Source organism: Rhinolophus sinicus, chromosome 18, assembly GCF_057876585.1.
Source record: "Rhinolophus sinicus isolate RSI-liver-muscle chromosome 18, RSI-T2T, whole genome shotgun sequence".
Classification (NCBI taxonomy): Eukaryota; Metazoa; Chordata; class Mammalia; order Chiroptera; family Rhinolophidae; genus Rhinolophus; species Rhinolophus sinicus.
In genome coordinates this window covers 96,794,050-96,901,480 of record NC_142518.1, presented here as the reverse complement: position 1 = coordinate 96,901,480, position 107,431 = coordinate 96,794,050, and the positions used below count along the sequence as shown (strand labels likewise).

At 45.2% G+C, this 107,431-nt stretch overlaps 4 protein-coding genes, 1 long non-coding RNA gene and 1 pseudogene across 6 annotated transcripts in view; 4 read left to right on the top strand and 2 right to left on the bottom strand.

Moving 5' to 3' along the window:
- Positions 1-3,508: 3,508 nt before the first annotated feature.
- On the bottom strand, positions 3,509-15,153 carry LOC148754680 (zinc finger protein 449-like). The gene is made up of 5 exons (XM_088794819.1): positions 15,033-15,153; positions 12,313-12,754; positions 10,575-10,779; positions 5,642-5,755; positions 3,509-5,377 (listed from the first exon to the last, which is right to left on the bottom strand). The coding sequence occupies exons 2-5, from the start codon at positions 12,664-12,666 to the stop codon at positions 5,007-5,009; spliced, it is 1,044 nt and encodes a 347-aa protein (XP_088650945.1). The 5' UTR covers positions 12,667-12,754; positions 15,033-15,153; the 3' UTR covers positions 3,509-5,006.
- Positions 15,154-36,858: 21,705 nt separating this feature from the next.
- Positions 36,859-57,092, top strand: ZNF449 (zinc finger protein 449). 2 transcript variants are annotated; one of them, XM_088794713.1, is made up of 5 exons: positions 36,859-36,939; positions 39,018-39,465; positions 41,109-41,313; positions 53,519-53,632; positions 53,823-57,092. In XM_088794713.1, exons 2-5 carry the CDS (start codon positions 39,112-39,114, stop codon positions 54,704-54,706), a joined length of 1,557 nt encoding a protein of 518 aa, XP_088650839.1. In that variant the 5' UTR covers positions 36,859-36,939; positions 39,018-39,111; the 3' UTR covers positions 54,707-57,092. The 2 variants fall into 2 exon arrangements, with proteins under 2 accessions (XP_088650839.1, XP_088650840.1); XM_088794714.1 differs by lacking the exon at positions 36,859-36,939 and adding an exon at positions 38,263-38,479.
- Positions 57,093-57,529: 437 nt separating this feature from the next.
- On the top strand, positions 57,530-64,978 carry LOC141569646 (cAMP-responsive element modulator pseudogene; annotated as a pseudogene).
- A 4,984-nt stretch (positions 64,979-69,962) lies between these two features.
- Positions 69,963-73,711, top strand: LOC141569625 (small integral membrane protein 10-like protein 2A). Its single transcript, XM_074323647.2, has 3 exons — positions 69,963-70,854; positions 71,742-71,868; positions 72,485-73,711. Exon 1 carries the CDS (start codon positions 70,219-70,221, stop codon positions 70,453-70,455), a length of 237 nt encoding a protein of 78 aa, XP_074179748.1. The 5' UTR covers positions 69,963-70,218; the 3' UTR covers positions 70,456-70,854; positions 71,742-71,868; positions 72,485-73,711.
- Positions 73,712-104,805: 31,094 nt separating this feature from the next.
- LOC109437933 (retrotransposon Gag-like protein 8) lies at positions 104,806-106,059 on the bottom strand. The gene has a single exon (XM_019717459.3). The coding sequence runs from the start codon at positions 106,011-106,013 to the stop codon at positions 105,672-105,674; it is 342 nt and encodes a 113-aa protein (XP_019573018.3). The 5' UTR covers positions 106,014-106,059; the 3' UTR covers positions 104,806-105,671.
- A 300-nt stretch (positions 106,060-106,359) lies between these two features.
- LOC141569641 (uncharacterized) overlaps positions 106,360-107,431 on the top strand; it is an 8,071-nt gene continuing 6,999 nt past the window's right edge. The window contains exon 1 of the long non-coding RNA XR_016019914.1: positions 106,360-107,056. This is a non-coding gene — a long non-coding RNA (uncharacterized LOC141569641). The remainder of the gene's footprint in view (positions 107,057-107,431) is intronic.

Below are 107,431 nucleotides of genomic sequence, written 5' to 3'. Positions count from 1 at the left end.
TCTGATGCTTGAGATGCTCTCATCATTCTCAGCTATGTAGCAAACGCTCCAAAGGGCCTATTTGTTTATTTTATTTATTTTTTCTTGCGATTTTGAGCGCTGGCCTGGGGAAAGGAGGCCTCACGGCACGGGCTCATGGGGTAGCCCAAGTGACCCCGGTCCAGCATCAGAAAGAGCGAGAAGACCGCCACACAGAAGATCGCGCTGCCCAACACGGCCAACTGGCAGCTCAACTTCATTTTCCCTCGACAGACTCGTGGCCAGAACACTGTCTTCACCGGGAGGAGGTGGACGGGGGTTCCTGGAAGCGGCCGCGGGAGGCTACCGACTCCCAAGTCGTGCTCTCTGCGCTTTCGGCTGCTGGGGAGGGACCCGGCCGCGCCCACGTGCCCTCGGCGTTCACCCTGGCCGGCCGCCCTCCCTGGGGCCGGGTGTCCCTGAGGCGACACTCGCCTGCAGCCCAAAAGAGGCCCCCAAACTGGATCTCGAGCTCAGCGCGGGCACTCGGCAGGGCGAGCGCGGCAGGCGGAGGAGACACCGCTGCCAACCCGACTGCCTGCCACCGCCGCCCAGACCAAGTCCCCAGGAACAGTTTATCGACAAGGGCAGGTGTGTCCTCCTCGCTCAGGAGGTGCGGGTTCCGCGGCTCAGCAGCCGGCGGCGCGGAGCTGAGTCCCAGGAACCGACGGGGAAAGAATCAGGTCGGGAAGAGCCCGGCCCCACAACTTGGCGCCCGGACGGCTGTTCCCGCCACCGTGGGGCAGCCCCTGCCTCCCCGGAGTGAGCCCCTTCCTGCTGTCACCGCCGCATCCGCCGAGGCACGGCTGGCAAGCCTCCTGGGCGCAGGGACGCACGGATCCTGCAGGAGGTGCCTCCGAACGCGCGTCCACCCGCAGGCCTCTCCCGCCCCCACCGCCCCTTCCTCTCTCCTCCAGGACCCGCGCCGCGCAGAGAGGGCGCAGGGGTGCGCGGCGATGGCGCTCTGAGGAGGGAAAGGAGAGCTAGGAGAGGACAGTCCAAAGAGAGAAGTCGCTCCAGCCGCAGCCGCGAGTCCCCTCCTCCATCCCGTCCCGCAAACGCGGAGATGGCAGCTGCGAAAGGAAGCGCCGCTTCTCCAGCGCCACTCGGTCCTCCTAACCGCCCGCCTCCAGCAGGAGGAGACAGCGGCGGTGCGGCGTGGCTGGGTCTTCAGGTGCCAGCAGCCCCGGAGCAGAGCAGCCGGCTGGCCCTGCCCCTTCCCCAGGCTGCTTATCCCTCTCCTTGACTTAGCAATATTAGCCAGTATTTGTTGATTTTGCATCATGAAAGATGTGGAATTCGGCAAACGTGCATTATCTTTTTCTCTTGTTTCTTTTATCAATATTGTATACGCACACATTTTTAATTCTTTTGTAGCTTTCCTTTATACCGTCAAAATACACCATTGTCAGTCACTTTTGACAGGTAATAAGAAATATTGTGATTTCAGAATCTAAAAAGCAGATTTCAAAAATAGAAAATGCAGTATTTCTGCCTACCTCACACCGAGTGACCATTTCAGAAGAGAATCTCCTCCATACCAAGATGACCATTGGTTTTATTCCACACCATCCACGTTGTCTTTGTTTGTTAGGATATAGTTTACTCATAATTGAAACATTTTTAAGCATTCCCTAACATCCTTCGGAGACAACTCAGACACCCTGCAATAACAAAACAATCAGAGAACTGGGGCTATAGGCCCCAATGGAGCTAATACCTGGCCTCGATTTATGATACCCAACTGATAACATAACTTGGAACATTCACGTGAAAATTTTATACGATCATAAAATTGAATATTTTAGTCATGTCCCATGGGACAAAAGTGTTGCACTAATGTAAGAGCTGAGTAAAATGGCAATACCTGACCTGCGAAATAACCTTTCTTCCTTTAAACTGTTAAACTTCATTTTACCCATTAGAAAGAAACAGGCATAAAATACTGGTACCTATTTCACAGGATTGTGTGAGAATCCAATGAAGTAATTCACCTATAGCACTTACCATAGTTGCCCAAACCATGAATAGTGCTCAGTAAAAGTTAATATTATATACCAGTATATTACCACAACCCACTCACAGATAACTGGCTCTACTTTGACGTCGCTTGCTTATTATCACTGTTTCCGAGAATTTCAGTGGTCGATCAAGAATTCAATTTTCAAACTTTGAATTTTTCCCTGCAAGCATATACCGCCCTCCCATGGTGAATGGGCTCCCCTCTGATCTAAAGATGTCTCGTCTACATATTGTTCACCGGTGTTATATGACTCAGGAATTGGCTATATGGCTCAGCGTAGCCGACTGCCTATAGCCCCGACTCCAGGTGCTCAGGACCCAGATCTGGCCGCCAGAACCCCCATATCCAGTCATTCATCAGATTGTGTTTCCTAATTCCTGTCAAAGCCCTCCCTTCGGTTTCATCTACACACTGCTGCCGTTATCTCAGCCACTTTCTCTCATCTGCAGCAGCCTCCTCACTGGTCTCCCATCTTGTCTCCCCTAAGCTCCGTCCAGGCACCAGAGTGAGCTTTCTGAGACGCACATCTCAGCAGTACTTCTCAACTAGACACTACGGTTTCCCCCTGACTGCAGGATAGGGTTCCATCTCCATCAGGTGGATTACTAGACCCTCCATTACCTGGCCTCTGACTAGCTCTCCAGCTTTCCCTCGAACCACACTGTGCTCCTCTCCTCAGGCCTTTGTATGAGACGCGCCTTTGCCTGGGGTGCTGGTCAGAACATACTTGCTCGATTCCACGTAAACGGCTGGTAAAAACATTCTCTTACCATCTCAATTTTTGCTAAGACCCAAAGGCCTAGGACAAAATATCAAGTGGCAAGTACCCTCCCATTCTAAAGTTATCTTGACCCTTACATCACACCATTTGTAAAAGAAGTCAACTCCAGGTGAAAGTGTGACCTCAACGTGTAAGGTAAAATAATACAACTTTAAATGGAAAATGTAGAAAATATGTTCACGACCTTGGAGCAGACAAAGATTTCTTCACCAGGATTCAAAGAGCACTGATAATACACTGGGTAAATGATAAGTTGGACTGTGTAACACCCGGGAACTTCTCTTTATCAAGGGACACCAGTAAGTGAATGAAACCATAGGCCAGGAAGTGGGAGAAGATATACATGTAGTACATTCTGGCAGTATTTGAGAAGGTGAATAGAAATAAACCCATGACCCAACCATGCCTCTCCTAGGGTGTACCCTAGAAATGGAACACTTCGTCTCCATGGTCTCAGGACATAAGTCTTCAAGAATACCTAGTTATCAGAATGAACTTGTCAAGCAACTTAACTCTTTCATTTTTCAATGGATTGCCCATTTGAAAAACGTAAATATTCTTAGTTGGCAGCCAGCTTATTTAAACAGTTAAACAAGTTTTCAAACTTCTCAGCTATTGAATATTATTTTATTTTAAATTCATGCTATTTAGATTCTAAGAAAAAATATCTATGGAAATGAGAAAGGGAGAGCTTATAATCAAGCTATTAAAATAAATCTTTACCTGGAAGAAAAAAAAAAAGAAAAAGAAAGAAAACCTAGTTAAACTCCAAAACAGAACATGGATGAACCTCATTTGTTAATAACTGCATTATAACCAAAAATTGACAGGAAAACATCGACATTATCCAACTGTTGGGGCAGAAAGGCAGTGAAATGAAAACTGCAATAACAAACCGTTGCAAAATCATAACTAAGAACAATGAATATGATTTGTGGCATGTGACCAAAGCTGGACTTCATGTTTGCAGCAGTCAATGCTTTCATCATTTCAAAGAACAAAGAAAGATTATGCAGTAGTATTTACTGGAAGTTCACTGATGGTAGCGTCTCCACGTTGATATGTTCCATACACTCTTCTTAGTACTCGTGTGGTGGGTACTGTTCTCTGCTCTTCACAGTACTTTAGGAGCTGGGCATTTTCCCTTGCACTTATCTTTTGGAAATGCTCCAATTTCCCAAATGGACTGTGTCCAAGGCTCAAATGATGCACAGACATAGCAATGGCTGCACAGGACAAAGAGATTCTGACACGTGGTATAAGAGGGAGTCAAGGGAAGTGCTCGTTGCCACTGTAAGGGAGGCAGCTGCATGTTGCTTCAACTACTAGTCTGAGGCAATCAAACAGGAAGAGCATATCCATGTCCACATGACTAAAATATTGCACAGATACAGGCAAATTGGACACATCCCCGTTTACTAGAATACTGACCGTAGATCCAAAAGGAGTGCCGACATTTACGTATGCTTCTTTCTGACACCTACGCTGTGGTTGGCTTGGGTGAAAGACATTTCCATCACAGTGATTAAACAAGATTTGCCTAGACAGAAAAAAATCAAGTCTAGGACAGGGCAGGAGTCAGTGAATGTTGTAGAATTTATATGCTCTGGGAGATGCATTTTAAACACCGCAAAACAAAAAGCTGTTATGAGTAAGCTCAAACAAAACTCTTCTTCCTAGACTGCCTAGTGTAGGTTAAAGCTTTGATAGATTAGTGTCCATTTGTGGAGGAGCTGTTTACCTCAACAAATTCGCAGATACTTTTTCTCTAAAGTGAGCAGCTGGGTGCCTATTAACACCTGCTTTCTTTATGAAGCTTGTAGAACAATGACTGCACTTCTCTGGCTTCTCCCCTGCTTGGTTTCTTAAATGCAAAACAAGTCCTGATCTCTGTCTATAGCTTTTCCCACAATACTCTCACATAAATGGGCTCTCTCCATTGAGTGTTAACTGATAGAAAATAAGCTCTCTGTGTGGACTGCAACTTTCTCCACAACTGTGACACCTATGGGCTTTTCCATCTGTGTGGGTTTTTAGGTGTCATGTAAAACTTTTTCTATTACAAAAATGTATCCTACCCTCCGGGCAAGGGTATGTTTCTTGCTCGGAACAGGTTTTCTGGTGTTCTATCAGATGTGGCACCTGAGTGAATCGCCTGTCACACACACTGCATTTATAGGGTGCCTAGCCTACGTGAACTCGAAGGTGCCTGAAGAGGTTGGACCTACGAAGGAATCTTTTCCCACATTCAGGGCACACGTGACGGAGCTCTCCCAGATGAATTCCCAGGTGCCCATTAAGTACCTTCTTGGAAGCAAAGCCCTTCCCACACTGAGTACATTGGTGTGGCTTCTCTCGGGGATTGTTTTGCTCATGGGCTCTGGGGCTCAGAGGTTCTTCCCGGTTGGATCTTTGAGCTGTCTCTCCAAGAGAGGGATTTGCATTATGGACAGGCATTGTGCAGTCTCTTGGTAGCTGCTCTGTGGGATTTTCCAGTTGATATTTTAGCTGTTCAGAGTTTTCTGGTAAACTGGGACCAAGAATTGCATTTCCATCTAAAGAAACAAAAATGGATACATACTCTCCCGTTTTTTCTGCTTTGACACATTTTCTTCATTTTCTCTCCCGATATCAAAATTGAGAGCATGAATAGAAATTGCAGATGTCACCATGTTTCAAGGGGATTGGAGAGATAGGGAGTGTGGGAAGCTAGTGGGAAGCTAGGGACTTGCAAGTGCCACCCCAAACCTCTTTACTCTGGGAGTAAGGCTGAATGTTTCCTTTCTTTCATCCTGAGCATTCCGTGAACCCTCACCTACCTATCATGGAGTCAAGCAATTGTTTCACTTCCCCGCAATCCTGTAGTTCCTTCTCCTGGGGCTCTTCTCTAGGCTCCGCTGAGAAACTGGGGCCAGGCTTTGGTCGTGTGTATCCTGGGCACAGGAGAGATGGGAAGAAGCACAGTTTGAGTCAACGCAGGTTTCTGCACGGTCCAGGCTGCTTTCTTGAACATGTGCCTACACTCAATATCTGCCTCCTTCCTTCTCAGTCATGACTGCCTCACCAGGAACCTCTGACGAGTCATTTTACTTTTGTTTTGTTTTCATTTTCTAACACAAGAACAAAACCCAAATGAAGGGGAGGGAGATCCTATTTTTATCAGCTCAAGGCTATTCTCCTCCAATCTATGGAAGGGGAGCAAATCAATTGTGGTATGAAGTCAATGCACTGAATGAGTTCCACATCTATCTTGAGACTCGAATTACGTAGGTGAGGGCCAGAACCTGAAGTCAATCTACCTAAAGTTTTGGCATTTCAAAACTGAGAAACACGGTCTTATTGACTGCCAAGTGAAGAAAGAGTGAGAGTTAGGAAACTGCTTACCGGAATAATTTCAGTAAGAGATATCCAAAATAAAATGGCAACTGAATTAGGCTGGCAATGGGCAAAAGATCACGGGTTTATATTCGTTTCGACTGAAGTCTAGACATAGACTCTCTTGAAGTTAACCCAATTAGCCATCAAACGGTGTTTGTCACTATCAATCTAAGGACAGGCAGGAGAAGGTTCTGTACTCACTGTCCCCCTGCGTCTTACCACCCCTCTCCTCAGTGAGAGATAACTGTGGCTCGTATCCGCTTTCCATGCCCCTACCACAGCTCTGGTCAAAATTATTGGTCTACAGTAAAGTGTGGGTTGGAAATGGCTCCTTTCAGATTGAAATACGAGGCAATGTCTAAATACTGGAATTAGTATAATGACATTAGCAACTCAATTTGGCTAATGTTAATCCAGAGGGAAATTTAACTTGCAGAACGTTATAGCGTAGGAAGTCCACGAAAGCACCTTGTGTTCTATATTCATCGAGAAACGGGCATATATTTCAGATGAAGAGAATTTAAATACAATTCACCATTTTGTGTAAACATCGTCACATATTTCTATCTGCAATGAGCCATTTCCAACCGCACATGCCGTGGAAGGGTGCTCACTGTGTGTTTTATAGCTTGGCCCCAGGGATTTTGGTCAACGTTGAATGTCAGTCAGAAGTCATGCCTTCATGCCTACTTCTGTTGGCAGGCCTCTTCTCTTTACCCTCAAATGCCACAGTAACCACCAGAGAGTTTGTTGTAGAAATGAGCCTAAGGGTAGGAATGAGCCTTCTTTGTGTTAGCCCCTTGGTTGTTCATTTCCTCACTGCCAGCAGGGATTCCTGACTCAAAAGCCTGCTGGCGGCAAACTCAAACTCTCACACATCCAATTATTTAAAACTCAGCCCCCAGAAGCAGAATTTCAGCCATTTATTGCCAGCCTCCTCTGCATAGCTCAGAAAACCTCACCCCACATGTGCTAGCCACTGAACTGGTGGAGACTTGTAGTTCTATGACCCCAAGCTGCAGCTGCCCTTTGCAATTCTCTGACCCATACACTCCCCGTGTGCAGTTGGGCTATGACATCACCTAGACAGGTAAGCCCCTTCTCTGAGCCCTCACTCCCTTGTCCTGCTCTCCTCCTGACCCCTGACTTCCCCCACAAGCACACCTGACAAAGAGTTGCCCTACAAAGCTTGTGCATGCTACTGCCACCTCCTGGTCATATCTCTTTCCTAAATCAGCCCTTGGACCTTCTGCAAGTGGTATAGAGGATGGGATTTTGGTGAGCAGGAGGCAGATAATGGAGACCTCACAGTCAGTAGGACAAAGCATATTATATCACTTTAAACAGAGATGAGAAAGGGCTAGTTCTTCTCCTCCTCATTGGTATATTTTAATTGTTACATCATTCTATCTCTCCCTTGTTAAATATACTGGACACTCCTGTGCTTTAGAGAGTAAAGTATGACAATCAAGAGTAATAGTGTGTTAGGCATCATGTGTGATGTTTGTACCCAGCACTGTTGCTGAGAGGAGCAAATTCACACGTGCAATGGGAATGCATATGCAGAAAGATTTACAGTTCAATAGGACTGCCTGGGTTCTGCCACTTGTTGCAGGCATGCACACAGAGATACAGATTTTCACAAAGTTGATAACAGATCAGAGATGTAGGTAAGGTAAAGACCGGAGTGTAAATGACAATATTTTCTATAGTTTCTGTAATTTGGCTTTGACCTTAATGGATAGATCTATGTCCTTGTGGTTTTTCCTCCTGGTCGCCTCTATCAAAAACAAGACAGTGTCCATGTCTTCTACATGCCCAGCACTTGCTAGAGCAAAGTACAAAATATGGTGCCCGGACACATTGAATAAATGCAGAAAGGGGGACAAATTTGTCACCAAACAACCACACTGTGACGTTATGAGCTGAATTTATGGGGGGAGGGGGCGGAGTGTGGCATTGCACAGATAACATATGTGTACTGTTAGGACTGGAATGGATCAAGCCATCCTTTCCAAGGAGAGGGTGGAACCTCACCTGTGCCCTTCTCCACTGTCTGCCAGACACCCTGAGAAGAGAGATGGCGCTAGGAGGGAGGGGGGAAACCATAAGTGAGCACCAGAGCCAGAATTCCTATCGGCTTTATGAGCAAATGAGTCAAAGTGTGTAGGATGCCTGTTCTCCTGTGCTTACTTAGACAGGGCATGGGAAAGCAAGGAACCCAAGCAAGGTCCCTGAAAGTTTCACAGATATTTGAATTCATATTCTGACATGATATCTCCCAGTGTCTGCCCAGAGGAGCATATGCTTCCTCCCTCCATAGAATCCTGGAAAGTCCTCGACCGCCCTTGAGACTTCAGTTACCTTCCATGAGCCTTTGACGTGCACATCTGTGTCTCAAACCCTGCTCTCTCTCCTGAGCTCTCATACCACACTGACCATTTCCCCCTGCAGACCCATAAGCATCTCAAATCACCCATGTTGAAAGCTAAACTCACTTTGACCCACAAAATCTGACCCCTCTCGTGATCTATGCGTCAGTGAATAATATAGTCACCTACCAGTTCTCGCACCAGAAATCTGGATGCCTTTCGTAACCACTTTTCTGTTATCACCCAGTGCCGAGTCAGTAGATCATCGAGTCCTATAATTTACACAGGCTAAATATCTTTCGAATCGGCCCCTCTTTTTCACTCCATCGTCACCAACATGACCCTAGTTTAGAAAATCCTCCTCTCTCACTTGGGTGATTGCAACAGCCTCCCAAATGGTGCCCCTGACTCAAGCTTTACCCCTTCCTATTGTAGACAGAGTGATCGTGTAAGATGCAAATCTCTGTGCATTACTCCCCTACTTAAGAACCTCCAGTGGGTTCCCACTGCCCTGACCATAAAGCATAACTGCTCACCAGGCTGACAAAGTTCTTCATGATCCAGGACCCTAGTTCTCTCTCCAGTCTCTTCCATGTTGCTCTGCCTCTTGGGCTCCTCCTGTGCGCCCCTCACACTGCAGCAGGAGATGTTCAAATGCCGCATGCTCTCTATCCCTCTGAACCTTTGCACATGCCTTCCATTCTGCCCAGAGCCCTCGCCCTTCCGCCACTCAGCAGGCTTATGCCAATTCATCCTATAGGTTTCTACCCAGATCTGCCTTCTTCCAGGACGTCTTCCGCTCTGCCAAAAGCAATTGGAAGGCCCCCTACGGCCTCCCATAGCATCCTTCTCCACCCAACAGGTCGTTTTACAGTCCTGTTAACATCACAGCCGTACCTACAGTCCTGTTTCCATTTCTGAATCGTCCACAGGAGTCGCAGCACCAGGACACCTGGGACTGAGGTTCTGTCCTGCACACTACGGAATCCGCAGGGTCTGGTGTAGGGACAGAGCTTAACAGGCGCTCACATGTATTGGCTGAATGAGTAGATGTTAAGATGTGCAGACGGATGTGGCTGCTACCCTGGCGCTCAGCTACTTATGGATCAACCAGACATCTATATTTTGTAATTTAGACTGTTCTCGACACATTCTTTTTCAAGGTCTGTTTGGTTTTCTCAGGATTTCACAGCATCTTCAAAGTGCCAACATGTGGAAGCCGTGCTTGAGGGAGGGGAAAGGTTTCTGGCCACACTAGGCCACAGCTTTAATGTGGAGGGCGTAGGGGTGCTGTTGGGTAGAGACTGGGATCGTTGGTAGCAATGTCAGAAATTCCCAATGGGACATGAAACACGGGAAAACAAGAGCTACGTGATCCAGCTGCCTTTCCTCCCTGGACTAACTCCTGTAGCGCCTGCAGCAGTGGTTCTCAAACTGTAGTATGTACAGCCCCCCACCTGGAGAGCTTGTGAGAAATGCAGCCCAGGTGATCCTCATATGGAGACTCTGCTTACTGCCCTTGGGAAACACTGTTCTAGGTTTTGATGGATAACGGATGTATTTCCTCTACTGTCGCAAGTCGTGAAAGCCTCTTAAAGGATCTGAAGTGAGGATATTAATGAGGATCGAGTTTGAATGTGGCTGTTATGCCATAAAAACAACTGAGGTCCGTGGAACCCACAACACCGCAGGTTCCACTGATCCACACATGCAGGGGGAAGTTAGTCCTTATTCACACTCCCGACACGCCTATCGATTTCTTGTAAAATATTCTGGGTCAGAGACTGCTGAGCAGACTCATTTGTGAAAGGGGTTTTAATCCCATTTGATCTAAACACGGTTGTAGCCAGCTATTACCAGAGAAACATTTGCTCCTCTTACTACTCTTTATCGGTGATCCATTTTCACCCGGTAGTCAGTGTTTCTAACCAACCCCAACCCTGGAGGGCTCCTGAGCGCTCAAAACAGAAATCAAGGAAAGGAAATAAGACCCTTGCCTTACCATGGTCCAGAAAGGGCTGGCTTTCCCGAGCAGCAACGTAGCTCAGCTCCTGGGGCTCTGCCTCTGGGATCCATGCATCTGCCACTGGGGCCTCAGGGACAGGTCCCATTGCTTGGAGTGGGGGTGACTCCAGCTGGAAGTTTGGTGCTATATCTGCCATTCCCACGGCTGCCAGGTCTTCCAAGAGCATTTCCTGCCTATCGATCTGGGGGAAACACCAGAACCCATCACTCCAAAGTCTAGAGTAGCAGTGCCCAGTAGCAATATAATGTAAGCCCCCCAAATCATTGAAAATTATCCAGAGCGCATATGGAAAATGAAAGAAACAGGTAAAGTCAATCTTAACATGCAGCATTTTACCCAATATATCTAAAATACCATGATTTCAGAATGTAATCAGTATAAACAATTATTTAAAATTTTATTATTAAGCGATTTCACCTACTTTAGTTTTCATCCTAAGTCTTCTGACTGCGGTGTGCATTATATACTTACAGCGTATCCCAATTTGCACTAGCCAAGTTTCTAGGCTCAAGAGCCACACCTGGCTGGTGGCTACCGTCCTGGCAATGCACGATCAGACCACATGAAGACAAATGCTTATGTGGTAAGCCAAACAAGAGCCAGAGAAGGAAGGGAAACCATAAACCCATTCCATCCTGGGGGCAGGAAGGACACTTTGGAAGAGTCCCGTTCAGGCAGGCTACCTGCAGAGCCTCATCAACACAACAGGCTCGTGCTCTTACTGCCCAACTAGAAGCACTTCCTCTCTTCTCCAAAGATGCTGCCCTGGGCTGAGCTATGGCTCGCCCCAAACAGGCTTCACTCAGTGGTTCTGAACAGAGGGCAGGGCCACCGCCCCCAGGAGGTGTTTTGGATACGATCGCAGGTGGTGGCTATCAGAATTTTGTGGGCAGACAAGGGTGTATAATGCACACTGCAGATGTGTTCCAGGTCCCCACCAACTTTGGAGGGCTCCCTCAAATACTCATGTAGGAAAAAAAGAACCCAGTGGTTATAGAAACACAAAATAATATTGCATATTTTAGCATGACTTGAATTTTCTAGGAAAGCACTACTTTGGAAATCATTGAAAGACTATACACTACTAATTGTTCAGATTCATGGAAAGTTGTTTGTCTCTTTGGAAAAAATCCCATGACCCGCAGCAAAATCTGCTCATAGTGTTTGAACTGTTTCAGTCTGAATTTCCACCTGTCGCCCTCACAGTGAGTCTAAGCAGAGAGGCCAGCACCTGACAACTTCATGAGGCCTTCTGGAGCACTCAAGCCCCGTCATGGGCATGCTGCAATGCTTATTGGTTCATAATAAAACTACATTCCTTTTCCTTTATATTCCTTCTAGACTCTACTTGATTCAGAGCTGGCCAACATTTTTGTAAAGAGCCAGAAAGAAAATGTTTCAGACTTGTGTTCCAAATTCAGTCTGTCACTTATTTTCCTTTCTCATTTTTTCCCCACAGAGATTATGTTATGTACGCATTTAATTTATGTCTATTTATGGGGACATTACAAAATATTTGTTATAGGAGGGCATTGAGAAAGATGAGGTTGATACCACTGTCCCATATGTTGACCCCATCAGAAGAGAAACACGAAATAACTGTGGAGAAATCATGGGACTGAAGAATGACACAGAGACAAATATGTCATCTAGTTCCACCTGCCTCTGCTACTTCATTTGGTCCAATTACTCAGATCCCAAACTCTTTTCTCACCTGCTGCTCTGGTATCTCAAGTTCTCTCTGTAAGTCTTCTATCAGTGACACAACTCTTTCTGTACTTTCTGGGCACTGTTCTGTCACCCAGGTCTCTAGCTCCAGGGGCAGAATTGTTAGGAATTGCTCCAACACTAGAAGCTCCAGGATTTGTTCCTTAGAACGCATCGTTGGCTTCAGCCACTGACAGCAGAGCTCCCGCAGTGTGTTGAAAGCTTCACGAGGCCCGGCTGCTTCTTTGTACTGGAACTGCCTGAAGCGCTGACGGAAGACTTCAGAGTCAGTATCGTAACCTTGAAACACTGAGCCCTGATTCAAGGAGGCCTGGATTGCACAACCTTGGGCCACAGCCATTGCCCGTTCCAGCCGTGTACAATTTATCTGGGGCCTGAAGTCTCAGATTCCAATGTGTTTCTTTCTGTAATTCTTGTGGGGGAGGTACCTACAGCCGAAGACAGGACAAATGAGAATGAAGAAATAGCAATGGTTAACAGAGGGCATCCTTACCTCCCTTAACTGATTACTTTTCCGCAAAGTCCTAAAGTAGCAGACTGTAATCTTTTGGGAGGTTTTCAGAATCTGATGAAAGCCATGGACTCACTTCCTAGAAAAATACACATACACTTCCAATTCTGTAAACAATTTCCAAAATGTGTATAAGACGTCCAGGCCGATCCAAAGACCCTCTAGCACTGTGCTGTCCAATACGGCAGCCACTAGAGCATGTGGACATTTAAGTCGAAACTGATTAAAATAAAAAATTAAGCTCCTAGCCACAATGCAAGTGCTCGACAGCCACGAGTATCTTGTGTTTCTGAATATAGGTAGGCAACAGAAGAAATAGGGGAGCCATACTTACAATCCTGGTGAGTAACCCTGAAAGTCCATCTAGCTTTGAGGAACCTTTAGTCACCTGCAATCTCAGGCATCTTAGCGAGAGCCACACCTTACAAAGGCAGCAACCCATCAATCCCTCATTCTCCACTCGGGTATGTGTAGTTCAGCCAACACCAGCAGGTCGCTCATTCTGCAGTGGCATTCCAAGTGGCTTTCTCATGAGAAAAATACACTGCACAGGGCAGGCCATCGGGAACCTGGTCTGCACTGATAATGAAGGACACTTATGACAATCAGCACGCTACGTGCCCGGTGATGTTCCAAGCCTTCTACATGTATTAGTTCATTTAGCCCTCACCCAACGTGAGCAGGTGGGCACTAGTATTATGCCCTGAATACAGACGAGGGGACTGAGGCCTGAGGCTTCGGAGGAATGAATAACATGTCCCAGGGGCCAGAGGGAAATGGTGATGAGGTTAGAATCCATAGACTCCTGCAATGCTCACGTCTAAAAACACTTAAAATGTTCTTAGTGCAATCTCTGAGGTCAGAGAGGCGGAACCATACATGTCTCCACAGGTGTGAAAAACCTGCCCCTTTGCTAGGGGTACACTCTCTGCATTTTTTCACACAACTCACAAACCTGTCCTCTTTCCTGGATGGGATCAAGGAAAAAATTCTCATGACTGCCTTCCTGCCCAGTCCATCCAAAATGACACTGTTCCCATCCTATCCCCGGTCTGGTGTCTTAAATGACACCCAGGCCTCTCTCTAAACATCTCATTCATAAAACTGCCTGTGGCGGATCCAGTTGCATGGAAAGGGAACAGCAGTGTGCCTGGCACAGAGGCAGCGCTCCAGAAAGGCCATTGCTCTGCTGGCAAGGACTCATTCCTAGGAAGCTTCTATTCCCCCTTCTAGGCACCTAGCAGTCCCTGGGCGGCATCCAGGAACCAAGCCGGTCTTGGCAGGGGACCCACTCACCTTTCCTGTGCCCCAGCGTCACAGCTGGGCTGCCCTCTCCTGACTGACCCAAGCCTTCCCCCGTGTCTCCCAGGGAATTGACCCTCTGGGTTTCCCTCCATCTCCTCTTCTGGATGTAAACTTCACTTCCTCTCGTGGCTGATGGCTTCTCCGCAAACCACCCGAATGAACCCATGCTCACAGGGCCCGTGGATAAAGAGACGCGTGAAAAGCCGAACGGGGTGCCATGAAAAGAGGGCACTAGGGGAAAGGTTAGCGGGACGAGTACCCAAACGCCTCAATGCCAATTGTAAATTGGATGCCATTGGCGAGGGAGCTGTTCCAGCACGCTGTCCGGTGTAGGTGTCCGGGTTCACAAAGGGCTCTGCCAGACCCAGAGGACCCTTCCCGGGAGGCCTGGCTGGGTCGCAGGGAGCCGCGGGAGACCGGGTCAGACAGGGGCCGGCCGCAGGTCGTTCCTACCCGCTCCCGCGCCCAGTGCAAGGACAGGGGCGCGCTGCCTCTCTCCCCTACTAGCGCTGGAACCACGCAAGTCAGGGCTGGAGCCGACCGGTTGAGGTGGCATCTGGGTGCAAAGGACGGGGTCGTTCCTTCCATTCCCACAGCCCGCGGAGGGCAGGGGGCCGGAGTCCCTCCGCTCCACCCATTCCTGCAGCCCACGGAGGGCCGCTTGCCCGGTACCCGACACTCCTCCCATTCTCCACCCTTGGAGGGACGGGGACCCGGTGCCCACCACTCCCTTTCCTGCGCGGCTTGGGGGACGGGGGTCCGGATCTGCTCCCTCCTCCCCTGCCCGTCTACAGTTCCGTGCTGAAGACAGACCGTCGGAGCCCAAGAATCCAAGCGAACCCTTCTCCCAGTGCCCACCGTGCCCGCGCCATCAGACGCCCGGGACTCACTGCCTGAGTGCGGCACGCTAGACGAGCTCTCCCGCTGGGTCTTCCTGCTGACTGTCGAGAAGATCCAGACCGCCTCGGTTTCACCCTGACCTCAGGCCACTAAGCCAGAACCTGTTTTTTCTTCCCTGTGGCGCCAGGGAGGGGCGCTCTGCGTCCTGCTGTTGGTGCAACCTCAGCCAGAAGCCACGAGGTGCAGGTGGGGGTGGGAGCTCTTGTGAATGTACTGTGACCCGGGTCAAGATCCTGTGCCCTTTGTGGGGGGAGAATTTCACCGGAGAGCTTGTTAAACACACAGGTTTGCGCCACACCCTGAAACGCTGAGGCGCTGACACTCACATGGGCTCCAATAAGGGCATTTTCATATGTGTGCCTGGGTATTTGATGGCCCATTGTTGCTCTGAAATTCGCATTTTGACTCTGTTGGAAACCTCAAACTTGGTAGAAGTAATGGAACGATAGATTTATAAAATGAGTAAAATGTCTCAAAAATGTAAACAGTTACCCTATGACCCAGCAATTTCACTCCCTAGTATACATCCAACACAGTTCAAAACATGCATCCACACAAGAAGCAACTGTGCACAGATGTTCATGGAGCCTTTATTCATAATTCCCAAATAGAGGAAACAGACGTATGTCCATCTACCGATTATTAGATTTAAAAAGTGGTATATCCTTGCGATGGGGGAGTGTGCAGCCATATAAAAGAATGAAGCAGTGATGCCTTCTACAACATGGATGAGTCTTGAAAACACTGTGGTATGTGAAGAAAAACCAGTCAGAAAGTGCTACAAATTTAGGGTCCATGCAGAGGAAAAGTACAAAACAGGTAAATTCATAGAGCCAGAACTGAGATTAGTGGTTGCCAGGGCTGGTGGTGTTGGAGATAATGGTGACGATTGCTGATGGGTATCTTTCTTCTTTTGGGGGTGAGGAAAAGGTTCTGGAGTATGTAGTGATGTTGGCTGCAGGGATATATTACAAATCACAAAGTTTCACATTGTAAAGGGTGATATCTGTGCTATATTAACTTCCTCTCTAAATGAATAAATAAAGTCCCTTGGATCTTAATTGGTCCTGTTTCAGAAAGTATCTTGGCTATTTCGACATATCCTAGTTTGCCTGGGAAGTTGCACTTTCTTCCTGATCATCTGAGATTCTCTCATAGGTGCTTTACCCTCTGCTAAGAAGGTTTGTCTGGCCTATTAGTACAAAGTCAGCAGCTCCAGGAGCCCACAGTTCCCTGTGTGGTCCCATCATTGTTCCATGTATTCATTCGTTGCAGACACCAGAGGCTGGCTGCGAGCCAGGGTCCTTATGCTGCTTGCTGGTCCTGGTGAGAATCCAGTAAATGTCTTTCTGGTTCAACCTGGCAATTTCATATCTGCTGTTGTGCTATAAATACTCATCAGGGTTCATCCATATTTGGGAAGTATAATGGCCTTGGGTGTTGTATTAACATAATCCAGTGAACTCAGTATTGAACCTAGTAGGAAAAAATCTGAAAAGGTCAAGTCCTCTGTGAAATGTAAAACACATGTGACAACTGAAGAGCAGGTAAATTCAGCCCACAGGAACTCATGGAAACCTTGATTTCTGGCCAGTCACACACAGGGATTTTTGCCCATCCAGGTATCCGAAATGTGTACCTGACCTGTAAGAGTGGGCAGCATGGCCCATTTTGAGCTTCATAGGTCAGCAGAAAAAGTGACATCCTGGTTCATGCCTAATAAAATAGTGTTATTCACTCCTAGGGAGAAACTATCGTCTAACTTTGAATAGGAAAAGGGCTCAGGAACTTGATTGATCTAGGTTTGAACTCTGGCTTGGACAAGGAACTCAATTTTTCTGAAGTGAGGTTTCTGACTGCAATATGGGGATTCTCACACCTTCTTGCAGGGGAACTGCAGAGGTGCTAGCAAGGTAATATATACTGTGCAAGCAGTGTCTGGCATAAGCACTCATAGAAGAGTAGTTGAAATACCCAACAACATGTGTAAGATTTTCCGTTGCCACGCTGGTTGGGTGGGTTGGGGGATGAGGACGTCCTTGGGGGCAGTTAGGTGAGGCATGCCAGGAGACCTGGGGCTGCTCAGCTGCGGGCCATGAGGGAGCTCTGGGTGAAAGGTCTGACCTGTGCTCAGACTGCAGCTGGGGCAACCTGTTAGCATGCCGTCTGGAACTCACCTGGCTACTGGAATCCCAGGTAGTTAAAGTGAAATGCTCAAGGCTCCTCAGCACAGACCATGGCTACACAGACCTTCAGTTTGAGGAAAGCCCTCCTGAGATCCCACTGGAGACCACTGAGCTTGCTACAATGCTGTTTTCCTTTGGAGCCTAAGTCATCATCATAGGCTGCGTCCTGCAGGCAGGCAAGATTCGGGGCTGGGGCAAATGGGCACGTTCCTGCCCCCACCCCTGGACTTACCAGCTGGCAACCCCTACTATGCATTCAAAGGCCTTGGGGGTTACTCCTGACATTGCAGACTTTGGTGACTTGCAAAGTCATCAAAGTCTGCAATGTCAGGAGAAAGCCACTCTCTCCTCCACCTTAGCCATTGGAGAAGAGTCAGAAATGGGACAGTTCAACTTTAAGACGGTGACCAGAAACAGTGTCTACAGGTCAAGGAATTCTGTGTATTGCAGATGTTTAACAAGCATCACACAGACTGTAGGAGTCCCTTCTTAACTAATTGTAAGCTCTTTAACATCTTCAGGAGGGACTGAGCTTACAGTTAGCTAAGTAAGACATGCTCTATTTTTCACATTCTACCAAGAGGTACTTCCTGGCCCTGGCAAATCCTCCGCCCAGCTTTTTCCACTTGAATATCTATCATGGAAGAGTAGCAGTGTTACTCTCTGGGAAAGCCAGAGGGTATACTGTCGTGGGAAATGGTGCTGGCACCACCGTTTTTAGAGTTGAGCATTTGTTTTCAATAGTCCTCATTGCTGATTTGTCCTTGGAGCAAATGGAAGAATGCAGCATGTCATATTTCTTCCTTACTAAGTAATTTATATGGACAATGTCCTAGTGTGTTATTCTTGACACTCTTCTCTAACTTTGTGTTCTAATGGAAGAATGCCAAAATCAAATATCAGGGTTGGTGCATCTGTAATATTCTTTGACTTGCTTTCTTCTTGACCGTAACCAGGAATCTTTAAATCCTCAGAGCAGGTTTTCAAATTGTGAACACTTTCTGCATTCACCAATCTGTCCAACTCTGAGCTGGTTCACCAGCAGGTTGGCCAGCATGTAACTGGGTTCATTGTGTCGTTTATACACCAGATGTTCTGTGCATCATGCCTCGAATGACTAGACTTTCGGGTGTACACTAAGAAAAAAATGTAGAAACGTGTTTATTACTTAGAGGTTATAAGCCCGTTGTTAGCAGCTTCTATTATGATGTCATTCTGCTGAAGATGGTAAAACTCATCCTGGGTCCCTAGAGGATTAGGCTGCCACAGTTTGGTTCTGTGTCCTAGCTTGCAAACAGTGACTTCTATTCAAAAGTAATGAAATGGTTCAAATCTAAACAAATGAAAAACCCCACAACACCTCTAAGCTGAAGGGTTCATGAGCCTCAATGAGCAAATAATGCCAACTAAACGATGGAAAAGAAAAAAAATCCTTAAAAGCATCACCATGTTTCACCAGCCTTATAATGATTGACTTAGGAAAAAGTATCGATGGATGCTAAAACCATTGTGTGAAAGATTGTAGGAAAATATGGCATTTACACACTTTCAGATTACTTATTTATTATAAAGAGGGAATTCTCCTTTAATTACATGGACAAATCTTGAGACACCTTAATGTTTAACTTCAGTCTAATAAGAAGAAAAATCAGGCAAGTTATGTTGGAGGCATTCTGCTTGGAGTGAGCTTTTCGAAAACCTCACTATGTTATAAGGGAAACCTAGACAAGTGTCGATGTGTTCTAGATGAAATTAGACTACAAAGACATGACAAGTAAATGTGTTATATAATATTTGATTAGCAACAAGGTACAAAGCATGATATTGGGACAATGGGGGATTTTGTGGACTGATACAACAATTATAACTATAAAAGAATACATCTGTGTGTGTGTGTGGAGAGAGAGAGAGAGAGAGAGAGAGAGAGAGAGAGAGAGAAAAGAAAGGATCAAATATGTAAAGTTGAAGCAATTCTAGTTCAGGTAAATGGTATGTGGATGTTCTTTGCACTATTATCTCAACTTTTCAGTAGGTTTGAAAGCTTTAAAACCTAAAATTTGGAGGAAAAATCAGGGTGTGCAGAAAAGAGATGCAGGTAACTGAGAAGTGAGCTCACCCTGCGTATAACATCCTGTTAGCTTCCAGGCCACCTTGGGGCTCCACAGTGAGCTGTGAGTTCTGGAGGATGACCTCTGCCATCTTCAAAATTGTGTCTCCAGCATCCTGGCCAGTTTCCAAAATACATGTCAGCTAAATGTTTGTGGAAGAGGGCCTTCTTTCCAGGATATGCACCCAAGGAATGAGGGTAGAGTCAGCTCGGGTCAAACAAACAACTGGAGTCCCCAAGCACTGTCTCAGGGCCTTGGGGTTTCTGGAAGAAACAGATGACTGGAACTGCATCAACATAGATGCCCCTGTGGAGCTTGAGTGTGTTTGGCTGGTGATTGTCCCCTGGCAATGCTCTTTGAGCCTCACCTGCCTTGTTCAGCAGGGAAGAGCAGAGCTTGCAGAGCTGTCTTCGCTGCCTTTCTTTCTCCTGTCATTGGCCCTAGAGGGCCCACAAAGCCCCAAGTTGGCTAATGGGTCTGATGCTCTTCCTGGACTGCTGCAGCATGGGAACAGGTTTTCTCTTCCCACCCCTTATCCTTGATATGACGGATTTCATTAATCAATCTTCAAATGTTGAACCAGGCTTGCATAGCTGATTTATGTTTTTTGACAACCATGAGGCAAGAAATTCCCAGAGTTCTCCACGCCATTGTCAGCAATCTTTGATAAGGACTTTTTGTTGCTGTCATTGGCTGTATCAGATGGCCAGATCATTGGCAATGTCCAAAGAGTCTGTAATAATTTTCAGATTCAAGAAATTATTGGCGTGGACAACTGCGTGAAATGCTATCAGTTGGAAACTTCTTGATCAGGCTCCATCACATATGATGGTGGTGATGAGCTGTACAAACACCCTTTGCTTTTCAGTCACTTAATATCAAGGACCTCCCCATTAAGTCAGGGGTTTCAGGAAAAGGATTACTTACTTCTACACTAGGGCATCTGGCAAAAAAAAAAAAAAAAAGTGAGCGCAGAGAAAGCCACGTTCTCCTCCAGGTGCGATGTGCCAGAGGGGCCAGGTTTGGCTCTATTAGGTGGTAAGGAGATCTTGGTGTCTGTGCCAAGATTGTGGGGTGCTGCTTCCATGACGCAAGGCATAATGCGTAACTGGGTATGAAAAAAATCACAGTCTTAGAGCCTATTTCCAGAGAGCCCAGTTTGCGGCCACCAATCACCATTCTTATGGCAAGTAGCCTTGGGTCCAAGTGTTTGCATCAGAAGATCATGGGTGATTCATGGCTGTTACAGGTGGTCCAGAGACTCCTGGAGGTATGAAGGAAGGTTTCTGGAATTCTATAGTGAAAGGGTCTCTGGGGGGGGCACTAATAAGAGCGTCTGTTGTATTGGAATTTAGACAGGTAATAGGGCCTCGTGTTGGAAGGGCCCCCATTTCAGGTGGGCTTATTTGAAAGCACCAGCATAAACTGGTTGAAGTACAATTTTTAAATGAGGAACATGTTGTCTCCAGAACCCCAAAATTAGTAAAAGATATCAAAGTTTTGTTTTTGTTTTGTTTTTATGTTGTGGTTACTGATAGGGTCGAGCAACAGCTCTGTAAGGGTCAGAGGAGGATATGTGAATATTACAGCAGAGGTTGGCGTGATGGGATCTATGAACTAGTGAATGTGGGCCACCTGTAGAAGCTGGGAAAGGCAAGAGAATGGATCTTTCCCTAGAATGCCAAAAGGAACACAGTCCTGCCACCCCATTACTCAAGATAATTGTCCAACTGTAGGCCAATAGAAGTGTTCTGAGCCTGTTTGAGGTAGGCTAAGCAAGCTAAGCTAGGATGTTCGGTAGGTTAGGTGTACTAAGTGCAAGTTCGACTTACCATATTTTCAACTTATGATTAACCAGTCATAACCAAATCGGGACAAAAGTTACCCCATCATAAGTCGAGGAGCATCTGCATAAATTGTTCTAGTACATGTTGGATTTCCAAGTGGGTCAACTTGTGGACCTCTCATTCAGTTTTTGTTTCTTCCCTCTGTATCCAGGCTTGTTTGTTGTTTGTTTTAGGTAGGTACTAGATATACTTTGGAGGTCCTCCTACCCTGACCATATTTATAAATTTCTTCTTCCACATAGTCTGAAATCATTATCACCAGAGTTAAGGGCCTCCCCAATGGCAATTATTGTTTACTAGGTTCAAAGACCCTGGGCTTAAGTCAGATTAACTCCTTGGTTGTGCCACAGGGGTACAATGAGTGTTTTGCCCTAGTGACGCTGAGGATCACGAGCTCTGTCGCAACAGAGGCATAGGCAGCAGCAATAGCAAAGGCACTGTAGACAGAGGCTGAAGTTTGGTGTGTGTGGGGGCTGCGGAACGTCATGGTAATGTACCTGACTTGGGGTAATGGCTCCCTGAGGACCTACCATAAGCACCACCAGCAGCAGTGCTTCAAGCCTAGATGCCCGACTTGCACCCGTCTGTGTCCCAGGCAGACTTCGGGATCCCCTGTATCAGTGAGAACTGGAATTGAGTTCATGCATGGCTGCAAGGGTAGTTATCCTAGCTCTCTGGGAATATGGTGCGTGCTGAGTTATTGCAGCTGAGATTCTCAACAGCAGATTGTGACAGAACTTTCAGGGATGTACACGGAATGTTCTCACTTGTGTGAACACGAGTTATTGCATAGCCAAGGACCTCACAAACTCCTAAGGGGGGAAGTATTGTCATCGCACTTTACACGGCGAAACCTGTGGATCAGAAAGGGTAAAAGACTTGCCCAAGGACACAGAACTGGGATTAGAAAACAAGCAGCCTGTCTCCTGCGCTTGTGCTCCCAACCACTTCTGTTTGCAGCATCATTTTACAAATAGGGGCAAATGTTAGTCCTCCACATAGTATCACCCAGCGAGCTGGGGGTTCGTCCAGTCCCTTCATTTTGTAAATAGCAGATGAAGATGCTGCATGAGCTAAATGTATCCGAGTGTTTTACACGGACCACGGGAGTTATTTTGAGAAGCCGACAGGAGTAACAATTGGTCTGGAAGAGAGAGCAAAGAAGGAGAAAAAAATTCCCGTTCCCCTTATCCCACTGCCCTTCTCTCAGCCCCAGGGCCTGATTGGTTGAGCACCAAAAGGAATCATGGTGACTCAAAATGGCTCTCAGAACTTTGTGAGCACACTCGATGGCAAGATCTGAACACTGGCCACAAGCACCTGGGTTACTTCTGCTTCAGGGCTGAGTACAGTGAGAGACGGAAACTTGCTGGAACAGGGGGCAGATATCACATATAGGAATTGTTTATTTCTGAAATTTTCCATGTAATATTTCAGGACGGCCCTTGACTGAGGGTAACTGAAAATCCTGAGAAGGAAAGTGCCGATATGGGGGGGACTACAGTACCATCTCACTTAATCCTCACAAACCCCTAAGGTTAGAGATGCTGTTGGTACCTGTACTTTAATAAGGGGGAACCTGAAGATCCCAGTTTAAGGGATTTGCCCAAGGTCACACAGAACTGGGACTGGAAATGAGACCACCTGTCTCTTGAGCCTGCATCCCTAACTACTTCTGCATATAATGTATGTTTACTAATTTGGGCAAACGACAGTCCTCACACTGACATTACACATCAGGGTTGGAATTCATCAGCTCAATGAGTAATTTTGATGGAAAGTGAAGATGCCACATTATCTTGGTGTTTCAGGATGTTCTATCTCCCAGACCACCCGTGTTCCTGCAGGAGCAGCAATTGATCTGGAAGGCAAGGTAGGGAGGGATGAAGTTCCCTCTCTCCTCTTTCCACTCTCTCTCTCTGAGCCCGAGGGCCTGATTGCTTAGGTGAGGAGAGGTGTCATGACGACCCACAATGACCTTTAGAACCTTGTAACCTCACCTGTTTACAAGAGCCAAGCCCTGGTCACAACCACCTGGTTATCTCAAAATCCAGGCTGCATAAGGTGAGTGAGAGGTGCTGGAAGAGAGAGCAGATATGACCTATGTTTGGGTACCTTCTGCTCTCTGTGCCATTGACACTCAGCTATCTTGGCCTCAGAGCGTTTCATTGGCTTGAGCAAAATCTCTCCACTTGAAACTTCTCCTGTGGGAGGAGTTACCAAGATGTCCTAACACTGTTCATTGTGTTTCAGCAGCTCCACCTGGCAGTGGTCAGCGATTCTGACTTCAAGATCCGATCACTCAAAGGGAAGTGCAAGGGAACTCAGTCTCAGGTAGGATTTTCTACTCTTTCTGGATCTCTGGATCCAGCCTGGTCCATGAGTCTTAAATCACTGCTTTTTAAAATGTCACTTCACGTAAATGGGGCATTTAGTTGTAGAAGATATGGCCGTGAGTAGTCACACTTCTCATGCCATATTACCATGCAGGTCTCTGAAACAGAACTATATAGTTAACATTTAAATGTGACCCATGTGGGTATTGCCAGAGATAGGACATGGAGTTTTACAGAATGGGAGAGGACTGATGGTGAAGACGGGGCTTCGTGTCTTGTACAGTGCTGCTCTCTGAGGAGCTAAACTGACTATTAGAAGGACATGTGATTCCTCCCACACTGGCTGCTCCACTCAGCCTCACGTAGCAACTCAGGAAACTGAGGCCCAGATGCCTGTAAGAGGGACCCAAGCCACACTTTATCTTTTCTTGAGTGGCAGGGAGGGCTCAGTCATCTAGGTTTCCTCCCATCCCATAAAGAAGCATGTAAGCACCAAAACAAGGCCGTCCATCGTTTTCTTGCCTTCCACAAGGATCAAGAGGAGGCATCCTGAAGGCTGGGAGGCTGGGGCTCTGAAACCAGACAAATGGGTTCTCATTCTGGTTCTGTCACATACTAGGTATGTGTCCTTGGGCCAGTGCATACCTTTCCTGTGCCTGCCTCAGTTCCCCGCCCTGGGTGAATGGGCATGACAGTGGCACCCACCAAAGCTGTTAGAGGTTACACGAGCTACTCTACGTAAAGCCCGTGGACACGTGCTTGGCAGGCACACACCCCGAACAGAGGTCTGGTGTTACTGGTGCTGTGATTCTCATTACCACATTGCTGATCAGACGGGGAGGCCCTAGGGAGCCTAAGACACTGGAGAATGGGTGCCATCACCTCCTCTTTCCCTCCTGAGTAAGAAGCTCTTAAAGACACAGACAGGGCAGAGCATCTTCCCTGGCTAAATCTGCTCTCTTGCCTTGAACTCCAGTTCCAGATTGGCTCACTGTTTGGTTTTGGATTTGGGTGCCTATCTCCTGAGCTCCAGTGTCCTTCCCTTGGAGCAAACATGCTGAGCAAATGAGTGAGGGGCAAACTGCCTTGGCATTTGCTTCTCTGTGTGTCTCAAATCTATGCTTCTGAGAACTCCGGACTGATTTAAACAATTTATAGAATCGTCTTACACTCATTTTTACATCCTTGTTATAGAACATACAAGTCTGAATTACATTTATAAAGATCTACTGATAATCCCTCACCCCTGCCTTACCCATAGTCCACCATCTTATACCCCTACACCAAAAGAACTACCATTAACAGTTTGCTGTAAATTTTTCAGATCTTATTCTTTCTACTTACTTTGATCCATTTGGCTGAGTCTATGAAGAAGGACAAATGGGAGGATGAGATACCTATTGTTTCCCAAGGTTCTTTCTTATAAGAGCATTTCTTGGTGATCCTTTCTATGTCAGTACATAGAAAAGACCCCGTCATCCTTTTCTCTAGCTGCATTTTATTTCATATTATTGATATACTATAATTTATTTATATAAGGAAATTGGAAAGTTGCCTACATCTTCTTACACGAATTTCTTTTTAGAATAACCAAGTCAATCACGAGATATTTTACCAAAATTAATATTGGATACAAGTTAAACCCACAAAAGAAATTATATACTCCTCTAAGAATAAATTATAAATAAGTAACAGAAATAGTATTACTACTTCACTCTGGCCACTAAACACAGGTGAATATCATTTTTAAAATAGGGGAAAATATGCATAAAACTTTTGTGTGTATTTCCTGTTTTGACACTAAAAATTCCATCTCTTGCTAGATAGGAAAACGAATTATTGTACCCCTCTCAGTTCTTCCCACGATGAATCTATGTATCAGTGCAAGTACAGTCATGAACCTCAAGAGGTTTTTGCCGTGAATAAGCTGATTATTCAGTAAACAAAATAGAAAATGTGGGAGGACCCATGATAGTGAGCTTTCCCTACAATACATGAAAATCTACGCTATAGGAGCATTTAGTTGTAGAAGATATGGGTCTATAGACGCAGACCCATGTAAATGACAAAATGAAAGAAATGATAAGGTTGGCAGGTAAAGTCAGAAGATGTCCCAAAGCAATCTCTTAGGACTACTGCTGCAACAAGTGTGTGTGGGGGTCTTTGGGGGGAGTGAGGAGGGGGCAGGAGGAAGAAGCCCCTGGGTTTGCTGGATTAATTGGTTTTCATCATCTTTTTCAGGCTTTCTACTTCGTACTCCTTTCCTGAATCCGTGTGTGGTGTCAACCAGTCATGGATAGAGGCCAATCTGAAGTCACTCCCAGCAAGCTCTCACCCATCCTCAGGTGGAGGGGAGACAAACACATAAAACCCAACGTGGCCTCCAGAAACCTTTTGAGCTATTTACTGAGTAGGCAACTGCGGATGCAGAGATGTGATGTAGATCTGTCTAAGTGGGTGTGGATGCTGACATAAGCCACACCCGGGGGAGGTGGCTTTAGCAAAATGTTATGTGACTTACCTGCTTACACCGGCCCTTAATTTTGTAAAATGCAAAAAGAAAAATCATTTAGAATAACCAACTCCTGCCTTGTATCAGCTGTTAAAATAAACCTTGATATTCACTCCTTTTGGTTTGAGGTGTTTTTATGCTGATACAGCTTTCTTGGGTTACACTGGAGGAGAGTCTATTCATTCATATAGTTTAATTTCAGATTTTCTCTTTAACCTCACATCTACCCCCTTGACAATGGCTATGAGGGATAACTGGGTGCAGAGAAGACTGTGGTCCAGAATAGAACTCCTCACCTTCGCTGTTCTCTTCTACTCTTGGCCCTCTTGGTAGTGATTGCACCTTCTCCTTACTCAGCCTGATTCGGCTCTATCCCTAACCTCTTTTTCACTCCATAGTAAGTCAACAAATCTCTTCAACTCAACTGTCTGGAAGACCCTTGTCTTTTTAAATTGCCAGACTGAGGAAAAAAATGTGTTTGAGTAAATGAGCTTTTGCAAGGAGGAGGAAGATCATTGATGCGGCAAGACCCAGAGCAGGTGGGACAGGGCTGGATCCAGGGCACAGTGAGCAGAGCAAGGAGCAAGCAGTTATTCCATTGAGAACTGGGAGCTTCTGTGGAAAGGCCTGCCAAATGGAGCTGTCCCTCCCTGAAAGAAGACTCCTTCCCCTTCCTGCTGTGTGCTCCCTTCCGTCTCCTGGTTTCTGCATAAGACTAGTAGGTTCAGAATTGTCACTGAGGTCTGGAGTAGTGTGGACTCTCAGCAGCTGGTGCAGCGTGAGGGCACTGTCCACCTAGAGCAGGGGTGTCCAAACTATTTTCAACGTTTTTATCCAAGGGCTATATGCGGTAAAATACACAAACAGCCGGGCCACTCACTCGAGGTGAAGTACGTATTGCCTCACTTGGTTTATTTAAGTAAACTAAATATATTTTTGGAATTTACTGAGGGACAATAAAAAATGGATTGTGGGCCACAGTTGGCCCGCAGGCCGCTGTTTGGACACCCCTGACCTAGAGGCTTGTAAGTGGCTGGAGTCAGATGGTGCCCATCAGTACCAAAGATTTCCAAATATCGCAATTACAAATACATATTTTTTATTTAGCTCAGCTTTTATTATATTTTGTTAGCATGGAGAGCTCTGATTCACATAATAGCTGACAACTGTTTCATGAAGTTCAGCTACTGAATAAGAGAACCTTCACAATAGACATGCAAGATTTTTGACACCACTCAGAAGTTTTATGGATGTTGGCAGTTTCTAGCAGATTTGTAACCTCAAGGAATAACTCAGCCGTTGAGAAATGTAACTTTCTTTCTTTTTTAATTTATTTTTTAAATTTATTGGAGTAACTTTATATCTCTATAACTTAGGCCAATCTGATCATGAATCCCCATTTCTTTTTTTTAATCTATTGGGGTGACAATTGTTAGTAAAATTACATAGATTTCAGGTGTACAATTCTGTATTACATCATCTATAAATCCCATTGTGTGTTCACCACCCAGAGTCAGTTCTCCTTCCATCACCATATATTTGATCCCCCTTACCCTCATCTCCCACCCCCACCCCCCTTACCCTCTGGTAACCACTAAACTATTGTCTGTGTCTATGAGTTTCTGTTTCTCATTTGTTTGTCTTGTTCTTTTACTGTTTTGGTTTATATACCACATATCAGTGAAATCATATGGTTCTCTACTTTTTCTGTCTGACTTATTTCGCTTAGCATTATACTCTCAAGATCCATCCATGTTGTCACAAATGTTCCTATATCATCTTTTCTTACCGCCGAATAGTATTCCATTGTGTATATATACCACAACTTCTTTATCCATTCATCTATTCCTCCTTCATATCTAAAGGATATCTTTGCTGGATATATTATTCTTGGCTCATGATTTCTCTCTTTCAATAGTTTGAATATTTGGTTCCACTCCCTCCTGACTTGTAGAGTTTCTGCTGAAAAATCTGATGCTAATCTAATGGGCTTTCCTTTGTAAGTTACCGTCTTCTTTTCCCTGGCTGCCTTGAGGATTCTTTCTTTGTCGTTGATTTTAGACAGCTTCAATACAATGTGCCTTGGAGAAGGCCTGTTGGGATTGAGGTAACTAGGTGTTCTATTTGCTTCTTGGATTCGAGGGTCCAGTTCTGTCCACAAGTTTGGAAGCTCTCATTGACAATTTGTTTGAATATATTCTCTGTTCCCTTCTCTCTTTCTGCTCCTTCTGGTATGCCCATTATTCTTATATTGCTCTTTCTGATGGAGTCAGAAAGTTCTTGTAGAGTTCTTTCATTTCTTTTAAGTCTCAAGTCTCTTTCTTCTTCTATTTGTGTCATTTCCAGGTTTCTATCTTCGATGTCACTGATTCTTTGCTCCATCTGGTCAACTCTACTACCTAAGCTGGTTATTTCATTCTTAATTTCTTCTATTGAGTTCTTAATCTCCAGAAATTCTATTTGGTTCTTTTTTAAGATTTCAATATCTTTCGTAAAATGCTCATGCTGTTCTTTGATTGAGTTCCTGAGTTCCTTTAACTGCCTGTCTGTGTTTTCTTGTATCTCGTTGAGTTTTTCCAGAACTGCAATCTTGAATTCTCTGTCATTTAAGTCACATATTTCTGTATTTTTAAGTGTCTTCTCTGGAGATTTTTCACTTTCTTTCTGAGCTGTCTTGTTGCCTTGGTTATTCATGGCGATTACTGGTTTACTATTTCTCTTCCTAGACATCTACAGGAGTGACTTCTGCAACAGGTTGATAGAAAGTGGTCTTTCTTTTGTTTTCCAGTACTTGTTGGTAGAATGTTTTATTTTTTCTCCAACTGCAGCTTATTTTTCTTCTCCCACACGGTAGTGCTATGTTTTCTCTGTACTATTCCAGCTTCTCACACAATGGGGGGATTCCCTGGGAGACGGGCTTCTCCTCTGTTAATAGCTCTCCTAGGTCACAGGGCGCAGTGTCCCGGTGGGTATGCGGAGAGCTTTTGATGTTCCAAAGCTCTTCCAGCTCCTGATTCAGAGCCCGTATGTTTCAGCAGTTCTGTTTACTCCTGTAGGTGATTTCGGTAATGGGCCTCTTTGTCTTGCCTGTCTGCTGTGCAGGGAGTCCTTTGTGGAGTTATTGTTGTTTGATTCATTGTAAATTCCAGGAGAGCTTTACAGAGGCTCACCTCACGCCACCATTTTTCCTCGCCTCCTATCCATTCATCTATCGAAGGACATTTTGGTTGTTCCCATGTCTTGGCCACCATAAACAGAGCTGCAATGAACATTGGAGCACACGTGTCTTTATGTATAAATATTTTCAGATTTTTTGGGTAGACACCCAGAAGAGGGATTGCTGGGTCATATGGTAATTCTATTCATAATTTTTTGAGGAACCTCCACACTGCCTTCCATAACAGCTGCACCAGTCTGCATTCCCACCAACAGTGTATGAGGGTTCCTTTTTCTCCACAGCCTCTCCAACACTTGTTACTATTTGTCTTGTTGATGATAGCCATTCTGACTGGGGTGAGGTGATATATCATTGTGGTTTTTATTTGCATTTCTCTAATGATTAGTGATGTTGAGCATTTTTTCATGTGTTTATTTACCATTTGCATGTCCTCTTTGGAGAAATGTCTCTTCAGGTCCTCTGCCCATTGTTCAATTGGAACCCCCACTTCTAATGATGGAAAAAATAATTGAACCTTGCCCCTTAAGGTGACTCAATCTCTTCTGGTTTAAAACGTAATCTTTTTTGTGCAATTAATTACTTATTTGGTTCTGCATTTCAATTGTGTATATTCAAAATCCAGTATCCTATGAGGGCTGCTCTCTCCTCTCATATGTCCTCCCCCACACCCCTTCTTGCCTTCCCCCCATTCCTCCTTCCTTCTCTTCCTCACCCCTCTCTGCTAAAGAGACAGCAAATAAGGGAAGGATTGGTGGGGACATGTTCCTTTAGTCAAGAGTAGGGTGGAAGCATCCTGTGACCTTTAAGCCTAAGGATCAGGAAGTGGAGTGATGGGAAGGCAGATCCCAGGGAGCTGGGCTTTCCTGTCCTTCCCTGGGCCTGTGTCTCAGAGGAGTGCCTGGCCCAGGAATCCTCTCCTTCACCATTGAGGCTGAGAACCCACCCCTACCCAGAGACACTTTGCTGCTGGGAGGCACCAGCAGATGGAATCAGGCCACAAGTTCCAGGCCAAGAAAATGTTCCCCATCCCCAATCGGCAGGAGGACTCCTGCCTCCAGCAGCTCCCAACACTAGCATCTTCTTCCAGAAGTCAGCAGAATCTCTTCCCCCACCACTAGGTGGCCAGGCCGAGGAAAGCTCCTTTCACCTCCCAAGCAGCACCAGCTGGGAAAACATGCTATAAACCAAGCATACCAGGATAACACCATATAATCTCTGAAAATCATGCCGTCATTACACTCATAACCCACAACAGTAGGCCAGGAGCTGTATGCCAAATCTAAAGAGGGGGACTGCTTGCTAAAGTAAAAATAAAATAAGTCCAGTGTTTCCTAACATAATACCCAAAATGTCCAGGATACAATAAAAAAAAAAAAAAATCCCTCGAACAAAGAACCAGGAAGGCCACAACTTGAAAGAGAAAAGACAATAGACTGACCCTAACACCGAGATAATTCAGATATCAGAATTCTCTGACAAGGATTTTAAAGCCATCATAAAAATAATTAAAAAATTACAAATTCTTGGGCCGGCCCGGTGGCTCAGGCAGTTGGAGCTCTGTGCTCCTAACGCCAAAGACTGCCGGTTTGATTCCCACATGGGCCAGTGAGCTCTCAACCACAAGGTTGCCAATTCAACTCCTTGACTCTCCCAAAGGATGGTGGGCTCCGCCCCCTGCAACTAAGATTGAACACGGCACCTTGAGCTGAGCTGCTGCTGAGCTCCTGGATGGCTCAGTCGGTTGGAGCGCAGGCTCTCAATCACAAGGTTGCCGGTTCGACTCCTTGACTCCCACAAAGGATGGTAGGCTGCGCCCCCTGCAACTAACAACGGCAACTGGACCTGGAGCTGAGCTGCACCCTCCACAACTAAGATTGAACAACTAAGATTGAAAGGACAACAACTTGACTTGGAAAAAGTCCGGGAAGTACACACTGTTCCCCAATAAAGCCCTGTTCATCCTCCCCAATAAAATCTTTTTTAAAAATTGCAAATTCTCTTGAAAGAAAAACATAAAATCTCAGATAATAAATAGCAGTTATAAAAAAGAACGGAATGAGAATGCATAACTGAAAAATACAATAACCACAGGGTAGCCACAGGGCAGAGATTTCTGAAAACTAAATCCAGACTATCATCTTGCCAGTGGCTAAATTACAATGTAAATTAAATTCCAAATTTCACAGGGTGTCTTCTGTTAGCGTGAGGGCATTGATTGGAAATAAATGGGATCCTGAACATTGGAATGGGGACATATGGACAGATCCTAATAAAACTGGGGGCAGTGAACCCCTAAATTCTGCTGAATCTTCTCTGCCAGTAGAAGCAGCCCTTCCATCCCTGTCCAAGGAAGTTAACCCTGCTTTGCCTGAAAACCTGTAATTGCTTCCCTTGAGGTCGTTAACTTGCAAGACACTGCTGATTGTCCTCGGGATATACCCCTCAACACCTGTCTTTCGAGTCCCAGCAGGCCCTAAAAGGTGAAGTACAAAATATGATCCATGAAGAGGCATACTACACACCAAAAGAACTGCATGACTTTTCCAATTTATAGAGACAGAAATCTGGGGAATTTGTGTGGAAATGGATATGAAGAGTGTGGGGTAACATTGTGAAGCATAAAGTTGGATCAGGCTGAATATACGGATATGGTTCCATTAAGCAGACATTCTGAACTCAAAGATGTAGCTCAAGGGGTCAAAAAAGGCACTATCACTTTGGTTGGTTTGTTGGTTGGCTGAAACAAGGACCAAAAGGTGCTCTATACTAAACAAAGTTGAAATGCTAGAACTGCCTTGGTATACTGTATCTGAAAGCTTAGGGAGATTGAAATGTAGAAGTGGATTTATCATGTAAGACCTGTTCACCCATCCCAGGAGAACATACCTTTCATGACCGTGAGAAATACATTTGTGAGGGGAACCCCAATAACCTTGAAGATCTCTGTGCTCACTTTTCTCTGTAGGTCAGAAATTACATTGGGAACTACTGCCACTGAACCAGTATCCGTAAATACAATGGGGATAACTGAATCCCAAGGTGGCAAAGGCCAAATGAGGGCACTTAATTGACAAAGGACAAGGTGGGCATAGTTACTGTAACGGACAGCAGAGTCAAAGCAGCAATGAGAACAGTCTGACTCACAGAGACTTATGGTGTTGGCTAATTGATCATGGTGTCCCTTGAGAAGAAATGATGGGCAGTCTACTAAATTCTTACTTGAGTTCCATAAGTGAAGCATTTTAGGTCAAGTGCATTGAAGGAGAATTTGAATCACCAAAACAGAGAGTCATGGCCCCCAATCAATTCTGAGACTTTAGTCAGTTTATAGACCCAGAACCCTTGCATGAAGGGGAGGCCAGGTCCCCTAAAAAGGATCCCATCCATACTACCAAATATATATATGGTTAATCTTTCTGCCAGCCTTCCTTAAAGGGACCTATGGCCTTTTACCAGGCTGAGTATGCATTAGGGAAAAGGAAACAATTAGACTTTTCAGGGACTGACACTAATTCCAGGAGACCCAGTGTGAATGTGGTTTACCAGTCAGAGTGGGGCCTTATGGAGGTCAGGTGATCAATGGACTTCTACCTCAGGGCCATCTCACAGTGGGTCCATTAAGTATCCAAACTCATCTTACGGTTATTTCCCCAGTTCCAGAACACATAATTGGAGTAGATATACTCAGTAACTGGCAGAATCCCCACATTGGTTCCCTGACCTGTGGAGTGAGAGCTATCATGGTGAGAGGCTAAGTGGAAGCCATCAGAGCTTCCTTTACCTAGAAAAATAGTAAACCAAAAGCAATACCACATTCCTGGAGGGATTTCAGAGACTAGTGCCACCATCTATAACCTGAAACATGCATGGATGGCAATTCCCACTACATCTTAATTCAATTCCCTTATTAGCCTGTGTAGAAAACAGATGGATCTTGGAGGATGACAGTAGTTTATTATAAACTTAACCAGGGCCGGCCTGGTGGCTCAGGTGGTTAGAGTTCCATGCTCCTAACTCCAAAGGCTGCCGGTTCGATTCCCACATGGCCCAGTGGGCTCTCAACCACAAGGTTGCCTGTTCAACTCCTCGAGTCCCGCAAGGGATGGTGGGCTGCGCCCCCTGCAACTAGCAATGGCAACTGGACCTGGAGCTGAGCTGCGCCCTCCACAACTAAGACTGAAAGGACAACAACTTGAAGCTGAACAGCACCCTCCACAACTAAGATTGAAAGGACAAGACTTGGAAAAAAGTCCTGGAAGTACACACTGTTCCCCTAATAAAGTCTTGTAAAAAAAAAAAAAAAAAGCATATAAATAAATAAAAATTAAAAAAAAAAAAAAAAAAAAACTTAACCAGGAAGTGACTCCAATTGCAGCTACTAGAAATTCTAGATGTGATTTCATCGCTTAAGCTAACACACCCCCTGGTACCTTCTATGCAGCTGTTGATCTGGCAAATGCTTTTTTTCTCAATGACTGTTAGTATAACCACCAGAAGCAGTTTGCTTTCAGCTGGCAAGGCCAGCAGTACATCTTCACTGTCCTACCTCAGGGGTATATCAGTTCTCCAGCTCTATGTCATAATTTAGTTCATGGAGATCTTCATCAATTTTCTCTTATGCCATAAGACATCGCAAAGTTCTATTACATTGCTGATGATAAGCTGATTGGACCTAGTGAGTAAGAAGTACTAACTACTCTAGACTTCAGTGCTTCCCCAAGTGTCCCTGGGCCCCAGCTTGAAGCTCAGTAACTTTCATGCTGTTTCCTGAGGCAAAGTCTTCTCCAAAAGTATTTCTGTTCTCAGCCCATTGTTTGTAACCTGGAGCCTACCTGCCATCACTCATCATGACAACAGGGCCCAACAGAAATGGAAATTATTACAGGAATCTAAGGGTAAACCTTCAACAGGAAACCAGTCTATCTCTTTGGATCCAACAAGAGAAAAGTATGGTTTAAACTAGAAGGGGTTTTTGACACCATGTCCAGGAGCGAAAATGTGTGTATGTGATTGTGTGTGGGGTGTGGAGAGAGGATCCTTTCCAGTACACACCTTACCCTATAAGTCTTCTGATGTACTTCACTCCCTCTTTTATGCCACCTTTTCCAGATGCTCCTATTCCTCACTCTGGATAAGCTAACTTGGAGGGCCCTGGAGGCAGTGACCTCAAAGTCTCAGTACCAAACTGTTTCTTTTTTTTAAGTCCACCATTAACTGAGACCCAGCTCTGCAGAGGAGACCAGACTGCTGGCCCTAACATAACAACAGCTAACAGTTTTAAGCACTAACTGCATGCTAGCAGTGTGACCAAAACATACATGCTGCTCTCCCTTTAATTCTCAAAACAATACCAGAAGCCATTTTACCAACTGGGAAATTGAGGCCCAAGGAGGAATAGTAACTTGCCAAAAGTCACATAGCTAGTGGGCAGCGAGCAGAACCAGGATTTGAATCGCTTTGAATCTAACCCCAGAGCTGACACTAACTATTGCAACAGCAACACTTGCCTCTCGGTAGAAACAGGCACCCTTCACTGTTTACTCTGTGCACTTGATTGGTGGAGGAATCTAGAGGATGAGAGTTCCAGACTAAACTACAGAAAAATCACTTGGCCATGTAAGGTCTACTTAGGGCAATCAAGACAATCGGAATGAGGAAGTAAGACTCGGTGATGTCACAGCCTTTGGGACCAAGCAAACCACAGATGAAACCTCTCTCTGTCACTCACCTATTGTCTCAGTCTCACAAGCGCTCTTTGAATTTACTCTAAGAGTCATAGCTTCTATGCAGCTATGTGGATGCAGCTTCTGCACCTTACTGTGGATCTCTTGGGACAGGATGGTCAGGAACTGCTCCAATACCAGCAGGTGCAAGATCTGCTTCATGGGGTGCATCTCAGGCCAAAGCTGCCCACCCACGCAAAGCTCCAGGAGCCACCTAAAGGGTTCCCAGGGGGAGCAGCAGCAGAACCCACAGAGGCACAGGTGGGAGGCTTTCCCACTGGGCCTTCAGTCGAGCAGGGGCAGCTCCTATCTCCAGGAGCAGAAACGCCTGTGGTTTCACAATCAGGAGCCCTTTTTGCTCCTGGGAACCCAGGCCAGATGCCATCGTGAGATTCCTGGACCATTTCAGCCCTGAACCCAGCTGTGACTGCTGGCGAAGATGCCCAGGTTCCCCTTGAAACAATAAACAGCATGTGCAGCAGTCGGCATGCTGGGGGCTCCAAGTTCCAGCCCGTAAGTGCAACTCCAGCCTAGGAAGAGCGGTCTCCAGTACCTTGGCCTCTGTGGGTTCAGGACGGTGGTGCACCTGCCCCCTTGTCTTGCTGTCAAAGGGGCCTGTGGAAGGCACAGTCACAGGCAGCTCTCTCCTCTCCATCTTGGACCCACGTAGGACTAGATCCTGGTCCCATGCAGGAGGTACCAGCACTAAAGTATGGCATCCAAAAACCAACAGTACTAGGTTCAGACCAAAGTGATGACTATGTTTACCAAAATGACAGCATTGCATGTGGCTGAGGTACAAGTCATCACTGACCACATAAGCAGGAAAATTTGACTCCAGGGATGGAACCATCAAGGGACCAATTGGGAGACAACAGGCCTGGCCATCAGGTGAACCCAAAGACCCGAGAACCCTCTGCTGGCCAGTTGAAGGCAAAGAGGCATGCATGGGGTAGCTAGGTTGAAGCTCGGGTTTTGGAGAGAAGAAAATACAAAGGTAACTCAAGGCCATTATGACCCAAGAGCTGAAGACCAGAGTCACAATCCCAAAGAAAGCTTATTAAAATGCAAGTCCTTGAGTTCATGCAAGATCCAGTGCATTAGGGTGTCGGGATGGGGGTCCAGAAATCTGAATTTTTAACAAGCTCCCCTAGAAATTCTTCCTACACAGAGAAGTTTGAAAATCACTGGCCCCGTCATAACAAATTTACAGGAGGTTAATGTGGACCCTGGGAATAAAGAGTCACATCATATGAACCCCAAGAAGTAATTTATCTGCTGGGATGGACTCCCCATGGTCCAAATTTATAAATAAGATCCTAGTAACCGTTTGCTGATAGGAACTTCTCGCATACTCTGTTCAGGAGAAGAACCTCAGACTGAACTCTCCCTTCCTGCACTATGCCCCGTTTATTTACGCCATCTGAGTCACCCATTACAGTGAAACCTTGGTTTCTCCTTTCCACTAAAGACTGGTATCTGCCCTATCCAATCATAACTGCATAATTTGGATACCTCATTTCCATAAAGAGACCTAATTGAGAAACTGGGTGAGAACTTTCACTATAAGAGATGGACTCCCTTTTGTCTCAGCGGAACAAAATTCAAGTTGCTATCAGAATCTGTGTCTCCTGAGCTCCTTTTTGCTCAAATAAATGCCTTTCATTCGAGTGTAAAATTTATTTTGGTTTACATCCCCACCCGCTCCTGTTATTCTAGGGCTGATGGGAAAGACGCCCTGGCTAACATCAAGAACATGACACGCCCCACCCAATCCACTGGGATCTAGAAGCTTTTAGTACCGGAAATGGGATCGGGTTCAAAGCAACTTGAGGCCTGTTGGGGACCAAGAAGAGCCCCACCCCCTCCACGTCAGCATTCTTACGGGCCCACGCGGCGGGGCGGGTGGCCTGCAGCCTGCCGGGACTTGTAGTCCAATGCGCAGCCGCGCGCCTGCGCCCTGGGCACTACACCGGGTGAGCTTGGAGAGCTGTGGGCGCCGAGGCGGTGAGTCCCGGAGCGTCCGGAGGGCGTGGCCGTCCCTAGGGCGCGGGGAGTGGGGCTCCCAACCCCTTTGGGCTACACGAACTGGCTGCCTCCAGCCATAACCCGGCGGCAGGCGTGGGTAGAAACGGCGGGCTGCGAGCCCCTGTCCCGCCTGAGTCTCTGCAGCCGCTCCTTGCGACCCGGCCGGGCCTTCCCGGGGGTCCTCCGGGGCTGGGAGCGCCCCTCCAGGAAGCCGGTCAACTACGCCGGAGAGCGCGCAGCAGCCGCGCCTTCGCTACCGGCATCCGATTTTAAACTGGCTTTTAGACGTTTCGAGACTTGTCCCCCTAACCTTTCCCCTAGTGCCCTCTTTTCACGGCGCCCCGTGGCTGTTTTCGCGCGTCTCTTTATCCACGGGCCCTGTGAGCGCGGGTTCATTCAGGAGGGTTTGCGGAGAAGCCATCAGCCACGAGGAGAAGTGAAGTTTTCATCCAGACGGGCCAATGGAGGGAAACCCAGAGGGTCAATTCCCTGGGAGACATGGGGGAAGGCTTGGGTCAGTCAGGAGAGGGCAGCCCAGCTGTGAGGCTGGGGCACATGAAAGGTGGGTCCCCTGCCAAAACCGGCTTGGTTCCTGGATGCCCTCTAGCGGCGATTAGGTGCCTAGAAGGGGGAATAGAAGCTTCCTAGGAATGAGTCCTTGCCAGCAGAGCAATGGCCTTTCTGGAGCGCTGCCTCTGTGCCAGGCACACTGCTGTTCCCTTTCCATGCAACTGGATCCGCCACAGGCAGTTTTATGAATGAGATGTTTAGAGAGAGGCCTGGGTGTCATTTAAGACACCAGACCGGGGATAGGATGGGAACAGTGTCATTTTGGATGGACTGGGCAGGAAGGCAGTCATGAGAATTTTTTCCTTGATCCCATCCAGGAAAGAGGACAGGTTTGTGAGTTGTGTGAAAAAATGCAGAGAGTGTACCCCTAGCAAAGGGGCAGGTTTTTCACACCTGTGGAGACATGTATGGTTCCGCCTCTCTGACCTCAGAGATTGCACTATGAACATTTAAGTGTTTTTAGACGCGAGCATTGCAGGAGTCGATGGATTCTAACCTCATCACCATTTCCCTCTGGCCCCTGGGACATGTTATTCATTCCTCCGAAGCCTCAGGCCTCAGTCCCCTCGTCTGTATTCAGGGCATAATACTAGTGCCCACCTGCTCACGTTGGGTGAGGGCTAAATGAACTAATACATGTAGAAGGCTTGGAACATCACCGGGCACGTAGCGTGCTGATTGTCATAAGTGTCCTTCATTATCAGTGCAGACCAGGTTCCCGATGGCCTGCCCTGTGCAGTGTATTTTTCTCATGAGAAAGCCACTTGGAATGCCACTGCAGAATGAGCGACCTGCTGGTGTTGGCTGAACTACACATACCCGAGTGGAGAATGAGGGATTGATGGGTTGCTGCCTTTGTAAGGTGTGGCTCTCGCTAAGATGCCTGAGATTGCAGGTGACTAAAGGTTCCTCAAAGCTAGATGGACTTTCAGGGTTACTCACCAGGATTGTAAGTATGGCTCCCCTATTTCTTCTGTTGCCTACTTATATTCAGAAACACAAGAAAATTGTTATTAGACTGGGAGTGGGGATGTAGGCCACCAGATCTATAAGTGTTCATTTAAGGGAAAAGATTCTTAGCCTTGGGCCCAAAGTATTCTAGAACAGTGTCCAATAGAACTTTCTGCAACAGTGTCTACTGAGCACTTGAAATGTGAATAATATAAATGAGAAACTAAATGTTTTTAAATAATTTAGACTTAAACTGCCACATTACTCTATTGACTACCGTATTGGACATCACATTTCTAGAGGGTTCATGGATGGTCTGAAGCTTTTGTAAACTTTTTAAACCTGGATTCGGAATTGGAAGTGTATGTGCATTTTTCTAGGAAGTGAGTCCCTGGCTTTCATCAGATTCTCAAAACCTCCCAAAAGATTACGATGTGCTATTTTAGGGTTTTGGTGAAAAGTAAGCAATTAAGGAAGGTAAGGATGCCCTCTGGTAACCGTTGCTGTTTCTCCTTTCTCATTTGCCCTGTCCTCAGCTGTAGGTACCTCCCCCACAAGAATTACACAAAGAAACACATTGGAATCTGAGACTTCAGGCCCCAGATAAATTGTACACGGCTGGAACGGGCAATGGCTGTGGCCCTAGGTTGTGCAATCCAGGCCTCCTTGAATCAGGGCTCAGTGTTTCAAGAGTATGATACTGACTCTGAAGTCTTCCGTCAGCGCTTCAGGCAGTTCCAGTACAAAGAAGCAGCCGGGCCTCATGAAGCTTTCAACAAACTCTGGGAGCTTTGCTGTCAATGGCTGAAGCCAAAGATGCGTTCTAAGGAACAAATCCTGGAGCTTCTAGTGTTGGAGCAATTCCTAACAATTCTGCCCACGGAGATAGAGACCTGGGTGAGGGAACATTGCCCAGAGAATAGAGAAAGAGTTGTGTCATTGATAGAAGACTTACAGAGAGAACTTGAGATACCAGAGCAGCAGGTGAGAAAAGAATTTGGATCTGGGTAATAACACCAAAAGAAGTAGCAGAAACATCTGGTACTAGGTTGGATATTTTGCGTTTGTGTCCCAGGATTCCCCTGCAGTGATTTTAATATCCTTTTGTTTGAATCAGCATATAGGTCAGTGATTCTCAATTATTAAACCCAACTCCTCAAATATTTGGTAATGTCCCCTTTACTATCCTAAAATTACATCTGTAGATAATGTAACCTACTTATGTACACAAAATCAGAAACATCAGTATAATAAGTGCTCTGTGGCCTATGGGCCAAATGCAGCTCAAGGCCTGTTCATATACAGCCCATGAGCTAATAATAGTTATTACTTTTTTAAAATGTTACAAAAAAAAAAGAATAGGCAACAGACCAAGATGACGTAGAAAGCCTAAAATATTTACTATCTGGCTCATTACAAATAAAGGTAGCGAATACTGAGTCAAGTAGAGTCTAGAAGGAATATAAAGGAAAAGAAACGTAGTTTGTTATGAACTAATAAGCATTGCAGCGTGCCCATGACAGGGCTTGAATGCTCCAGAAGACCTCATGAAGTTGTCAGGTGCTGGCCTCTCTGCTTAGACTCACTGTGAGGGTGACAGGTGGAAATTCAGACTGAAACAGCCCGAACACTATGAGCAGTGTTGTTACTGGCCATGTGATTTTTTTCCCCAAAGATGCAAACACATCTTGGTAAATCTGAAAAATTAGTAGTGTAGTCTTTCTATGATTTCCAAAGTAGTGCTCTTCTAGGAAATTCAAGTCATGCTAAAATATGCAATATTATTTTGTGTTTCTATAACCACTGGGTTCTTTTTTTCCTACATGAGTATTTGAGGGAGCCCTCCAAAGTTGGTGGGGACCTGGAACACATCTGCAGTGTGCATTATACACCCTTGTCTGCCCACAAAATTCTGATAGCCACCACCTGCGATCGTATCCAAAACACCTGGGGGCGGTGGCCCTGCCCTCTGTTCAGAACCACTGAGTGAAGCCTGTTTGGGGCGAGCCATAGCTCAGCCCAGGGCAGCATCTTTGGAGAAGAGAGGAAGTGCTTCTAGTTGGGCAGTAAGAGCACGAGCCTGTTGTGTTGATGAGGCTCTGCAGGTAGCCTGCCTGAACGGGACTCTTCAAAGTGTCCTTCCTGCCCCCAGGATGGAATGGGTTTATGGTTTCCCTTCCTTCTCTGGCTCTTGTTTGGCTTACCACATAAGAATTTGTCTTCATGTGGTCTGATCCTACATTGCCAGTACGGTAGCCACCAGCCAGGTGTGGCTCTTGAGCCTAGAAACTTGGCTAGTGCAAATTGGGATACGCTGTAAGTATATAATGCACACTGCATTCAGAAGACTTAGGACGAAAACTAAAGTAGGTGAAATACTTATTAATAAAATTTAAAAATAATTGATTGTACTGATTACATTCTGAAATTATGGTATTTTTTATACATTGCTTAAAAAATGCATGTTTTTTAACAGATGAACCTTTTTTAACAAAAAGACTACCTGTTTCTTTTATTTTCCATATGGGCTCTGGATAATTTTCAATGATTTGAGGGGCTTACATTATATTGCTACTGGGCACTGCTACTCTAGACTTTGGAGTGATGGGTTCTGGTGTTTCCCCCAGATCGATAGGCAGGAAATGCTCTTGGAAGACCTGGCAGCCGTGGGAATGGCAGACATAGCACCAGACATCCACCTGGAGTCACCCCCACTCCAAGCAATGGGACCTATCCCTGAGGCCCCAGTGGCAGATGCATGGATCCCAGAGGCAGAGCCCCAGGAGCTGAGCTACGTTGCTGCTGGGGAAAGCCAGCCCTTTCTGGACCATGGTAAGGCAAGGGTCTTATTTCCTTTCCTTGATTTCTGTTTTGAGCGCTCAGGAGCCCTCCAGGGTTGGGGTTGGTTAGAAACACCAATTGCTGGATGAAAATGGATCACTCTGATGAAGAGTAGGAGGAGGAAATGTCTCTCTGGCAATATCCTGCCACAAAGCACATTAGCTCAAATGGGATTCAAAACCCCTTTCACTCATGAGCCTGCTCAAGAAGCCTATTTTTCTCTTCATTTTTTTTATTGTGAAATTCACATAATTTTAGATTAACTTCTTAAACATTTTTACATGTACATTTCAGTGGTAATAAACACATTCATAATGTTTCGAAACCATCACCACCATCCATAATTTTTAATCTTGTAAAGCTGAAACTCTATGTCCATTTAAATAATAACTGCCTGTCTCTGTCTCTATGAATTTGAGTACTCTATTTACCTCATATAAATGGAGCCATACAGTATTTGTCTTTTTGTGACTGGGTTATTTCACTTAGCATAATGTCCTCAAGGTTCATCTATATTGTAGCATATGTCAGAACTTCTATCCTTTTAAAGGCTGAAAAATATTGTATTGTGTGTATATACTGTATTTTGCTTACCCATTTTTCATAAATGTACACTTGGGTTGTTTCTCCATTTTACCTTTTGGGAGTAATGCTCTGAATATTGGTGTACAAATACCTGTTTGAGACTCTGCTTTTACTTCTTTTAGGTATATAACCAGAAGTGGAATTGCTGTGTCATATGGTTATTCTATTTTTTAATTTTTTGAGTAACCACCATGCTGTTTTCCACAGTGGATGTAATATTTTGTATTCCCACCAACAGTACTCAAGCTTTCCAATTTTGCCACATCCTTGTCAACACTTGTTATTTTCTGGGTTTTTTGTTTTGTTTTGTTTTTGTTTTTTTGATAGTAGCATTCCTAATAGGTGTGAGATGATATCTCATTGTAGTTTTGATTTTCATTTTCCAAATGGCTAGTGATGCTGAACATCTTTTCATGTGCTTATTGATCACTTGTATATCTTCTTTGGAGAATGTCTATTCAAGTCCTTTGCACATTTCTTTAAATTGGGTTGTTTGGGTTTTTTGTTGTTGAATTTTAGAGTTCTCTATATATTACGGATATTAATCCCTTATCAGCTACATGATTTGCAAATGTTTTTTGCACGCTGTGGGTTACCTTTTTACTTGGTTGATATTGTCTTTTGATGGAAAATTTTTAAATTATTCATGAAGTACTCTGTGTCTACTTTTACTGCCTATGCTTTTCTTGTCATATCCAAGAAATCATTGCCAAATCCAATGTTGTGAAGCTGTTGCCGTATATTCTTCTAAGAGGTTTATACTTTTAGGCCTTACTTTAAGGTCTTTGATCCACCTTGAGTTAATTTTTGCATATGGTGTGAGGTAAGGGTCCAACTTAATTTTTTTGTACATATCCAGTTTTTTCAGCACCATTTCTTGAAAAGACTGTCTCTTCTCCATTGAATGATTTTGGTAGCTTTGTTAAAAATCATTTGACCCTATATGTGAAGATTTATTTCTGAGCTCTATTCTATTCCATTGGTCTCTCTGCCTGTCTTTATGCCACTACCAAACTGTTTTGATTACTGTAATTTTGTAGTAAGTTTTTGAAATCAGGAAGTGTGAGTCATACAGCTTTGTTCTTCCTTTTCAAGATTGTTTTGTCTTATTTTGGGTCCCTGGAGATTCCATATTAATTTTTAAATTTTTTTTTTCTGTTTCTGCAAAAAAAAATTCATTGGAATTCTGATAGACATTGCATTGAATCTGTAGATCACTTTGGGTAGTATTAACATCTTAACAATATTAAGTATACCAATCCATGAACATGGGATGTATTTCTATTTATTTATATCTACTTTAATTTCTTTTACCAATGTTTCATAGTTTCTGTTGAAACAAGTTTTTCACCTACTTGTTTAATTCCTAAGTGTTTATTCTTTTTTTAAGTTAAATTTATTGGGGTGACAATGGTTAGTTAAATTACATAGGTTTCAAGTGTTTATTGTTTTTTATGTGATTGTAAATGGAATTGTTTTCATAATTTCCAAAATTGTTCATTGTTAGTGTATAAAAATCGAACTGATTTTTGTGTATTTATTTTGTATCTTGATACTCTGCTGAATTCATTTAGTAATCCTAACAGTTTTTTATGGAATCTTTAGGGTTTTCATTAGATCATATCATGTGCCAATAGAGATCATTTTACTTCTTCCTTTCCAATTTGAATGCCTTTTATTTCTTTTTCTTGCTTAATTGCTCTGGCTAGAACTTCCAGTACTGGGTTGAATAGAAGTGCCCACAGCGGGCATCCTTACATTCTTCCTGACCTTAAAAGAAAAGCTTTCAGTCTTTTGCCATTGAGTATGATGTTCCTTGGTTTTTCATATATGGCTTGTATTATGTGGTGGTAACATCCTTCTATTCCTATTGAGTGTTTTTATCATCATAGTTATTGAATTTTGTCAAATGCTTTTGCTGCTTCAATTGAGATGATCACGTTTTTAATTCATCATTCTGTTGATGTGGTATATTACACTGATCAATTTTCATATGTTGCAACATCTTTGCATTCCAGGAACAAATACCACTTGGCCATGGTGTGTAAACCTTTTAATATGCTACTGCATTCAGTTTGCTAATATTTTTTTTAAAGTTTATTAGGGTGACAATTGTTAGTAAAAGTTTGCTAATATTTTGTTGAGCATTTTTGCATCAGTGTTCATAAGGGATATTGGTGTGTAGTTTTCTTAATAGTGTTTTTTTCTGGGTTTCGTATCATGCTAATGCTGGCGTCACAGAATGAGTTAGAAGTGTTTCCTCCTCTTTGATATTTTTTGAAGTTTGAGAAGCATTGGTATTCTTCTCTAAATATTTGATAGAATCCACCAGTGATGCTGTTCTTCATCAGATTTTTGATTACTAATTCGATCTCCTTACTAATTCTAGGTCTACTCAGATTTTTCCATTTCTTTATAATTTAATCTTGGTAGGTTTAGTGTTTCTAGAGATTTGTCCATTTCATCTAGGTCATCCAATTTGCTGACATACGATTTTTCATAGTACTCTTATAATCCACTTAGTTGGGTAATATAATTGGTAATGTCCCCACTTTAATTTTGATTTTAGTGATTTGAGCCTTTTCTCCTTTTTTAGCCCATCTAGCTAAAAAGTTTGTCAACTTTGTTCATCTTTTCAAAGAACCAAATTTTGGTTTCATTTATTTTCTCTATTATTTTTCTAGCCTCTGTTTTGTTTATCTCTGCCTAATCTTTATTGTTTCCTTCTTTCTGGTAGCTTTGGGTTTAGTTTTTTTTTTTTTCTTTTTCTTAGTTCCATAGTTGTAAAGTCACATTGTTTTGGGATCTTTCTTGTTTATTAATGTAAGTACTTATAACTATAAATTTCCCTCTTAGTACTCCATTCACCATGTCCCATAAGTTTTAGTATGTTGTGTTTTCACTTTCACTTATCTCTTAAGTATTTTCTAATTAACTTTGTGATTCCTTCTTTGATCCATTAGTTGTTTAAGAGTGTTATTTATTTTTCACAAGTTTGTCAATTTTCCAGTTTTCCTTCTGTTACTGATTTCTAACTTTATCCTCTTGTGTTCAGAGTAAATACTTTGTGTGATTTCTATCTTTTAAAAATCAATTGAGAGTAATTTGTGGCCTAACATATTGTCTGTATCCTGGAAAATGTCCCATGTGCACTTGAGAAAAATGTGTATGCTGTTGTTGTTGGAGTGTTCTGTAACAACACTCAATTCCAGTGTTTGGTAATGTCTTAGATTTAGTTGGCTTATTGTATTGTTTAAGTCCTCTATTTCCTTGCTTAACTTCTATCTGGTTGTTCTATCCATTATTGAGAGTGGAGTATTGAAGTCTCCAGCTATTATTGTAGAACTATTTCTCCTTTCATTCCTGTCATTTTTTGCTTTGTATATTTTGATGGTCTGTTATTGGGTGTGTAAATGTTTATAATTGTTATATCTTCTTGCTGTATTGAACCTTTTATTAATATAAAATGTCCTTTGTCTCATAGTATTTTTTTTTTTTTTTTTTTAGATTTTATTGGGGAAGGGGAACAGGACTTTATTGGGGAACAGTGTATATTTCCAGGCCTTTTTTTTTTCCAAGTCAAGTTGTTGTCCTTTCAGTCTTAGTTGTGGAGGGTGAAGCTCAGCTCCAGGTCCAGTTGCCGTTTTCTAGTTGCAGGGGGCACAGCCCACCATCCCTTGCGGGAGTCGAACTGGCAACCTTGTGGTTGAGAGGACGCATTCCAACCAACTGAGCCATCCGGGAGCTCAGCGGCAGCTCAGCTCAAGGTGTCGTGTTCAATCTTAGTTGCAGGGGGCGAAGCCCACCATCCCTTGCGGGACTCGAGGGATTGAACTGGCAACCTTTGGTTGAGAGCCCACTGGCCCATGTGGGAATCGAACCGGCAGCCTTCGGAGTTAGGAGCATGGAGCTCTAACCCCCTGAGCCACCGGGCCGGCCCTCTCATAGTATTTTTTGATGTAAAGTCAATTTTGTCTGATATTAGTAGCCACCCCTGCTCTCTTGGTTACTATTTGCATGGAATATCTTTTTTCATCTGTTCACTTTCAATCTATTTGTGTTTTTAGATCTAAAATTAGTCTCTTGTCCATGTGTTTTTATCCAGTCTGTCAGTCACTCTCTTTTGATTGGAGAGCTTAATCCATTTACATTTAAAGTAATTACTGATAGGGAGGGACTTCTGTCATTTTGCTATTTGTTTTCCATATGCCTTTTAGCTTTTTTGTACCTTATTTCCTGCATTACTGTCTTCTTTGGTGTTTAGTTGATTTTCTTGTAGTGAAATGCTTAAATTCCTTTATCATTTCTTTTTGCATTTATTCTATGGCAATTTTATTTGTGGCTACCATGGGGATTACATTTAATCGCCTGAACCTATAACACTCTAATTTGAATATATAACATCTTAACTACAGTAACATCCAGAAACTTCACTCCTTTACAGCTCCATCCCCACTCCTTTCAGTTATGGATGTCACAAAATTACATCTTTATACATTATGTGCCCAAAACATAAACTAATAATTATTTTAAATGCATTAGTCTCAAATTATATAAATAGATAATGTGGAGTTACAAAGAAGTTACAATAATACTAGCTTTTAAACCAGTATAATTGTGTTTTTAAAAGTGTATTAGTCACTTAAATCATGTAGAAAACAAAAAGTGGAATTATAAACCATTGTTACAATAATACTATCCTTTATAATTGCCCATCTTTTTACCTTTATTGGGATACTTCTTTCTTCATATGGCTTTAAGTTACTGTCTAGTGTCCTTTTTATTTCATCTTGCGGGAATCCCTTGAGCATCTCTTGCAGGGCAGGTCTAGTGGTAATGAACACCCACCGCTTTTGTTTATCTGGAAATGTCTTCATTTCTCCCTCACTTTTGAAGGACAGTTTTGTTGGATATAATATAGGGTTCTTGGTTGACAGTTTATTTCTTTTCACACTTTGAATATATCAGCCCACTGCCTTCTGGCCTCCAAAGTCCCTGATGAGAAATCTGCTTATTTTCTTATTAGGGTTCCCTTGTATGTAATGAGTCTCTTCTCTCTGCTGCTTTCAAGATTCTCTCTGTCTCTGACTTTTCAGAATTTGATTATAATGTATCTTGATGTGAATCTCTGAGTTCATCTTACTTGGAGTTTGTTGAACTTCTTGGGTGTTTATATTCGTGTCTTTCATCAAATTTGGGAAATTTTTAGCGACTATTTCTTCAAATAGTAGCTAGTAATGTTTAATTATAAATCTTGCTTCATATGTATCCCCATTCCCCATGTTAATTCGCTCCTCTCAGCAACAGTGCCAGGTGCAAAGATTACATATGATGCCGAGCAGCACTATTGCTCTTGACTTTAATGCTTTATTCTCTAAAGCACAGGAAAGTCTAGTGCATTTAACAAGGGAGAGATAGACGGAATTAAACAAGTTAAAAATGTCAGTTAGGAGGAGAGGAAACTACCCCTTTCTCATCACTCTTAAAGTGATATATTATGCTTTTGAAAATGATGCAGGACTTATTTCATAATTTAAGTGTTACTTACACTTTTACTGCTTTTTCTTAAAAAATGAAAACATCTTTGATGTATTACATGAAGCACATCCTATCGTAGGCTGAGTGGAAAGCACAAGTTGCTGGCAGAGTGGAAGAAGAAATTTAAAAGTGATGGAAGAAGTCAATTGATTTTATATTAAAATTTGGAATATATTCCCTGTCAGCACAAAGTAAAGTTGTTGGTATATATGAAATGGAAAAAATTCATACACACACACACACACACACACACACACACATTGTCTTTATCCATTAATCCATCAATAGACACTTAGGTTTTTTCCATAACTTGGCTATTGTAAATAATGCTGCAGTGAACACAGGGGTACATATATCTTTTCAAATTAATGTTTTCATAATCTTCAGATAAATACCCAGAAGTGGAATTGCTGATCTGTCCCTTTACTTTCAATCTATTTGTATCTTTGAATCTAAAGTATATCCCTGGTATACAGCATATAGTTGGATTTTTTTAATCCAGTCTGATAATCTCTGCCTTTTGATTGAGTTGCTTAATCTATACACATTTAATCTTATATGGTTGGATTTACATCTCCCATTTTACTTTCTGTTTTCTATGTCTCATATCTTTTTTGTTCCTCTGTCCTTCATTTACTGTTTTCTTTTGCACTAAGTAAATATTGTACTTACCTTAATGAATTTTCACTATTTTTTAAGTTATTTCCTTATTGGTTGTTCTAGGGTTTACCATGTACGTCTTAACTTACCATAATCAGCTTCAAAGTTATCCTAAGTTAATGCAGGTAGACATAGATATACTTCTCCTATATAGCTCTATTTCTTTTTCCCCTTTTTATGATGTTACTATCATAATATTAGGTTGGTGCAAAAGTGATCGCAGATGTTTCAATTATTTTTAACCTTTTAAACTGCAATTACTTTTGCACCAACCTAATATTACATCAAAAATATTACAAATTCAACAATACATTGTTATAGCTATTACTTTATATAATTTTAAGACTTTTTACAGAGTTGAGAGAAAAAAACAAATGTATATTATAACTTTCTTTGTGTTAACATTGTCATTTCTGATTTTCTTCATTTTTCCTGTGGATTTGAGTTACTGACTGGAGTCATTTCTTTAGCCCAACACAGCTTTGCTTCCATCCGCCTTGTTTGTGCTACTATTGGCAAATATATTACATTTCTATGTGTTCTATGCCCAACAATGCACTACATATATATTGTTTTATACAATTGCTTTTAGAGTCATTTTTTAAACTTTTGTTTATTTTAAGTATGTTTTTCCAGGACCCATCAGCTCCAAGTCAAGCAGTTGTTTCAATCTGGTTGTGGAGGATGCAGCTCACAGTGGCCCATGTGGGGATCAAACCAGCAACCTTGTTAAGAGCATTGCGTTCTAACCAACTGAGCTAACCGGCTGTCCTAGAATCTTTTAAGAGAAAAAAGAAACAAATTTCTATTACTACTGTCTTTCATAATCACATAATTACCCTTACTTGTGCCCCTTGTTTTTTCATGTGGATTTGAATTACCATATGAGATCACTTGTTTTCAAACTAGGGCACTTCCTTTAGTATTTCTTGTTAGGCAAGTCTGCTACCAATGAATTCTCTCACTTTTTGTTTACCAGAGATGTTGTTATTTCATATTAATTTTTGAAAGATAGCTTCCCTGGATAAAGATTCTTGTTTTCATTTTTCTTTGAGCATTTTGATAATGTTATCCCACTATCTTATGGCCTCCATCATTTCTAATGATATCTTAACTTTTAATTTTATTGGGGTTCCCTTATAAGTGACAAGTCATTTTTCTCTTGCTGTCTTTCAAGGTTTGTTTGTTTGTTTGTTTTTAATTTAGCTTTTAGGATTTTTACTATGATATGTCTGTTTGTAGATTTCTTTGTGCTTATCCTACTTGGAATTCATTGAGCTTCCTAGATGTGTAGATGAATCTTTTTCAATGCCTTTGGGTCGTTTAGGGCCTTTATCTCTTCAAATATTTTTTCTGCTCCTTTATCCCACTGCTCTCCTTCTGGTTCTCTCATTATATATGTCTGTTGGTGCACTTGATGGTGCCCCACTTTTCTCTGAGGCTCCATTCATTTTCCTTCATTTGTTTTCTCTCTGTTCTTCGGATAGTATAAACGCTATTGATCCACAAATTGTTCTGACAGTTCTAATATACTCTTGAGCCATTCTAGTGAATTTTTCATTCCAGTTATTGTACTTTTCAACTCCAGAATTTCCATTTGATTCTTTTTTATCATTTCTATCTATTTGTTGGTATTTTCTGTTTGATGTGTTGTGACATCATCATCATAATTTACTTCTTTAATCACGATTTCCTTTAGTTCTTGGAACATGTACACAATGGCTACTTTGAAGTCTTTGTTAAATTCAATATCTAGTCACTCTCATAGGCAGATTCTGTTGCCTGCTGTTTTCTTCCAGTGTATGGGTCATATTTTCCTGTCCACATGCACGTCTCATCATTTTTTTCCTGAAAACTATATTTTAGATAATATATTATAGTAAGTCAATGTTCTTCTTCCCCCTCCCTAGGGCTTGTTATTGTTATTTCCTTGTTTATTTGTTTGGTGAATGGCTGGATTATTTTAGTGAAGTCTAGTCCACCCTGTGATGTTAAGCATTTGATGTTGCCCCTCATGGAGTACAGCATTGGGCGTGCATACAGTCACCCTGGAATGATGGTAGTTTTAGCAGGACTTTCTTTTTTCTTTTTCTTTTTCAATTTATTGGGGTGACAATTGTTAGTGAAATTGCATAGATTTCAGGTGTACAATTCTGTATTACATCATCTATAAATCCCATTGTGTGTTCACCACTCAGAGTCAGTTCTCCTTCCATCACCATATATTTGATCCCTTACAGGGCTTTCTTTAGCTGTCTCTTTCCCTCATCAGACCCAGCTATTAATTGCCAGCTAATTGCTCTATTGTTTTCACCAATGCCCTGGAACATAAATTACTCTGCAGGCTAATCCAATCAAATTCAAACACTTTTTTAAAATTTACTTTTTAAAAATTTATTTTTTTCAGTTACAGTTGACATTCAGTATTAATTTTTATTAGTTTCAGGTGTATAGCATAGAGGTTAGACATTTATATAACTTATGCAGTGACCCCCCTGGTTAGTCTAGTACCCACCTGGCACTATACATAATTGTTGCAACATTAGTTCCTGAGGTCAGTTTTGAGATTTGCTCAGATCCCAGGCAGGCTTCTCCCAGCTGTCTCTTTCCCCAATTCTCTTCTGCAAACTAGTCAACTTACAGTTTAGCCTGTATATTCAATAAATCTATCAAACTGTTTCCAATTGCCTTTCATTACAACCTCCACTCTTTTAGAGAATACTCTTAGGCTTGAACTTGTCCAATCTCTGTTGCAAATGAAGTCGGTTTCTTTGAGAAGACTTTAAGCGCTATCTGTTTTAAGGCCCGCTGCTTCTCCCAGGCCCGATCTCTGATGCACTGCTCTGGAGCTGAAGGTGGGGACAGTCGTGTGCTCATCTCTGAGTAACATCGCCTCTTTAGGAGCTGAGCGCTAAGTCTGAGCCTCAGCTTTTCTTGGCTTGCCTCTTAAAGCATGGAACCACTGACTGACTGACAATCACAATTATAAGACAACAATTACAAAACCACAATTGACTTACAAGGGCAATCAGGGCTCTAGTATTCTCAGCCATACTACACCCAAGGGGGATCCTCCATTGCAACATTGGAGACTGGGTAGATAAAAGGAGCCCCCACCTCTCAGCCACAATTGCCTGGAATTTAAACTCAACAACAGGTAGCTGAGAGTAGGATGAGAAATTCTTAGGTTCTGCTACTCTTGGGAAGATAGCCCTCTGACAGGGAGCTGGAGGAGAGTGTGCCCTAGGCTCTTGGCTACATCAGTCTAGAGTGGAACTGAGAGGGGGGCTAAAGAGAAGTTTGGGTTTAAGTACTTAAGACTCTCACTGTTTTCTGTGAATTTTAGCAGATTTTTACAAGTAGATATTTCTTAATTTGCTGTATGCCTTTAGGACCATTTTGAGAGACTTTAAATGTTTGCTTTTTATTCTTATTAATTTTCACCAGTTTCACTGGTAAGTAGATCCCCAGAGCTCCTCGTGGTATCATGTTGAATGTCTGTCTCCCTCCCTACATTTAGATTATAAATCAGTATTTTACACCTAGGCCTTTGCTATTGTCTTCTTACTTCAAGTTTCAGTTTGCTCCCATTTTTACTTAATAGCAGCTTTCCTTTGATCTATGACCTTCAGTTTTATCTGACCTGTGCCATATTACCCTTTCATCCCACTCTTAGTTTTGAAATCCAAATATATATATATATATATATATATATATATATATATATATATATAGTGAATTTAAATAGAATTTTATCTGAAATGCATTTTCTGTTTCTTAACCTTTTGTGTGTTGGGGGGCGTGGGCTAGGTATGCTTTATTTGGAAAGAGCTCAGCTCCTTAAAATACAAGAGAGAAAAATGCTAGATAGATTTCACTGTAGTCAGGGAGAAAATGGTAAAATCATAAAGGACACCCAAGCCAAAATGAGAAGGCCTAATTCAATTTACAGTCTAATTATTAGGTAAAGTTTTACATAAGGATATTTTTTTTTAATTTGGAAGCTTTTTTTTTTTCTTTTTCAATGACAGCTGACATTCAATATTATTTTATATTAGTTTTAGGTATAGAGCATAGTGGTTAGGCATTCATATAATTTACGACATGGTCCCCCCGATAAGTCTATTACCCACCTGGGACTGTACATAGTTATTACAATATTATTGACTGCATTCCCTATGCTGTACTTCACATCCCTGTGACTATGTTGTAACTACCAATTTGTACTTCTTAATCCCTTCACCTTTTTCACCCAGCCCCCCACACCCTCTCCCTACTAGTAAACATCAGTTTGTTCTCTGTATTGGTGAGTCTATTTCTGTTTTGTTTGTTTGTTTTGTTCTTTAGATTTCACATATAAATGTTATCATATGGTATTTGTCTTTCTCCGTCTGACTTATTTCCCTTAGCATAAAACCCTCTAGGTCCATCCGTGTTGTTGCAAATGGTAAGATTTCATTCTATTTTTATTGCTGAGTGATATTCCCTTCTTAATCTTTAAAAGTCTTTTTTCCATGAAAATATAAGATATTTTAGTCCACTTCCTATGTTTTGATATAATGTTTTGGAATTTAAATTTCTATCAAATTAACTTACTAATGTTATTTTAATAATGCTAACATGTAAACATCATCCTGCCTTTAGTTCTCAAATCATCAATTTCCAACCCACACTTTAGTGCAGACCAATATTCTTTGCCAGAGCTGAGAAAAGCAAGGAAGGGGGGTATAGAAAGAGGATGCGAGCCACAGCGCCTCTCAATGAGGAAAGGGTTGGTAGGACACAAGGGGAGGGTGAATACTAGAAACTTCTCGTGGTTTTCCTTAGATTGACGGTGAGAAACACTGTTTGTTATTTGGGTTAATTTCAAGAGAATCCACTACTAGATTTCGGCTGAAACAAACATAAAGGCTGCTTTTGCTGGTTTCCAACCCAGTCAGTTTTCATTTGAATTCAAAAATCTCCACTGAAATTATTCCAGTAAACAGTTTCATAACCCCTACTTTTACCTCTCTCTCTTCACTTGGTACTCAATAACAGCATTTCTCAGTTTTAATATGACAAAACTTTATGAAGATTTACTTCATATTTTGGCTCTAACCTAAATAAATCTATTATCAAAATAGATACAGAAGTCATTTAGTACATTTATTTCAGCACATAATTGATTCACACTCTTTCCACAGATTAGAGGAGAATAGCTTTGAATTGAGCACAGAAGGATGTTCTCCCATTTTTGTTTTGTTCTTATCTTTAAAAAAAAAAAGTCTCTTGTAAGAGATTTCAGGTGAAGTAATAGTACTTGAGACAGAAGTAGATATTGAGTGGCCGTATGTCCAAGATATCAGTCTGAACTCTGGAAAGAATCCTTTGATAACTAAACTGTTATGCTTCTCACCTTTCTAATGGCCAGGATATCCACTACCAAAGCTTGATGTGGGCTTTCCATTGGACAATAGAGAAGAGACATGGGTGAAGGAACTACAAGATTCCAAAGAAATTAAACAATTACTTGAGTCCAAGATAGGTAAGTAATTGTTCATTGATATTAGAGAAGAAAGAAAAGGAAAATTTAACCTTAGTCAGAGTAAAGAGTTTTGGATTCTATTTAGGAATTTCTATGTTCCCACTGAATGTAGGAAAAACTCTTCATTTTCCCCCATGTTCTTTTCTTTGTGGGACACAATGACATCTGCAGTTTCTGTTTCTTCTCCCAGGTTTTGAGATTGGGATAGAAAATGAAGAAGATACTTCAAAACAGAAAAAACTGGAAAATATGTACCCATTTCTTGTTACTTTAGAGGGGAATGCTCTCCACGGTCCCATTTTGCAGAAAGACTATGTACAGTTAGAAAATCAGTGGGGAAGCCCTCCAGAAGATTTACAGACAGATTTAACAAAACTTGTAGATAATCAGAGCCCCCCTGCAGGAGAGAAACCTGAGAGCTCCAGCTTGGAAGAACCTCTCAACCCTAGACCCCATAAGAAAAAGAGTCCAGGAGACAAACCTCACCGATGTTCCCAGTGTGGAAAGTGTTTTGCCCGGAAGTCACAACTTACAGGGCACCAGAGAATTCATTCAGGAGAGGAACCTCATAAATGCCCTGAATGTGGGAAAAGATTCCTTCGTAGTTCAGACCTCTATAGACACCAACGACTTCACACAGGGGAGAGACCCTATGAATGCACTGTGTGTAAAAAGCGATTCACTCGGCGGTCACACCTTATAGGGCACCAGAGAACCCATTCTGAAGAAGAGACATATAAATGCCTTGAGTGTGGGAAAAGCTTTTGTCATGGATCAAGTCTCAAAAGACATCTGAAAACTCATTCGGGTGAAAAACCTCATAGATGTCACAATTGTGGGAAAAGTTTTAGTAGACTGACAGCTCTTACTTTGCACCAGAGAACTCACACTGAAGAGAGACCTTTTAAATGTAATTATTGTGGGAAAAGCTTTAGACAGAGACCAAGTCTTGTTATTCATTTAAGGATTCATACAGGGGAGAAGCCATACAAGTGTAGTCATTGTTCTAAAAGCTTCAGACAGAGAGCAGGGCTTATTATGCACCAGGTCACTCACTTTAGAGGACTTCTTTAAGAATTATTAAAGGAAACAGGTCCTACAGAAATTAACACTAACTCAAAGAAATCTTAACCTGCAGCAGTCTGTTTGTCTTGGAAGAATCTTTTTGTTTGAGCTTATAAGAACAGCTTTTTTTTTTTTTTTTTTACTATTTTTAAAAACCCATCTTCCAAGGCATATGAATTCCAGAGTATCCACCTACTCTTGCAACTTTACTATATTTGATTTATTCTGTCTCTATAATTCTTTTTTTATGACAGTGAAAAATTTTGTGTCCCAAGCCAACTGTATCATAGATGTAAGCCTGAAGCATATAGGATAGGGTCAATATAATGGATAACCATGTCTATCTGACATATCTATTATAGTAACACTATAATTATTTTCCTGTCATGAATAAAAGCGATTATATTAGTTCAAAGCTTTATATGTGTCCCGAGTGGCAAGAAGAGAGACAGTGTATTTTGTCAAATAATAAAAATGTGTCAGAAACACATGGCTAAAGAGGATTTTATCTGCCTCTTAAGAACTGGGTTATTTCCATTGAAAATTTTATGTTTAAGGAAATTAAGATTTTAACCTTTACTTTTGAATTTTGCAAAGTTTGCTAGTCTGCTTTGTTGGCAGTCTAGGGCAATGCTGCGTAGAGCTATTAACTTGATGTTTTATTTTGTTCGTGGTCTAAGTAAGCTCTATGTGGAAGAATCCATCTGACAGTTGAAGTCATACAAGTAGAATCTAATTTAATTTAGATTGACTGAGGAGCCAGTGTCCATTGCTTTTTACTCTCCTTTTGGTATTCAGTCATGTCTGTCAGTGCTTTTTAGATTGTACTCATTCTTTAATTCAGTGTCTCCCTAAGTGTGTGTCATAGAACACTTAGTTCTGTAAGATAGTCTGCAAATAAGTTTGGGAATCCCTTCCTGCTGTGTCCCCTTTCTAGATTCACAGTGCACATCAGCATATGAGAATCTCTGACAGGTCCTTTAGTAAAGGCAGAAAAAGCACCTCTTTTGTCTCAGTGTTTTGCAAACCTATTTGACCCTAGAACCCTTTTTCGTGTACACCCAGCAATAACCCACAGAACTAGTATTCTGCAAGTATTCCTTGAAACACATTGCCTTTAACAGATATTTCTATTGCTATCAGTATAGTATTGTTGCTTCCAAGCCAAGTTATCTCCAGTCACTTCAAAGCTGTTATGAAAAATCCTGTATACATATACGTTTTTTATGTAGTGCACACACAAACATATACACATTTTAAGGAGGTATGAGGGTCACTAATTCAGATAATTTAGAAGTTACTCATTTATTCTCAACCTCTTTGAATTTTACTTATAATCACACACACGCATTGCTACTTATATAAATGTTCTCATGTAAGTGTTATAATGACTCAAGTTCCTGTAGCAAGGGAAGAACTTTCTTTGTCAGTTTAAGCTGTTAATGAAAATATTCAGCCTAGTTCCTCATTATAAAATGAGAAATAGGACAATGTTCAAGTATTTTCCCTTTATAAAGAAACCAGTCATCCTTTCCTTAAACTAGAATTAGGGAAAGTATATTTTTTCTATTTTATTGAAGTTTTTGGAAGTCATATTTAATATGAGTATTTGGGGGGTATCTACTATGTGCCTAACTAGTCCTATTCTAGGCTTAATGGAAACTAGTAAAGAAATTAATTCATGAGTCAGGTTCATAAAGAGTTTATAATATCTTTAGCTAAACAAGAGTTGGGAAACAAATGGAGAACCATACAAGAGAGTTTGTATTAAGTGCCAAATCATATCAAGTGCTAGAGCCAGGATATGTCTGTAATTCTTGTCATCCCGGTCCCTGTATGATGCTGCTATAAGTGTGGGGTTAAAATTGAGATCCTAGTAGCAATAAAATGTAACGTGGGAGGAGTCTGAATGTAGAGATGAAAAATACCGAATGTAATGGCTTCTCTTTTCTCTCTTGTGGAATTGCATTCCAACCAGAATAGTGCCTTAGAATGGATGTGCCCAACTGCTCTGTACTATGCAATATTTTAATAAAGTGGAAATATATGTGCTCTTTCTTCTTCAATCACATTAACTGTTTGCACAACCTAGAGCTGCTTCCATGAGCAGTGGCAACAGGCACCACAATTGACTTCTGCCCCCACCCTAAGCTGGAATCACTTTACTCTCTGCAACCATGGTGCCGGGTTTATGCATCATTTTTAACATTTATTACAGTCAATTTTAGCTAGTTGGGATCATTGCAATCATAAAATGTGCTGCATCCTCCCTCTCATCTATATCATAAACACACATAACTGAGTTTTACAGGGTAGAGAACATTATTAATTTCTTTGTTACAGTGTCCTGTATATAATAAGCACTAATAAATATTTGTGGCATTGAATAAACAAATATGTGAAATAGTTCTTGGAAAAAGATCGTAGCTAGAACATTGTGTGGTTGTGCCTAATTATACTTCAGAAAGATAAGGGCAAAATACAGTACATACTTCCTAAGTACTGTGAAGGGCAAAAGCAAAAACAGTACCTACGTTGTAAGTACTATGAAGATTAAATGAAATATATTTTGTTCAGGCCTTACACAGTGTAAGCTTCCAATAAATACCCAGCATAGCGTAATACTGTATTTTAATTCTTTGTTTAATAAGAGCATTTAAGGCTATGGATTTTCCTCTAAATATGGCTTTGGTCACATTCCATAGTTTTTATATACAATGTTTGTATTGATCAGGATTCTCCAGAGAAACAACATACAGAAACTCTGTGTGTGTGTGTGTGTGTGTGTGTGTGTGTGTGTGTGTGTGTGTGGAGAGAGAGAGAGAGAGAGAGAGAGAGAGAATACTAATTGATTCACACAGTTAGGAAGATCAGGAAGTCCCATAATCTACAGTCTGGTCTGCAAGCTGGAGAAAAAGGAAAGCCAATGGTATACTTCAGTCTGATTCTGAAGACCTGAGAACCAGGGGAGCTGATGGTGTGACTTCCAGGCCAAGGCCGAAAGCCTGAGACCCAGGTGGCTGCGGTTGTAAGTCCCAAAGTCCAAAAGCCAGAGAACCAGGAGCTCAGGTGCCTAAGGGCAAGAAAAGATGAAGGTCCCAGCACAACAAGAGAGAGGGAATTTGTCCTTTCTGTGCCTTTTTGCTCTATTCAGGCCTTCGTGGCTTGGATGATACCCACCCACATTGGTGAGGGTGGATCTCTGTACTCAGTCTACTGAATCAAATGCTAATCTCTTCTGGGAACACCGCCACAGACATACCCAGTATTATTTTACCAGCGATCTGGGCTTCTCTTAGCCCAATCAAGTTGGTATGTAAAAGTAACCATCACAGTGTTATTGATAATTTCAAAATTGTAATTGCAGCTTTCATTAATACTTGCTCTTTGATACAAGAGCTGTATAATATCGCTATTTTCCTCTTAATTTTTGTTTTTGCTGCATTGTGTTTAGAAAATGAGGTTCATTCTATTTCTGCTTTTAAAGTTCGTTCAGGTATTTTTAAGACTTATGTTTGATAAAATTCAGTAAGTATCCTAAAGACCCTAGAAAATAGGATTCTCTTTGTAAGGCACAAATTTAGAATACAGTCTTGGACGTCTCAATTACTTTAATGTCTTTACGAGTGTCCTTGGTGCTTTTAAAGTGGCAGTGACACTGAGTAAATTGCCTTGCTCCCCATTCTGAATGCCTGCATTCTTGTATTTTCCATTCCCTTTTGAAGTTTTTTGAGGGGACCCATTTTATGTATGACGTATAGCAACTGTTAATAGCTGCTCAGCTATCAAGCCTGGCAGTAAAAGCAGGAGACTGAAGGACCTAGGAAAGACGTAGCCTTTCCACACCTGGCTGAGAAAGCTGTCCCTTGGGATTCCATATTGGTCTGTCCTGAAAACACATAGATCCTGCAGGGGGCACTTTGAGGTTTTTGCAGTAGTGGTCCTCTTGAATCAGCAGGAATTGTTCCATAGCATGCTGAGGTTGTCTAGGCTAAAGTCAAGGTAATTGGGGAACATACAGATGAATCAGCCTCCAAGTAGCTCACCATCAGGTGGGGGCAGAGAGACTCTGCCCTCTTGCCCCTGCAGTCACCATGACATTCTGAAGAGAAACATTCTGAGCACCTCCAAGAAACTGCATGATCTTTTCTTCCTGAAACCCTCTCTCATTTCTAGTCTACGAGTAGTCATATGGACTGAACATTCTTATAAAGAACCAAAGCCCACACTTAGGACTTGGCCAGCCCCTGCTTCTTTTCTTGTCTTCTGTGGCAGATACGGAATGTATGGGAAGGCAGCTCATCCTTTAGTCTCTCCTTAGTAATCTGTTTATTCAGCCCATCCATTCTGGAATTTTAACTACTGGGATTAGGGGTTGTGGTAGATTCTTTTCTCACCAGAAAGATGTATAGGTTTGTCTCTATCCAGGCTTTTCTAGCTTGCATTGTCAGACAGGACTTCTCAGACATCTAGCAAGGCTGAAGTTCACATTTTTAAGGGTCCAAAGATAATAAAATATATATATTTATTTTGAATGAGTGAAACCCATCTCAATCCCCAGCACTGATTTTCAAAAACAAAATGTTATCTCCAAGAATTGCCTGGAAACCTGATTAATATATTAGAGAACCAGTTTACATTCAAAAGATATGTAACTACTGAGTCACTGAAGAATTCTAGGTTTTTATTTGAAATAAATAATACGGGTAGTCTGTGTTGACTGTATGCAGCCTCCTACTGCTGCCCTCAGAATTCCTTGCAACAGACAATGACGGATTCCAGCCATGATCCTCCCTCGCCTGGATACTCCTACCACTGTCTTCACCTTTCAGTATGGTCTGCGTTTTGAAGTGCTATGTGTGAAGGGAAGAAAGACCAGGATGAATAATACTCTGTACTTCATGCCAGATTCTTAATATCCCTTAAACTACTCACTTCATTCCTTCCAAAACAAAATACTTTTTCTTGCAGTCTTACCAAAGCAGTTGCTCTGACTCCTACATAAACTGGCCCAGATTTTATGCTTCTAGAGAAGTCAAAAGCGGGAAATAGAGAAATCAAAGTGTTGCCAGAACCTCTAATGCCAGGTTCTTGTGTCCCAATGTCACAGAAATTAGCACTGTACCCGATATGAAGTTCAGCAAGCAAAGCTTTATTGAGAGTGCACCACGGAACCAGCAAGAAGGAAGGAGCTGGCTGGTTCCCCATTAGGATTGTGTGAGGGGGCTTTTGTGAGTTATATGGGGAGGGAGACGGGGTTAGGGAGGGGAAGCTGATGGACTGTCCCACGATCCTTATCGCTTTGGTCAGCAAACAGTGTCTCCATCTCATGGTCAGCAGATGTCTGTTCAATCTTGTCTCATGATAGGGTTATCTTTCAAGTTCTGTAAAAGCAAACTTACACAGGAGTTTTACAATCTCTGCTTTTTCTTAGGAACAATGATTAACTTCATGAGAACGGAACATGCTGGTTATTTTACAAGGTCTGCTGATTGCATTGTGTTTTTCTTCCCTTCTTAGTTATGTACATTCAGGACATGGGCAGCGGCTGGTTAATCAGTGTCTCAGGCTTTTCCCTTTGCATTCCTGACCTTATAGACAGGATGGAGTCTGGTTTTAAAACGGAATTACTCTTGTTATCCCTACACTAACTCAGAACCACCCCTCTAAATGCAACATTGGCCTTATCCTTCAATTGCTCCAGCTGTTGAAGAACTATAGAAGTTGAAAAAATCTTTCTGTGCTGTGTCCACAGCATGTTGCCTGAAAGTGATCAATTCAAAGCCAGATGCTCTCTCGATATACCTCAGCCATCTTCAAGTTCCATGTAGACCTCCTTGATGCAGAGTTCTGAACAATAGAATCTCCAAGCTCTGGAGGCTGGTTTCCCCTGAGAGGGCATTATCTTAACTTTCCCACACCCCTACATTCTGATTCATCTCTTTAAAGTCCCCTGAAATTAAGAGCATCAGCAAGCTCTTGGATTAATATAGCTCTACCGGTACCCCACACACAAGGGGAGGGGTCACCCATATTGTTAAAAGTGGGACTGAAAACTCACTTCCATGTGATACCAGAAAGCCTGTTAGTACAAGTCCTAGTAAAGGTGCATGTCGCTACAGCATGTAGCTGCCTAACATCTTTAGTATGGAGAAGTTGATTTGCCCTCAAGAAAATGGCTCATTCTCCCCTGGTCTGGGAGAGTGTTGGGCATCCAGTTGCATCTACACATGACCATTAGGATTTGAAGTTCACCAGCCTGGAAAAGGGTAAGTTTCACTGTAAGATGCAGCATGAAGCTGACCTTGGGATAAGTTTAAAAGTGAGATAAGTATGAGGAAGTTCAGTGGAGTACGTTTAAGGTTTATTGTGAGACAAGAATTATAAAACTTGGAACTGTTACTGGTCAGGATGTTACTGAACTCAAGGGGTCCACCGCTTGAGGTGTTCTATTCAGGAACAAGACATGGTTGCCGTTAGATAGTTTTATTTACTTGCAACAAGTAAAGGGGACGGGATTCACACATCCAAAGCTCTGTCTCCCAAAACGGAGGCTCAGCCATTGCTTATGTACACTATTTAGTTAATTACCTATTGATTTCTTCTTTGCAGTTGGTTAAATTTATCCGGTTGCAATTCCAATCAAGCTCATCTGGTTGCAGCTGGTCTGCAAAACAGTGTGCTACATTTGAGCATTTAGCAAGAATAGCATTTAGTAAGAACCGCCCAGACCTTGAGCCACTTGTCCTATCTAAGAAAGAGACAAAAGACATTAACATGAAGATTCAAATATTGTTAATGTCCAATGTGTGACAACAGCATAAAAAGTTACTACTACAGGTCCTAGCTAGGTGGAGAAGCATGGCTTTGTCAAAGCTGACTGGGGGCCATGTGGGGCCGCCTGGGCAGGGTTCTTGGGCAGTGGTACTGCTCCCAAGTCAGCATCCTCTCCCCTCTGTAATCAGTGAGGTGGTCTGCTACAGAAAATCACATCATGGCGGGTAAATGAAGAAGGAAATGGGGAAGGAACGAAGCATTGATTACAAATGTCTTAATAGTGAACAAATGTGGCAGGAAAAAAAACATATTAAAACAAATGACCATGGAAACAATTGAATACCAGCAGGGTGGAGCACATTCTGTGTAACATTCTGTGACAGAGTAAATCTGCTCATATGCAGACTCAGACTGATCAAAATTCAATCTCTGCTTTAGCTCAGGTTTCTGCAGCTAGATCAGGTACCAGAACCGGCTCCCGAGCTGTAACTCTAGCGCAGTTGCCCTCAGGCCAAACTGTACATATCCAGGGAGTAATTGAGACACCACAGCCATCCGTTATTCAGTTGCCACCAAGACAAACTGTTCAGGTAGCAGCGACTGGAGAGACAGATGAATCTGCAGAATCAGAAGGTGTAATCAAATCGAATCTCATAAACATAGAGAAATCCTTTCACGAAGACCGTTTACAGAAAAGTACTGAATGAACTCTCCTCTGATGTGCCTGGTGTTTCCAAGATGGAAGAAGAAAACTCGGAGGAATGAGGAATGCCACCTAACATCAATACTACGGCAGTACTGACTAACTTATGGGCAATACAGTGTGTATGCTGCAGTAAGAGATACAGTGCTAGGTTTAAGTCTTCTCTAGTTACAGTAAAGTAACACAGATTTTGACATTAAATTGTTCCATTTAAAAATGCATCATTAATACCTAGCTTATGTATTATAAAGTGAAAAGTGAATTTTTTGTTAAAGTGAGAAATTTGTACAGAGAGCTGTCATATGCTTTTGAAAAGTAAAGCTTTTGTTACTGAATATAGAAGAAACTTTGGGGTGAAAATAAACAGGGACACTTTTTCTGATTTGTATGTTTATATTCATCTCCTGTAAAAGTTTAACTTGATTTTTGTTGTCTTTATAATGCAGGCAAACATGATAAAATACAAATGTCTATGTTTCATTCTTGTTGGCTTTTGTTACCAAAAATTATATATCATACTAATCTAAAATAAGTACTTTTGTTTTCTAATTTATGTTTTAAATGTAATTCTGTTTTCACTGCTCTCTACTGAGTTGATTTGTGCTGCATTTTTTTCCTAAAAGAGAATGGGAAAATGATTTGTTTTTACTATAGCAATTGGACAGATAATTTTATTTAAAATAGTAATCACCAAACAGAAACAGTCACATTTACTTTTTTATTTACTCGTTTTTATTAAATTTATTGGGGTGACAATTGTTTGTAAAATTACATAGATTTCAGGTGTACAATTCTGTATTACATCATCTATAAATCCCATTGTGTGCTCACCACCCAGAGTCAGTTCTCCTTCCATCACCATTTATTTGACCCCATTTACCCTCTTCTAACCCTTCCTTGCATTTACTTTTTTAAATGACGAACATGAATTATATTAAAGTTCAGAGTAAGACAACAAGCATAGATGACACTTGGAATAAAGTTAGGGTCCAGTGTTTGATAACAAACATATAAATCTGACTGATGGAATAATTTTAGGTTCAGCATGAAACAACACACATAAAGATGACCACTGGAGTAAAGTTAAGATTAACTTTGAAACCACAAGCACAAAGAAGCCCACTTGTCCAGTGTGAGACAAAAGCAGGAAATTGTCACTGGGAAAGGTTATGGTTCAGTGTGAGACAACAAGCATGAAGATGACCGCTGGAATGAGGTGAAGGTTCACTGGGCAACACAAGCAATTAGATGGCTGCTAGAATAAGATTATGTTTCAGTTTAACACAACAAGCATAATGATGAATGCCAGAGTGAATTTATTCATCAGTGTGAGACAAAAAGCATCAAGCTGACTGCTAGATGAGGTTAGGTTTGGTGTGCAACAAGAAGAAAGAAGATTACTGGGGGAAAAAGTTTAAAATTCAGTGTGACACTACAACCAAGAACATGACTGCTGTAATAAACTAAGTGAGGAATTTAAACAAAGACATTCTCAGATGAAGGAAATCTGAGAGAATTGGTTGCCAGCAGACCTACCTTTAAAGAATAGCTAAAGGAAATTCTCCAACCAGAAAGGAAATTATAACACAAGGAGGATGAGACTTCAGGAAGGAAGACAGACTGAATGGAGTGAATAAAAGTCAGGGTAAATATAATAGAATAATCATCTTCTCCTGAGTTTTTAAGATCATGTTCTATGGTTAAAGCAAAACCGATTACATCATCTGATGTGGGGTCAATGTACATAGAGGAAATACTTAAGCTAGTTATATTTAAAAGGGAGGAGGACAAAGGGACTTAAATGGAAGTAAAGTTTCTCTACTTCACTTGAAGTGGTTTAAGTCCTGACACCAGTAAACTGACATGTACACATGTATATTGCATTCGAAAAACTATAAAATAAATAATAAAACTATAGAATAAAATAAAATGATAAAAAGCTATACAAAGAGCTATATTTAAAAATATAAATAAGTAAAAATGAAATTTCTAAAAATGCTCAAGTATCCCATTGGAAGGAAGAAAAGGAAAACAGTAACGAGAAACAAAATGAACAAACAGAAAACAATAAAATGGCTGACTTGTGCACTAACATATTACTAAATACTTTAAATGTAAAAGTGTAAGAATAACAAAAGACAGAAAATGGCAGAATAGATTTTTAAAAAATATCATCCATCTCTATCCTGCCTACAAGAACCTCACTTCAAATTTTTATGTGATTTTAAAGATTTACTCATTTTAAGCATAGTTTTGTGCCTCTTATACAAAAATATGTTTTCCAAATAAATTACAAAATAAAATTGCTTAATTTTATAATGAGCCTAAATATTAATGAACTTGGAAGCAAAAGAACCTGGGATTGTAAAGGCTCTTTCAGGCCTTCTAGTTTAATGGCCCCATCATTTTCTTTAATGATGAAGACTTAATTTAACAGTATCCCTGACCGACAATTAATTTCCAAGTGTTGCTAGGACACTTAAAATGACAGAAGCCTCATTGCTTCTCAAGGTTGTCCATTCCTTATGTTGACCAAGGACAGTTTCAGCCGACTGGTCTAAATTCTAAACTATGGGATAGTACTGTAGCAGTATAATTCCTCTCGAAAACAGTAGACCTTCAAGTATTTGAAGGACCTCTCATACCTCCTTTATAAGTCTTTGTTTTCTAAACTGCAAATGTTTCAGTTACAATCATTCATCACAAGGCATGGATCCAGTTCTTTCATCACACACATTGCCTTCCTCTGGAATCACTCCAGAGGAATGTTCTTCTTAAAGTCATAAAACTGTATAAAAGAATTGAAAGCTGAAAGTCAACTATAATTATATATATATATATATATATATATATATATATATATATATATATGTATATATGTATGTATATATATATGCATATATATACATTTATTAATGAACTTGGAAGCAGGAACTTGGAGTCACAGGATATCGAGTATGGCATAGGGAATACAGTCAGTGGAATTGTAACAGCTATATACAATGTCAGAGGGGTAGTAGATTGGGAGAGGGGGGTTATCACTTTGTGAGGTGTGTAAATGTCTAACTACTACATTGTTTTGTACATCTGAAACTAATTAAAAAAAAAAATATATATATATATATATATATATATATATATATATATATATATTTGAAAGCATACAGAGTTTGATTTCAGACCACAATGGGATCAAACTAGAAATTAATAACAGAAAGATAACAAAATCTCCAAATGTGGAAAATAGCACACTTGTAATTAATTTATGTAATTTCTACATAGTAACAACAAGTATGTGGAAACTCAAATTACAAACACAATATCATTTATAATTGCTTTAAAGAAAATTAGTACTTAGGAAAACATTTATTAAACACATGCAGAATCTGCAGAAAATTATACAAATTTTGATGAAAGAAATCAAATATATAAATAAATAAATAAATGGACATACTATGTTTATGGATTGGAAAACTAACCATATAAATTATGTCAATTCTCCCCCAAAGTGGTCTGTAAGTTTAACACTATTTCTAGCAAGGATTTTGTACCCATAGACAAACTTATTCTGGAATAGCTAAAGACGTGTTGAAAACAAAAAGTGGGAGGAATCACTCCACCCAATATTAAAACATACTATATAGCTACTTAATCAAGAGTGTGGTATTAGAGAAAGGATAGACACATAGATCAATAAAAGAATAGAGGACACCAAAATAGACCCACAGAAATATGATCAAATATGACAAAGATGAAAAAAATTCAATGGAGGAAGGCTAACCTTTTCAACAAAACATGTTCTGGCAATTGGACATTCACAGTCAAAAATTGAACCTGGACTTAAACCTCCAAATCTTACACAGAAATTAACTCAAAATGAACCACAGACTTAAATGTGAAATCAACCTTTAAATTTTTTAAAAGACAACAAGGATAAAATCTCAGGCTTGGTAAAAAGTTCTTACATATGACACCAAAACCATGGTCTGTAAATAAATAGGACTCCATCAAAATTTAAAAACTTTGCTCTAAGAAAGTCTGAAAAGACAAGCTACAGATTGGAAGGAAAATATTTGCAAACTAATATCTGACAAAGGTTTCATATCTAGGGTGTATAAAGAACTCACAAAACTTTAATAATAAACAGTTCATTTAGAAAATGACAAAAGACAGTTCACTGAAGAGGATATAGTGATAGAAATTAAGCACATGAAAAGATTTCCCCCATCATTGCCATTAGGGAAATACAAATTAAAACCACAATGATATATCACTACATACTTGTCAGAATGGCTAAAATAAAAAAATAAAAAAACAGTGATAACACCAAATGCTGATGAGGATGCAGAGAAACTGGATATATTCAAAAATTGCTGATGGGAATGTAAAATGTTACAGCCACTTTGGAAAATGGTTTGGCAGAGTCTTAAAAAGCGAAACATGCACTTACCATACAACCCAGCAATTGCACTCTTAAGCATTTATCCTAGATAAATGGAAATTTTTGTTCACACAGTAACCTATAAATCAATATTCACAGCAGCTTTATTCCTAATAGCCAAAAACTTGAAACAACCCTGATATCCTTCATGGATGAATGTTACACAAACTATGATACAACCACGCCAAGGAATACTACTCAGCAATAAAAAGAAATGAACTACTAATACTTCACATTCCCAACCACTTGGATGACTCTCCAGAAAATGATGCTGAGTGGAAAAAGGCTACAGACTGTATTATTCCATGTCTGTAATATTCTTGAAAAGAGAAAATTATAGAAATAGACAACAGATGATTAGTGGTTGCCAGGTGTTAAAGGAGAACCTGATGGAAATGGATGTGGTCAAAAAAGGGCAACGTGAGGGATCCTTACGGTGATGGAACTAGTCTATATCTTGAATGTGGTGGTGGATGCATGAACCTATGCATGTGATAAAATTAGGTAGAGCTAAATACACACACACATACACACATACACATACACAAGAACAAATAAATTGAGGAAATCTGAACAAGATAGATGGATTATATCAATATCCTGATTTTGATATTGTACTGTAATTTTGAAAGATGCTACCACTATGGGAAACTGGGTAAAAATACACTGGGTCTCTCTGTATTTTTTCTTACAACCACACCTAAACCTACAATTATCTCAAAATAAAAACTTTAATTAAAAAATCAATTGTAGATCTGTCTACTAACAACAAACATGTGAAAACCAAAATTAAACACACAGTACTATGTACAGCCACTCCAAAGAAAATGAAATAGGTATAACTCTAACAAAATATTTACAGGGTGGCTAAGTGAGAACAAAGAGGTAGCCCAAAGTAGTTCTTTTGTGGTGATGGAATATTTTTGAATCTTCATTGTGGTGGTGGTTACACGAATGTTGACATGGGAAAAAAATTGCTAGAGCTATACATGTACACACACAAACACACACACACACACACACACACACACACACAAAAATTAAAGCAGGTTAGAACAATGGTGAATGCTGAATTAGCCCTGTGGTCTAGTTAACAGTAATGTACCAATGTCAGTTTCCTGGTTTTGGTATTATACTACAATTATTTCAAAATAAAATGTTAAAAATAAATGAGATGAGGGGCCGGCCCGGTGGCTCAGGTGGTTAGAGCTCCATGCTCCTAACTCCGAAGGCTGCCGGTTCGATTCCCACATGGGCCAGTGGGCTCTCAATCACAAGGTTGCCAGTTCGATTCCTGGAGTCCTGCAAGAGATGGTGGGCAGTGCCCCCTGCAACTAAAATTGAACACGGCACCTTGAGCTGAGCTGCCGCTGAGCTCCCGGATGGCTCAGTTGGTTGGAATGCGTCCTCTCAACCACAAGGTTGCCGGTTCAACTCCCGCAAGGGATGGTGGGCTGTGCCCCCTGCAACTAGAAAATGGCAACTGGACCTGGAGCTGAGCTGCGCCCTCCACAACTAAGACTGAAAAGACAACAACTTGAAGCTGAACGGCACCCTCCACAACTAAGATTGAAAGGACAACTTGACTTGGAAAAAAAAAAAGTCCTGGAAGTACACACTGTTCCCCAATAAAGTCCTGTTCCCCTTCCCCAATAAAAAAAAATCTTTAAAAAAAAAAATAAATGTGATGAGGCCAAGGAGAGGTTTCAGAAATGTTTGGAGGCTGCAAATGAATGAGGCTGGATCCAGTTTGGAATAAAGGAGTTTCTATGTGGCTTAAGTCTATATTTCTGTGACCGCTTTTTCAAATAATAATTGTTTTCATTGTATTACACGAGTAATATTTATATACATGTGGATATGCACGCATATGGAGTTTAAAGTGTTAAGTTGTCATTCCTACTGCCTTAACCAGAGGTAAACAATGTTGAGTAACTTGATGTATCGGTCCTAGTATTTTTTATGCATTCATACCCATGTATGATTGTTGTTGATAAAATTGTGATGCCACACAATAATCTAGTGTCTCTGAAACTCGCTTTTTTTCCTTGACTGTGTACTAGTAGGTATGACAATTGCTCAATCAGTGTATATGAATCTGCTGAGTTCCTTAAAGCGTTGCATGGATGCCATAGGGATGTTCACATGTGGCAGTGAACAGGCATTTTGAGAGGATCTTAATACTTAGGTCAGTGTGGGGGCAGAGCCCCAGAAAGTAGTTTCCAGGCTCTCGGCCTCACATAGACAGGTGCTGGCTCAGGTAGTAAATGGCCATCAACTGTGATTGCATGGCCATCAGCTGTGGCTAGTTGACCGTCAGCTGTAACCAGTGAGCCATTGGCCACTAATATAACTGCTGTGGCTACGCTAGCAGGAGGAGAGAAGAATGGGGGCTAGCAAGAAGATGGCGGCTGGGCTGGCAAGCATGGATGGCGGTTTGCGGACAGTGTGGATCGAGCCTCCAGTGAGAGTATAGTGCCGCCAGAGAGAATATAGTGGTATGACTCCCCTACCTATGGCTCCGTGGGTGTTCCTTTTTGGCCTCACCATATCCTGCGTTATGTGGGGAGCGGGAGCTGAGACTCCACATGACGCCCTGCACGACAAACAGCGCAGCGAGCAGGGTCTCCCGCCTGACAGTCAGCCTTCCTCTTGAAAACTGGCGTGAGGTCGTCGTGAATCTACTTCTTGCAGACAGATTTTTGGAAGTCATGACTAAGGAAATGTGAGCATTTCAATAGTCTTGAAAACAGTTTGGACTGGATTTGGTTTAGAATAAGGATTAGATGAAACTACGAAAGGGCTTTTAACCCCACCAACAAGAAAAAGGGCATGAACAAGGGCAAATGAAAACCTGAGAAGATCTTTCGAGTATCCAGGGCAAAGATAGACTAAGAGGAATGCTTAGAAACCACCATGCGGTGAAAGGTAAGGGCAACGGGGCAATTCAGGAATAAAGAAATACACATGACCAGCAAATATACCAGAAAGGAACAAAAATGTGCATATGGGTTTGATTGAACTCCATAGTGCATTGGTACAAGAGACATACGAATTAAAGAAAGGTACAGTGGGTTGGCTGGCAGGATTTTCAGGGGAGAAAGTGGGGGATGGTGTGAGTGGGCAGAGCGTTCTGGGTGGGCCTTCTGTACAGAATCAATATACTGGTCCACACTTTTGGACCTCCACTCTGCTCTACAGCTTTCCACAAAAACAATCCCTGAGGAGCACCGCCTTCCAATGGTCTCAGACACTCCTGCTCTGTTCTTGGGAGCCTGGGCTTGCCAACTGAGTAGTGTTGACGGCAGGGCTATGCCTGCGGTGGCAGCACGGTGGCTCAGACCAAGGGGCGTGGCTATGGTACAGGCGCAGACGTCGGCTGCTGGCGCTCGGGAAACCCCTGAGGGGGCGGAGCTGTTGGGCAGCGGAGGAGGCGCAGTGGCTGCTGCAGTGGTAGCGGCCTGAGCCGAGTCAGGGAGGAGACTGAGGGCTGGGCGGGGCAGGACGGCGCCCCCGCCGGCGGGTCACACCAGGCCTCGCGTCCACCTGTCCGCTTGATCTCGCTCCTGCGGGTCAACAGGGCCTGCGTCAGCCCGGCCCATGGCGGCGTCGGCGGCTTTGTCGGCGGCAGCGGCGGCGGCGGCCCTGTCGGGCCTGGCAGTGAGGCTGTCGCGCTCGGCCGCGGCCCGCACTTCTTACGGCACCTTCTGCAAGGGGCTCACGCGCACGCTGCTCACCTTCTTCGACCTGGCCTGGCGGCTGCGCATGAACTTCCCCTACTTCTACGTCGTGGCCTCCGTGATGCTCAACGTCCGCCTGCAGGTGCGGATCGAGTGAGCGCCGGTGGCCACCGCGGCCGGTCCGGAGGGTCCCGCGGCCACACGCCCGCGACGAGCAGGGCCGCCGGCATGGAGGACGGCGGGGCCGCCCGGGTCACCCAGACACGGCCGGGGTAAGAGGCGGGACGGCCTAGGCCCCCGGACCCTAGACCTTCGTGGGAGGGCGCCGGCCAGCGAGCCCCCGAGGCCAGCGAGCCCCGGACCCAGCCGTGACCCGCCCACACGCTTCGCGGCCGGCGCCGGATTGCACAGAAACTCACAAAACGGGCCCTTTCCCTCGGGCTCGAGAAAATTATCTGAGTGCGGCTGACCTGTTGCCTCATATGGGCCGAAGAGGGAAACAAGAAAGAAGAAATTGTGCTGCCGGGACTTGCTTTGACTGGCCCTGACTGAAAAGGTACGCGGCCCGGCGGTGGTAGCCTGGAGGGAGGCGGTTGCCGACATATAGACGTCCAGACCCCTTGGGGGTTCGGGAGAAATATGAAAGGGACCTGAGGAAACCATCCCGGAGAGCTGCGGAGCCCAAGATGGGGGTAAGGGGCGGCGGTGGCTTCTGCATTGAGCATCTCAGAGGTTCAGCCCATTCTGACGGAGACCCAGGCATCCCCTCCCTCCCACAACCCAGTCCCCCTCTCCGCCACCCCCCCCCCGCTTCCCCCCCCCCCCCCCGTTTTCCAGAGGCCCTTGTGCCGTCACCTGAGCCTGAAGAAATGGAGGAGAATGGGCTGGGGTGGCCCCTGGGAGGGCCCTAGGGGAGATAAAATGCTGCCACCCTTCACCACCGCCTGGGTAGGCAGTCAGGAAGGATGGTTGTGTTCTTGGCCAAACCCCAGGTCTGCCCCTTCTCAGCTCTCAGGCCCCGGGGCTCTCTGCAGCACCCTGCACCCTGCTTCTGGGTCAGGGGGCTGCTCTCTGCCTGTGCCTGCCTCCCTGAGGGCATCCTCCCAATCTCTGCTTTTGGAGACAGGGAAGAGTGGGAAAGACACCTTCCTCCCTAGCCCTCCCCGCACAGTCTTGCTCTTATGCCATCTCAGCCATGCTTCCCCTCCCCCGGTCCTCCCAGGGCCAGAGAATGCCATCTTCCAGCACAGAGGGCCTCCAGCAGACCCTGTGGACCCAAAGGATCTGGGAAAATAGGGATTTCCTTGAGCAGAGGACAGCTCTCAGGCTGGGGTAGGGAGACCAGATGAAGAAGGGGCTTGTAGAGGAGGCAACATTGGGGAACTGGGGATCTCTTTCAGTAGAGAGGCAACTCTTAAGTCTCCATTTCTCTCTTTCTTTCAGGACCTGGTGTTTGTAGGTGGCGACTCACCCCTTCTCTAGCCTCATCGGGAGCCAAATCTGCCCAGCTAGCTGCCTGTGAGCAGCTGAGTGAGGGACCTGACCAAGGAGGAGATGAAGAGCCTTCCAGGTAGAGACCCAGTCATCCGGTTCTGGCATGAGGAAGGATGGGACCATGTCACGTGGGCACTGAGATCTCCTAGCAACACCATGAGGGACTTCTATTCTCCCCACTTACTGATGGGAAACTGGGGCTCGCAGGTGGAGACAGATTTGCCCCTGTCACACAGATAAGGAGTAGTGGAGCTAAATCTACCCCTAAGGCCTGCACTCACCTACCTGTCCCCCCAGTCTTCTCCAAGACAGCACAGTGAGATGGGGGAAGGGAGCGCAAGGCTCTCAGGTGAGAAGGCTCTCAGGGTAGGGAATGTGAGGAACTAGCTTACCTTTGAGTGGTATGGGAAGTCACAGGGAAGACCAGGAAGACAGGCTGAGCTGAGATGGGTACGGAGAGATGAGCCCCAGAACCGCCTGGGGAGCTGAGGTCCTCACCCACAGAGCCAGATCTCCCCACCCCACCCTACCCCAGGCTTGACTAAGTGCTCCTCAGCAATTGGGTGCAAGCTTCTCAGTTTGGGTGGTGGGGGGTGGCTCCTGGGGACATGATGTAAGCAGGAGGGTGAAGCGATAAACCTGGGGTGGGATGGGACTGGGAACTATGTATGACCCCATCTCTCTGCCCCCAGGCTCCGGCCCCCATGCCCACGATCACATGGGAGACTGTCCTGTAGATGGGCTTGGATTGGTCCTCGAGGCCCAGAGTGTGCCGCTGACCGGCATACCAACCAGCATACCAGGATGGCCAGGAGCAGCCCAGACGGGAGCCAGGGGAGACCCTGGCCCTCACCACCGTCTGCTCTGACACTGGTTGCTCCTGGCCCAAGTACTCAGAGTTCCTGGGACTGAAAACCGCAGTAGTCTGGTCAGCACGAGGCACAGAGTGGCCCAGTCTCACACCATCAGCGCTCCTCAGCTGCCCAGCTGGAGCCCAGGTCCAAGGTGAAGATCACCTGCCTCACCCTGGGAACTGAGACTGGACCGAGGCCACCACGTGCTCCCTGCGGTGGCCCACAGACAGGGCCTGATGGCTTCCTTCCTTGTGCCAAGTCTCCCGGGCGCCCCCAGTCCTGGTGGTCCCACCTCCACTCCAACCCTGTCCACCCTGGACTACTTCTGGGAGCCTGCCAGCATGCCAGCTCCGTCCAGAAATCTCTGGGGACAGCCTCGGAGCAAGGAGAGCAGCACAGGCTGCATGAAAGGGGAGGAGGATGAGGGCGCTCCTCGGGGCTGATACACCCTCTGGGGGACTGGATCCCCAGCTCCAGCCTCTTCCTGGGCCAGGCAGGGAGGAGGGAGGCCTGAGGTGGGCTGGAGGGAGGCTCCTCACTGATTGTCCCTGTCCCACAGGCAGAAATGTGTGTAAGCCTCAGGGGCCCTTGGCCTCACAGACCTGCTCCCGGCAGAGAAGCTCCACCCCATACAGAGGGGCACTGGAAGTGGCTCTGGGTGGAGCTGGCTGTGGCTGTGTCTGCTCCAAGGGAATGGCTGGGGGACGGGCCAGGGACTGGTCCTCAGCCTCTGTTCCTACCACTGCTTTTTGTACCGTTCTGGCCTTGACTAGTGAGCTGCTTCTGCTTTCCCACCTCCCCTCACCCCCCACTGGGCCCTGGCCACTGGATGGGCTCTCAATGCACTTTATTTATTTGCAGTCTGTTTTCCAGGCAGCAGAACTTCTACAAAATCAGAGACACCAACTCAAATAAGTTGACTTTCACTTTTCTGCGTGTGTTAACTACTGGTCAGCACACTCTGGTCAGAAAGATGTTCTTGTTTCTGGTGTTATCAAATTTTGTTGTCTCTCTAAGTTAAAAACGAAAAAGTCCTTGAGTTCAATAAAGTCAAATAAAACTGGAGGCCTCCTGTTTCTGGTGTGGTGCAATAGCCTTGGAGGAGACACGGGCCAGTGGTGAGATCACCCCTCTGATGGCCAGGGGCTGGGGGAGGGGAGCACCCTCAGAGGGCTTTCAGTGGGTAGGACCTGTTCAGGAGATGCTTGAGACCTGCCTTGACCTGGACCACTGCCCCCATGAGGAGAAGGCAGCAGCATGAGCCTGGCCCACGAGGTGGCAATTGTCCACTCACAATCTTTGAATAACCTCATGCCTGTCTTGTCTTCATTTTAGAGCATGGTGTTGGAAAGCACTTAATTCAGTTGTACCCCGAGGGTGGGCTGGGGGAAGTGAGGTGAAATAGACTGTGTGCAGATCATTTTGTGTCAGCTGGAGGCCCCTCTGTAGCAACAGGTGGCAAGGTCCCCATCACCTCCCTGCTGACCAGATGGGTGTAGAGTTGGAGAGGGTAAACCACCTGGATGGAAGCTCTCCTTCCCCCCACCTTAGACCCCAACTGTCCCATCGTGGCTTCACTCCCAGCATCTCCCCAGGGAAGCCAGGGACTGAGGCTGCTGCAGAGGTGAGGGTGGTGGTCGGGCAGAGGGCTGAGTGAGGGAGATCTGGGGAGGAGTGCAGCAGCCAGGATAGAGGAAGGCAGGCCCACAGGCCCCCGGAGGGAGGTGGCCCGAGGACGCAGGGTTGTGGTCTCACGGAGGAGCACAGCCTGGGGTAAGGGACCTGGGTGCACTCCTGACCTGTCGCCGAGAGCTCCCCAAGGGTCAGAACACCCTGACAAGAGGGACCCTTCCAATATCTGCCACCACAGGAAGGAATGGACCCCAGGCCCTGCCAGTGCCCTGAGCTTTCCCTCCAGATGGTCCTGTTCAGTCCCTGATTGTGTCACACCCACTCCAGGGATCATGCAATCTGGCACAACCAAGATGGAAGAGGGTCAGACCAGAGCCCCAAGGCACGCTGACGAGGGAGGACCACCCTTCCCAGCTAGGGAGGAGGGCAGCCCATGTCCTTCACCGACTACTGCGTGGTCAGGCCAGCCACATACACTCATGCACTTCCAGTAAGGAGCCTTTAGCGTAGTTGTGAGCATTCAAGGTGATGATGTCTATTCAACATTTGTCCTCAGGTCACATCTGGAGCATCCTTGTCACTCTGAGAAGCGGAGACTGCTATCGGAGCATGGACTCCCCTCGGTGCGGTGTCCAGGTCTTTGGTAACCCGAACAAAGAATTGAGCGAACACAAAAAGGCAGTGGTGAAAGAACAGTTTATTAGAAGCGAAAGTACACACTGAAGGGATAGAAGCAGGCGAGAACAAAAGAGTGACTCTAGGGCCCCAACTGGCGAGGACTTAGCAGTTTTATTTCCTTCTTTTCTAGAATGGGCTACTCCTCTCTAGATGTGGGGCCTCTCGATTGGCACTTATGATTGACAGGAGACTATTACCTCATCTTTTCAGACTGTGCACGTTTGTTCCCATAATTCAGTCTGTTATAATGATGTTAATGAACTTCCGGGCATATGTATGATATCATAATGAAAGTATAATGAGGCTGAGGTGGAATGAAGGTCGCTGAAACCCTTACTGCACAGGCGTGAGTGACCAGTCTAATCCAGTCAGGTATTTTGTATCCTTTAGCTTCCTCATAATGGTTGATGGTTATGGTAGATAGGGAAAGGTTTGGGTGGGGAGAGGAAGTCTGCGCGGTCGCTCTCCGCAGGTTGTGTGTGTCTGACGTGTAGGAGACCCAATTCCTATTGTTAGCTGCCTGCCTCAAAACCAAGCGAAGGGAACTGACGTGTAAAGAGAGCCTATGGAGCTTGAAGCACTGAGCTGGATGGTTTGCTGCCACCATCTCATTGTAATCCCCACAGCCGTCTGTTAGAGGAGGTCATTGAGAGGATGTGACTGCCAGTTGGATATGATCTTTGAGCTGGACCCGGGCAATCAGGGGCTCCTTACCCCTATCTCTGTCCTTGCCATGTACGTTCTGTCCACCATTCCCATAAGCAGAGCTGGTTCAAGGACGAAGCCTTGAGACCATCTGGAGGGTATAGTGACTGAACCCAGGTCAGGCCTCTGCATAAACTCTAAGATTCTTGCAGCCATCCAAGGAAGCCTTGTATGTAAGTTCCCTTGCTTATTAAACCTTCCAGCCCACCAATCGGAGTGGTCTGCCTCTTTATTCCGTCTCTCCTTGCCCTCCATGTTCACTGCTGTTGATAGATGCATAAAGGTTTGACTGTATATCTTCCTAATAAATAGGTTTTATCAGTATAAACAACCCCTCTTTGGCATGTTTAATGTGTGGTTCTTTGATTTGTTTTGTCGGAAATGAAAAATGCCATTTTTCAGCCATTTCTCCGAGGATTCCTGGTCCTTCTTATTGGAGAATATAGTGTTTAAAAGCCAAGATCTTATTTCCATATCTATTGAAAACTGTGAGATTACACCAGTGTCTTCAGTACCAGTCCAAGAGCACAGAGATCACTCCAGATTGCCCTCTTTCCACCTTTCCATGTTTATGGCGCTCTGGCATGGAGAACCCGACCTCCCAGGATCTTCAGCATATTTGCTTATTTGCACAGTCTTCCTGTATATACTCTGACCTGCTGGGCAGTCTCTGTATTGTATGCTAACTCACGCCTCTCACAGGCCCTGGCTTCCACCAGGCCACCTTCACACCCCTTTTGGGCAGGCTCGTAGCCCACCCTCCTACCCTTGGTGCCCTGCCCTCTGGGAAGGAAGGGGTAGAGAAAAGGGCTAAGCAGCAGCCTCCTGTGGCAAACTTTGCTAAGACTCAGCCACCTACGCAGGGGTTCAATCTCTACTTGCAGAGAAGCTACAGGGAGACTCTGGTACTAGGAAGACCGGGTCCTTGCTGGGAGAAGAATGCTGACCAAACAGGAGTCTCTTCAAAACTGCCACCCTGAGCACACTGTGAATTTACTCCCCTGGGACGAAGTGCCTCAGGGAGGGGAGCACAGCCGTCAGGATATGACTGATGACTTATGGTCTAAGTGAGACCCTGGTTGTGTCTCCCCGACCCGGCTGTAAAATGGACTTGACAATAAATACTATGACTTCTCTCATGGGAGTTTTTTGAGGATTAAATGCCAGGAATGCCCTTAAGGCCCTGAGACCCGGGCTTGGCACAGAGGAGTACTAGACTTAATTAGAATTAATGCGATTCACAGCAGGGATGCAATCTACCCCTCCCCTCAACCCAGCAAATCTCACATTTTAGCAGATTCCCACCAACAAAATTAGGCCTTCAAAGTGTCAGCTGAGTCATTCACTCAGTGCCAGATTCTGGGAAGTTTATGAGGATCCAAACATGAGCAAATTAAATATAGCCCCTGTCATTCTAGAGGCGACATTTATATGAATGCCCACAAATTCTTTTTTTTTTTAATTAAATTAATTGAGGTGATATTGGTTCATAAAATTCTATATGCTTCAAGTGTAGAATTCTATAATTCATCACCCAAGTCAATTTCCTTCCATGGCCACATATTTGACCCCCTTTACCCTTTTCGTAAAAGTGGAAGAGAGAGGCAGAAGAGTGGGCTAGAGAAATGCCCATGTGAGAAAGACTCAGCCCACCGCTGTTGACGTTGAAGATGGAGGAAGGAGCCAGTAGCCAAGAAATGTGATGACCCCCAGTAACTGGGAATGGCCCTCAGTCTACAGAGAGCAAGACAATGGGACCTGGGTCCTACAACCACAAAGAACTGAATTCTGCCACTAGCCCCAATGACCAGGAAAGGGCGTATCCCCTATAACCTCCAGAAAGGAATGTGGCCTGCCAATACCATGATTATTCTCTGGGAAGACCCATACCAAACTTCTGGCATACAGAATTGTAAGGTGATGAATTCGTGTGGTAAATTTGAGATGATTTGTTAAATGCAATAGAAAACTAATACAAAGAGAAATATCCATATGATCATCCCAGTGGAAACAAAGAATAAACGTAGCCCATGCCCTGCTAGGGGCAACAGATATAAGACAGTCTGCTTGGCTGGAGAACACAAGGATATTTGTGAGACGAAACCAAAGGCACACTCTCATCAGGGAGACCCACACGACTGGAAATACGGAAAGGAATCTGCTACAGGAGTGCTAGGGAAATGCCTAGGAGGGAAGTGGCCCCACGGTCCTTCTCTGCCGCCACCCTCACCGCTTTGTGTGGACTGGAGAGTGTGGGGCTTGGGCGGATGCAGGTCCAGCTCTCAGGGACTCAAACACTTGGGGACCCTCCCCCAAACACAAAGATTGAGCTGCCTCCATTGCTCCAGGCAGGGGTTGGGGAAACACTCTAGGGAGGGTCGTGCATGAGGGACGAGGGGACTGAGAGGGTACCTGGTGGCCAGTCACCCACTCTCCTCCCCTCATGGCACCCTCCCCCGCCCCCGCCCCAAACACTCTCATCCTCGGAGTCCTCCCTCCACCAGAAGAAGGCCACAGCCCAGGTCAGAAGCCTGAGCGTGATCCTGCTATCTCCATGGCCTGGGAACTCCCCCCAGGAGACAAGGACGAGGCCTGCCTCTCTTGCAGCCACTGCTTCGCTGATGCCCTTCAGTCACAGCGGCCTCTCAAGGCCCACGCCTCCTGCTTCTGTCCCTCAGCCTCTGTGAACCCCGATGCCTGCGCTGCAATCCTGGCTGCAAGCTCCGTGCTCCTTGGTGCATGTTGTGCAGAGACCACTCCCGCCATGGTCCAGCCAATGGGGTGCAGTGAATGGGTTCCAGAGGCCACCACGAGGCGGTGGGCGGGACTGTCTTGGCTCCTCCCATCATCAGTGAAGGCACAAATATGGTGGCCGTAGGGAAGTGGGCTGGAGACAGCCCTGTGTGTGCTTCAGGGGATACAGGGGTTCCTGTGTGAGGTCCCTGGGAGGATGCTGGCCTGGTGTGGAAGGTATAGCTTTTTGAGCAGGGCTGCAGCCCTAGAAAAGACTGGCGGCTCCACACCTCCAATACCAGGATTCTCTTTTATTCTGCCCCATGGACAACATCCTCTGTGAATGGGAAGTAGGAAGAGCAGGTGAGTCCCGGTACAGTCACCCTCGAGGTACAGACCATGACAAGCTGGGGTTTATCCCAGGAATGCAAAGTTGGTTGAACATCTGAAAATCAATGGTTATGCACCACATTAATAGTACAAGGAGGGAAAACGTGCGCATTGCAATAATGTAGATGGAAACAACAGACTTGACCAAATCCAACAACCATTCATGATCAAAAAAGATTTCAACACATAAGGAATAGAAGGGGATTTCCTCAACATGATAAACGGCGTCTACAAAAAACTCACAGTGTGCAAAATACTTAGTGGTGAAAGAGTAAATGTTTTCCCTAATACTGGGAACAATGCAGGATTTCCACTTTTGCCTTTCTATTCAACATCGCACTGGAGGTTTAGCCAGTGGAATGAGCCCGCCACCCACCAAAATGAAACCATCCTGATTCGAAAGGAAGAACTAAAACAGACAGGATCAGATGACATGATCCTGTCTGGAGAAACTCCCAAGGAAAGACACACTTATGACGTGTGTAGGGGAAGGTGCGTTACAGCCTCTCAGACTCTGTTCACACTCGGTTATATCCCCTGGGAAAGCAGCATGCGTCCACCCCAACATCAGAAACACTGCTGCCAAAAGACCCACGTGAGGTCACTTGACCAGGCCTACACTCCAGGAGCAGGAGGCACTCCGTGTCCCCAACTGCCCCGCATGCTCCCTCGCCAGAAAAGCAGGCCAATCTCAACAGTGTAAGCAAGCACCTGGTATCTCTGCGGAGAGCCAAGTGCCCTGGACTGGGGAGAGCTCCCCAAAGAGTAGGGGAGGGGGGTTGAGAAGAGAAGCATTGCACCCTCAGCAGTTCTTTAGTAACTGGCCCATCTATTTGGTTTAGCGAATTAGGCGTTAGCCAAAGGAAGGAGGAGGCCATCCCAGCAACCAGAGGACTGAAGAGCAGAAAATAATTTCTACTGTAACCCCTTTGGGAAGCCCAGGTGAGCAGACAAATCATGACCTGGGAGAGGTGGGGCCAGCCTCGTGGAGGAGCACAAATCAGCTCAGGGGGGCAGAGGGATGTCTCCCAGAGCTACCAGATCTCTGTGTGACAGTGGTGCTCGTGGGCCTCTCCTCAGTGCGGAGGCGGATGGGTAGCTGCTGAAGGGAGACACAATGACTCCCCAGGCCCCCAATCCCACCGCAGGCTCATACGCAGAGGACAGCAGAATTTTCACTCAGGTGTGATGAGCCTTCAGAGGCCCCGGCAGGACCCACACAGCTCCTGTAAAGAGCAGAGATCAGGAGGCCCCCTGGACACCACAGGGACTGAGAGCAAAAGGGAGGGGCAAAGATAACAAGACAGGAGAGGAACATCCGTCACATAACGTGTGACCCAAAACCCTCGATGGCAGCAGGCCAAGCAACTGAATATTCGGGAGCAGAGAAGAGGGCAGCTTTCTAATATCGACTCTAGACAAGAGTGCAAGGTAGTACTTCCTACTGTCAAGCCAAGAGCAGAGTAGACAGCAATGCTCTCCAGCTCCGAGATGAGAACGGCAGCACGAACTAGAAGCTTCCAGCCATGTTTCCATTCTTTGAAGGTACTGCCTTCACCGAGATCAATAGGATGTACAGAAAGCAGAGAATTATGACTCAACTTTGATCCAGTATTGAGGTGGAGACCAGGGGCAAGCAAGCGCTCATCTCTGCATCTGGATTTGTCTCAGCACCACTGCCAGACACCCACCTTTTATGCAGCCAGTTCGAATAGACACGAAACTCTCCTAAATCTGCCCTGATGGTGACTTTTGGCTGTGGGTCAGGACTTTCTGCTTTAAATGGATATTCTCACGTACATTTCGGTTTCAGCCGTGGGCCCCTTCCGCAGATGAACACCTCTCCTGGCCTCACAGCCCTTGCCCCAGCCCTGTGATAGAAGCTCACAAAGGTAGACCACCACCATCCCCTTAGTTCTGGAACAATCCCAGGCCTCAGTTCTTTCCCTATTAGGTTGGGTCAGAGAGAGAGCTGAGATCTCTAGTGAATGATCGGGTCATCTAGGACTGTTCTGCCCGTTTCCCAGTGCCTGCCTAGTGGGAAATAGCAGAGACAATGCTCTTTAGGCAAAGCGCAAGGGTGCTTTTGTTGCACTGCCTGCCCCTCCCCTCTTCCCACCCCACCCCCACCCCTGCAGGCTTGTCCACACTGCCCTTGAGCTTGGCTCTTGGTTCTGACCTTGGAGGCTTCTCCTTGGACACAGATCCTCCTGGGCTTCTGGGCACATCGATACTGCCCCAGATAAATGCCTACTCCCTCTTGACCCAACCCCATATCATCCCACATTCCCAGAACGGCCGGCAGGCTTTCCCCACCTCCTCCCAGGAAGAGGACCAGAATGGACAGGCAGCACCACGGCAGGGAGAGAACCCGAGGGGAGCACGGTCACTCACGGGGACTTTGTAGCTATTAACTGGATGGAGAGCGGAGATTGAGTCCCTCCAACAGTGTGACCAGACCCTCAGGGAGTGCTGGGGCCAGGTTTCTACAACCCAGAGTCCCGGCAGGGCCTTGGGACTCTGCTTGAGCACAGCACAGGTTTCACCAACACACAGGCTGACGTTTCTGAGCAGAATAGCATGCTACTGTCCTAACCTTGTCCCCACAGGCCTGAACCCTCGAGGAGGCTCTTATTTTTGGTTGGTCTGATGCAGCAGGCCTTTCCTGGCTTCTGGGTGTTGGGTGCAGCCTCAGGACCCCAGCCCTCACACCCTACACTGCCCAGCGATGGCCAGGTGAAGCTCTCTCGGGCTGTCTCCTGGCTCTGCCCCTCCTTAGAGCAGAATCAGCGTCCACCTCCTCAGACCTCACTGCCGCATCTGCACCCATCCACCCTTGTATGGGCACCCGCTGGCCCGTCAAGAGCAGTCTGCCATCTGCTGTCCCTCTCCCTCCTTTGGCCTCATCCTCTGGTCTCGACCGGGACTCTCCCACTGCCTGTCCCCTCCTCCTGCCTCCTGTTCTGCTCCCACATTTCCACAACCCTGAGCTCAGGGCTCACTCAGGATGTGGGCCCAGACACAGTCTGTCTCTTCCGGGCTCATGTCCAGCTGCCTCTCGGGCCTTCTTGGCACCCATATGGATACTGGGTCTGAGGCTGCCTCCGAGTGTGCATACTGCACCCCACCCAACTCCCTGTTCCCTGAACCCACTTCCACAGCCCTCCAGCGAGGCCCATTCTGGCCCCTGTGCTGCCCTTGCCACTCACCCAGGCAGGAACAGGATGCTGTGACAGTGCCTGCCCATCGAGGCCAGCGCTCCAGGGCCCACCTTCTCTGGTCAGAGAGCCACCCCAGGGTCCATGACTGAGCTGCCTTATCTCCACAATCAGCAGGCCTCCACGACCCACTGCCTGCCCAAAGCTGCGGGACTATCTGCCAGAACTTTTAAGGGCTCGTGCCCGCCTCCGCAGCACACTGCACTGGATTGGCTGCCGACCCACTGCCCGACTGACGAGGGCAGATACCCCTGACCACACACCAGTCACTGTTGCCATCTCCAGGCTGTCCCACCTCAGCCACCTGGAACCATGGTGGGCCTCGGACCCTCTCTCGCTTCTGCAGAGCAGTCCCCAAGGCCACCCCAGTCCAGCTTTTCCCTTCCTCTGCCACCAACCCTTTCTCAGAAGCCTCCCTCGGGGGCTGCCACCACAATCCTCCCTCTCTCTCTGGCCGCCACAGAGTCCATCTGCAACAACCACTACTGCTCTTCCACCCACAACACCCCGTTCCTCAGAAATCAGGAGTCTCTCCCATGAGCCCCACCTTTCCCCTGCTCCCCCACATACCAATTCATGCCACACACACCCCGGCGGCTCATTGAAGTTTACACGGGCTCCACGCTCCCAGGAAAGAAAGACCTTTAGGACACCCTGGCTCTCGGTGACACCCACAGAGCCTCAGGGGAGGTGAAGACCCTTGGCCCTTCAAACGGTGACACCTATTTCCTGGGCTCCTCTCCGTGCCAGATCGTGGTGGGCCCTGGGCACAGACCCCCAGTGGGGCAGTTAGGGGACCCAACAGAGAACACGTGAGTGCGGAAGAGTTTTGAGGATTGCCTGAGGGCTCGGCCAGGAGCAATGCCCCTTCCCCAAACCCAGGAAGTAATCTGGGGTGTAGATTAACTCAGAACTACCTGAAGCCCCTGACCAGCAGAGCCAGAGGTGGCCTTCACAGTTCCCAGAGATAGGCACCCACAGACTGCTTTTGAAAATCATGTACGTTAAAAAGAAATGACAAGGGCCGGCCCGGTGGCTCAGGCGGTTGGATATCCGTGCTCCTAACTCTGAAGGCTGCCGGTTCGATTCCCCCATAGGCCAGTGGGCTCTCAACCACAAGGTTGCCGGTTCAACTCCTCGAGTCCCACAAGGGATGGTGGGCTCTGCCCCCTGCAACTAGTACTGGCAACTGGACCTGGAGCTGAGCTGCGCCCTCCACAACTAAGACTGAAAGCACAACAACTTGACTTGGAAAAAAGTCCTGGAAGTACACACTGTTCCCCATTAAAGTCCTGTTCCCCTTCCCCAATAAAATCATTTAAAAAAAGAATGAAAATGACAAGGCAAACGTGACAAGAATGCCAGTGGATGCACCTGACACAACGGGAAGGTGACTCCACTGATATTCAAACAGTGTATTCAACGAAATTGTTCCGGAAGCTCTTTTCTAATGCACTTTCCTGGTGAAACTCATAGCAGATCTGAGCTCCCTTTAAAACATTTTTTATTCAGATGTCCTGCAAAATCTTGACCCAGACCCTGCGTAGTATTTTCCACCCTCCTCTGCCTACTTCCCTCTAGGACAGGCTTTTGCCACCAGGAATGCAGAGGGCAGAGTGCTGGCCTGGGAGTCCCAGCTCCAAGGCTCACCAGCTATGGGGACATGGTGGGTCACAGAGACGCTGTGCACCTGTTTCCCTGTCTGCTCCACAGGCACAGTAATGCAGGCCTGGGGGTGGGGGTGGGGTGTGGGGCGGGTGTGTGTGTGGGAAAAGTCACAACTCTATCAGTGTTTTGAGTCCAGCAAACTCATTTCTCTTGTCTCTAGTTTTTCATTTCCTGTGACTTCACAATAACAGCAAGTCTCCACATACCTGCCACGTACGAGTTACTGCAGTTGGAGGATGCACTGGCCTGGCGAGCTTCTTCCCCAACGCCAAATTTAGCAAAAAGTCAGACCATATCACCCTGGGAATCACAGAGAAATTGCTAAAGCAGAGGCTCTACAGCCTCACACTGACTCCACTTCCCCCACTCCCTTCCTGTGCCCCAAGACCTTCCTTCTCTCTCTTCTCTTCCCCTTACCCAAACCTGCTGTGCACGTGTGACTGTCCCATTTCACTGTAGCCTTAGCAACGCACACCTCGGGCTTCTTTATGTAGGTCAAGGGAGCGACCAGCAGATGGCGCTGCTCCATCCGCGCCGGCCAGACTCGGGCTGGAGCAAGGAGCATTTCGCCCAGCTTCAACAGAGTCAGCTTTCTCGAAATGAATAAACCACGAGAATGAGATATACAGGTTTTCAAAAGTTATACGGCGTGCTAGATCTTGAACAAATAAGAACTTCTGGACTAATCGATTATGTGCTTCCGATTGCTATGCACGCCACAACAGTGAGTCGCAAACACAGCAGGGGAGCAGGGCCGGCTCCCCATAAGTCACCAGGGTCTTTTCAGAACACCAGTGACACTGGGAGACAGGCAGTCCCGTCTTCTGACTAGGCTCAGTGCGGCTGGAGCAGGCTTGGAGGGGGCAACAAGCTGGGGTCCAACCCTGGCTCTTCAGGTCACGAAGGAATGACTTCGCCGGGTCCCTCCCACTCTGTGAGCTTCCCTTTCTTCGTCTGCAAAATGCCTAGTGGTTCAGAGGTTCTGTGAGGAATCGGTGAAATAATGCACATCACTCAATAAATACTGAGCACAGTGCCTGACACGTGGAAGTGGTCAGGAAAGGAGGACTAGTCTTTATTAGCCATTAGTCTTATTCATCAGACCAGCTGTTCAGTCTCAGGGACATCCAAAGGCAGCACTATGCAGTGTCCAGGTCACAGACGTTAGATACAGCAGCTCTACCACTTAATTAGCGCTGTGGGAACACCACTGGGCCTCTCTGAGGCCCAGCTTCCTGACTGGTAAAATCAGCGTGTGCAACACCCACCTCCCAGGCTGTCGTGGGGATCGAATGTCGCCGTGTGCCTGTGGAAGTGCCTGGAACACAGGAAGGGCTCCCTAGGTGGCAGCTGCTGTGGCAGCCCGCACAACGGGAGCACCGCCACCACAGAGCAGCGGCCACGGAAACAACTCTTACTTGCGCCTTGTTTGAGCCTCGTCCATCTACTTCTCACCTGCTCTCGCTCAGTTGCACAGAACGGGCAGCAGATATCCAAAGGCAGAACAAAAGAAAACCTAAAACAGAGGGCATTCTATGCACCAAAAGTTTTCCAGATTTGGAAAAGACAGCCACTCTTATAACGTTGACGGCTGTACTACAGCTGAAGCCCTCAGTGAGCCTCCCTGAAGCTCACAGCCTTCCTCTGCTGGCGCCCAGCTTTGCTGGAAACATCCGGACTCCTGGCATGCTTGCACCTTTGGCCTCCCGCAGCCACAGAGCAAGTCTCCTGGTGCTGACTCTCCTGGAGAATGCCTCTGGGAGGACAAGCGAAGGACAAAGCCCGACCACATTCCCACCCTCAGTCTGCTCTGTCCTCTGCCTTCGCCCATCCCTCCCTCTCTCTGCTTTCCCATCACCTGTTTGTCCCAAGGATCACAGGGATTTGCTCAGCCTCTCAGGCGACAGAGGGCTTAACACTGAAACTCAGCCACACCCCCCTCCTCCTACTGGAACCCTCATGTAACTGCAGACTCTTATGACTCACCTGGGGCTCCTGAGGTCTTTATGCCCCCGGTGCCCAGTTATAAAACGCCGGTCCTGGGATTCCTTCCCCTTAAGAATACCTTCTGCTTTCGAGATCATATTGGTAGTTTATCTTGACCATTATACTTCTCACGATAGTTCTCAGTCATGAAAGTTGATCGGCACTCCGGGTCTGTAGATCAATCTCTGGTGAGTTTGCCTTGATTCCTGACTCTTGCAAAAATGAGCTTATTCCCTTGCGACGCCAAGGACCAGCCCTTAGACGGGGTAAACAAGCAGGTCCCGATCACTGATCTAACTGCCCATGTCACTCTCAAATGTTCAAACTTGAAATGTTCCAAGTTGAACTTGCCTTTTCTAAAAACCAAAAGTACCTCTCTTTTCTCCCTTGGTTCCCTGGTTTGGGTGTTATCACCACCATACCCCCCCCCCCCATAATCAGGTTTCATCGCTGAGTCTGAGTGGGCTGTGTCCTTCTCCCCCACTTAATCAGATACTAAGACTCCATTTCCTGTGGTTTCTGGAATCCGTCCCCCACCCCTTTCTATCCCCATCAGCCTTGCCTTGGTTTAAGTACAAATTGTTTCCCCCTTGACATGTACAATTTCCTGTCACTGTCTAGCTGTTTCCTGGTTTTCAGCCTCACCTCCCGCCCCCCACCACCACCAAAGCCAAATTCATCCTCCCCATTGGGACGATGTGATCTGTGGAAAACATAAATATGGCCAAGACACTCTCCTCCTGAACAAAATCTTTCGAAAAATCTCAAAGTTTAGGATTGGACCCCATCTCCAGAGCCTCTGACCCTTTCTCTGAGAATCCGATTTCCAACCCCCAGTGCGAATCGCGAGGCTTGTGTTTTCCTGCTCTCCAGAGAATCACAAGCTCAATTAAGCCCTTCATGCTCAGGACGACCTGGATTTGCAGTTGCTCTCCAAGGCAGATCGCATTTCACAAACGTCATGGAAATGTTCAAACACATGGGAGTTGAAAAAATAACGCAGAGAAACTGCACGTCCCATCATCTATGTATATTGCATATCAACTCATAGTCAGTCGGGTTTGATTTCTGCCCGCTCCCCTTTCCTAATGCGACGGGATTCTTTTAAAATTAACCCCATGCGTCCTATATGAATACGTATAAGAAATTGCTTTCAAAAGGAGGAGCAGTAAGTCTAATGACTAGCTCTTAGTGATCAGTGTTTGGATCTGTTGTGCTCTTCCATTTTATCGGCTTGCAAAATGCTTCAGACATCCCCAGAGCCAGGACACGGCTGCTAGCGTGGCTGACGCGGGGATAATTTCTTGAGTTTCTGGGCATGTGAAAGGTATGCAACCCTACAGGAGGATAAACCTTTGCAGGTGACTGTGGCTGTGATGCAAGCAAGTGGACCAGGCAGCGAGATGCCAAGCGTGAGGGTGCTGCATTGCACAGCAGGGGGCTGTATGCAGCCTATGGCAAGCCACAAGATGAGCTTCTTCCTGACGTATGCCAGTGTGCTAATGGCAGTCCATACTCTCTTCGCTTTTTCACTGCCTCCCTGGGGTCGATACTAGGCTCTGATACTTGGAGACTGGACGCCCCGCCATGAGCTACCAGGTCCCCCAAACTGCCCGCCCCACCTGGTGATTCCTGAGGCTTAACCTTTCGATAAGGAAAGACAGGGGATAGGTAAATTAGTAGCTCCCTGTGAGAAATGACCCTTTGGGCCGTGACATGATGGCCACCGATACATATTGGAGGATTGTGGGTGGTATTTATGGAAATCTCCTGACCCAGCTAAGGGTAAGGCAGAGGTAGGATGACTGGTATGGTCCTACGGAAGACCATATAAGAAGTCAGAGGACCAGAACTGGAAACAGTGGGCACACAGCTAAATCCCCTTTAAACTGACATCAGAAACTTGGTCCCTTAACTCTTAAGTTTCCCATTACATCACAGTGCCCGGTTTTAATGAAACTGTTGGAAAGGCAGAATCAAAATAGGCAAGTCAGAGGGCGACTTCTGGCATGGCAACGTGAGGCGCTCCACGAACCCACCCCCCGAGTGACACTGGTGAAAATTGTTTCAAAACCAGCCATTTAAAGTCTCTGGAATGACGTCAAGGGAATACAGTAAGTGAAGAAACATTTACTTAAGAAAGCCTGCTAAAACATCAGCTCTTGATGGATTTGACCTGATTCACCGTTGGGGCGCTGTGACTCTGGGTTTGTCTTTGTCTTTCGGTTGTTTTCCTTGTTTACGGTATGTGCACTTGTGCTTACACAAAGGATCTTGGAATTTTATATATGGAAAGATGTCAAAACGGATGCGTCCTGTGTTTGTAACCTACAGGGCGAAGGCAGTAGTCACAGGCTGATTGGTCTGTCCAACAGGCACCTTTTCTCTGATGCCTTCCCACTGCACACACACCCTCCTCTTGGTTGTGTGACTGAGTACCCTGGCCATAGCTACTTGGTTTGATACTTGTCACCTCAGTCAAGTTGAGCCGCTCATACTCTTTGCTCTTAATTTTCAAGTATTGAAATAAACACCAAGATGGATTGACTTCCCGCTAAGTCTCTTTAAAGCCATTTCTTTAGAGAGCTTTACTTAGAAGGCCTACTGTTGATTTCTCCAGAGCTACCCTTGTTCCTGTCCCTGTGATACTTGTTTGTTGCTTTGGTTTCTTGGATTTTGAAAAATACTTGTGTTCTGCTAATCAAAGTTGTCTGTTGGAGAAGCTCCCACTTGCAGATATGCATTCTTTGCGATGTATACAAGTGTGACCAAGGAAGCCGGTGGATCTGCCGTCAAAGGTGCACCAGGGTGGAGCTCTGAGCTCTATGTTCTAGGGTATTGAGGTCAGGGGTTTGGTGCCAGGATGCGGGGTCTTCAGGCCGAGATTAAAATTCTCCCCTTGTTAAGGTAGGAAAGGTAGCAGGTAGCCTAACATCTTCCTCTGTGAAGGTGATACTTTTGGCCACTAAAGGAAGACCACATGTAATACAGGGTCTCTGGTCCCGCCCTCAGCGGGTGGACACAGAATATGGTGAGGCCAAACAGGAACAAGTGGTATGACACACATAGGTGAGTCATACCACTATATTCTCTATGGCGGCTGGTCGAGACACAAAAGCAAACATCCACCAGTACCCCAAGGAGGGGTCTTCCTGCACCCCAGTCTCGTTGGAAGCCGGGCGAGACACGGGTGGTAGGATTAACACGATCCGCAATCTGCCGTCCGCTTCTCTGCCAACCAACCAACCCCCTAGCGTAGCCACAGCAGTTATATTAGTGGCTGGTGGCTAATTGGTAACAGCTGATGGCCATCTAATAACCGAGCCAGCACCTTTCCACGTGAGGCCGAGAGCCTGGAAACTACTCTCTGGAACTCTGTCCCGACACCACAAATACATACCTGGGTATTGTGGAGGTGGTGGGGCACCTTCTGTTCCAGCTAGAGTATGGCAGAGGTAGGGTGACTAGCATGGTCCTGCAGAACATCGTTCCAGAAGTCAGGAGGACCAAAACTGAAAGCCGTGAGCATGCAGTTAATTTCTGACCAAGCCTGCATTAGAATCTGGGTCCTTGAAGTCTCAGGTGTTTCTCGTACCACCGTGCCCGATCTTATAAAGTCTTAGTAAGGGTGGAATCCAGAGAGGCAGATCAGTGAAAGGTTATTTGTCGCATTGTCCCTTAAACATATCAATACAGCAGCCTCCTCCTTCCCCCTGAACCCGAGGATAGTACTGAACCATATAAATACTATTTTTTCCTACACATACCTACACGTTGTGACTTCTCCTTGACATATCCGAATTGCCAGCATTTTACGCCTTGTGGCCATTATTAAGTAAAATAAGGGTTACTCGAACACAAGCGCTGTGATACCGAGACAGTTGATCTGATAACTGCGACGGCTACTAAGTTACTAATTGCAGGGATGGGGGAGGTGTAACATACACAAGGGGAAAGGTGGACAAATGATGGTTCACATCCTGGGAGGGATGGAGTGGGATGGTACCGAATTTAAACCTTATGAATTGTTCATCTCTGGAATGTTCCATTTAATATTTTCAGACCGCAGGCGGCCACGGGTAACTAACTGAAATGGCAGAAAGCGAAACCGTGGGTAAGGGGCACTACCGTACATTTTCCATTACTCGTATAAAATTTCCAATTAACTAAAATCGTACGCCCTCTTCACCTGAAACTAACATGAAATAATACCGAATGTCAACTGTAACTGAAAAACAATGAATAATTTAAAAAACCGTATGCCCTCTGTACAGCTTAGCATGGTGTAAACATCCATGAAGTTGCCTTATCATTATGGTCGTCAAAATCTCCCCCCCACACACACCATGAGAAGCGAGAGAAAGACAGTGACAGACTGTCCTGCCTGAAGATGTGCCACGCTGGCACATCTCTCTCTCTCCCTGGGATTTCATAAAGATCTTGGGCTGCAGGTGTCAGCAGTTCTATTGTTGCCATCCAGTCTAGAGGGGCCCAAGCTTCAACAGCTCATGTCCTGCCTGAGGGGTTCCTCAGTGTTCAGAGTTCAAAGAACCTCCCCTGGCCTACCATAACAGCTGAAACTTTATTTATATCCCTGTCATTAAGCTCTGTGTGTTAAGGGACGAGTCGCCATTAGGCTGTGAGCCACTCCCAGCCAGCTATGCTCATCCTCATCCCAACCAGTACACTGTCATCACAGTGTGTGTCCCTCTCTCCAGAGAGTCTCAGAAATGCTGCTCTGGGCGCTGAGCAGGTTGTAAGGGATGGAAGAGTTAGATGAGCAGATGGTCAGTGACAGTTGGAGTATTATTACCAACCAGACTCCATTGCAGCACTGGCACAGCCACAGGTGGCAACAGATGGCCTTCTCAAGCTTGTGATGGGAATCCAGTAATGAATCTTTGTCACAACTCAGATGTGAGCTGGGATGCTTGGCTCCACTGGCCGCCCAGCCAAGTGTATGGTGTCTCCCCTCAGCTGTTGGATGTTTTCCCAGCTGTCACCATCCATAAGGTAGGACCTGCAGGGCAAGAATCAAGAGGAAGCTTTGGGAGACTCGTGGGACTCACATCTGCTTTCCATTTTGGATCCGCAAGTATAAAACACACACACACACACACACACACACACACACACACACACACACACCAAATAAACATACAAAGAAAGAAAGAAAACAGGGAGGTTGAGTGTTTGCTCCTGATAGTAAGCTGAGGCAATCACGTGGGTCTCCTCAGGTGTTGTTGTTGTTGTTGTTGTTTTTCACTCTAAGGAACACTACCCTGGCTGCTTGATGTCTAATGTCAGAAAACTTCTGTTTCATATATTTTGAGTGTTTCTCTTTTAACTTGTGAAGAATTCTGGGTGAGCCAGATACACAAGAGATATTTTGCACTTGGAAGGACATGGGGACACCAGACACTGTTTCAAGGCAAGCAAGTGGAAGCAAATTGACTGTCACGGTATTGGTAGGGCGCAGCAGCTGGCTCTGCAGCTCACCTAGCTCCAGCTGAGTCTCTTCCATCAGCTTCTCCGACTCCTGAGGCAGCATGTGCACGTCCTGGGACAGCACCTGGGTCCATACCCCCTCTATCTCCTCACACAGGGGAAACGAACATCTTTAAGATGTTGTGCCATCCTGTCTCCGACCTGGGTATGCATTTCGGTTTGCTTGAGGATTCTTTTGTTTCCCTCTTTAGCACTTAAAAATGTTCTTGAAGTGGCTTTTTATGATTTTTCAAATATATTCCTAAGCACTACTATTTCTTTTGCATTGCTTTTCTGAACCGAGTCATTAACACCATTATCTATTTTAACTGGTTATTTTCTGCAGATACAAAGTTTGTGAAGGATTTACGTTAATTTTGTACTCAGCCAACAAATGTATTCAGATATAATAACCTGTAATAGAGTCCCCTCCTCCAATTGGTTAATCCCTTAGTCATTCCTTTCCTTTATTCTTACACATAGAAATGTATCACGTCGTGGCTGGAAAGCATGCAAGGACTCTCTAGTCTGTCACAGGACCCCACTCAAGTGGCACCCAGAGTCTAGGGTTAGCAAAAATTACGCTGGAGCGGAAGGGCAGAAGCGGTCGGAAGGCAGGACTCTTCGACCCCCAGGAGAGGGACGCTAAGATCCCAAACTTGCAGCGTACTCCTCCCTCACTAAATAGAGCCAGGTGTCCGGGGCTCCTCCCTGGTCCCTGCCCCTACCCAGCGGCCCGCCCCGGAAAACCGCGGCCCCGCCCCTCCGATTCTGACCCCGCCTTCTCGAGCGGGAGGCAGCCCCGCCTGCCTCCTCGGACGCCTCCACCCCCATCCCCACCTTCCGCTTCTCAGGCCTTCCGTCGGCTCCCTGCGCGCCTGCGCATTAGCGACCACCAGGCCTTGCGGGCGGAGCTCGCGCACGCGCCCCGCACCGCCTGCGGCCCCGCCCACCCCCGCCTGGACCCGCCTCCGCACACACGCACTTCCCGCCACGCCTCCCGCCCTCCTCCCCGCCCCCAGCCCCGCCCAGCCCAGCCAAGCGAGCGAGGCGCGATGGACGGCCGAGTGCAGCTGATCAAGGCCCTCCTGGCCCTGCCCCTCCGGCCCCAGGCGCGTCGGTGGAGGAACCCGATTCCCTTCCCCGAGACGTTTGACGGAGACACCGACCGGCTCCCGGAGTTTATCGTGCAGACGGGCGCCTACATGCTGGTGGACGAGACCCTGTTCTCCAGCGATGCCCTGAAGGTGACGTTCCTCATCACCCGCCTCACCGGGCCGGCCCTGCAGTGGGTGATCCCCTACATCAGGAAGGAGAGCCCCCTGCTCAATGATTACCGGGGCTTCCTGGCCGAGATGAAGCGGGTCTTTGGATGGGTGGAGGACGAGGACTTCTAGGCCGGGAGACCCTCGGGCCTGGGTGGCGGGTGCTCGGGGGAGGGTCCGCGCGCCCGTCGCCACCGCCCAGACCGCCACAGGCGTCCTCCCGCCGCGCCTCCCCCGCCCTTACGTTCGAGTCGCCGTGATCCACCCCGCGCTCCTGTCCCCTCCCGCGTAGTGCTTGCCTTTGTTCCAGGAATAGCGCTCCAGGTCCCGCTGCTGCAGCGGGGCCTCTCTCTGGAGCGCGCCGCCGCCGCCGCCGCCGCCGCCCTGGGTCCAGCCCGGCCCCTCCCACGCACACTTGGACTCGGTCCTGGGCTCCAGCTGCGAGCTGCGCTCCCGCTGCACGCTGGACAGACCCCCACAGCCCAGCCGCTCCCTGTCAGGCTACCAGGCCTGCATCGATGTGCCCGGAGACCTGCGCGGCGGCTGCCATCATCACCATCCGCCGCATCCCAGCGACAGACTGCAGCCTCCAGCGGTCTGGTCTCACCCGGGAGGTAGCTGACTGAGCTGGCCACAGCCCCTGGACAATGATTCCAACAGCTCACCGCCTCCCTGGAGGGGCTCTGCCAGCCGTTCACCTTCGGCGGGACCCAGTCCCTCCCTACTCCCAGAGACACCTTCTGCTCCTGCCAGATGGCTGCCGGGTCCCAGGGCTGCCCGGCAGCCAAATCGAGTCGCTCATGTTCTCCTGTGGACCTGTTCGTTTTGCCCAGCATCCGGTTCTCTTCTGAATTTGCAGCCGTCTCTCTGATGTGTGCCTTTTGTTCAACACAGTGACCCCTGCACTCTGCCCGGCTCTCCTACACTACCTGGACAAAAGTCTTCTCCTTATTTTCAATAAATGTCAGATGCTATTAAAAAAGAAATTGAGTCTCAATGAATATGGCGCCTCTCCCTCCCTGGTCCAGTACGCAGGGTCCGTGTCTTGTTCAGCAGGTATGTCCCCTGCCACTCTATGGCTGATGTGGCCCTGGGCATGGAGACCCCTCTGGTGATGGATCACTCAGTCCCAGATGCTGACTTCCAAAGCAGTCAGCTCCATGCCCCTTAGGAAATGGACCTCGATGTGATTCTGGCCAAGGCGATGTAAGGACAAGTCACCTAGGAGGCTCTTCAGACAAGGTTTCTTCATTTCCAAAGAGCAGCTTGAAAGCCCAACACCTAATTGTTACAAACGGTGAATTCCACACATTTGTTGGTGAACACCTGTCAAAGTTTTACTTAACCCATTATTCTGGGAACCAGCAGGATGGCAGAGGTGCTTCAGAAAATGCATTTACATTTATAGAGCCTTGGATCCTGTAAGTAGTGGGGAAAGGAATAATGCAGAATTGCGGTTAGTTCAGGTACAAACCTGGCTGATGACCTGCAGGACCATAACATTATAACTTTCTCTCACAGGCAGAAAAGGAAAAAGCGCTGCTCCTTACTGCTCCTTCGCATGCTAACCTCTTAAATCCACGGTGCTGAAACAGCCTCTGCTACCTCGTGTATGGCTGCGAAAAGTTAAATATACTGATATTCAGCGGGGTGCTCAGACAGGGTAGCACTCTGGTGTGATGTTAAAAGGTCATTGAATCAACTCTGCCTTATTCCAATTACGGTTATTTTTCCAGAACGTGTAAGAGGTGGGAAAAGACTGAGCTTAGTTCATGGGTGGGTTGGCTCCATACGTGGTAGAAAACAAAATGGACTTTGCACTAGAAAGAGGACTAATGCTTACATGCCCAATCCTTAGACTTCCCTGCCTTCTGCCTCTAGGTGAGACCCTTTGGCTTTGGACTTGATGTCAAATTGGCTTAATCGCTCCGAGCCTTGTCATTGTCATTCTGCAGTTCATTTAATAGCCTCTTATAACAACCATCTCATTGCACAATCTTTGTGATTATTACTTCCTCTGGACGTCTCAAACTCCTGAGATACTGCACCTGCCTGCCAGTAATTTTCCTTCCGTTGGTGTCCTATGTCCGTTCTTCCCTGGTGAAAGTTTTGACAGTTAGACCGCTGTCACATCACAGAGGTTATCGGTACTTCACTTAACCACCAGTGATGTAGTCCTCATTTCCAACCAGCTGGTAGGCAACCGTGCTCCAAACTCCCATTTAATAATCTGCTTCTTAGGACCACTTCTAGCACCAAATATACTTTAAGTCCCTCCAGAAACAGATCTCATTAACAGCTCTTGTCAGGGAGTGAAGGAAGCTGGACTGAGCAGAGGGAGTATTTGAAGAGGCACGCAGTTGCAATAGAGGACTCAGCTGATCCTCCAGGGATATCTAAAGCTGGGATGGCCGTTTGGAAATGTTAGGAGTTGAAAAGAGGAGGCTAGGCCTTTGTACCCCCACACTGACTAGTCATTGCATATAGTCTTACCTGGAGGAAGCAGTGTACCCCTGAGCAAGGCAGCCCCCTTTAATCCATAGCAATTCCTGGGGAGTGATTCAGCTGTGACTTTCAGCAGGCTACACTCCTAGCCGCTGAGGCAATGAATGCCTCGGTCCTAAAGGTTGGATTGGGGGGCAGTACATCATAGCATCCACTTCACTCATCAGTAGGGGAATGGCATTAACAGGATGGAACATAATTCAGCATTTAAAAGGAATAAGATAGACCTATGCTAGCCTATTTGGAGAGATTTTTGCAAGGTTTTGTTAAGTAAGAAACAATTTGCAGAAAACTGCACAATGTGCCCATTGTTTTGTTAGACGTTAACCAAAAAGGGCTTACACATGAACACACAGGCACACACCCACGCACGCGTGCGTGTGCACACACACACACACACACACACACACACACACTCGATTAGCTAGGTATGAAGAACCATGCAGACATATACATACTAGGTTGTTAGTGTGGGTCACAAGAGGTGGCGAAGGGTTGATGGCAGAGACAGATAGGGCCTTTGGGGAGGGGATCCACAAAGAAAAGGAAAGAAAACAGGGTGTGCTAAAATCGGGGGATTAATGTATTCCCAGAAACCTGGAAAAGCTGTAGAAACTTGTGAGAAGGAAATAGTATCAATCAGGGTGCCAACAAGAAACCGATGGTACACATAAGTGGGGTAAGGGAGGAGAATTAACTGAAGAGACTGTGTACAAAGGTATGAGCATGGTTAAGAGAAATTGTGATAGATTGGATACTTGTTCTGCAAACATTCACTCCTCACTCTCCCCGACCCTGTGGGATGGAGTGTACATACCTGTTGCTCTGAATCTAGGCTTGGTCATGCACTTGCTTTCGTCCATCGAATATGAGCAGACATGATGTGAGTATAGGATTTCAATGTGTTTGCGTGGTTTGGTAGTCTTCTTGCCCTCCTGCGATTGTCATGAGAAGAGCATGCCCCAGGCAGTTGTTGATCCTTCAGATTGGGGTACACAGTAATTCACCTGGAGTAGATTTGAACACAATCTGCATCCTAGAGCCAAGCCCACCCTAACTGCATCCTGAAGGAAAATAACCCCAGACAGCTCAGAGCACATAAGCATGGAGAAAAAGTGACTCTTGTAAGTCTTGGGGAGATTTCTTATACAGCATTATTGCAGCAATAGCTGACTAATACTGACACCAACAAGGGATTCTGAAATACCCTGGGGCTAGCAAGAGTGGGGAGCTGTCACCTCCCACTGAAGCATGGAGGGGTAAGGGCAGGGAGTGATTACTGGAACACAACAGCTATACGAGGTCTGACAAGTTTGCGAACTTGTTGCACTGATGTTGCTAACTTTTTTTTTTTTAATATCAGAGGGATTATTCATTATGAGTGTGTACCAACTGGACAAACAGTTTCCCATGTTTACTATTTGGAAGTGCTGAAAAGGCTGCATGAAAACATTAGACGACCTGAACTTTTCGCCACCAATTCGTGGCTCTTGCATCACGACCATGCACCAGCTCACACGGCACTGTCTGTGAGGGAGTTTTCACCAGTAAACAAATAACTCTATTGGAACACCCTCCCTACTCACCTGATCGAGCCCCCAATGACTTTTTTCTTCACCCAGAGGTAAAGGAAATATTGAAAGGAAGACATTTTGCTGACATTCAGGACGTCAAAGGTAATAACGACGACAGCTCTGATGGCCATTCCAGAAAAAGAGTTCCAAAATTGCTTTGAAGGGTGGACTAGGCGCTGGCGTCAGTGCATAGCTTCCCAAGGGGAGTACTTTGAAGGTGACCATAGTGATATCCAGCAATGAGGTATGTAGCACTTTTTCTAGGATGAGTTCTCGAACTTAATTGTCTGACCTCGTAGAAAAGAATCCTGGACAGGATTTGTGGCCTTTGGTAGAGGAACTCAGCCACAGTCACCTCCTGGTCAGAAGCCAGAGGGCAAGGGAGCCATTTATTCAGTCCATAAAGGTCAGCCTCCTGGGCACAGAACAGGGTGGTGGTGAGTGGTTTTAGAGGGCAAACGGGAGATGTCCAAAAGATTTGTGCACAATCAATTCCAAGTGAGGCACATTGGAAGAGATGCACAATCACATTAGTAATTAGAGAGATTTTAAATAGAACAAAAATGGGATCCGGTTTCAAACTATTTGGCAAAAGTAAAAATAATGACAATATCAAATGTTGAAGGGATATGGGGAAATGAGAATTTTCATGTACGGCTTATGACAGTGTAGAACAAAATTGGAGTTGTACAAGAAATTAATATGATGATGCCTCATAAAGTTAAGACATACATACCCTACAAACAAGCAACTCCAATAAGGATGTTGAGGTGCAGCATTTTTTTTAATGGGTGTGTGATTAAGACCTCTGCGAAGCTGTTTATTATCTAATATTTTCCTTTAAAGCCTTAATTGTTTGGGCTTTCAAATTTAAGTCTATAATCCACACCGAATTAATTTTTATGTATGCTGAGAGGTAGTGGCCAATGTTCATTGTTTCAAAATGGAAATCTAATTAACCCAATAAAATTTATGAGAAAGAATGTTTTCTTCCCCACAGAATTTACTGCCTTTGTCATAAACCAGGTGACCATACAAGTGTGTATTTCTTTCTGGATTTTTTATTGTACTCCATTTGTCTATCTGTCTCCTTGCACTAATACCACATGCTTTAATTTTTGTGGTGTGTGTGTGTGTGTGTGTGTGTGTGTGTGTGTGAGAGAGAGAGAGAGAGAGAGAGAGAGAGAGAGAGAGAGTGTGTTTTATACAATAAGCCTTGCTATCTGGTGGTATAAGTCATCCAGCTTCGTATGTCTTCAATATTGATTTGGGTGCTCTAAATTCTTTGCATTTCCATATAAATTTTAGATTAACTGATCAATTTCTCTTGTGATTAGTGTTCTTTGTATCCTGTTAAAGAAATATTTGCCTAACCCAATATCGTGAAGGTATCCTGCTGTATTTTCTTCTAAAAACTGCTTGATTTTTATTGGAATAGCATTGAACCTAAAAACAAATTTGGGGAGACTATATACTGTAACAATTTTGAGGTTTTCAATTCATGAACATCTCATATGCTTCCATTTATTTTATTTTATTTAGCTCACTGTTATTCTTTAGTTTCCACTGTTGAAGTATTGCAAATATTTTATAGATTTATGAGTATTCCTTGATATTTGATCATTTATAACACTATCATAAATGGTATCACTTTTGTTAAATTCTGTTCCCACTAATTGTGTTAGTAAATATGGATACAGTTAATTTTATAACAGCTTTATTGAGATATAATTTACATACCACAGTATTCACTCTTTTAAAGTATACAAGTCCGGGGCGGATGGGTGGCTCAGTTGGTTAGAGTGCGAGCTCTGGGCAAAAGGGCTGCCGATTCGCACAAAGGCCAGTGAGTTGTGCTCCGCAGCTAGAATGAAGACAAGCTGCACCTCAGCTCCCGTGCAGCCTGATGGTTCAATTGGTTGGAGTGCAGGCTCTCAACCACAAGGTTGCCAGTTTGACTCCCACAAGGGATGGTGGGCTGTGCCCCCTGCAATCTGCATCTAAGATTGAACAATGTCGACTGGACTTGGAGCTGAGCTGCGCCCTCCATAACTAAGATTGAAAGGACAACAACTTGACTTGGAGCTGATGGATCCTGTGAAAAACACACTGTTCCCCGATGAAGTCCTGTTCCTCTTCCCCAATAAAATCTTTAAAAAAAATAAATGAAAATTAAGTATACAAGTCAGTAGTTTTAGTATATTCAGAATTGTACAACTATTACCACTACCTAATTTTAGAACATTTTCATCACCCCAAAAAGAAACACTGTGCCTCCCCATTTTCCCCTCCATCAAGCTCCATCAACCAATAGACTTTCTGCATCCATATATTTTCCTATTTTGAACATTTCATATAAATAGACTGATCTAATATATGATCTTTTGTGACTGGCTTCTTTCGCTTAGCATTATGTTTTCTAGGCTCATCCATGTTGTAGTATGTGTCAGACCTTCATTGCTTTTTAATATTCCATTGTGTGGCTATACCACTTTTGTTTATCCATTCATCAGCTGCTGGACTTTTGAGTTGTTTCTATTTTTTTTGGTAATTATGAATAATGCTATTATAAATATTCACATACAAGTTTTTGTGAAGGTGCATATTTTCAGTTTAATTCAGAAGATGCATATTTTCAGTTCCACAACTGGAGTGGAATTGTCAGGTGGGTGACACAATAACTCTATGCTGAAAAGAAACATTTTGAGAAATGGCCAGACTGTATTCCACAGTAGTTGCACCATTTTACTAGCAATGTAGACGGCTCTAATTTCTCTACACCCTCACCAACAGTTGTTATTGTGTTTTTAAATTTTATATATTGATCTTCTAGTCACAAAAATTGCAAACTTTATTATTTCTAATTGTTTGTAGATTTCTTTGGATTTTGTATGTCATATCTTCAAATAATGGATTTTATTTCTTTTCCAATTTTAATACACTTTATTTCATTTTATTACCTAGTTGTAATGGCTAACAATCCTAAGACATTGTGAATAAAAATGGTGATGGTTGACAATACTGTCTAGTTCGTGACCTCAGAGGAAAGCATTTGATATTTAACCACTAAAAGTTATTTTATTTTTCTAAGATTTTATTGGGGAAGGGGAACAGGACTTAATTGGGGAACACTGTGTACTTCTAGGCCTTTTTTCCAAGTCAAGTTGTTGTCCTTTCAATCTTAGTTGTGGAGGGCGCAGCACAGCTCCAGGTCCAGTTACCATTGCTAGTTGCAGGGGGCGCAGCCCACGATCCCTTGTGGGAGTCAAACTGGCAACCTTGTGGTTGAGAGCCTGCACTCCAACCAATTGAACCATCAGGCTGCACGGGAGCTGAGGTGCAGCTTGTCTTCATTCTAGCTGCGGAGCACAACTCACTGGCCTTTGTGCGAATCGGCAGCCCTTTTGCCCAGAGCTCGCACTCTAACCAACTGAGCCACCCATCCGCCCCGGACTTGTATACTTTAAAAGAGTGAATACTGTGGTATGTAAATTATATCTCAATAAAGCTGTTATAAAATTAACTGTATCCATATTTACTAACACAATTAGTGGGAACAGAATTTAACAAAAGTGATACCATTTATGATAGTGTTATAAATGATCAAATATCAAGGAATACTCATAAATCTATAAAATATTTGCAATACTTCAACAGTGGAAACTAAAGAATAACAGTGAGCTAAATAAAATAAAATAAATGGAAGCATATGAGATGTTCATGAATTGAAAACCTCAAAATTGTTACAGTATATAGTCTCCCCAAATTTGTTTTTAGGTTCAATGCTATTCCAATAAAAATCAAGCAGTTTTTAGAAGAAAATACAGCAGGATACCTTCACGATATTGGGTTAGGCAAATATTTCTTTAACAGGATACAAAGAACACTAATCACAAGAGAAATTGATCAGTTAATCTAAAATTTATATGGAAATGCAAAGAATTTAGAGCACCCAAATCAATATTGAAGACATACGAAGCTGGATGACTTATACCACCAGATAGCAAGGCTTATTGTATAAAACACACTCTCTCTCTCTCTCTCTCTCTCTCTCTCTCTCTCTCTCTCACACACACACACACACACACACACACACACACACCACAAAAATTAAAGCATGTGGTATTAGTGCAAGGAGACAGATAGACAAATGGAGTACAATAAAAAATCCAGAAAGAAATACACACTTGTATGGTCACCTGGTTTATGACAAAGGCAGTAAATTCTGTGGGGAAGAAAACATTCTTTCTCATAAATTTTATTGGGTTAATTAGATTTCCATTTTGAAACAATGAACATTGGCCACTACCTCTCAGCATACATAAAAATTAATTCGGTGTGGATTATAGACTTAAATTTGAAAGCCCAAACAATTAAGGCTTTAAAGGAAAATATTAGATAATAAACAGCTTCGCAGAGGTCTTAATCACACACCCATTAAAAAAAATGCTGCACCTCAACATCCTTATTGGAGTTGCTTGTTTGTAGGGTATGTATGTCTTAACTTTATGAGGCATCATCATATTAATTTCTTGTACAACTCCAATTTTGTTCTACACTGTCATAAGCCGTACATGAAAATTCTCATTTCCCCATATCCCTTCAACATTTGATATTGTCATTATTTTTACTTTTGCCAAATAGTTTGAAACCGGATCCCATTTTTGTTCTATTTAAAATCTCTCTAATTACTAATGTGATTGTGCATCTCTTCCAATGTGCCTCACTTGGAATTGATTGTGCACAAATCTTTTGGACATCTCCCGTTTGCCCTCTAAAACCACTCACCACCACCCTGTTCTGTGCCCAGGAGGCTGACCTTTATGGACTGAATAAATGGCTCCCTTGCCCTCTGGCTTCTGACCAGGAGGTGACTGTGGCTGAGTTCCTCTACCAAAGGCCACAAATCCTGTCCAGGATTCTTTTCTACGAGGTCAGACAATTAAGTTCGAGAACTCATCCTAGAAAAAGTGCTACATACCTCATTGCTGGATATCACTATGGTCACCTTCAAAGTACTCCCCTTGGGAAGCTATGCACTGACGCCAGCGCCTAGTCCACCCTTCAAAGCAATTTTGGAACTCTTTTTCTGGAATGGCCATCAGAGCTGTCGTCGTTATTACCTTTGACGTCCTGAATGTCAGCAAAATGTCTTCCTTTCAATATTTCCTTTACCTCTGGGTGAAGAAAAAAGTCATTGGGGGCTCGATCAGGTGAGTAGGGAGGGTGTTCCAATAGAGTTATTTGTTTACTGGTGAAAACTCCCTCACAGACAGTGCCGTGTGAGCTGGTGCATGGTCGTGATGCAAGAGCCACGAATTGGTGGCGAAAAGTTCAGGTCGTCTAATGTTTTCATGCAGCCTTTTCAGCACTTCCAAATAGTAAACATGGGAAACTGTTTGTCCAGTTGGTACACACTCATAATGAATAATCCCTCTGATATTAAAAAAAAAAAAGTTAGCAACATCAGTGCAACAAGTTCGCAAACTTGTCAGACCTCGTATAGCTGTTGTGTTCCAGTAATCACTCCCTGCCCTTACCCCTCCATGCTTCAGTGGGAGGTGACAGCTCCCCACTCTTGCTAGCCCCAGGGTATTTCAGAATCCCTTGTTGGTGTCAGTATTAGTCAGCTATTGCTGCAATAATGCTGTATAAGAAATCTCCCCAAGACTTACAAGAGTCACTTTTTCTCCATGCTTATGTGCTCTGAGCTGTCTGGGGTTATTTTCCTTCAGGATGCAGTTAGGGTGGGCTTGGCTCTAGGATGCAGATTGTGTTCAAATCTACTCCAGGTGAATTACTGTGTACCCCAATCTGAAGGATCAACAACTGCCTGGGGCATGCTCTTCTCATGACAATCGCAGGAGGGCAAGAAGACTACCAAACCACGCAAACACATTGAAATCCTATACTCACATCATGTCTGCTCATATTCGATGGACGAAAGCAAGTGCATGACCAAGCCTAGATTCAGAGCAACAGGTATGTACACTCCATCCCACAGGGTCGGGGAGAGTGAGGAGTGAATGTTTGCAGAACAAGTATCCAATCTATCACAATTTCTCTTAACCATGCTCATACCTTTGTACACAGTCTCTTCAGTTAATTCTCCTCCCTTACCCCACTTATGTGTACCATCGGTTTCTTGTTGGCACCCTGATTGATACTATTTCCTTCTCACAAGTTTCTACAGCTTTTCCAGGTTTCTGGGAATACATTAATCCCCCGATTTTAGCACACCCTGTTTTCTTTCCTTTTCTTTGTGGATCCCCTCCCCAAAGGCCCTATCTGTCTCTGCCATCAACCCTTCGCCACCTCTTGTGACCCACACTAACAACCTAGTATGTATATGTCTGCATGGTTCTTCATACCTAGCTAATCGAGTGTGTGTGTGTGTGTGTGTGTGTGTGTGTGTGCACACGCACGCGTGCGTGGGTGTGTGCCTGTGTGTTCATGTGTAAGCCCTTTTTGGTTAACGTCTAACAAAACAATGGGCACATTGTGCAGTTTTCTGCAAATTGTTTCTTACTTAACAAAACCTTGCAAAAATCTCTCCAAATAGGCTAGCATAGGTCTATCTTATTCCTTTTAAATGCTGAATTATGTTCCATCCTGTTAATGCCATTCCCCTACTGATGAGTGAAGTGGATGCTATGATGTACTGCCCCCCAATCCAACCTTTAGGACCGAGGCATTCATTGCCTCAGCGGCTAGGAGTGTAGCCTGCTGAAAGTCACAGCTGAATCACTCCCCAGGAATTGCTATGGATTAAAGGGGGCTGCCTTGCTCAGGGGTACACTGCTTCCTCCAGGTAAGACTATATGCAATGACTAGTCAGTGTGGGGGTACAAAGGCCTAGCCTCCTCTTTTCAACTCCTAACATTTCCAAACGGCCATCCCAGCTTTAGATATCCCTGGAGGATCAGCTGAGTCCTCTATTGCAACTGCGTGCCTCTTCAAATACTCCCTCTGCTCAGTCCAGCTTCCTTCACTCCCTGACAAGAGCTGTTAATGAGATCTGTTTCTGGAGGGACTTAAAGTATATTTGGTGCTAGAAGTGGTCCTAAGAAGCAGATTATTAAATGGGAGTTTGGAGCACGGTTGCCTACCAGCTGGTTGGAAATGAGGACTACATCACTGGTGGTTAAGTGAAGTACCGATAACCTCTGTGATGTGACAGCGGTCTAACTGTCAAAACTTTCACCAGGGAAGAACGGACATAGGACACCAACGGAAGGAAAATTACTGGCAGGCAGGTGCAGTATCTCAGGAGTTTGAGACGTCCAGAGGAAGTAATAATCACAAAGATTGTGCAATGAGATGGTTGTTATAAGAGGCTATTAAATGAACTGCAGAATGACAATGACAAGGCTCGGAGCGATTAAGCCAATTTGACATCAAGTCCAAAGCCAAAGGGTCTCACCTAGAGGCAGAAGGCAGGGAAGTCTAAGGATTGGGCATGTAAGCATTAGTCCTCTTTCTAGTGCAAAGTCCATTTTGTTTTCTACCACGTATGGAGCCAACCCACCCATGAACTAAGCTCAGTCTTTTCCCACCTCTTACACGTTCTGGAAAAATAACCGTAATTGGAATAAGGCAGAGTTGATTCAATGACCTTTTAACATCACACCAGAGTGCTACCCTGTCTGAGCACCCCGCTGAATATCAGTATATTTAACTTTTCGCAGCCATACACGAGGTAGCAGAGGCTGTTTCAGCACCGTGGATTTAAGAGGTTAGCATGCGAAGGAGCAGTAAGGAGCAGCGCTTTTTCCTTTTCTGCCTGTGAGAGAAAGTTATAATGTTATGGTCCTGCAGGTCATCAGCCAGGTTTGTACCTGAACTAACCGCAATTCTGCATTATTCCTTTCCCCACTACTTACAGGATCCAAGGCTCTATAAATGTAAATGCATTTTCTGAAGCACCTCTGCCATCCTGCTGGTTCCCAGAATAATGGGTTAAGTAAAACTTTGACAGGTGTTCACCAACAAATGTGTGGAATTCACCGTTTGTAACAATTAGGTGTTGGGCTTTCAAGCTGCTCTTTGGAAATGAAGAAACCTTGTCTGAAGAGCCTCCTAGGTGACTTGTCCTTACATCGCCTTGGCCAGAATCACATCGAGGTCCATTTCCTAAGGGGCATGGAGCTGACTGCTTTGGAAGTCAGCATCTGGGACTGAGTGATCCATCACCAGAGGGGTCTCCATGCCCAGGGCCACATCAGCCATAGAGTGGCAGGGGACATACCTGCTGAACAAGACACGGACCCTGCGTACTGGACCAGGGAGGGAGAGGCGCCATATTCATTGAGACTCAATTTCTTTTTTAATAGCATCTGACATTTATTGAAAATAAGGAGAAGACTTTTGTCCAGGTAGTGTAGGAGAGCCGGGCAGAGTGCAGGGGTCACTGTGTTGAACAAAAGGCACACATCAGAGAGACGGCTGCAAATTCAGAAGAGAACCGGATGCTGGGCAAAACGAACAGGTCCACAGGAGAACATGAGCGACTCGATTTGGCTGCCGGGCAGCCCTGGGACCCGGCAGCCATCTGGCAGGAGCAGAAGGTGTCTCTGGGAGTAGGGAGGGACTGGGTCCCGCCGAAGGTGAACGGCTGGCAGAGCCCCTCCAGGGAGGCGGTGAGCTGTTGGAATCATTGTCCAGGGGCTGTGGCCAGCTCAGTCAGCTACCTCCCGGGTGAGACCAGACCGCTGGAGGCTGCAGTCTGTCGCTGGGATGCGGCGGATGGTGATGATGGCAGCCGCCGCGCAGGTCTCCGGGCACATCGATGCAGGCCTGGTAGCCTGACAGGGAGCGGCTGGGCTGTGGGGGTCTGTCCAGCGTGCAGCGGGAGCGCAGCTCGCAGCTGGAGCCCAGGACCGAGTCCAAGTGTGCGTGGGAGGGGCCGGGCTGGACCCAGGGCGGCGGCGGCGGCGGCGGCGGCGGCGGCGGCGGCGCGCTCCAGAGAGAGGCCCCGCTGCAGCAGCGGGACCTGGAGCGCTATTCCTGGAACAAAGGCAAGCACTACGCGGGAGGGGACAGGAGCGCGGGGTGGATCACGGCGACTCGAACGTAAGGGCGGGGGAGGCGCGGCGGGAGGACGCCTGTGGCGGTCTGGGCGGTGGCGACGGGCGCGCGGACCCTCCCCCGAGCACCCGCCACCCAGGCCCGAGGGTCTCCCGGCCTAGAAGTCCTCGTCCTCCACCCATCCAAAGACCCGCTTCATCTCGGCCAGGAAGCCCCGGTAATCATTGAGCAGGGGGCTCTCCTTCCTGATGTAGGGGATCACCCACTGCAGGGCCGGCCCGGTGAGGCGGGTGATGAGGAACGTCACCTTCAGGGCATCGCTGGAGAACAGGGTCTCGTCCACCAGCATGTAGGCGCCCGTCTGCACGATAAACTCCGGGAGCCGGTCGGTGTCTCCGTCAAACGTCTCGGGGAAGGGAATCGGGTTCCTCCACCGACGCGCCTGGGGCCGGAGGGGCAGGGCCAGGAGGGCCTTGATCAGCTGCACTCGGCCGTCCATCGCGCCTCGCTCGCTTGGCTGGGCTGGGCGGGGCTGGGGGCGGGGAGGAGGGCGGGAGGCGTGGCGGGAAGTGCGTGTGTGCGGAGGCGGGTCCAGGCGGGGGTGGGCGGGGCCGCAGGCGGTGCGGGGCGCGTGCGCGAGCTCCGCCCGCAAGGCCTGGTGGTCGCTAATGCGCAGGCGCGCAGGGAGCCGACGGAAGGCCTGAGAAGCGGAAGGTGGGGATGGGGGTGGAGGCGTCCGAGGAGGCAGGCGGGGCTGCCTCCCGCTCGAGAAGGCGGGGTCAGAATCGGAGGGGCGGGGCCGCGGTTTTCCGGGGCGGGCCGCTGGGTAGGGGCAGGGACCAGGGAGGAGCCCCGGACACCTGGCTCTATTTAGTGAGGGAGGAGTACGCTGCAAGTTTGGGATCTTAGCGTCCCTCTCCTGGGGGTCGAAGAGTCCTGCCTTCCGACCGCTTCTGCCCTTCCGCTCCAGCGTAATTTTTGCTAACCCTAGACTCTGGGTGCCACTTGAGTGGGGTCCTGTGACAGACTAGAGAGTCCTTGCATGCTTTCCAGCCACGACGTGATACATTTCTATGTGTAAGAATAAAGGAAAGGAATGACTAAGGGATTAACCAATTGGAGGAGGGGACTCTATTACAGGTTATTATATCTGAATACATTTGTTGGCTGAGTACAAAATTAACGTAAATCCTTCACAAACTTTGTATCTGCAGAAAATAACCAGTTAAAATAGATAATGGTGTTAATGACTCGGTTCAGAAAAGCAATGCAAAAGAAATAGTAGTGCTTAGGAATATATTTGAAAAATCATAAAAAGCCACTTCAAGAACATTTTTAAGTGCTAAAGAGGGAAACAAAAGAATCCTCAAGCAAACCGAAATGCATACCCAGGTCGGAGACAGGATGGCACAACATCTTAAAGATGTTCGTTTCCCCTGTGTGAGGAGATAGAGGGGGTATGGACCCAGGTGCTGTCCCAGGACGTGCACATGCTGCCTCAGGAGTCGGAGAAGCTGATGGAAGAGACTCAGCTGGAGCTAGGTGAGCTGCAGAGCCAGCTGCTGCGCCCTACCAATACCGTGACAGTCAATTTGCTTCCACTTGCTTGCCTTGAAACAGTGTCTGGTGTCCCCATGTCCTTCCAAGTGCAAAATATCTCTTGTGTATCTGGCTCACCCAGAATTCTTCACAAGTTAAAAGAGAAACACTCAAAATATATGAAACAGAAGTTTTCTGACATTAGACATCAAGCAGCCAGGGTAGTGTTCCTTAGAGTGAAAAACAACAACAACAACAACAACACCTGAGGAGACCCACGTGATTGCCTCAGCTTACTATCAGGAGCAAACACTCAACCTCCCTGTTTTCTTTCTTTCTTTGTATGTTTATTTGGTGTGTGTGTGTGTGTGTGTGTGT

Excerpts from the sequence above, each read along its gene's own strand:
- LOC141569625 (XM_074323647.2), top strand. The coding sequence starts at position 70,219 with ATGGCGGCGTCGGCGGCTTTGTCGGCGGCAGCGGCGGCGGCGGCCCTG.
- LOC109437933 (XM_019717459.3), bottom strand. The coding sequence starts at position 106,013 with ATGGACGGCCGAGTGCAGCTGATCAAGGCCCTCCTGGCCCTGCCCCTC.
- ZNF449 (XM_088794713.1), top strand. The coding sequence starts at position 39,112 with ATGGCTGTGGCCCTAGGTTGTGCAATCCAGGCCTCCTTGAATCAGGGC. Across the intron at positions 39,466-41,108 it reads TTGAGATACCAGAGCAGCAG|ATCGATAGGCAGGAAATGCT; the intron begins GTGAGAAAAGAA and ends TGTTTCCCCCAG. Across the intron at positions 41,314-53,518 it reads CCAGCCCTTTCTGGACCATG|GATATCCACTACCAAAGCTT; the intron begins GTAAGGCAAGGG and ends TCTAATGGCCAG.
- LOC148754680 (XM_088794819.1), bottom strand. The coding sequence starts at position 12,666 with ATGGCTGTGGCCCAAGGTTGTGCAATCCAGGCCTCCTTGAATCAGGGC. Across the intron at positions 5,756-10,574 it reads CCAGCCCTTTCTGGACCATG|GATACACACGACCAAAGCCT; the intron begins GTAAGGCAAGGG and ends TCCTGTGCCCAG. Across the intron at positions 5,378-5,641 it reads ATTGCTTGACTCCATGATAG|ATGGAAATGCAATTCTTGGT; the intron begins GTAGGTGAGGGT and ends TTGTTTCTTTAG.